The 133,592-nt window shown below is 42.8% G+C and overlaps 6 protein-coding genes, 1 long non-coding RNA gene and 1 other non-coding gene across 21 annotated transcripts; 4 read left to right on the forward strand and 4 right to left on the reverse strand.

The window, feature by feature from the left end:
• Positions 1–5,023: 5,023 nt before the first annotated feature.
• Positions 5,024–5,095, reverse strand: trnae-cuc (transfer RNA glutamic acid (anticodon CUC)). The gene has a single exon. It is a non-coding gene; the product is annotated as a tRNA-Glu (tRNA).
• Positions 5,096–7,062: 1,967 nt separating this feature from the next.
• Positions 7,063–26,822, forward strand: LOC115139297 (nuclear receptor coactivator 7). The gene is made up of 17 exons (XM_029676502.2): positions 7,063–7,479; positions 10,586–10,732; positions 15,776–15,936; positions 17,987–18,048; positions 18,517–18,624; positions 18,699–18,800; positions 18,894–19,019; positions 19,100–19,284; positions 19,745–19,899; positions 20,079–20,714; positions 20,796–20,958; positions 21,074–21,224; positions 21,415–21,543; positions 21,672–21,824; positions 21,900–21,995; positions 22,123–22,196; positions 23,390–26,822. The coding sequence occupies exons 2-17, from the start codon at positions 10,695–10,697 to the stop codon at positions 23,523–23,525; spliced, it is 2,475 nt and encodes an 824-aa protein (XP_029532362.2). The 5' UTR covers positions 7,063–7,479; positions 10,586–10,694; the 3' UTR covers positions 23,526–26,822.
• A 6,426-nt stretch (positions 26,823–33,248) lies between these two features.
• On the reverse strand, positions 33,249–42,128 carry LOC115139319 (uncharacterized). 7 transcript variants are annotated; one of them, XR_003865098.2, is made up of 10 exons: positions 42,040–42,128; positions 40,324–40,819; positions 38,393–38,517; positions 38,069–38,224; positions 37,300–37,509; positions 37,050–37,172; positions 35,750–36,323; positions 35,200–35,315; positions 34,903–35,082; positions 33,249–34,790 (listed from the first exon to the last, which is right to left on the reverse strand). It is a non-coding gene; the product is annotated as an uncharacterized LOC115139319 (long non-coding RNA). The 7 variants fall into 7 exon arrangements; XR_003865096.2 differs by having other exon boundaries at positions 35,200–35,594; XR_003865097.2 differs by having other exon boundaries at positions 35,200–35,597.
• LOC115139315 (adenosine 5'-monophosphoramidase HINT3-like) lies at positions 42,109–50,133 on the forward strand. 4 transcript variants are annotated; one of them, XM_029676543.2, is made up of 5 exons: positions 42,109–42,246; positions 48,566–48,683; positions 48,792–48,861; positions 48,991–49,117; positions 49,808–50,133. In XM_029676543.2, exons 1-5 carry the CDS (start codon positions 42,109–42,111, stop codon positions 49,898–49,900), a joined length of 546 nt encoding a protein of 181 aa, XP_029532403.1. In that variant the 3' UTR covers positions 49,901–50,133. The 4 variants fall into 4 exon arrangements, with proteins under 4 accessions (XP_029532403.1, XP_029532404.1, XP_029532405.1 ...); XM_029676544.2 differs by having other exon boundaries at positions 48,991–49,107; XM_029676545.2 differs by having other exon boundaries at positions 48,962–49,117; positions 49,808–49,898.
• A 22,597-nt stretch (positions 50,134–72,730) lies between these two features.
• LOC115140401 (R-spondin-3-like) lies at positions 72,731–75,706 on the forward strand. The gene is made up of 5 exons (XM_065026044.1): positions 72,731–74,008; positions 74,132–74,272; positions 74,497–74,643; positions 74,781–74,960; positions 75,037–75,706. The coding sequence occupies exons 1-5, from the start codon at positions 73,927–73,929 to the stop codon at positions 75,075–75,077; spliced, it is 591 nt and encodes a 196-aa protein (XP_064882116.1). The 5' UTR covers positions 72,731–73,926; the 3' UTR covers positions 75,078–75,706.
• Positions 75,707–76,762: 1,056 nt separating this feature from the next.
• LOC115139311 (E3 ubiquitin-protein ligase rnf146-like) lies at positions 76,763–79,554 on the forward strand. Of its 4 annotated transcripts, none has more exons than XM_029676534.2 (3): positions 76,763–76,952; positions 77,306–77,368; positions 77,594–79,554. In XM_029676534.2, exon 3 carries the CDS (start codon positions 77,626–77,628, stop codon positions 78,748–78,750), a length of 1,125 nt encoding a protein of 374 aa, XP_029532394.2. In that variant the 5' UTR covers positions 76,763–76,952; positions 77,306–77,368; positions 77,594–77,625; the 3' UTR covers positions 78,751–79,554. The 4 variants fall into 4 exon arrangements, with proteins under 4 accessions (XP_029532394.2, XP_029532395.2, XP_029532393.2 ...); XM_029676533.2 differs by having other exon boundaries at positions 76,764–76,952; positions 77,625–79,554; XM_029676535.2 differs by lacking the exon at positions 77,306–77,368.
• A 30,164-nt stretch (positions 79,555–109,718) lies between these two features.
• LOC135559517 (histone-lysine N-methyltransferase 2B-like) lies at positions 109,719–114,124 on the reverse strand. Of its 2 annotated transcripts, none has more exons than XM_029676509.2 (5): positions 113,619–114,124; positions 111,867–112,140; positions 110,789–111,118; positions 110,269–110,384; positions 109,719–110,131 (listed from the first exon to the last, which is right to left on the reverse strand). In XM_029676509.2, exons 2-5 carry the CDS (start codon positions 112,008–112,010, stop codon positions 109,807–109,809), a joined length of 915 nt encoding a protein of 304 aa, XP_029532369.2. In that variant the 5' UTR covers positions 112,011–112,140; positions 113,619–114,124; the 3' UTR covers positions 109,719–109,806. The 2 variants fall into 2 exon arrangements, with proteins under 2 accessions (XP_029532369.2, XP_029532371.2); XM_029676511.2 differs by having other exon boundaries at positions 110,269–110,342; positions 113,619–114,118.
• Positions 114,125–115,058: 934 nt separating this feature from the next.
• On the reverse strand, positions 115,059–120,143 carry LOC115139299 (microtubule cross-linking factor 3-like). The gene is made up of 8 exons (XM_065026320.1): positions 119,148–120,143; positions 117,916–118,144; positions 117,617–117,771; positions 117,448–117,516; positions 117,059–117,328; positions 116,469–116,849; positions 115,711–116,340; positions 115,059–115,331 (listed from the first exon to the last, which is right to left on the reverse strand). The coding sequence occupies exons 1-8, from the start codon at positions 119,943–119,945 to the stop codon at positions 115,221–115,223; spliced, it is 2,643 nt and encodes an 880-aa protein (XP_064882392.1). The 5' UTR covers positions 119,946–120,143; the 3' UTR covers positions 115,059–115,220.
• Positions 120,144–133,592: the final 13,449 nt, after the last annotated feature.

Below are 133,592 nucleotides of genomic sequence, written 5' to 3' on the forward strand. Positions count from 1 at the left end.
AGTGCAGGCGGGGAATTGCCAGTTATCATACAAGACAAATACAAGACATGACTCAGCAAATAATACTAGAAGCGGAACCCAGAGTTAAACACAACAGTCCACAATTCCGCCTCATATTGATGTTTTGTATTTGAGAGGGGGGAACCATCACAACAGTTCCTACAATATGTCTCACTCACCTGTGGTAGACTTCAAAGAACTACACTCTGGAAGGAATCTGTACAGCGTAGAATTCAATATACATTTAATATATTAATATTGTTTACTTCCTGGTTCAAAGGTCACATGCTGCAATGCTTCAGCTGATTGGCAGATTGACGTTTGGGGTCGTGTCACATGTCAGGATACAGTAGGCTTGTATCTGTATCTGTTATGATTAGGCATCTCTCTATGTATCTCTATCTTTTACCATGCACTCCGTCTATGCCATCCCTCTCTTTACTCGCCTATATTTCCCACCTTGTTCTTCTCTCTCTATACATCTATGTGGGTAGTCTGACTGTCTGGTGGGAGGGGGGGGGTCATTGACCCCCTGCTGACCCAGGAGATGCCCCTCTTTATCAGTCAGAGGCACATCAGACAGGACACTCCCAGACCACCGGGGGAAAAAGACCACTATGGTCAATCACAGACTACCTCTCACACTAATCTGACCCACCACAAACCACTGTGGCTCCCTACAGACCACTAAGGCCCACCACCCACCATGAGGGCTTCCACATGTGTCACTCAGGCCTGTGCTTCCACTATGTTTTATCTGATCTATTCAAGCCATTTATCCCTCCCTCTCTTTCTAGCTCTAATGCCATATTTACTAGCAGTGTGTTCTCTCTTTCTCACTGAGGGTCTACAATACTGTGTATTTGACTTCTTATCTCACTCCATCTCTCTCTATCACATCTCATTACCTCTGAACACACCGCTAGTAAATCTGTCACAGTTGTATATTTATGTTGATAAGTGGGGCCACACAAACAGTCTTAATAGAAACCCTTGTCATTGGTTCTCCCTGATCCCCTCTTGACTAGGGTAGCGTGTTACCTAGGAGAAGTACAAGAAACAAAGTACACTAATTATACATATCAGTACGCAATTTTTTCATAGATTTATTTCACACAAACATAATTTCACAGCAATTCACAACATACTGATTGTAAGCATATTATGAAATATGCATAGACTAAATCATTTTACTACAATCTCTACTGGCAATGAGGTTATGAGTATGAATGATTATGGTAACATTGTGACCTCAGTCCTCTTTGTGACATGTCTTTTTGGTCTGTTTAGGTTTTTTTAGCCTCTTGTTGCCACAATGTACTTGAAGTTATCAGTGGCTGTAGTCTAAGCTCTGTGAGTGTGACGTCTGAGGAAAATTATTTTAAAGATTTTCAAGGTTAACATTTCTGTCTGTCTTCCCTGGGCCAGACCTTGGTGTCTATAACATAATGCTTCCCATAAAGGTCATTTTCAGAATTGAGACTTAGATGTCAGGGGTAGTTTTCCACTGTCTCAAAACCATGTACAGCAGCACAGAAGCTTTGAAGTCTTCCTCTCTTCCCATCCTCTCCATCATTTATCTCTCTCTGTCTATCCTTTATTGAAGAAATGTGATGGATCCATAATAAAATCCCCAAAGAACATAATGTGCCTTTATATTATCACATGCCTCTATCAATCAACTATCATTCCAGATGATAAAAGAACGTTGTTTTCAGTTCTAAAAAGATGCTACGTTTGCCCTTTTGTCCCCCTGTCTCCCCTTACTCAACTCCACTCCTCTCCTGCAACATAAATTCCTGTGTGTGTATGTATGGCTTTGATCTCATACTGTATTCCCTTCGAAGCAATAATCCTAAAACGCTAGCTCTGTAATGGTACCAAGCTGTTTGTGAGCCCTGGTGGGATGGTACCGTAAAATTCAAATATCAGAGCCCACAACAGGACCAGCTGTATGTATACTGTTCTTATGACCCGTGTGTGGACATGTGTAGACTAGGGAGGCAGAGAGAGATTATAGGGGAGATGGGCTTGGACTTTTGAACGGAATACAGATGTAGGATCTTAATTTGATCACTCTTTTGTTCATGAGAATTTTTCTGCTCAGCAGGAAATTAAAAATTGTAGTGTATTCAAGGTTTAAAAAGGCTTGTAAGTTTGTAATTTCCACTTAAAAATGTTAGACTTGATTTGCCCTAAGCTAAAATGTATCATATCCATTAAATATTGTCCACATAATGATTAAAATGTCCTGTTGTTGCAGGATTCTTTCATGCTTTAGCAAATTGGGTCAAATTAAGATCCTACATCTGTACTGTAGGGGCCACATCTTGAAGGCATTACTCAGCAAAGAGTCAAAAGTTTACAGGAGCTCATCCTTGTCTTTTTAGTACTGTTTGCTTACAATGCAGTTGGGCTATGTTCTGGTCTGGCTTTCGCTCTCTCTTTCTCCCTACTTCCCATCTTTATCTCCATGCAGACAAACTATGGTTCAATTGCCCCTAAGGTGCTCACATGTTTGGAGCCATGAGACAAACAGCAAGAGAAAGCATTTCAAGAGTTAATTAATTAATTAAATCTTGACAAGGTGGCAGGGAGAGAGAGGTTTTGGGGGTGTGGTGTGTGTGGGTGGCGGGTGGCGGGGGTGGGGTTATTGTAGGGTGTGGACAGGCAAGGGAGGTAGGGGTGCATGGTATGATTTTTGAAGAGAAAGTCCCAGAGCCCTAGGGTCTTGCCAACACTAACCGTGCTCCCTACCACGATCCCCCACAATCCTCCGCTGCAGTCAGGGGGCTGGCCGTCTGAGCGGCAAGGGGAAGGGACACACCGGCGCCATGGCGATTCCTTAGACAGCTTATCTCCCCCCCACCCCCTTCTGTGATAGTGCTGTCAAAATAACTGCCAAGATACATAGCAGTCAGGAACTGGTTAAAACCTGCATGGCCAGCCGACTGTCTGTCTCCGTCTCTCTCCAGAATCTGAGGGCTCTGAGACCCAAGTTCCACAAACACAGGGAATCTCTGTCTCAAGGCTACTCTCTCACTGACTGTGGCCTAGGTCTCTCTCTCTCTCTCTCTCTCTCTCTCTTTCTCTCTCTCTCTCTCTCTCTCTCTCTCTCTCTCTCTCTCTCTAATGAAGACACTGCTGCTGTGGCAATGATTTCAAACTCAGAGATTGAAGTGATTTAGGAGTTTGTCATTGTTTGACTTTTTAACTAATTTCATAAAATTCTAATCATTTTGCCATGGGGCGGAGAGAAAAATGTCAAGTTGTACAGCTTTTTTCCTGCACTTCTACAAATCTTGCAAAAGGGTGGAGAGAAATATTTGACGTTTTTTAAATTACTGACCCAATGCTGTTAACTGCTAGGCTACTAGCTGCTCAATACTGGTCGTAGCGCTGGTAAATTGACACCGCTCTGATATCCAATAGTCTTTACTGTGTATGTGTATGTAATAACACTTAAGATTTTCTGGGACAACAATGTAATAAATAATACACTAAAAAACAAAATACTGCAAAGTTTCCTAAGGACTAGAAGCAAGGCAGCCCTCTTTGTCGGCCCCATTTTATCTTGCTGAGAGTGACTAACAAATTCAGTGGACCCCACAAAGTTTGGTAATTCGATCATGATACAAGTTTAGATAGCTGGCTAGACTAACTTACCAATCTAAAGAAATGTAGCTGACATGGGCTAATTGTGTGACTGGCAGTGACTGACGTAACAAGATAAAAACTGCTGATGCACAAACACATTTTGAAATCACACCTTTTGTATTGTACTATTGTAACTCCCAACAGTAAGTTGAGACACCAACTAAGTTCCCCAAAAAATTACAATATACATTTACCAATCAAAAGTTTGGACACACCTACTCATTCAAAGGTTTTTCTTTATTTGTACTATTATTCTACATAGTAGATTACAGTTTCTCTCAATTGCTAAAACACCATTTCTGAAACCTTGCTCCATTTCCTGAAAACATTAAACACAAAACCTCATCTTTAAGCACTATTTACATAACCTCTGACTGACAGTTTTACCTGTGTTCAAAATCAAACACTGCTCTCAAATCATAAATAAAGTGATCAAAATGATATACACTTTCAAGCAGTCAGTAAACAATACACCGAAAAATAGAAAACACATTGTTCAAAACATACAATTCTCAGGGAGAAGTACATTTTTAATCAAAAAGAATATTCACATTTTTCCCTCATTATCCTTTGATGAACGAAAACATGTTCTATCATAGTAGCTCAAAATTGATCAGAAATTACTACTCTGCTTTGCTCTTTGCAATTTTGTTCTTCCTCCTCCTTGTACCCCTATTTTTACAGTACTGTACCCTGCATCTCACAAACTTGTCCTTTGTCTCTGTGATACTGTAATTCTTGTTCTTTGTTGATATGAACCTGCAACCAGTCAAAATCTATTGAGCAGTCAGTACTGTTAATAAATGGAAAGCACAATGTTCAGGGCCATACAATTCATCCATTGTACAGTATACAGCCTACAATGCACTGTACTACAGTATCCGTTCTCAGACTTTCTCCTTCCCACCTTCAACAACCTGTTTGCTCTCTGAACTGGCTTATATTGGTTGTTATGGCTGCCAGTTGCCCATCCCCGGCCTAGATATTCAAGGTCTTTAAAATCAACAATCCAATGTAAAATCATGACGCTCATTGTCATCAAAAGCTGGGTCATACTTCATATTATATCAACTGTGCAACTTTCTGTTTGTGAATAACAGCAAGGGGACATTTATAATGACTGAATTCATGAGCTCATCAAGCGCCACGCCTTTTGATTTCAGCCGAGTAGCAATTGCTGTGATTAGACCGCCATCTAACGGTGAAATTTGAAAAGGAGACAAAAAAAATGAACCCAAATCCATCGCTGGGTAAAGGGGATCGTACGCGTTTTTCAATGTTCAAGTATGTGTTAGTTATGGTACTAGCACTGTCAAAAGATAAGATGAGAAATTCTACAATAAGCAGCACTATACCAAAACGTAGATTCCCTGACCGGGAATCGAACCCGGGCCGCGGCGGTGAGAGCGCCGAATCCTAACCACTAGACCACCAGGGAAGGATACCTACAGCTGAACTTTAGATTATATCAATAGTGGTGTTAATGATTACTTGTATCCAATTGTATTGGATCTTTGAACAATACAACTTTTACATTACCCTACCGTTAACCTATAAAACGGGCTGATGGTGACGTAGACATACTTGGTATTCATATCACAAAACACAACTGATGATTAGTTTTTCAAATGATTTGAGCAAAAAATATTTAGCTTTATCTGGGACGCTTAAAGCAGACAAAATAAAACGTGCCTATCTGTATAATGAATATGAATTGGGTGGGTTGAGATGATTAAATATAAAAGCACTAAACCTCTCTCTAAAAGCTTCATTCATTCAAAAGTTTAATTTGAACCCTAAATGGTTCTCAATCAAGTAGATTACTAAGAAAAGCTCATCCATTGTTTAAAAATGGCCTTTTTGCAGATTGCCACGTCTAATTTTCGATTAATTGAAAATGATACTTTGATACTCTCTTTTTCAAGCAAGCATTGCAGAGCTGGCTACAATTTCAATTTCATCCCCCTGAAAAGATAGAACAAATGTTATGGCTGAACTCAAATGTGCAGGTTGATAAAATACCTGTATTTATGGGAAAGATGTTTGAAAAGGGTATTTTGTTCTTAAATTATATTGTAAATTGGCATGGTAGAGTTATGTCCTTCATGGAGTTATCAGAATTGTATGGAAAGGTCTGCCCAATCCAAGAGTACAACCAATTGATTACAGCATTGCCCCCAAAATAGAGGAGTTGGGTGGTAGCGGGAGGAGGTAGGGAACTGGTCTGTCTGCCCAATATAAAGGATCAAAACTGGTAGAGGAATGAAGATAGCATAAATAGGAAAGTATACCAGTTTCATTTGAGGACCAGGAATTTGAGGGAAGAGATTTTTGATGTACCGAATCCATGGTACAGGGTGTATGCGTTGATAAATAAAACACAAGATTCAAGACTTTGTGCTTTTCAGCTAAAATTATTATATAGAATTCTTGCCACCAACAAAATGTTGAATATTTGGGGCATAAAATCATCAAAGCTCTGCAGATTTTGTTGTGAGGGTAGAGAATCAATAGACCATTTATTTTGGTATTGCCCACAGGTAGCCTGTTTCTGGTCTCAGGTTCAGGAATGGCTGAAAATGCATAGCATTGATCTAAAATTGACCCTATAAATAGTACTGTTAGGAGATCTGGAGAGACCGGGTCAGTCAATTACTAATATACTAATACTTTTAGTAAAATTATTTATCTTCAACTCGCAATCTGTGGATTCTATTCGATTAGATAGATTGAAATGTATGTTAAACTTCACAGCATGGTTGAACGATCTCGAATGATTGAGGGACAGCTATTGGTTCACGGGTTTTGGCCTGGTGGTATATTGGTCAACATGCCCTTGAGCAGGGCATTGACCCTGGATGCTTCTGTGTGTCGCTCTGAATGGGAATCTGTTGGATGACTGGTATGATGTAGTTATTGAGCGGCTTCACTGCAAGTATATTGTATGTTTTTCGAATATTCAATAAATAATTTAAAAAAATACATGTAAAAAAGTAGTGGTGTCCCATCCTTCCAGGCTGTTGGCCTGAAGTAGGCCTAAATAGATTAAAATAGTGGAGTATGATATGTATTATAATTTGAGTGTAGTGTTAGATGATTGGGTAATGGCTGTGTTTTTTTTATACTCCAGTCTAGTAGGTGGCGATAATACAACATGTTTTGGATGCCAACCGCGGTTAAACTTAATCGAAGAGGGTTTGTACCCAAAAATGTAATTGCAAATTTTCTACGTGAGCCTCATTTGGTTAGGTTGTTACTAATGCGCTGGCATAAGTGGATGGCACGTGGCATTTCGGCAAATATGGAGAAGGAAAATAAACGACTAAGTCGAAGTTGTAACACACATCTACCGTCTTATTGGCTAGCATGGGCTCACCTGCCTCCAATCTGAGGACGTGCGTTTCCTTTGTTATAGAACATATTTGTCAGTACTGGTCGTATTTGCGTTATTTAGAATTATGAAAATGCATGGTTGCACATAGCTAGCTTAGATAATATATTTTAATGGTGTTATGCATGTCCACTATTTGCAAGTCGTAACTAACGTTAAAAAAGTAAACATTGTCAACCACGCTACTGAATCCATCTTTTTTTTCTCCGCCTTTGTCACTATAAACAAACTGTCTGTAATGACATCAGCTGTCAGTGTTGTCTTGTGTGGACCTTGTCCCGTCTGCGTAGATAACTCTCCAGTTTTGCAGACAGCATACGTTCATGCAGTCATGCAACCGGAGTCTGTTGTATCCATAGTCATCGGGAAATCTCAGTTTTGCTGCATCACTGCCAGGAACACGTTAAGCAAGAAAAGCAGGATTCAGAAAGGTGGGTAACGTTAAGTAGCTAGCTTTAGCATGACTGAACTAACTACGAAATATATTGACTAGCTACATAACTAGCTCTCATTATAAACCAAACAAGCTAGCTAACGGTTAATTGAAAGGTAGATTAGAGCTAAATTAGCTAGCTCATTTTTGTTGTTGTCGTGTTGCTGTTTAACTTTGTTTTACGTTAGATCTCTGTCTACCGATATCGAAAGGCTCAATGTTGGCTGTTTAATTTCTGCTGCACCTGTTACAGACATCGATATGCAGTTATTGTAAAGTCCCTAACGTTAACTAGTTTGGCCGGTGTTGACCGTCGTTGTAAATTATCATTTGTTCTTAACTGACTTGCCTAGTTAAATAACATAAAAGTAGGAGGTTTTCAGATATTCCCTGGTTGCCTTCTCTGTTAATTGAATCTGTTCTTCTTCAAATCAAATTGTATTTGTCACATACACATGGTTAGCAGGTGTTAATGCGAGTGTAGCGAAATGATTGTGCTTCTAGTTCCGACAATGCAGTAATAACCAACGAGTAATCTAACGAGTAATTCCACAACTAGAAATGCCAGCCTTGTGGGGCCCCCAGTGTTGAGGATCAGCGGGTTGGAGATGTTGTTACCTACCCTCACCACCTGGGGGCGGCCCGTCAGGAAGTCCAGTACCCAGTTGATGAGGTTTAACGGCTGTTGGCATAAATGTTGCATTACCGCCACCTACTAGACTGGAGTATACCTCCCTTATACTTTCTCCCCCCCCTCAAAAAAAAGAGTAAATAAACAAACACCCCGTCACCTAACCCTACACTTACTTAACTCCACCACCCTACTCTACTATTTCAATCGGTCTAGTCCTACCTCAGTCCAAAAGCCTGAAAGGACAGACACACCCACTCAGCACACCCTATAACTCTTTTGACCTCAAGTCTCCTACACCCAAACACCTCTCTGCAGTTGCCACCACAACCTCAATTTTCTGCGACCTAAGTTCCATCCCTGCAGTACAGTTGATAACCATTGCTATAAACACTAAAAATCCCATCTTACTGTAGCATACGACAACTTCTGCACTACTCTAACCCTGGAAACGCCAACCTGCCTCTCTCGTACGGACGCCATGGGCAAGCCTACAATTAACACATACCACTACTTACCCCAATGCTACACATTCCTTTGTCTCATGCCCTTCTGCACACTTCTCACACCTAGGAACCTCCCTCATACACACTGCTGCCACATGTCCATGTGCTTGACACCTGTAACGACGAAATGTATTCTGCACAAAAGCTTGTATGGGATAACATATACAGTACCAGTCAAAGTTTGGACACTCCTACTCATTCCAGGGTTTTTCTCTATTTGTACTATTTTCTAAATTGTGGAATAATAGTGAAGACATCAAACTATGAAATAACACATATGGAATCATCATGTGGTAACCACAAAAGTGTTAAACCAATCTAAATATATCTTATATTTGAGATTCTTAAAAGTAGCCACCCTTTGCCTTGATGACAGCTTTGCAGTAAAAACATCACTTTTGTCAGGCAAAGACTCAACATCAAAACTCAAAAGAACAGACAATGACTCTTCTGTTTCACCGCTCACGCCACCCTGTCTGCGTCGCACCAAACGACGAGCATCACAAACAGAGAATCTTCCCCTTCAGTTGGTCAACTTTCACATTTACTGCTACCCCAGTAATCACTTCTTGAGAGCAAAACAATTCACATCTCTTGTCCCCATTTGTTTTAACACGGAGCACCTGCTCCATCTGACCAGCAGAAACACAAACAAATATCACAAGACCACTTCTGGTTATTTTCACAGATTCCACAGCACCCAACTCTGGTTTCACCCACTGAAACCTCAAATGGATCAGCCAAAAGGCAAGAGTCCACTTCACTTGTCACAGACTCATTTTTAAAATCTCAAATCAAATGTTATTGGTCACATAGCAATGTTAATGCGAGTGTAGCAAAATGCTTGTGACCAATGCTCGGTGCAAGCCTTGGGCTTCGAGAACTTCACTACACCTACCACCTCTGATACTTCGCCCTCACTCACTCAAATGTTTCCTCCTGTCTTTGAGCCGGTGTACAGCTCACTCTGCTTACACTTTCAGACATTTCTTATTTATTACACAATCTCCCCTTTTTTCTGCCATTTCTTTACCGATTCAAGCTCACCCTCTTCCTCCCTCCGACCTTCTGTCTTTCTCCCTCCATTCCTCCTCCGTAATCCAAGTACATGTCTCCTTATGATAATACTACAATTCTACTGACTTGCATCTTGTTCTTGCCCTCTCAAGGGATGCCATTTTCCATCAACCCCTCAACCTGATTTTCTCAGTTGCTATTCTGTTAACGTTACATGCCACTCCTTACCTTTGACATAAGGAGTGGATTGTTGGTTACAGAATAATTCATATGCCCGTTTTAGAAATGCAGTTGCTCAGAGTTACTACAAGCCATTTGCCAAGGTTGTAATTGTGAGCTGTTGCAGTGATTCACCCTAGTCAAGTTATTTTATTTTTTATTTTACTAGGCAAGTCAGTTAAGAACAAATTCTTATTTTCAATGATGGCCTAGGAACAGTGGGTTAACTGCCGTTTTCAGGAGCAGAACGACCAATGTTTTACCTTGTCAGTTCGGGGATTCGATCTTGCAACCTTTCGGTTACTAGTCCAACGCTCGAACCACTAGGCTACCTGCTGCCCGTACCTAAACTCCTCCATGGAATAGAGCGCAGACCCGTTTTTGAAATAAACCTCTGACTCCAAGTCACTACGCAGGCGATGCTTCAAAAATTCTTAAACCCTTATCGTGTACTTGTTTGTATGCTTTTGGTCTGCTGAAATCCATACTTTATAAGTATTTGGATATGTAGGCCTACGTAATCAGAGATTCAATTGGCACATGCGCTCATTTGCCAAATGCTCATTCGATATGCTTTCAGCTCTACACTTAAGCTGATGGGCTTGTGGCATTAGCTATCACTCAGCTTGTTCTAACAGTCTGGTGGAGTCGTTTGCTTGCTATTTGGTACACTGCTGCAGCCAACGCAGTTACTCAGATAATTCTCTTCATTCATTTCTCTCCTCCCTTAGGATAAGGAAGAGTGCCGTGCGAAGAGGAAAGGAGCGGAGAAGGGATAGTCATCAAGTTCTGCTCAGTGTGTATGTGTCGGGTTGCATGAAGCTGTAGACCACTGCACTGATGGAGAAGAGGGAGAGGAAGCCTGGATACTTTTCCAGGTAAGTGAAAGTTGTTTCTGTGTTTAGGCCAAATAGTTTTAGCGTTGTGTTTTCCGAGACGGCCTGTGTTACCAGGATGCGGCAGCTATGTTTTCCTTCACTGTGTGCACAGCGTGACAGCACTGACTGACCTCCCATTATGCCGTTGTTTGTCACGTTGTGTTCAATTACATTTGTATTAGTCGCAAACACATTTAGCAGATGTTTTTGCGGGTGTAGAGAAATGTTTGTGTTCCTAGCTCCAACAGTGCAGTTATATCTAGTAATTCATAACAGTACACACACCTAAAAGTAAAATAATTGAATTAAGGAATATATAAATATTAGGATGAGCAATGTCAGAGTCCGGAGTATAACTGTATGTATTTAATGGTAGGTATAGACAGTATGTGGATAGAATATGTATATCTTAAAAATATGTAGGATAAAATAGTATATGTACAGAAATAGTTGATTAGGATAGGCCTCTAATACAGTATATAAATATGAAATGGGTAAAACAGTGTAAGCATTATTAAAATGAGTTCCATATCTATGTACATAGGGCAGTATATCTGTAGAATACATAGGATAGAATTGTGTGTGTATTATATATATTATTACACATAGTACCAGTCAAATGTTTGGACACCTACACATTCAAGCGTTTTTCTTTATTTGTACTATTTTCTACATTGTAGAATAATAGTGTTGACAGCAACACTATGAAATAGACAGTGTTAAACAAATCAGAATATATGTTTGATTATTTGAAGTAGCCACCCTTTGCCTTGATAACAGCTTTGCACACTCTTGGCATTCTCTCAACCAGCTTCACCTGGAATGCTTTTCCAACAGTCTTAAAGGAGTTTCAACATATGCTGAGCACTTGTTGGCTGCTTTTCCTTCACTCTGCGGTCCAACGCATCCCAAACCATCTCAATTGGGTTGAGGTCTGGTGATTATGGAGGCCAGGTCATCTAATGCAGCACTTCATCACTTTCATTCTTGGTCAAATAGCCCTTACATAGCCTGGAGGTGTGTTGGGTCATGTTCCTGTTGTAAAACAAATGATAGTCCCACTAAGCGCAAACCAGGTGGAATGGCATATCGCTGCAGAATGCTGTGGTTACAATGCTGGTTAAGTGTGCCTTGAATTCTAAATCAATCACCAGCAGTGTCACGGGCAAAGCACCATCACACCACCTCCTCCATGCTTCACGGTGGGAACCACACATGCGGAGATCATCCGTTCACCTGCTCTCCATCTCACAATGACAGAGCGGTTGGAACCAAACATCTAATTTGTACCAAAAAGACAGACCAAAAGACAGATTAACACCGGTCTAATGTCCATTGCTTGTGTTTCTTGGCCCAAGCAAGTTTATTTTTATCGGTGTCCTTTAGCAGTGGTTTCTTTGTAGCAATTCGACCATGAAGGCCTGATTGACGCAGTCTCCTCTGAACAGTAGATGTTGAGATGTCTGTTATTTGAACTCTGTGAAACATTTATTTGGGCTGCAATTTCTGAAGCTGGTAACTCTCTAATGAATTTATCCTCTGCAGCAGAGGTAACTATGGGTCTTCCTATCCTGTGGCGGTCCTCATGAGAGCCAGTTTCATCATAGTGCATGATTGTTTTTGCGGCTGCACTTGAAACTTTCAAAGTTCTTGAAATGTTCCGGATTGTCTTAAAGTAATGATGGACTGTCGTTTCTCTTTGCTTATTTGAGCTGTTCTTGCCATTATATGGACTTGGTATTTTACCAAATGGGGCTATTTTCTGTATTCCACCTCTACCTTGTCACAACACAACTGATTGGCTCAAACGCATTTTGAAGGAAAGAAATTCCACAAATGAACTTTTAACAAGGCACACCTGTTATTGACATGTATTCCATGTGACTACCTCATGAATCTGGTTGAGCGAATGCCAAGAGTGTGCAAAGCTGTCAAGGCGAAGGGTGGCTACTTTGAAAAACCTAAAATATATTTTGATGTGTTTAACACTATTTTTGGTTACTACATGATTCCATATGTGTTATTTCATAGTTTTGATGTCTTCACTATTATTCTACAATGTAGAAAATAGTAAAAATAAAGAATGAGTGTGTCCAAACCTTTGAATGGTACTGTACACACACTAGAGGTCAACCGATTACTCGGAATGGCCGAATAATTAGGGCCGATTTCAATTTCATAACAATCGGAAATCAGACCTCTCCTTATCTTGCGCACTGTCTACTTGTTCTCTGTCTGCGTACTCTGACTGACGTTTTGAACACGGAGTAGTGCTCTGTAGCCATTACATTTACATTTACATTTAAGTCATTTAGCAGACGCTCTTATCCAGAGCGACTTGCCATCTGGCCCTCATTACACTGGGTACACCTGATACTTGCACTGATGCAGTGGAGTCATCAGTCAACGCTCACACACAGACAAGCGGACTGGGATGCTGTGCACATTCAAATTGGATTTCTGCATCATGGTGAAATATGACACCCATACACACAGTTGAAGTCGGAGGTTTACATACACTTAGGTTGGAGTCATTAACTCGGTTTTTCAACCCCTCCACAAATTTCTTGTTAACAAACTATAGTTTTGGCAAGTCGGTTAGGACATCTACTTTGTGCATGATACAAGTAATTTTCCCAACAATTGTTTACAGACCGACTGCTCTATTTTCACTTAAGGGTGTTCTCACTTTTGTTGCAAGTGGTTTAGACATTAATGGCTGTGTTGAGTTATTTTGAAGGGACAGCAAATTTACACTGTTATACAAGCTGTACACTCACTACTTTACAATGTAGCAAAGTGTCATTTCTTCAGTGTTGTCACATGAAAAGATATACTCAAAGATTTACAAAAATGTGAGTGATGTACTCACTTTTGTGATATACTGTATATATTATTAAACCTGCATATTTAGTTAAAAGAAATCCAGGTTAGGAGGCAATATTAAACTGGGGAAATTGTGTCACTTCTCTTGCGTTCATTGCACGCAGAGTCAGGGTATATGCAACAGTTTGGGCCGCCTGGCTCGTTGCGAACTAATTTGCCAGAATTGTACGTAATTATAACATTGAAGGTTGTGCAATGTAACAGGAATATTTAGACTTATGGATGCCACCCGTTAGATAAAATACGGAATGGTTCCGTATTTCACTGAAAGAATAAACGTTTTGTTTTTGAAATTATCGTTTCCGGATTTGACCATATTAATGACCTATAGCTCGCATTTTTGTTTTATATTATAATTAAGTATATGATTTGATATTCGATAGAGCAGTCTGACTGAGCGGTGGTAGGCAGCAGCAGGCTCTTAAGCATTCATTCAAACAGCACTTTTGTGCGTTTGCCAGCATCTCTTCGCTGTGCATTGAGCTGTTTATGACTTCAAGCCTATCAACTCCTGAGCTAGTTAGCGGGGTGCGCGCTAAAAGCGTTTCAATCGGTGACGTCACTCGTTCTGAGACCTTGAAGTAGTTGTTCACCTTGCTCTGCAATGGCCGCTGCTTTTGTGGAGCGATGGATGACGATGCTTCGAGGGTAGCTGTTGTCGATGTGTTCCTGGTTCGAGCTGTAAACGTCTGACCCACTGGGAATGTGATGAAAGAAATAAAAGCTGAAATAAATTATTCTCTACTATTATTCTGACATTTCACATTCTTGAAATAAAGTGGTGATCCTAACTGACCTAAGACGGGGAATTTTTACTCGTCAGGAATTGTGAAACTGGGTTTAAATGTATTTGGCTAAGGTATGTGTGTGTATATATACTTCTGACTTCAACTGTACATAGTCTCAAGTGCAGGCTGACAACACGTTGATAGGTGCACTCGTTACATCCCTCTGCTGTGTCTCCGAGATGCATCTCATACCTTTTAGACTAGAGCTAGGCTAATAACCTCAGTATTGCATGGAGAGGAGACTGTATAGCCTGAGGAGCGGGAACATGGAGGGAGGAAGGACCTCTTGTTTCTTTTGACCACACCACCTCAGCTAGCATCTCCTGCTCTCCCTCTCTTCCTGTCCACTGAGCAGGGTGCAAAGGCCATTTAGGATTGCGGAGTGCTTGCGATCGTAAGAGGCACTGTGAAATGGCTGCCTGTTATGTCACCAAATTTTGTCATATGGCCTCCAGGACATAGACAGTCAGTCACATGATGGCCCAAAAGCCGGTCCCGGTTGATTTTGACATTATTACTATTGTTTATAACGTGTTTTTTTTTTATCCCTGTAAGTAGCTGAAGCATGAGGAACCCAGTAGTAATAATGGAAGCATGAGAGCCTGGCTCTGTCTGTCCTGTTGCTGTTGTTTTTGGAAGAGTTGTTTGTTTTGCATTATCTGTGGTTGTGCTTGAGTGGGTACACAGGCAGGCCTAACATTTCTCTGTAACCAGGATAGAGAAAAAGCAAGAGTGGGACAAAATGGTAGAGCGCCGAAGGAAATCTATACATTCCGCTTGTGGAAATGTCTCTGTGTGAAACAGGATGGTGGTCTGGCATTTTGCTGGTGAAATCCTGAAACGTTTACTAGATATCGGTTGCTCTGCAGTATCCGTAATGGCAGAGAAGCTATTAATAAAAGACCAGCGCTGTATCCTTTTGTCTCGTGTCTCCAAATGTATTGATCCACTGCCCAGTGCTCCTCCATTAGAGATGCTCTCTATCTCTCAGCTTCTTCATTTTCACACATCCTTTGTCTGTACAGCATTGGTTTTCCTTGAATGTTGACTTCCCTATCTCATCTCTCTCTTTCCAACTTTCTATACTGTGCCTACACTGCCTGGGCCTTGTTTACAACCTGTTTGAGTCAGTCCCATAGGCCTAGCACTATCCCTGTGTATACTGGGTGACTAGCTTTGTTCTAGCTTCACCTGTTAATGAACCTAGGCGGGGGTGGAAGATGCCATGACGTCATCGCCTGACCTATCGATGGTTCATCAGGGAAAAGGGGAGCAGAGAGAGGGAGGTACAGAGCGAGTGAGCAAGCAAAATAAATCAAATGTTTATAAGCCTGAGTAAACAAATTGCCCTCTTTGTCCATAACCTCAGGCTGAAGAGGCGGAGACAGCTCAAGCAGAGCCAATCAGGGAAGGCAGTGGCTGAGCAGAACCGGTTGGATTTGTCCGCAAAGATGCCCGTCATCTCCTGCCCAGATCCTGCTTTTTCTGAACCCCTGGAGAGGATTAAACCTAACCTGCCTGGAGTCTCAGGTAAAACTCAGTCACACACAGGAACTTTCCCTAGGCACTGAGGCACATGACCCCCTGTTAGGAACAGAGGGTCAGAATGATCATCTTATCAAGGAAGTTTCATAACTGACTAGATTCTCTTCTGTTTTTAGTTTTGGCAGTTATTTTTGGCAGCTTTTAGGACAATGTGATGAATATCCTCAGCTCTCCCTTCAGATTCCTGTGGTTGGATGGAGGAATAGCCAGTTGGCAGGTGGAATTTTCCATGTTTTTGCAATATGGCATACCACATTATCATGATAACATTAGAAGTGTGCTGCATAAGAAGCAGTAACTAATATACATCAATCATTTGTGAACCTATATTACTGTCACAAGTAGCCTAATTAGTGTCTTTATTCAACACTAATATATCTAATCGAATGATGTTTTAATCTAACAGTATTTCTGTCAGTGTTGTTTTTTAACTAAAATGGCAGTCTCCTTCAATGGCCAACAGGTCTTCTATAGCTAGTCTAGGCCTTGACCTGTAACTTTTTTGCCACTTGTTAGCCACATTTTTAAAAAAGCGTAAAAAAAAAAACTCTGAAAGGTCAAGTCACTAGTCAAAAAATAAATAAATCATTGTATGATGCAAGGAACCACTTTACAATGCATTACGATCATTTTTACCATAGAGAATCAGACCAACATGTAGGCTCCACTCTTTGCATATTCAAGCCTGTCTCAAAATATAACACTGCCCCTTTAAAGCTATCCTGAAGGATGGCTGGCTACCCTTGGTACTCAGACTGCAGAGTGTCGAAGACCATCCCTAGAGGGTGCTGTGGCACAAGCTCTTTCTGCGTCCTCACCTCCTCCAACAGACCTGCCGCTTGACCACGGAAGTACTCTATGGCATCTACCTAGAGCCACAGAAAACATACATACATAACATACAGTGGGGCAAAAAAGTATTTAGTCAGCCACCAATTGTGCAAGTTCTCCCACTTAAAAAGATGAGAGAGGCCTGTAATTTTCATCACAGGTACACTTCAACATGACAGACAAAATGACAAAAAAAATCCAGAAAATCACATTGTAGGATTTTTAATGAATTTATTTGCAAATTATGGTGGAAAATAAGTATTTGACTATTTGTGTACATGAAAAATGGATTTTAATATTACGCCAATGTTGATCCAATTCTGATTGGAGTAATGGTTTGATATAGTTTTTCGGACAATTTACTTCAATTATTTTTCTTGTCCCAGACGAGCGTTGTTGTCGAGGCCTGTAGTCTGTAAAGCTTAGAGACCTTTCATTAACCCCGTGTTAATCTACTAGCCACAGTACTGTCAGTACCAGGCCAGCTGTGTAAACTGCTGTCAGTAATCTAATTAAACCCGGTAATTTTTCTCTCCAGCCCAGTGTGGGCATCTAGACAAAAGAACCCACATAACCCTGACAGACAACTCACTGACGGACAGACGGATATCTGTGTTATTGCTGTGTCTGTTTGTCTTCTCCAGGCCTGGTTATAAAGGATTCAAGCTAAGGCCTTTTACCGTGTGCAGCCTTTTAATTTAGAAGGTTGTTGCATATTAGCTTTACAAACAATGAAATTCAATCAGAACAGATATCCCCATAATCCTAGGTATGCAGTTACTAACCAATGAGTCTATTCAGTCCTATACGGCATTCACTCAGAGCTACAACAGGACACAGAAAGAAAACAAACATATCTTATGACTATTTCTTGATCTGATAAAGCTACCAGTCACTATACAGTAGTGAATAAGTGACAGCTCTGTACCAAAGGTGATCTCTGAATGTACAGTGACCCACGGCTGGACTCCTCACAGCTGTACAATGCTGAGTCATCCCTCCACTGTTTCTGTAGGAGCTGGAGTAGAGGACATAGTGGGAGGGTGTTTTTAATAAACTGTCTCTGGCAATTAGTGAGAGATTCCAATATAGCTCAATTTTAAAGCACTATTGTGTTTGTGCATACATGCTTTTGTTTCTGATTGAGCTGCTCTAAGGTGGTCATCTCTCTATACCGTGTCAGTGACCTGTGGCTGTCTTTCAGATGGCAACAGGAGCAGCCAGGCCAAGAGAGAGAAGAGGCCCCCCGGGACAGTGGAGTATACCGTTAGTACAGGCTGCCTCCGTGATGCCTCACTAACTCCACTCTCTCACACTACAACTCCCATAAACCCATGGGGTTCTGACTTCAAAGACTCTAGCTTAGGAAAGCAATGTGGACAATAAACCTCAAACATTTTCTTCAGAAAATACAGGGGTGTATTCATTACGTCTAGCAATGGAAACCGTTTTCCATTTTTTTAAAGAGCCAAATGGAAGCAAACTGAGTGAACGAACAGAGGGACCTACCTGAATTTGTCCAATAGAAACTCATTTTCATGGCAAAATGTTTTCCGTTTTGGAGTAAACAGTTTCTGTTGCAAAACGTTTTGCGACAAAATCGGCTTAATGAAGACACCCCAGTTGTATGCTTTGCAAGATTTCTGTAGATTTAGTCTCATGCTCCATTTTGCTTTGGGTAGGTTGATACTTTTGGTAATCAAAAATAACCAAGGATTTAACTTCATGTTACAGGTGGGACTCCAGGAATCTCTAAGCAGCATTGCTCTGAAGTTTAACATCACCCCGAACAAACTGGTGCAGCTCAACCGTCTCTTCTGCCGTAGTATCTATCCTGGACAAGTGAGGTTTTAGCACATTACACACCACTTCATGCTGTAAATCCTGGCTAATATGCCTGTATTTCACCCTTGCAGAAGCTGTTTGTTCCTGACGTGGACCAATCGGGTGCCGACTCTCAGTCTGTGGGTTCTTCTGACCCCGCTTTCCCCAGCGGCCTATCAGAGAAGGTGTTACAGGTAAGTCAGTTCTCCTTTTTAAGATGACCCATACTAAAGTAATCTTTGATCCTGGTTCTGTGCTTGTCCCTGCTGCCTGGCGATATGTTTCAGGATGGAGACTCCAGCGGCAGGTCAGTAAGACCATTACGACGGGTGCTGTCGCCCCCGTCCGAGGACGAGAGCCCCGCCACGGTCAAGTTCATTAAGATGAGCTGCAAGTACTTTACTGATGGAATGGTAAGTGGCCAAACCGTAGGCCATTTTGCATTAAAGACCACCACAGCAGACTCAAACTGATGTATTTTATTGTCTCCCAGGGTGTGGTGGGAGGGGTGATGATCGTGACGCCCAACAACATCATGTTTGACCCTCACAAGTCTGACCCCCTGGTGATTGAGCACGGCTGTGAGGAGTACGGCCTGCTCTGCCCCATGGAGGAGGTGGTGTCTGTGGCCCTCTACGACGACATCTCCCACATGAAACTCAAGGACGCGTTGCCGTTGTAAGAACCCACCCTGCCATCTTGAGAAGCTCTTTCACACTGTCTATCTTTCCCTATTTAAACTAGCCCTTTTAGCTCTTTCTTGGTCTTATCTTAACCTTGCTTTTCTTACTGACTCTTCAAGCGTCACACTTTTTCTTCTTGTTATTTCTACCTCTTTCTGCACTCCTCTCTCTCTCTCACTTGTTCTTTCTCCTCTCTGAGGTGGAAACTGATTTCCGGTACCAGATTCTAAGGGCAGACGACTCGTATTCGTTTTTGTCTTTAGTTTTTGAATAATCTATTATATTTGATTTTGAACTGGTCCATTGTCTCGGTTACTATTATTTGTAGTATTATTTTGCCTTTTGAAATCCCTTTTTTATTTCTGTTCTGTTTTTCAGTTGCATTTTATTTTTGTTTATTTAATTGTTTTTATTTTCCCATCCTGCTTTGTGGTGTGCCCCCTGACACTATACAGAGACCCACCCCAGGATCTGTGTCCTCTGTACAGGCCCGGGGAGTGGGAGGAGCTGCCCTCAGAGCGCGACCTTAACCCCTTTAGCCGCTACGAGGCGCTGGACCCCAAACGACCCATCGTCCTGGACGACATCAACTCTGCCCTGTCAGAGACTGGTATGACTGGGAGATAACACATAATGAATTGTATTGGATCAGGGTGAATCATGGCAAATCAAAATGAATCATTATACACGTCAAGTTAAAAACAAATTAGCTTGTGCATAATAATAATTTAGCAATATTTTGATCCATGTGGTCATTTTAATAAAACAGCATGGTTTCTTATATCCCAGTCATAGCGAGAGCAGAGTGTGATCCAGCGGACAAGTCTCCATCAGATGAGTGTTTCACAGAGCTGGAGCTTCCATTGAAATGGAGCGCTGAGGAACCGAAGAGCGGATCCAGACCACCTGCCAGTGCTACAAGCTCGGACCAGCAAGGAGAGCCTCCAGGATCTAATACCCCTAAACGGGCAAAGTCCCAGGACCAGTCCCCCTCTGACTCAGTCCCACTGACCTCGCAGAGAGGGGAGGAGGAGGATGAAGGACTGGTACAGAACAGATCCATTGAGGACATGACAGAATCACTGCCCGTCTCATCAGAGACTGAGAAAGCTGGTGAACTCCTGAAGGAGAAGCCTGCTAGCCTAGCCACAGGCCAAGGCCAAGACGACAACTCTACAGGGCAACTAGTGAACAGTGTTAGCATTAGAGAACAATCAGAATCCGCAATGGACCAAAACCGGAAGCTGAGCTTCAGTGAGACTGCTGAGGCTCCGGGAAAATGTATTTATTGGGAACCCAGCCCTGCAGGCGAGCTGCAGAACGGACCAATGATAGAGGGGCTGAGTGAAGAAGAGAAGCGGAAGAGGAGCAACAAAGCGGAGGTGAAGTCCTGGCTGCTGGAGCGGATGCAGGCGCCCATCCAAAGTGAGTGTTCACAAACACTTCAAGCATTTTGTGTCGTTTCTTGTAATTGCATTGTTTAAAATTTTTCAAAAATCTCTGCAGACACGCTTCTGTCCACGGAGAGGAAGAGTAAGACCCCTCCCATGTTCCTTTGCCTCAAGGTGGGCAAGCCCATGAGGAAGTCCTTCATCTTTAGCCGGTCATCCAGCCCCGCTCACACGAGAGGAAAGCAGCCGGAATACTGGTTTGCTGTGCCCCAGGAGAGGTGAGAGGTCAACCAATGAGACCATAGCCAGAACCTCGATGACAACTGGTGTGTGTTCACAATTTTATAAACTTTCAATAAATATTCTGAAACATAAAATTGTGGTGTGTTTCAGGGTGGACCACCTATATGCGTTTTTTGTCCAATGGTCTCCTGACGTGTACGGTAAGGTGGCCAGGGAGCAGGGCTTCGTGGTCGTGGAGAAGGACGAGCTCAACATGATCGATAACTTCTTCAGTGACCCCGTGACCCCTCACAGCTGGGAGGTGAGTTCAAACGGCATGATCCCTCGGATGAGTGCATTCTGACTGTGATGTTATGTTAACATTGTGGTCAAGTATTTTGTGGGTGTGTGTGGACCAAGCTGTCTTCAATGTTTGGACTATGAGTTTTATCGGTTAAGTATGTTTTGACTGTACGGTTAAGGTATCTAACAGTACATGGTTGTGTTCGTAGATCATCACCATCAACGAGGCGACGCGCAGGCAGACTTTTGGCAGTTACGAAGGGGAGGAGCCTTCGGGGGATCTACTGCCCATGCTCAGTGACCCTAGCACTCTGTTACAGGACACACACATAGAGAAGGTACACACACGCCATGACTCACAACACTTTCAATCAAGAAAACAAACATGTGACTTCACCTACACAACCTATGCAGAAATGCACATCGACACACACTTCCCAGAATTTGTTTTTCTCTCTCCCCACAGCTTGCGTGTCGGCTGCCGGCGCGGGTGCAGGGGTATCCATGGAGACTGGCTTACAGTACGGCAGAACACGGGACCAGCTTAAAGACCCTGTACAGGAGCCTATTGGATGTGGACAGCCCTGTGCTACTGGTCATCAAAGACATGGACAACCAGGTACACAAACACTGACAATGGTGCCCAATTTGTATTGGAACCTTGAGTTTTTAAAAATTCTCTCCCCCCCATTAGTTGTTTGGGGGATACTCTACCCATCCTTTCAGAGTAAGTGAGCATTGCTATGGCACGGGAGAGACCTTCCTCTTCAGCTTCTGCCCTGAGATCAAGGTCAGACATAGTCATATTATACTCTGTGTGTTATCCTTATAGCCATGTTCAAGTTGAATGCTTTATGTGAGCTGAATGCCATTGCTTTGCTCCCTGACTTCCAATGTGTTGCTTTTCCTTTGCTCAGATGTACCGCTGGACTGGGGAGAACTCCTACTTTGTTAAAGGCAACATAGATTCTCTTCAGATGGGAGGAGGAGGGTGAGTGTATTTGAATATATGTGATTGAGCAATGTGAGGAAGCATGCAACTGGCATGTTGACTGCAGAAATGTCCAACAGACTGTTGGCAGATAATTCAATGTTCATTTCATTACCATAGCCACCTCATTTGTTTTTGAGAAGTTGGCAGTACGTCCAACCGGCCTCACAACTGCAGACCACATGTTTGGCTTCGTGTGGGCGAGCGGTTTGCAGTGACCCATGGTAGCGGTGGGGTTACGGTATGGGCAGGAGTAAGCTACGGTAAACGAACACAATTGCAATTTGAATGCACAGAGATACCATGACGAGATCCTGAGGCCCATTGTCATGCCGTTCATCCGCTGCCATCACATATTTTGACGTATACAACAGCGTGTTCCAGTTCCTGTCAATATCCAGAAACTTGGCACAGCCATTGAAGAGGAGTGGGACAACATTCCACAGGCCACAATCAACAGCCTGATCAACTCTATGTGAAGGAGATGCTGCATGAGGCAAATGGGGGTCATACCAGATACTGACTGGTGTTCTGATCCACGCCCCTACCTGTGACTAACAGATACATATGTTTTCCCAGTCATGTGCAATCCATCGATTAGGGCCTAATCAATTTATTTCAATTGACTGATTTCCTTATATGAATTGTAATTCAGTAAAATCTTTGGAATTGTTGCGTTTATTTTTGTTCATACAAAACTAGTTTTTGACTGCACTGGGCCTTATAAGAATGACAACAAATGGCAGCTTATATACACAAAAGCTCTGGTGATCAGGTTAGGAAATGGCATGACAGATATTTTGATGTCTGTGTATCACCTGAAATAGCTAGCCTATTAAATTATAGGCTGTGGCTACTAAGTTTTAGCCCCCGCCCCTACGGAAACCTCTTTCTGAAAGCTAAGGATCCAGATCATGTTCTGCGCATGTGTTATTTTATGCACACTATGTAGCTACTGCTCACACTCTACCTCACTTTACGTTTCCCTCTTTACTCACCCTCTTCTGAACCATGATGATGTAGCCCATCTCTGCCTCATATTTCTGTACGCAGCGTTGTACCCTCGCTGTCATGCTTTGCTTGACAAAAAGCCATGTAAGCATCTTTGTGTGACCTGCTCTCTGTTGAAGTCAACTTGTAGTTGCCATGTCCTTATGAGTTTGTCTGACCTTTTTTCCTGTCTCTCTCCCTAGAGGTCAGATAGGGCTGTGGGTGGACGCTGACCTGTACCACGGCACCACCTCTAGCTGTGCCACCTTCCACAACCAGCCCCTCGCCATCCAGAAGGACTTCACCATCCACAGTGTGGAGGTCTGGGCCTTCGAGTAGCCTCCCTCCACCTCCAGTCTCCGCCAAACCCCACCCACACTTGTGGGAACCTAGACCTAGCTTCAACGCCCACCCCTTTATCAGAATGCGGAGCTGACGATTTCAGATGGTGTATGTCATGGTTTATGCCAGCCGGTTTGATGTGGTTGGAACCTGGTTTGTCCTGAGTGTGGCGGAGGTGTGAAAAGCTGTGGCTGGTGTATTTCCCTTTCTCTCTATTTGCTGCCTTAAGGTTCTCGCATGCTTCCTAGTCGAAATGTGGCGCGCTGGTTTACGCATTTATTATGACAAGATTTTGTGATGTTTTGGTGTTTGGCAGGGTTTTTTCCAGCTGTTCACACACATTTGTTTTCTTGAGACAAGTTTAAGTTCACTAGCCGAAGTCTACTCTCCTTTGTCAGTGATTGGTCAAAAGTAGGGATTCTTCAATGAAGTGTTTGTCATTCAACGAGAGACGACAACTTTTCATGCACATTTATTCACTTGAAATACTGCACCAAACATCTTAGCTAGATGTAAAATTGCGTGACGAAGACCTCGGCAACAACTAAAAATAACTACACATTTGTTAATTTCTCTGATTTATTCTAACTATTTTGAGGAAGTGTATATTGACTATGTTGCTACGGCGTCTCAAGAGGGACAAAACATAATATTGCCGCTTTTTTTCTTCATTTTCAAGCAGTCATTTAAGGGAGTATGTGAGGCACAGATGTGCGTCTAGCTGAGTTCTGCTAGGAGCAAACCGAATCTAGTATGCAGGCACCTTTTTATACCTACCACGCCACAGCTATCCCAGCATGCAGCCTGCCTGCAGAACTCAACTTCTACCCACTCGGAGGGGGAGAAGTAGAGTGACTCAAGTTCCTGGAGGATCAGAGGCGATTCTGATGCAATTGTCCTTGCTAATGAAATCCGTCATAGGTGACTGTAAACCACAATACTAAAACAATTCATTGTGAGATTTTTGTATTAGGGAAGTGGGTACAATGCCCATCAAAAGGGAATAAGGCATCTGGTGAAGTGAATAAACAACCATCAATTCTCGCCAATCAGATTGCTCCTTTTTGTTATCAACCAGAATAATCTGATTTCCCTGAGATATTAGGAACTGATGTGAGAAGAGAAAGCAGGTGAAAGGGAAGAAGTTTTAGGTAAGTGCTTTTGAGACTCATTTCTCTAACACACACATTCGCCGCAAACCCACTTTAAATATAGGAGTAATTGTTTACAAAGAGAAGAGGTTTGCATTCACTGAAGGTTGTATTGTTCTCATGTCTCCAGTCCTATATAGACTGAATGAGAATGTTGCATTTCATGACCCTCGCTTTCCAAAACAACTGCCCACTTAAGGGAACATACAGTGCATTCGGAAAGTATTCAATCCCCTTCTCTTCTTCCACATTTTGTTATGTTACAGCCTTGTTCTAAAATGAATTTTAAAAAATGTTTTATTCCCGATCAATCTACACTCAATACCCCATAATGACAAGGCAAAAACGGATTTAGACATTTTTGCAAATGTGTATATATAAAAAAAAAAACAGAACTATAGCATTTATGTAAGTATTCAGACCCTTTACTCAGTACTGTGTTGAAGCACAGCGTCGCTGCATAGCTATTTTCAGGTCTCTCCAGAGATGTTCAAGTCCAGGCTCGTTCTGTTGGAAGGTGAACCCCAGTCTGAGGTCCTGAGCACTATGGAGCAGGTTTCCATCAAGGTTCTCTCAGTACTTTGCATTCAGGCCAAAGAGTTCAATCTTGGTTTCACCAGACCAGAGAATCTTGTTTCTCATAGTCTGAGAATCCTTTGGGTGCCTTTTGGCAAATTTCAAGCGGGCTGTCATGTGCTTCCGTCTGGCCACTCTACCATAAAGGCCTGATTGTGCTGCAGAGATGGTTGTTTCTGGAAGGTTCTCCCATCTCCACAGAGGAACTCCAGAGCTCTGTTAGTGACCATCGACATTCTTGGTCACCTCCCTGACCAAGGCCCTTCAGTTTCGCTGGGCAGCCAGCTCTAGGAAGAGTATTGGTGGTTCCAATATTCTTCTATTTAAGAATGATGGAGGCTAATTGTGTTCTTGGGGACCTTCAATGCTGCAGAAATGTTTTGTTACCCTTCCTCAGATTTGTGCCTCAACACAATCCTGTCAGCATTGAAGCTCTACGGACAATTCCTTCAACCTCATGGCTTTGTTTTTGCTCTGACATGCACGGTTATCTGTGGGACCTTATATAGACAGGTGTGTGCTTTCCAAAGGGTCTGAATGCTTAAGATATTTAAGTTTTTTTATTTGTAATACATTTGCAAACATTTCTGAATCTGTTTTCGCTTTGCTATTATGGGGTGTGTGTAGATGAGGAAACATTAATTCAATCAATTTTAGAGTAAGGCTGTAATGTAACTAAATGTGGAAAAAGGGAAGGTCTAAATACTTTCAGAATGTACTGTAAAGAGGGAGTTTTTGTAATGAACAAATGTTTTATTATACTTTTGTATCTGTTTTGTTTGTTTCATCATATAGAATTGTATGTTTATTTTTTGTTTTGCGTTTCAATTTTCTGTTTTGTTTTAAAGGAAGTCCCGTCATCGCCCACAAGATTGATAAATCCCAAGCAGGAAATAGATTGAAGGTTCTCAATGCAGTATTAGTCTGTCACATCTCTGACCAACTGTACCTTCTCTTTGTTTTGTATGCGTTTCGGTAAGTAGGGTGATTTGCTACAGAGTGAGAGGGTTTAGTCCATTGAGACAAGGGAAGTAGGGAGGGATGTCGTTTTGCACTGCAGTCTTGTGGGACAGTTCAATAACTCGGTGATTGGTCTTGTCTGGAATTAACATCCATCACTATTGTCACTTTCTACCACTACGACAGGGAAGGATGGGTCACCACTGGTATTTTATTTGGGAATGAAAGGGATATACCTTTTTTCTCAACACGTTCTGTTGATCTCGTGCAACTGAGGGTCCCTTTTTTATTTTCCAAACCAATGTCGATAAAGGGAGTGTTCATTTCTGTCTCTAGTTACTGTAAGATGACTAGGCCTACTGCATGATATGACTACTGTAACTGTTGAACCTGTTCCTGCGTTCCCACTATCCACAATCCTTACAGGTATGGCTTTGTTTTATGTATTGTTGTCATATAGATGTTGCGTGTTCTTCTCATTGTGAATGTTTCCAGTGTTTTATTTTCTGTGAATCCAAAAATCATAGTATCATATGTGAATACCACCAAGGATGTATTTATTCTATTGTTGCCACGTTTAAAACGAAATAAACAAATAATAGCGTTCCATGCTGAGAATTGTTTTTCCCCCCACTTGCTTACTTGTCCAAGGTTGGCTTGCTTACTTACTGTCTTATGTGGGCTACATAGGCAAATGCAACTTGTGTATTTATCCCATAGGCTAGTAAGTAAAGCTGACTCCATTTTGACAAGTAGTTTAGGATTCAACTGAGTAAATTGCTCAACATCTACGGTCATGACTAGAAGGGATCCAGCATTTGGCAAGTTAACGTCAGAAGTAGAAACATTTAGCATTTTAGCTAACCCTTTTCCTGACCTTAACCTAATTATCCTAACCTGCTGCGAAAAGTCAAATCTGACATTAATTTGACAAAAGATGGATCCCTTCTAGCCATGACCAGGGCATTTGCACTCAACTTGCGGCCAGGGACGAATTAATGCAGGCGTTTACCGGGGCTGAAGCCTAGGCCAGTTGGAAGAAGAAAATAATCATAGAAGAAAATGTGTACTGTGTGTATATATAATACTGTTAGGTTCTAATTTCGCAGAGTAAAAACTCAATGGACATTATGAAAGCTTAACCAAGTTTATTCTTCCCAGAGGATCAATACAGCTGCATTAGACAAAAACATTTTCACACAAGCACTGATATTTAACCCTTCCTCCTAGGTTGAGTCTCCTCCTACACATCTGTACAAACATCGTTCTTTACTGCTAGGCGTGACACTAGTGATACGGGCCATAAACTTTTATTTCTCCCTTAACTTCTTGGTGACACGGGGGCAGTATTGATTAGCTTGGATGAATAAGGTGCCCAGAGTAAACTGCCTGCTACTCTGTCCAGATGCTAATATATGCATATTATTAGTAGTATTGGAAAGAAAACACTGACGTTTCTAAAACTGTTTGAATGATGTCTGTGAGTATAACATAACTCATATGGCAGGCGAAAACCTGAGACAAATCCAACCAGGAAGTGGGAAATCTGAGGTTTGTAGTTTCATTTAAGTGATTGCCTATCCAATATGCTGTATCTATGGGGCCAGGTTGCACTTCCCAAGGCTTCCAGCAGATGTCAACATTCTTCAGAAAGTTGCTTGAGGCTTCTATTGTGAAAGGGTGTCAAATAAGAGCTGTTTCAACAAATGGACTAGGCTGAGGCCAATCAGTTGTTTACTTCGCGGTCACGCCGTTCCTTCTTTTTTCTCTGTAATGAATACGCTATTGTCCGGTTGGAATATTATTAAAGATTTATTAGAAAAAGACCCTAAGGATTGATTGTAAACATTGTTTGACATGTTTCTATAAACTGTAATGGAACTCTCTTGACTTTTCCTCAGGATTTTGCGCTCGCACATTGTGCCTTTGGAATAGTGAACAAAACAGAGGTATTTGGACATAAATATGGACATAATCGAACAAAACTAACATTTCTTGTGAGAGTCCTGGGAGTGCATTCTGACGAAGATCAGCAAAGGTAAGTGAAGATTTATAATGCTATTTATGACTTTTGTTGACTCCACAACTTGGCGGGTAACTGTATGGCTTACTTTTGTGGCTGAACGCTGTTCTCAGATTATTGAACATTGTGTTTTTGCCGTAAAGCTTTTCTAGAAATCTGACACAGCGGTTGCATTAAGAACAAGTTTATCTTTAATTCTATGTAAAAACATGTATCTTTCATCAAAGTTTATGGTGAGTATTTATGTAATTTGATGTGGCTCTCTGCAATTTCTCTGGATGTTTTTGAGGCATTTCTGAACATAGCGCGAATGTAAACTGAGGTTTTTGGATATAAATATGAACTTGATCGAACAAAACATGCATGTATTGTGTAACATTGAGTCCTGGGAGTGTCATCTGATGAAGATCGTCAAAGGTTAGTGATTTAATTTGATCTATATTTCTGCTTTTTGTGACACCTCTCTGGTTGGAAAATGGCTGAATGCTTTCTGTGACTAGTTGCTGACCTAACATAATATGTCCTGCTTTCGCCAAAAAGCCTTTTTGAAATCGGACACTGTGGTTGGATTAACGAGAAGTGTATCTTTAAAATGGTGTAAAATACTTGTATGGTTGAGGAATTTTAATTATGAGACTTCTGTTGTTTTGAATTTGGCGCCCTGCAATTTCACTGGCTTTTGGCGAGGAGGACGCTAACGTCCCGAATGATCCCAGAGAGGTTAAGGTGACCCTGACCTGACCTCAATCACTAATCCATGGCTCTCTCCCCTTATCAATGCCTGCCCCATGTAATCGCTCCCCTAAACATTCCAACCTTAATTGCACCCACTATATACCTTCCTCCTATAACCATTAACTTCTGGTGTAGACCCTCTAAACCTCAGCACTCCATCAGTGACATGAACAAGTATATTTTCATATTCTCAGAACCCAAAAATATGTAGTGTTGTATTATTATTGTTTTTTTAAACTGCAACCGCCAACCACTGGGGGACACAGGAGCCCACTCTCAATGAGTGGGTGATTCCGCTCTGCTAATCATCAGATGAGGGGAGGAGGTAGGGGACCCACGTGGGTAACTGGGGAGCCCTGCCTTGATTGGGTAAGTGATTAATAAAAATTAAAAAAGCATTATAAATAATTGTAACTGGTCAATTGTGTGAGTCGGGCTGAGCACAAGCCTGTGTATGTGTGTATATATATTAGACCACAGGGGCCCGCTCTCAATGTTCAAAAATATATCCAAGCATAATTTAGCCACAGAGGATCAATAGTTTATTAAACAAAATAACTGGATTAAGTTTAATCACAAGCACATACAGGTATCTACCGAAATAGGAAACACCAACAGCGTCTTAAAAGGGTGTTGGGCTGCCAGAATAGCTTCAATGCACCTTGGCATAGATTATACAAGTGGGCCAGGAAAATGCACCCCACACCATAACGTATACTTTGTATCCCTTGTTTACTCAAGGGTTTTCTTTATTTTGGCAGTTAACGGTATGGCTGCAGTTTGGGCAGCATGCACACAAATATACCCCTTGTTGCATTGTGGCCATAGACACATAGCCATGCTGAGAGTGGTGCAGCACCCCCTGAAAAATCTTTAAAAAATATTATTTTGTAAATATTTTTTTCACAAAAGTAATGCACTGGGCCTTTACTAGTATTAACGGACCAATATAGATATCTACAGCAAGAGCAAAAAAAATATTTCAGTTGAACAGTGTTTCCAACACATTGGGGCGGCTGGCTTCCGGGAGCGTGTGTTAAGAAGCGCGGCTTGGCGGGTCATTTTTTGGAGGACGCATGATTCGACCTCCGCCTCTCCCGAGCTCGTTGGGGAGTTGCAGCGATGAAACAAGATCGTACTCACAAAATTGGGCGGGAAATTAGGTAAAAATCAAAAGTTGCAAAGGCACAACATCCACATCAAGTTAAATATTTTTCTTGATCAAAAAACATGGAAAACCACATTTTGTGCAGTATTAATTTACCATCCTTACAAACCACAATGTAAAATGTATATAACGGTATTGTACAGAGGCTAGTCATCTAGGTTTGTACCTGTAGACTTTCCATCACCATGAAGATAATGACCTATACAGTAATTTAGTACTTAGAGACAGCAAGTGGTTTGTGATGACGTGGCTCAGTTGGTAGAGCATTGCACTTGCAATGCTAGGGTTTACTAAAAAAAATGGAAAGAAATGTACATAACAATAACGAGGCTATATACAGGGGGTACCGGTACCGAGTCAGTGTGTGAGGGTACAGGTCATTTTCAAATAAGTTTCATTTAGAAAGTATTCCAAGAAACTGGAAAACATATCAAGCAAGTATTTTTACATTCCACAAGTATTTTCAGATTAACTGTTTTGTATAGATAATTATCAGACTCATGTTACAAATGATGGTAATCACAAATACATCTAGTTTACAATTTTTCACAAAAGCAGTGCACTGGGCTTTACTAGTCCTGTATTAGCAGACTGATATACCGAACAAAAATATAAACGTACCATGCAACAATTTCAATGATTTTACTGAGTTACAGTTAATATAAGGAAATCAGTCCATTTTAAATAAGTTCATTAGGTTATCAATGTTCCAAGAACTTATTGGAAAAAGGACCTTTTGGGTCAAAGAAAATAACTGTTTTTCCCACGGGAAATCCAAGAAAGGACCATGGGAAGTTGTCTCATGAAATCTTTGACTTTCAAGATAGTGTTCTTGAAAGATGGCATAACTGTGGGAGAACTGTATACACAGTACAAACATTTGGGGTGTTGAGATTTTACCTCATCGCCAAGGAGCTGAAACAGGAAGTTGTTCATGATGATTGTTCACAATGAGTTACAGAAACAGTAGCTGTCACTTTAACCTACACTGACGGGATTTTCGCTGTCTCTCAGACCTACAGTTGAAGTTGGAAGTTTACATAAATGAGTTTTTAATGACTCCAACCTAAGTGTTTCAACCACTCCACACATTTCCTGTTAACAAACTATAGTTTTGGCAAGTCTGTTAGGACATCTACTTTGTGCATGACACAAGCAATTTTGCCAACAATTGTTTACAGACAGATTATTTCACTTATTCACAGTATCACAATTCCAGTGGATCAGAAGTTTACATACACTAAGTTGACTGTGCCTTTTAAACAGCTTGGAAAATTCCAGAAAATTATGTCATGGCTTTAGAAGCTTCTGATAGGCTAATTGACATCATTTGAGTCATTTGAAGGTGTACCTGTGGATGTATTTCAAGTCTTACCTTCAAACTCAGTGCCTCTTTGCTTGACATCATGGGAAAATCTAAAGAAATCAGCCAAGACCTCAGAAAAATAATTGTAGACCTCCAAGTCTGGTTCATCCTTGGGAGCAATTTCCAAATGCCTGAATGTACCATGTTCATCTGTACAAACAATAGTACGCAAGTATAAACACCATGGGACCACGCAGCTGTCATACCGCTCAGGAAGGAGACACGTTCTGTCTCCTAGAGATGAACGTATTTTGGTACGAAAAGTGCAAATAAATTCCAGAACAACAGCATAGGACCTTGTGAAGATGCTGGAGGAAACGGGTATAAAAGTATCTAAATCCACAGTAAAACGAGTCCTATGTCGACATAACCTGAAAGGCCGCTCAGCAAGGAAGAAGCCACTGCTCCAAATCCCCCATTAAAAACCCAGACTACGGTTTGCAACTGCACAAAGATCGTACTTTTTGGAGAAATGTCCTCTCGTCTGATGAAACAAAAATATAACTGTTTTGCTATAATGACCAATGTTATGTTTGGAGGAAAAAGCGGAGGCTTGCCAGCCGAAGAACACCATCCCAACCGTGAAGCACTGGGGTGGCAGCATCATGCGGTTGGGGTGCTTTGCTGCAGGAGGGACTGGTGCACGTCACAAAATAGATGGCATCATGAGGATGGAAAATTATGTGGATATATTGAAGCAACATCTCAAGACATCAGTCAGGAAGTTAAATCTTGGTCGCAAATGGACAATGACCCCAAACATACTTCTAAAGTTGTGGCAAAATGACTTAAAGACAACTAAGTCAAGATATTGGAGTGGCCATCACAAAGCCCTGACCTCAATCCCATAGAAAATGTGTGGGCAGAACTGAAAAAGCGTGTGCAAGAAAGTAGGCCTACAAACCTGACTCAAGTTACACCAGCTCTGTCAGGAGGAATGTGCCAAAATTCGCCCAACTTAATGTTGGAAGCTTGTGGAAGGCTACCCAAAATGTTTGACCCAAGTTAAACAATTTTTAAGGCAATGCTACCAAATACTAATTGAGGGTATGTAAACTTCTGACCCCACTGGGAATGTGATGAAAGAAATAAAAGCTGAAATCATTCCACTATTATTCTGACATTTCACATTCTTAAAATAAAGTGGTGATCCTAACTGACCTAAAACAGGGATTTTTTTTTACTAGGATTAAATGTCAGGAATTGTGAAAAACTGAGTTAAATGTATTTGTCTAAGGTGTATGTAATCTTCTGACTTTAACTGTATCAGAGATAGTTTGTGCCACACATTGGAGAACCCCTTCCGTATCAGCTGGATGACATACTGGTATTTGTATATAGCCAACAGAATGAGCTACACAACCTAGACCCCTTACAGTACCTGATTGCTTTTATAATTGATACTCCTTCAGACAACAGATGTCACACCACATGCCCTGCAGAAGACAGAAGTCACATCACAAACCCCTCCAGATGTCAGAAGTCACTCTACAACCCTTCCGGATGTTAGATTTCACACCACATCCGCTCCAAACATCAGCGTTCACGCCACAACCCCTCCAGGAGTTAAAGGTCACTCCACAACCCCTCCGGACATTCAAGTTCACACCACAATAATATGATAATGTGTTGGATGCTGCAAGAGAAGTGCTGTCACAAACACTCTAGAGGAAAAAGGATAAGCCGGCACCTAGAAAACTTTTGAAATTACTGCAGGCATCCCCACAAAATCAGGCAGAGATTCAGAATTTCCGATTTATTTCCAGCTATATATCAGATGGTTGGATGAGGTTGGACTCAGGAAGATAACGAGATTCATGATGGGTGCTGATGTAATGTGTCAGAGGTAAAAGTCTAGTTCACCACTGAGGATGGTCTGTTGAGACCCCTTGGGTTGTGCCATGGCGTAGATCTTTGTGGGCTATACTCAGCCTTGTCTCAAGATGGTAAGTTGGTGGTTGAAGATATCCCTCTAGTGGTGTGGGGGCTGTGCTTTGGCAAAGTGGGTGGGGTTATATCCTTCCTGTTTGGCCCTGTCCGGGGGTGTCCTCGGATGGGGCCACAGTGTCTCCTGACCCCTCCTGTCTCAGCCTCCAGTATTTATGCTGCAGTAGTTTGTGTCGGGGGGCTAGGGTCAGTTTGTTATATCTGGAGTACTTCTCCTGTCCTATTCAGTGTCCTGTGTGAATCTAAGTGTGCGTTCTCTAATTCTCTCCTTCTCTCTTTCTTTCTCTCTCTCGGAGGACCTGAGCCCTAGGACCATGCCCCAGGACTACCTGACATGATGACTCCTTGCTGTCCCCAGTCCACCTGGCCGTGCTGCTGCTCCAGTTTCAACTGTTCTGCCTTAATATTATTTGACCATGCTGGTCATTTATGAACATCTTGGTCATCTTCTGTTATAATCTCCACCCGGCACAGCCAGAAGAGGACTGGCCACCCCACATATGCTCTCTCTAATTCTCTTTCTTTCTCTCTCTCGGAGGACCTGAGCCCTAGGAACATGCCCCAGGACTACCTGACATGATGGCTCCTTGCTGTCCCCAGTCCACCTGACCGTGCTGCTGCTCCAGTTTCAACTGTTCTGCCTTATTATTATTGGACCATGCTGGTCATTTATGAACATTTGAACATCTTGGCCATGTTCTGTTATAATCTCCACCCGGCACAGCCAGAAGAGGACTGGCCACCCCACATATCCTCTCTAGGTTTCTTCCTAGGTTTTGGCCTTTCTAGGGAGTTTTTCCTAGCCACCGTGCTTCTACACCTGCATTGCTTGCTGTTTGGGGTTTTAGGCTGGGTTTCTGTACAGCACTTTGAGATATCAGCTGATGTATGAAGGGCTATATAAATAAATACATTTGATTTGATTTGAGACGCCATGTCACACACACTATAGTGCTTGTCCAGCAGCACCAGCCCCACCACAGCTTAGCCACCCGATGCAGCCCCCATGAGAGGAGTCAGACCTGTCTAAAAGAGAGGACATATGGGTCAGTGACATACTGCAACACACAGACACCACACTGTCTAACACCAAACCTAATTTCTGATGTCTTTGACTCTAGCCCAGATAACATGACCTGCCAAGTTCAGCTGATGGTGGCTGCTCTCAACTTGGAGCGGTGCTCCATGTTGGCAGTCCAGGGTCAGTGCTGCGTTGCGCTTGGTCTCGACGGGAGTGTGGATGTCTGAGCCCATGTCCAGCAGCAGCTTGACCACAAGGACGTGACCATTCATGGTAGCCAGCATCAGCAGAGAGCTACCCAATGTACTTCTAGTCCTGGCAGGAAACAAACACACAGTGAGAGAGGAACAGACAGGGAGAGGTGGAAACATGTGGACAGAGATGATATTACACACAGTTCAAAGTGGGAAAAATCTTTGTGACTGACAGGGATGGTTGTGTGTTTCAGAGGTTGATAAACTGTCGTATCTGGAGTTGATTTCAGCACCAGCATTCATGAGGATCTTGATATTGATACAGCCCCCTGAGGCGGCCAGGCTGAGAGGAGTAATCTGAAATGCTACACTGCTCCTTGTTGGGCCCCACGCAGCAGCAACAGTTTTGTCACCTGGAAGGAATGGACCACAGGTTATAATTGGGTAATTTCCACTAGTGTTTTATCAAAAAGGTAACAGTTAACTAATGTAATGTTCAGGGAAGAATGTGTTTTAGTGAATCCAAACACCTCTTGTCTTCCTACAGAGCAGGCCAGGGAGAGAGGTGTGTTTTTGATTCTCTCAGAATGGGCTTCGATGTCCTCTCCTTTATCCAGTAGGATCTCCACCACGGCAATGTGATCCGCTGTAGCAGCCAGGATTAGACGAGTGAAAGCAGGGGACAGAGAGATTACTCTCCAACACCTACATACACAGACTCCCACTTCTACACAGAAACTATACATTTCCCAGAAAAAATGTACATATAAATATAAGAATCTATCTAGGTGGTGTGACGTAGATGTGCATCGATGTCCAGAGGGGGAGCATGGAGGAGGGGAGGGGGGCACTGAATTGATGGGCATCTGTGCTGTGGGTATGGGTGAGGTTGTAGTGTTTAACATAGACACTCTACTGCTCACTGCTACTGTAACAGAGGGAGAGTGAACAATTAATAAAAGAGTGTTCAACCTATAACTAAATCAAATTAGATTTAGTTTAGAAGCAGTTGGGAATTATGTGGAATGTATTGAAACCATGTTCAGCATTAAGGAAAAGGATGGGGGACAGAACACTCACCTTACTACTTGTTATTAGACGAAGAAAGAAAGTGAAGAACCAGCTTCTACAGTAACTGCTCACATAACTGCCATGATGTCTACCAGCGTGTCAGTGACAGTCTGTGTGGGGAAGGCCACTATGAGTCTGTCGGGGGCCTGAGTGAGAAGGCCCGGGTCCCAGGCCTGTCAACTATTGTCCCAACACCTACTGCTGGCTCACCATCAGCCTCTGTAGGGCAGGGCATGTGATGTTGGGGTAGTCTGCTGTACTAAAGTCTAGAATGCTGAGTGGCCAAGGTAAGAAGCTGGTCTACAGAGGTAGGTGGCTGCCCCGGGTCACCCTTCAGGCCTTCGGCCTTCATGCACTCTTTGGTGAACTTCTTCTTGAGGATCTTCTTCTTCTGCAGCCCAGCCTTCTCTATGGCTGAGATACTTTTGGCTGAACTCATTCAGTTTGCTCTCCGTCTCTTCCACAACGCACTCCAGGGGCTGGTACAAGTAGAAGAGGGGCAGCAGATCTGTGTCTGGACTGTCTGCAGCAAGTGGGTTACCCTGGAAGGGGCTCGGCCTCTGCTTGAAGCCGTCTGAGACAGCTACACAAGACAACACAACCAGTTGGCTACAAGGTTGTACCATACAATATTACAGCAATCATAACGCTTTGATGCCTTGAGCACTCAACTATTGTCTAGTTGTCTTCTTGGTCAGGGAATTAACAAAGTTAGACCTGTATTTACTATTGGACTGACATTTTGTGAATTTAATATTTTTTTTTCACCTTTATTTAACCAGGTAGGCAATTTGAGAACAAGTTCTCATTCACAATTGAGACCTGGCCAAGATAAAGCAAAGCAGTTTGACACATACAACACAGAGTTACACATGGTGTAAAAAAAAACATACAGTCAATAATACAGTAGAAAAATAAGTCTATATACAATGTCAGCAAATGAGATGAGATAAGGGAGGTAAAGGCAACAAGAAAAAAAGGCCATGGTGGCGAAGTAAATACAATATAGCAAGTAATACACTGGAATGGTAGATTTGCAGTGGAAGAATGTGCAAGGTAGAGAGAAATAATGGGGTGCAAAGGAGCAAAATAAATACAGTAGGGGGAGAGGTAGTTGTTTGGGCTAAATTATAGATGGGCTATGTACCGGTGCATTAATCTGTGAGCTGCTGGTGCTTAAAGCTAGTGAGGGAGATGTGTTTCCAGTTTCAGAGATTTTTGTAGTTCATTCCAGTCATTGGCAGCAGTGAACTGGAAGGAGAGGCGGCCAAAGGAAGAATTGGTTTTGGGGGTGACCAGAAAGATATACCTGCTGGAGCGCGTGCTACAGGTGGGTGATGACAGATGGAGGTGTTGTGATGTTGGAGGGTACTCTGTCTGTCTCTTGTGGGGGCACTACCATGGCCAGGGTTTGGAATGAAAGTCGTGGAGCCTGTTTGGGTTAGGTCAGATATTACAAAAGTATTTGGTATCAACTTATAAAAATGTGATTTTAATACAAATACATATCTCTAGTAGTACAGTAGTTGTTTGTTTATTGGTAAACCAGCAGTCCCTACCTGAGAGGTGTCATGGGAGGGGGATGAGAGCTGAGATGCAGTAGGTTTGGCACAGGGACCAAAAGGATGGGGTAGTCAAGGAGGTAGGACACCACGATGGTGTGACCATCCTTAGTTCCTATTCGCTCTCCTTTCCTTCCTTCTCCTACTCGTCGCTGCTTCCGATTCTAAGATCTTGCTCATGTCTATCTTCCAACTGTCAGGGACCACCTTGATTTTGAGGAAATAACATCCAACCCTGGGATTAGCCAGATCAATTGTATCTCAATTCAGTTAAATAAGACATTTGAGTTCTCCATAAGAATGCCCAGTCAGTTCCTGAACTAAGTGGAATTGTGAGTGTAGAGCTCCCTTAGTGAGCCATCCTTCTCTTTCCTTGATGAGAACTCGGGCTTAGAGACGCTGTCCATGTTCACTTCCACTTTTGCCACAGTGTGACAAAAAAAAACACACAAAAATATCTAAATGCATGTGCATTCAGCAAAACATTTGACCAATTGTGAGAAGACTATTAGTAAAAAAAACATGCATATTTACATTTCCCTTGACTCTAACATCTATGACAGGGCAAAAACCAAAACATATATAATATTTGTAAAATAAACCCGATGGGCCCTGGTAAAACAATTATGTACTATAAAGGGAATGTGGTGCCATTCAGGAAGCACACCCACATTGTGTGAACAACTCGTGCAAAAAATAAAAGACTGTATTGACATGAACTGTGTTTCGCAGAGATGAGGCCAGGCCAAAAGGTTAGAGGTCTCACCAGGTCAGCGCCCGTCTGCAGCAGCACGTCAGCCACGTCCTGTGTGTCCATTCTCTCAGGCGTACGTCAGCGCTGTGTCTCCCGTCGCATGGACATTGGCTCCGGAGTACAAGAACACAGGTGTAAATTCCACCCCGAGTGTTGTGTGTGTGTGATCTGGATAAAAAAATAACCAACTTCAGGAACTGTTGGTTTTGGTGATAGCCAAGTGAATTTCCATAATGTATGAAGCGAGGATTAGCCAATCTCAAATAGAGGTTAGCAGAGTTTGGTTTGGGTTGAACCAAACAGAGAGGCTGTCCAGTTAGGAGAGTTTCTGCTCACCTGCAGCCAGCAGGTATTTGACTAGCTCCAAGTGTCCTTCTATGAGAAGTGTTGAGCAGCCCAGCTTGAAGTTGGCCCCGGCAGGGCCGTCTCCTGGATCCCCTCTTGAGTGTTGATATTGGTACCTGCAGACAACAGACTAACACTCTTAGTAAAAAAGGTGATATCTAGAACATAAAAGGGTTCTTTGGTTGCTCCCATAGGAGAACCCTTTGAATTAGAGTTTGACCGATTTAATCGGAATCGCCGATTAATTATGGTCGATTTCAAGTTTTCATAACAATCGGAAATCTGTATTTTTGGGCTCCGATTTGCCTATTTTTTTAAATGTATTTTATTTGAGCCTTTATTTAACTAGGCAAGTCAGTTATTAAAGAACACATTCTTATTTTCAATGACGGCCTAGGAACGGTGGGTTTACTGCCTCGTTCAGGGGCAGAACGACAGGTTTTCATATTGTCAGCTCGGGGGATCCAATCTTACAGTTAACTAGTCCAACGCATTAACGACCTGCCTCACCCTCATTGTACTCCACAAGGAGACTGCCGGTTATGCGAATGCAATAAGCCAAGGTAAGTTGCTAACTAGCATTAAACTTATCTTATAAAAAACAATCAATCATAATCACCAGTTAACTACACATGGTTGATATTACTAGATATTATCTAGCTTGTCCTGCATTGCATATAATCTGCCTGAGCATACAAGTATCTAAGTATCTGACTGAGCGGTGGTAAGCAGAAGCAGGCACGTAAACATTCATTCAAACAGCACTTTCGTGCGTTTTGCCAGCAGCTCTTCGTTGTGCGTCAAGCATTGCGCTGTTTATGACTTCAAGCCTATCAACTCCCGAGATGAGGCTGGTTTAACCAAAGTGAAATGGCTAGTTAGTTAGCGCGCGCTAATAGCATTTCAAACGTCACTCGCTCTGAGCCTTCTAGTAGTTGTTCCCCTTGCTCTGCATGGGTAATGCTGCTTTGATGGTGGCTGTTGTCGATGTGTTGCTGGTTTGAGCCCAGGGAGGAGCGAGGAGAGGGACGGAAGCTATACTGTTACACTGGCAATACTAAAGTGCCTATAAGAACATCCAAATGAAATACAAATGGTATAGAGGGAAATAGTCCTATAATTTCTATAATAACTACAACCTAAAACTTCTTACCTGGGAATATTGAAGACTCATGTTAAAAGGAACCACCAGCTTTCATGTGTTCTCATGTTCTTAGCAAGGAACTGAAACGTTAGCTTTCTTACATAGCACATATTGCACTTTTATTTCGCCAACACTTTGTTTTTGCATTATTTAAACCAAATTGAACATGTTTCATTATTTACTTGAGGCTAAATTGATTTTATTGATGTATTATATTAAGTTAAAATAAGTGTTCATTCAGTATTGTTGTAATTGTCATTATTACAAATAAAGAAATTTAAAAAACGGCCGATTTAATCGGTATCAGTTTTTTTGGTCCTCCAATAATCGGTATCGGCGTTGAAAAATCATAATCGGTCGACCTCTACTTTGAATATCCTTTTTTGGTTCCATGTAGAACCCTTTCCACAGAGGGTTTTACATGGAATGCAAAAGGGTTCTACTTGGAACTCTTTCAGAATCCTTTTTTCTAAGAGTGTACAGAGGAAGGATTGAAGATGGCTTGGCTGGTAACACACTTACTAAAGGGCTACTAATTTATTCACACTGTTGGCTATTGAAAAATGATTTCAATTTGTTTTGGAACAGCCAGCTTGTTCCTATTGCATCAACTCAGTAAGATAATGAGCTTAACTTAATATAATCACTTGATGATTTTGTTTTCAAAAGAGGGGTTTCTTATTTTGCCTCAACAATGAGCTTGGGCGGTCAATATGATTGTGAAATCTCTAAACAGAATAACTAGTGTAATTTAAACCCAGAGAGAGAGAGCCCATACCTTGTGCCAAAAATAGCGCCACCATGTCCTCTTGCCCCTCTCATGCAGCCTCTATGAGTGGGGTGTATCCCTCATTATTGACCTCCTCCAGGTTGGCGCCCCTCTCAATCAGCAGGGCAGCCACCTCGGTCTGTCCCCTTCAGCGTCAGGATAACAGAGTTCATCCCTAGTCCTCTGTGTTACAGATGAGCTAGCATGTAAGCCCGTAAGAACAAATACAATTCGATAGCTTCATTGGGAGTAGTGGGTAGAGGCAGATTTGTTCTCTGCCATTGCAAGGCATGAAATGTCAAAAACAGTCTCATGACAATGGTATGGACCTCTGAAAGCATTCCTCTCTACAAGCCTGTATTTGTTGTTGAGAGGGTCCTTTCAGGTGATCCCTGGCCCCATACAACTGTGGAAAGCTGTACATAAGCAGAGGACAGCCATGCGGAGCTGTCTGCAGAGGCAGATTCTGTGAGTGCTCGAGGTGAACAACATGCTGCAATTCTTCCTATAAGATAAAAAACAAGTACAATAATTTGGTTAGTCACAATATTTCATTAAATGTAAATTTCCTGCCTTAGTTACGGGTAAACTGTGATGGTTAGTTGTGAACTCAACCTATAATTTTGACATGAGTATAGCTCTGCAGATACTAGAATCTGAAGAATCTCAAATATATTTATATATTTTGATTTGTTTAACACTTTTTTTTGGTTACTACATGATTCCCTGTGTTATTTCATAGTTTTGATGTCTTCACTATTATTCTACAATGTAGAAAATGGTAAAAATAAAGAAATGCCCTGGAATGAGTAGGTGTGTCCAAACTTTTGACTGGTTCAGTTATTCTATCATTGCCTTAACATTACTATTGTTTGGCATGTGGTAATACAACATGTTGTAACTAGTAAGCTAGGTTTCGTCCCCTTGCCTGCAATTGTCAACTCGTCAGACGTCTTTTATACGTCATCAGAACTTAATTTGAGGGCTGAGGGGAGGGTGTCTTTTACGTGTTTGGAATGCAGCCCGTATTTTGGCTAAGGTATTACGACTTCCGGGAATTTTTGGCATTTTTGGCATACTAACTATATACATACTGTGACCAATAAGCATACGTTACGTATGAGTATACGAACACAGATCTCGTTTTCCCCCGGAGTTCCAAGTTGTCTTGAAAGCGCAACTGTATACACTACAGTATCACCATGATATATGGGAGCTATACAAAGCAGACGGACCGTTAGAGCTACTACGTCAACATATCCACAGATTTGTATAACTAAACCAAGATAGACCACATCCTTTCGTTTCCAATGCGAACAAATGTGTCATAGTGTGCAGAACAAGTAAGGAGGTGGGTAGAGTCAAGCACGAGCTAGCAAGATCATATTTGCCTGTTCGAGCATTCATCTCCATATTTCCGTGAATTCGCATTTTCACTCCTGAACAACATGATTTAAAAAATATTTTTGGCAAATGGCAAAGTCTACAAAACTGTGTCCACTCTGTTAACAGATTTTAGTTTTGGGAACGGAAAACTGTATTGAGATCAAATGTTTCATCGATGAGAAAATTAGCAGAATTTCGTCCAAAATCTATCTTCTCCCACTGCTGGCCACTGGGCTTCTTCTCAATACTAAATTTGGTAGTGAACGGAAACGTCAAGCGGATGCTTCACATTTATACATCAGGTAAAATATATATATCATTGTTCTATCTGTGACATACCTGTTACGGAAGCTAAATCGAAAACGGCTGCCTGATCAGGAAATAGATATCGGGAACCGGACCGGCTAAATGGAGAACAGCGCAGGGGACACTGTACAACAACGCCACGATGATACACAAAGTAATTTATCCAGCGACATGGAAGACACCTGCGTGTTCTGTGTGATTGCTGAAAACCAAGACAAGGACACAGAAATTGTTAAACAGGTAATAATATATCGTGGGGATGGGCTCGTACGCAAGCATTTCGCGGTCAAGTCAGGGTTCAGGTCTAAAAGCACTGTTTCGGCTGCTGCTACAGTTTTGCTTCGGTACTGTAGTTATCTGACGCAATTTCCATAAACGTCCATAAACATATACATGTGAAAGTTCTTAATAAGACACACTAGATATCATCTTTGTGCACAAAACATTAATTTAATTCTTCAAATAACTTTTTCATCACACATAGCCGAAGATAATAACAATTTATATTTTATATACATCCAACAGAGTACTACAATAGGAGTCATAAGACTGTAACGACCCTGGGTTTATAATCGCGGAAAACGACTCTGCCGCACGAGCATGCTTTTGCGGCACAGTCGATAGCGCGCCTGATCTCGGGCTCGAAGATCGAGGGTTCGAGCCCTGCTCCCTGCTGTTTCATTACTATACCCATACAACTTAGAGGTCAAACAAGGAAATGGTTCCCATTGTTTCTCCACCATTCATTTTTCCCACAGACCTCGTTTTATAATGATGGAAAGAACAATTGGAACCGTTTATCTGTCTGACTGCTATGTTTTGTGGGTATTATGAGTGGAGGTGCCATGTTTTTGGATGACATTGTCACTGAACCCTGTGTGATGTTGGTCAGTATCAGAGTGACCATTAGGAAAATGTGGCCCACTGTGCTCAGAATGGCAGAAATCACATTTAGTTTATGGTAATTTATCTTAACAGAACATGCAACTCTGATGTAACAGCATTCATCATTCTTACTGAATTCCGATGAGCAATTTGAAGATGTTAGAATACATAGGCGGCGCGTCCATAAGGCTCGGTAAGCTTTCCCCGGCAGTGAATTGAATTAAATTGCCAAAATGATATAGCCTAAATAGCATACTCCTGTCTATACTAGAGGTTGACCGATTATGATCTTTCAACGCCGATACCGATTATTGGAGGACCAAAAAAAGCCAATAACGATTAATCGGCATATATATTTATTTATCAGTTGAAGTTGAAAGTTTACATACACCTTAGCCAAATACATTTAAACTCAGTTTTTCACAATTCCTGACATTTAATCCTAGTACAAATTACCTGTCTTATGTCATTTAGGATCACCATGTTTTTTTTAAGAATGTGAAATGTCAGAATAATAGTAGAGAATGATTTAATTCAGCTTTGATTTATTTCATCACATTCCCAGTGGGTCAGAAGTTTACATACACTCAATTAGTATTTGGTAGCATTGCCTTTAAATTGTTTAACTTGGGTCAAACGTTTCGGGTAGCCTTCCACAAGCTTCCCACAATAAGTTGGGTGAATTTTGTCCCATTCCTCCTGACAGAGCTGGTGTAACTGAATCAGGTTTGTAGGCCTCCTTGCTCACACACACTTTTTCAGTTTTGCCCACAAATTTTCTATGGGATTGAGGTCAGGGCTTTGTGATGGCCATTCCAATACCTTGACTTTGTTGTCCTTAAGCCATTTTGCCACAACTTTGGAAGTATGCTTGGGGTCATTGTCCATTTGGAAGATCCATTTGCGACCCAGCTTTAACTTCCTGACTGATGTCTTGAGATGTTGCTTCAATATATCCACATCATTTTCCTCTATTTTGTGTAGTGCACCAGTCCCTCTGGCAGCAAAGCACCCCCACAACATGATGCTGCCACCCCCGTGCTTCACAGTTGGGATGGTGTTCTTCGGCTTGCAAGCCTCCCCCTTTTTCCTCCGAACATAAGGATGGTCATTATGGCCAAACAGTTCTATTTTTGTTTCATCAGACCAGAGGACATTTCTCCAAGAAGTACGATCTTTGTCCCCATGTGCAGTTGCAAACCGTAGTCTGGCTTTTTATGGCGGTTTTGGAGCAGTGGCTTCTTCCTTGCTGAGCGGCCTTTCAGGTTATGTCGACATAGAACTCGTTTTACTGTGGATATAGATACTTTTGTACCTGTTTCCTCCAGCATCTTCACAAGGTCTTATGCTGCTGTTCTGGGATTGATTTGCACTTTTCGTACCAAAATACGTTCATCACTAGGAGACAGAACGCGTCTCCTTCCTGAGCAGTATGACGGCTGCGTGGTCCCATGGTGTTTATACTTGCGAACTGTTGTTTGGACAGATGAACGTGGTACATTTAGGCATTTGGAAATTGCTCCCAAGGATGAACCAGACTTGTGGAGGTCTACAACTCTTTTTCTGAGGTCTTGGCTGATTTCTTTTGATTTTCCCATGATGTCAAGCAAAGAGGCACTGAGTTTGAAAGTAGGCCTTGAAATACATCCACATGTACACCTTCAATTGACTCAAATGATGTCAATTAGCCTATCAGAAGCTTCTAAAGCCATGACATAATTCTGGAATTTTCCAAGCTGTTTAAAGGCACAGTCAACTTAGTATATGTAAACTTCTGACCCATTGGAATTGTGATACAGTGAAATAATCTGTATGTAAACAATTGTTAGAAAAATGAATTGTGTCATGCACAAAGTAGATGTCTTAACCGACTTGCCAAAACTATAGTTTGTTAATAAGAAATTTGTGGAGTGGTTGAAAAACGAGTTTTAAAGACTTCAACCTAAGTGTATGTAAACTTCCGACTTCAACTGTATATATATATTTATTTATTTGTAATAATTACAATTACAACAATACTGAATGAACAATGAACACTTTTATTTTAATATAATACATAAATAAAATCTATTTAGTCTCTTATAAATAATGAAACATGCTCAATTTGGTTTAAATAATGCAAAAACACAGTTTTGGAGAAGAAAGTAAAAGTGCAATATGTGCCATTAAAAAAGCTAACGTTTAAGTTCCTTGCTCAGAACATGAGAACATATGAAAGCTGGTGGTTCAATATTCCCAGTTCTTCAATATTCCCAGTTGTAGTTATTATAGGAATTATGACGTGTCAATTATTTCTCTGTATACCATTTGTATTTCATATATCTTTGACTATTGGATGTTCTAGTAGGCACTTTAGTATTGCCAGCTTAATCTCAGGAGTTGATAGGCTTGAAGTCATAACCAGTGCTGTGAATCAAGCATTGCTAAGAGCTGCTGGCAAACGCAGTAAAGTTTGAATGAATGCTTACAAGCCTGTTGCCGCCTACCACCGCTCAGTCAGACTGCTCTATCAAATATGAAATTGTATACTTAATTCTAATATAATAAACACAGAAATACAAGCCTTTGGTCATAAATTTGGTAAGATCTGGAAACGATCATTTAGAAAACAAAACGTTTATTCTTTCAGTGAAATACGGAACTGTTCCGTATTTTATCAAACGGGTGGCAACCCTAAGTCAAAATATTGCTGTTACATTGCACAACCTTCAATGTTATGTCGTAATTATATAAGATTCTGGCAAATTAGTTCGCAATGAGCCAGGCGGCCCAAACTGTTGCATATACCCTGACTCTGTGTGCAATGAACGCAAGAGAAGTGGCATGATTTCCCTAGTTAATATTGCCTGCTAACATGAATTTCTTTTAACTAAATATGCAGGTTTAAAAATATATACTTCTGTGATTTTAAGAAAGGCATTGATGTTTATGGTTAGGTATATTCGTGCAGCGATTGTGCTTTTTTTTGCGAATGAGCTTTAGTTAAATCATCCCCCGTTTGGCGAAGTAGGCTGTGATTTGATGATTTTACAGGCACCGCATTGATTATATGCAACGCAGGACAAGCTGGTTAACTACACATGGTTGATGATATTACTAGGTTAACTAGTGATTATGTGAAGATTGATTGTTTTTTATAAGAAAAGTTTAATGCTAGCTAGCAACTTAACTTGGCTCCTTGCTGCACTCGTGTAACAGGTGGTCAGCCTGCCACGCGGTTTCATCGTGGAATGCAATGTAATCGGCCATAATCGGCATCCAAAAATACTGATTACTGATTGTTATGAAAACTATAAATCGGCCCTAATTATTTGTCTATGCCGATTAATTGATTGACCTCTAGTCTATACAGAAATAAATACAATCGTTAAAAATAGGCTAATACACCAGAAAGCCTGATTTGTAGTAATGATGATCATTAGCTTCTTTTTTTCTTTTTTTTACTGTGGATTATTTTAAATTGGGATTGCTCCTACAGTCGGAAGGGGCAATTTGTGCAAAGCGCATGGCAAGTACCAAATAGATTATTGTTGAGTTGTGACTGTCAGTGAAAAGCAGAGAGACCCAGCCAGGCTCATCTCAATATTTAAAAATACAATCACGTGAAAAACATTTGGAAAGCGAAAAGGCTATTGCTGTAGCTAGAAGACAATGTAAAGGCCCCAATCTGCCTTTTTAATTCTAAAAATTCTCAACTGAATTGAGCTAAAAGTGGCCTATCGTATTGGCACCCACGGACAATATCTGCCATATCCCTGTTGAGTGTGCATATTGATTGTCTTTATCATTGGGTAAGTCAGTGCCACTTTTGTTTGTTTTTCGACAATATTTTCCTCCTCCAGATTAGATGGACGTCATATTGTATTTGCATCTTCCCTTTTAATAGGCCCAGAGTAGACTACCCTGTAATGTTTGTTGCATTAAAAAAACATTCTGCTAATGTTTCTAGTCATATAAAATGTAATAGAATTGCATGAAATGTGTTTTCCTGTGATATAGCCCAGGCCTGCTCTACGCCACTACACCCTGCATTGAACAATATTGTTTTGCAAACAGTGATTGAGTTATATTATTAACCTAAATTCTGATTATCCAATCTAGTCATCACATTAGGAATAATAGGCTATCTTACATATGTCTGAAAATGTGAGGATGCATGGAATGCTTTATTATAAAGTTGCATTTTTATGGTGAAAATGAGCTTCTCCAAACTTGAAACCCAAGCACCGCATATGTTAGAATAACTGTCCACATTGACTTTTCCTCAGCCAACAAGACAAGTAATGAACAGCAAAATCTCTAGGCTATGTCAATCTACTATCCCCCATTGTAGAAAAGTTGACCTATTCTATTGGTCAACTTGTCATTTTGTGCAAGAAATAAATGGCCTTTTCCAAATCCAAGCAGACTCTGGGAAAGTTGTGGGATGATAGACCCCAAATTCATACAACCAGTAAGCCTAGGCTACCCCCCCCCCCCACCCAAAAAACAACAACAACTTAAAAAGCAATGGTGATCATGCAACAGATCAGAACGTTTAGCTTAAAATGTTGATATTATTCATTCACATTATAAGCACAGCAATGCACACAAGGCAGTAGGCTATGTAGGAATGTTCGTTCCATACTGCAATTAGCAGGAAAACACCATTGTGAAAAGTGCACTGCACATGCGAGCGGTTTCATGTGACAGAGATGAAAATATATGTTAGAAAGAGTGGAGATTTGAAGATTCAAAAACTAGCATGGGTTGCTAATATGACTAGGATTGTGCCTTTGGCTACTGGACAGTGAAAGACAGTTGAAAACCAATAGAACATGAGAGAAATGGGCTTCTGGTTTTAATGGCATATGGAAGTCTTTATAAAAGAATTGCCTCCACGTTTCTATGGTCAGATTTTGGCTACGCTACTTTGATGCAGGTAAGACTTGCCTCATCATATGATGTAAAACGTTCAGATTTCAACAGTTACGTAAGCCTATATGTTTTATAAATGCATACTGCCTCCTGTTCATTGCAAAGTGGTGTGTGATGTGCTGATGCCTGTCTACCGTTGCCTGTGCACTTGGCGAATGGGAAGGGCGTTTCAATTACCATTTGAGAAATAAAAATAGTAGTTATTTTAATCGTGGCCATCAAGACTGTTTTTAATAAACGATTGCGTTTAGAATTGTTGTGCAATGAATAGGATTATAAAATAATATGTTTCAATCCAGAAGCAACAAATAAGCTTTTTGAGGAGATGTAGCAGCAGCTCTTGTGCTGTCTGGTAGATTTTCTGCTCAAAGTAGGCTCTATCTGTATGCTGTGTGCGTGTGATATATAAGATGCATAACGACTAACAAAAATACACACGCCCCAATTTAATTCCCCTAAATTATGCTAAATAACCTGTAGACCGATAAGCATGACCGGTCAAATGCATTTATATTGACTGGTATTTACATCAATGAAGAGGCTAAAAAGCATTATTTTGCATTGGGATTTTTTTTTCCTTCTCGCTGACAATTCACCGGTAACAATTGTATTTATTGGCTTTTCATTATTTGGGGGAGGGACAAAAGCTATTACCTGGCTAACGGAAAACCTGACCCAAAATTTAGAACCGTGTTTAGTGGTAACTTCTTCCTACTCCATTGAAGGTCTCCATTTCTTTTGTTAATCTTCTTTACAGGATTCTGAACTAGTCTGCTTTCGGGACATTAACCCCGCTGCACCACATCACTACCTGGTTGTGCCAAAAAAACATATAGTGAGCTGCTTTTCTCTCTTTAAGGAGCACGTAAAGCTAGGTGAGGAATGATTCATCCAATAACTAACGTTACATGAAATACTGTTCATTTTTTAAATGCATATACACAGTTGAATGTTAATTGATTATTTATTTGTTTATGTGGCAGTTGAGAGGATGGCTGAGATGGGGAGGGCTGTGTTGCAGGAAAAGGGCATCGCCAATCCAAATGACATCAGGTATAAAGTATCCTGTGTTTGCACGTGTGTGTGAAAGAGAGAGACCGATCACGTGAACATGTATGTTAATGCTTGTATTTGTATGTCGCTGGTCTGGTAGGTTCAGTGATCTTGTCTGTCCATCTACAGGATGGGGTTCCACAGACCTCCATATATCTCTGTACCTCACCTCCACCTCCATGTCCTCGCCCCGACAAGTGAGATCACTGACGACATGGCACACAAGTTCACACCAGGCACAATGAGGTTCGCCACAGTGAGTGCAAATTTTGACACACTCAGAGCAGATACAGTAGGATATACACACACAGTGACATACAGTATATACTGAACAAGTATATAGACGCAACATGCAATAATTTCAACAATTTTACTGAGTTACAGTTCATATAAGGAAATCAGTCAATTAAAATAAATTCATTAGGCACTAATCAATGGGTTTCACATGACTGAGCAGGGGTGCAGCCATGGGTGGCCCTGGCAGTGCATAGGCTCACCCACTTGGGAGCCAGGCACACCCATTGGTGAACCAGGCCCAGCCAATCTGAACGAGTCTTTCCCAACAAAAGGGCGTTATTACAGACAGAAGTACTCCACAGTTTCATTAGCTGTCCGGGTGTCAGATTTCAGACGATCCCGCAAGTAACAAAGCCGGATGTGGAGTTCCTGAGTTGGCATGGTTACAAGTTGTTTGTAGTTGTGAGGCTGGTTGGACGTACTGCCAAATTCTCTAAAACAACATTGGAGGAAGCTTATGATAGAGAAATGAACAAGCTTTTTGTGCGTATGGAACATTTCTGGGATCTTTTATTTCAGCTCATGAAAAATGGGACCAACACATGTTGTGTTTATATTTTTGTTCAGTATAGTTGCAGAACACACTTTCATATACAGGTACACATACATAATGTGTCTTCAATTAGTGTAAAATGTACATTTCCTGCAGGAGGATTTATTGCGCAGGACCCTGGTCAGTGGAGTGGATCCAGATCATTATCTGATGCTTACATGCATCAGTGGGAGAGGGCTCTCTGAATGAGGGGCAGCCTGTCTGCGGGGTCAGAGATGTGAGAATGGGAGAATTTAGCTAAAACCATACTTTTTTTAATGGATAAGTTGCGTTATTTAGGGTCCTAAACTCACAATTATGAAAACATAGTATAGTCTATCAAAGAATATCAATACATTTGTATATTAAGACATCTGCTCCATTTATTTTTTTACTCTGAAGTTCACTAAATAATTAATAAACCTGATCAGTTCACTTCATAATGAATACTGTGATTTATACAAGTTAAAGCCCCAGTGCAGTCGAAAATTGGATTTTCCTGTATTTTATATATTTCCACACTATGAGGTTGGAATAATACTGTGTAATTGTGAAAATTATGATAATGCCATTTTAGTGTAAGAGCTGTTTGAAAAGACCACCTGAAATGTCAGCCTGTTTTGGTGAGATGGATTTTTGGCCTGCCTGGTGGTAAAGACCAATAAGAAAAAGAGTTCCAAACCTCTCTTCCAATAATAGCTAATATTCAGTTTTCCCCTTTCCGATCAGAACACTCCTAGACAGTACTAGAGGTGCTTAACTGATTTGATATTGAGATAAAAACAGCGGCATTAGACCTTTAAGGATAGGGCCACTAGAGTTGACTGCACCAACCAGTTTATCTACACAGGTTGACAAAATACCAGGTAGGTTAAAGTTCCCGGACAGACATCCTGATTTCCATATAAAATAGCCTTTTGTTTGGTTAATGTAACAGCATCAATATATACAAAATGCTTTTATAATTTAGCTAGTGAGCTAAAAGGGAATTGTCATTACTGTTTAATCAATGCTAGCTAGTTAATTTTGGACAATTTCATAAAAATGTATGTATATTTACTGCCAGACTATGTTCATAAACCAAATAGATATATATATTTTGTATATACTGTATACAACTGCCATTTGGCATGTTTCTTCTGTTGCATTTACAGCAGCACTGACAGATGTGTTGACAGGACAAGTTCAACTGCGTCTGAGTTGTAAAGGACCCATCAACCCTTTTGTTCCATCCTAGCTAGCCAGTAACTAGCTAACATTGGAGTAAACCCATTCGAATTCAATCACTTTGTGACAGCATCTCTTTTGATTTAAACAAAATGTTTCATACCTGTTTGCCCATGGAAGAAGAGGTCAGAAAGGGACTAGTTGGATCTGAATGCAGAATATTCAGGAGATAAAGGTGTTCATACTTGATCAATTTATTAAATAGTTTGACAACCCTGTTTGTAATCTTTCACATATCAATCTTAACGGTTTATCTTCTTCAGTGACGAAGACATGGATGTCTCATGGTAAGGTGGGTTAGGCAAAATAGGTCAACTTTGAACACCAAAAAGTCACTTTCTGAGCACTTCTATAATGGGCAAATATGTATGGAAGTTTTTGTTCAAATCAAAAGGGGTGCTGTAAAAGAGAATTTGAATTCACCCAGCATTTACAGACACACATACATTTACAGACACAGAGGAAAGGAGAAACCCATGAGTCTTTGCCATAGATGAATAGGGGAAACATCTAATTATATTTGCTAACACCCTGCAGTCAAATTTTGGCACCAGTAGACTAGCTAGCTATGTAAATGGTAAAGAACAGGGGGGCGGCAGGTCGCCTAGTGGTTAAGAGCATTTGGCCAGTAACCGAAAGGTTGCTGGTTTGAATCTCAGAGTCGGCAAGGTGTAAAAATTCTGCACTTGAGCAAGGCAGTCAACCCTGGGCACCGTGGATGTCAATTAAGGCAGTCCGCCGCACCTCTCTTCAGAAGGGTTGGGTTAAATGTGGAAGACATTTAAAACAGTTCAATGCATTCAGTTGTGCAACTGACTACATATCCCCTTTCCCTAAAGGAACTGGGTGCCCAAAATTGACATCTGGGGAGGTGATCACATTAAATAAAAATGTGTAGCAATGTTTACTACTGAATAATAGAACCAGTGAGAAGGAGGCATAGGCTAGCTTTCAGTCAATAATATTTATTTTATAAAGCCTTTTTTACATCAGCAGTTGTCACAAAGTGCTTGAAAGATACCCAGCCTAAAACCCCAAGGAACAAGTATAACTGACATAAGGCTGATTGCTTAGTGAGTACCATTTCCTCCTGATTCTGCTCTTACGAGGCTCACACCCAGGAGTAAGTTTCACACATCCCCATGTGCTACATTCACCCCCCAAACTTCCTCTACACCGAACCCAGCGTTGTGCTGAGTTCAACTGCAGATCCGGGTCACGGTACCATTTGTAATGGATGTCACGCTGCTTGCTTAGCGAGTACCGCTTCCTCCTAAATCAGCTCATACTGAGGATCGAAACCCAGGACCTCTGCCTTGCCACCACGTGACCGCCCTCCTGAAGCATCTTACCAGTCGACACCACTGAAAAGTGAACAATTCAGCGGAACAAGTAGCAACACTTCAGGCTGAGGATTAAGTTTCACACATCCCCATGTGCTACACAAGCAATGTAAAAGCAGAAGCACGTGGGTCAGGAAAAATTTGCCTGATCCAAGAGACCGCTCTCGTTCTGCTGTGTAGCAAAACATATTTATGTAAGCTTGCGAGATCCGGAATCATAGTACGAGGCTAAGGAAAAACTCCCTACAAGGGAGGAACCTAGCTGAACTTGGCTCACTCTCAGAGGAGTGGCCAGTCCCATGGCTGTACTGGTAGGTGGTGGGCCGAAGCCTTTAAACTTTAAGTTGATCGATCCCTGTTGAGGGAGGAGCTGTTTTTTGTTAATGACAGTAAAACATTATGGTGACTAACATTTGTTGGCACCTTCAATTCTTAGAAAGAAGTACAATGTGCTCAAACAACGTGAGTAGAGGTGCAACCTAAAAATGTGTAGACATCATTGGACAGGAAAAGGCGCAAAGCTCACTCGCCATTAAAAATGCATAGTTTTATTTGACAAGTTTAAAAGATTGACATTTTGGCCTTCAAAATAATCACAGAGGGAATGGACAAGTTCATATAGGGCATGGGGAAGACAATTAGGGAGAAAACACTCTTCAGTTGGTGGTGCTAATGAGAGAATGTGGTCGACCATACAGGTTGGTACTCGATGTGGTGTGCTCAATGTATCCACCTAGTGATGAAATACAGAAGTGAAACCAGTAAACAACAATTAGAAAACTGGACAAGCTTTTTTTCACTTACAGTAGGTGTAATTGATATACATGTTGGATATTGAAAAAATTAACAGGGCTAAGCAAAACTAGGGATAACAACAACAAAAAAAACATAAAAACCTTAGGCAAAAAGGTCTAACAACGGGTTTAATTTAAAAAAATAAATACCTGGATTTTTTTCAATTTCGTTAATTCTCTTAAAAAATGGGTAAAGAATATGTATACTAACCCCAGGTGTAAAATAGTAAATAACGGCTACTTCTCAGAGTTTTGAATTGTCAAGAGGAGTTAAACAAGGGTGTCCGCTGTCACCATATCTATTTGTTATGGCAATTGAAATGCTAGCTATTAAAATCAGATCCAATAGCATTAGAGGATTAGAAATCCAAGGCTTAAAAATAAAGGTGTCCATGTATGCCGATGAATCAAGTTTTATATTAATTCCACAAGATAGATCCCTGCAATGTCTCATTGAAGATCTATATAACTTTGCTGTACTCTCTGGACTAAAACCTAATTATGATCATATACAATATTACATATTGGATCTTTAAAAAAAATCTACTTTTACATTACCCTGCAGTTTGCCTATAAAATGGGCTGATGGTGAAGTAGACATACTTGGTATTCATATCACAAAATATATAAATAAGCTCTCCACAATGAATTTCAATAGAAAACTTGTTAAAATAGACAAGATCCTGCAACCATGGAGAGGTAAATACCTGTCTATTTATGAAAGAATTGCCCTGATTAACTCCTTAGTCATATCTCAGTTTACTCACTTACATATGGCGCTGCCTATTCCTGATGATTTGTTTTTCAAATAATTTGAGCAAAAAATATTTCGCTTTATCTGGGATGCTAAACCAGACAAAATAAAACTTGCCTATCTATATAATGAATATGAATTGGGCAGGTTGAGATTATTAAATATAAAAGCACTAAACCTCTCTCTAAAAGCTTCACTCATTCAAAAGTTTTATTTTAATCCTAAATGGTTCTCAAGTAGATTACTAAAAAAAAGCTCACCCATTGTTTAAAAATGGCCTTTGTGCAGATTGCCATGTCTCATTTTCAATTAATTGAAAATTATACTTTTTTCAAAGGATCTCTCTTTTTCAAACAAGCATTGCAGAGCTGGCTACAATTTCAATTTCATCCCCCTGAAAGGATATAACAAATATTATGGCTGAACTCAATTGTGCTGGTTGATATAATACCTGTATTTATGGGAAAGATGTTTGAAAATTGTATTTTGTTCTTAAATTATATTGTAAATTGGAATCGTTATGTCCTTCATGGAGTTCTGCTCAATCCAAGAGTACGACTAATTGATTACAGCATTGCCCCAAAAATGGACGAGTCAGGTGGCAGCGGGAGGAGGTAGGGAACTGGTCTGTCTGCCCAATATAAAGGATCAAATCTGCCAGTTTCATTTGAGGACCAGGATGAAGACAAATGTGCCATACATATATATATATTTTTTTAACCTTTATTTAACTAGGCAAGTCAGTTAAGAACAAATTCTTATTTTCAATGACGGCCTATGAACCGTGGGTTAACTGCCTGTTCAGGGGCAGAACGACAGATTTGTACCTTGTCAGCTCAGGGGTTAGTCCACCGCTCTAACCACTAGGCTACCCTGCCACCCACAAAATATTTGGGAAGAGATTTTTGATGAACCAATTCCATGGCACAGGGTGTATAAGTTGATATATAAAACATTGCAAGATTCATGACTTTGTGCTTTTCAGCTAAAATTATTATATAGAATTCTTGCCACCAACAAAATGTTGAATATTTGGGGTATAAAATCATCGAAGCTCTGAAGATTTTGTTGTGAGGATACAGATATGGTATTGCCCTCAGGTAGACTGTTTCTGGTCTTAGGTTCAGGAAGGGCTGAAAATGCATAGCATTGATCTAAAATTGACCCTAGAAATAGTACTGTTAGGATATCTGGAGAGACCGGGTCCATCAATTGCTAATAGACTAATACTCTTAGGAAAAGTATTTTTCTTCAACTCACAATCTGTGGATTATATTTGATTAGATAGTTAACATACAATTTCAATCTATCACAGCATAGTTGAAAGATACAGTGGGGCAAAAAAAGTATTTAGTCAGCCACCAATTGTGCAGGTTCTCCCACTTAACAAAATGAGAGAGGCCTGTCATGTTCATCATAGGTACACTTCAACTATGACAGACAAAATGAGGGAAAAAAATCCAGAAAATCACATTGTAGGATTTTTAATGAATTTATTTGCAGCACACATAGATGGGATGGGCTGAGGGAAGCTGAGGGTTGGGATGTGGAATTGGAGACAAGTGGGAGTGGAGTTGCTGTGTGAGAGAGAGAATGATGGTCAAAGATAAACATTTAAAAAATAAAACATCATAAAAAGTATGTTTGAATGACACTGGGGGGCAGTGTTTTCACAACTAATGCCGGTTTGCCTTAGTTCATTCTCTTGGTTGTTTGTGCATTGGGGGGTTCTTGGAGGTGGGGAATGGGATAAATTGTATTTACTTCTTGGGGGGGTCTCAAATGATTGAGGGACAGCTATTGGGGAACTGTGGGGGGATCTTGGAGGGTTCGGGTTCATGTTTTTTGGCCTGGTGGTAGATCTGTCAACGTGCCCTTGAGCAGGACATTGACCCTGGATGCTTCTGTGTGTCGCTCTTAATGGGAATCTGTTGGATGACTGGTATGATGTAGTTATTGAGCGGCTTCACTGCAAGTCTATTGTATGTTTCAGATATTCAATAAAATAACATTTAAAAAATAAACATGTAATAACTGGTTTGGACAACAGTTAGTGAGCTACTAAACTAAGCATATGTAGACTTGTTGATTTGATGATGTGTAAATGTTCTAGTTGAAATGCTGCTGGAAAAGCGGAGGCAGCGCTCCTGTTGTCTTTGAGCTGACTTGCGGTAACTTCATGGTTCTAAATCAAAACCCAGCAGCATTGCAGTTCTTGACACAAACCAGTGCGCCTGGCACCTACTGCCATACCCCATGCAAAGGCACTTACATATTTTGTCTTGCCCATTCACCATCAGAATGGCACACATACACAATCCATGTCTCAAGGATTAAAATTCCTTCTTTAACCGGTCTCCTCCCCTTCATCTACACTGATTTGAAGTGGATATAACAAGTGACATCAATAAGGGATCATAGCTTTCACCTGGATTCACCTGGTCAGTCTGTGTCATGGAAAGAGCAGGTGTTCATAATGTTTTGTACTCAGTGTATTTAGGTGAATCCTAGTTACTTCTAAAAGTTTACGGTGCCAAAATCTTGCCATCCATTAATTATTGTGTGAGACATGTTTTCCATAATGTACGTTTCATACATATACATTCAAACAAAGAACACCATCACAAATAGTGTTTCACTATTCATTGAGTATGGATAGCAAAGGTCTGTCTGGGAGTATTTAAAGTATCTAAATATAGTGTAACCTACTAATCAATATATTTCAAGTGCCGTGGAGGGCACCATCTTACACTGTTGCAGTCCAGAAATGAGAACTTTAACATCTATGCCAAAAGCCTGGGCTTCTGATGGAGATTGTAGAACTGTCATCAATGCATGCTTCAGTATTCCCCCTTTTCTCTTGGAGTATTGGTGTACCCAGGCCCTATAGATGTATCAAGAGGATACCACCCTGGTCCCCAATGTAGCTGACCGATATAGAGCGATATTTAAATTTCGCTTACTGAAGGCTCTAACTTACCTGACTATCGCTCCAGCTAGCTAGCTTTCGCCAGGTTAGTTATAATATGGGCCAACAACAAGTAACTTTAGTTAGCTAGCTGCCTTCCTTCAATGCTTGGTAGCTTTACTGACAGACAAGACAGGGAGTTTACATTAAAACCCACAAAGCATCGAGCTCAAGCTAGAGAGCTATCATATCAAACAAGTGTCTGTGTGTGCGTCTGTGTGTACACTGTCCAATAATCGTTCGAGTCTAGCCAGTTCCAGCTAACACGGCTTGACATAGAGAGAGAGATGAAAGGAATTCAAATGGATTGTTCACTTATTAAATTATGCTCATTGGTAATTAGTGAGTAAATGTGAGTATAATCTATATCTATGGAGCAGTAGGTGGGCATATGCATGGCCACCACTACACCTGCACCACTGGGTGCGATTGAAGCTGGCGGTGTTGACAGTGACACTACACACATAGCCAGGCACAACACTGCTGCCCTTCCCTGCCTTGCATGGTATTGCTCTGTATATACTAGAGTATAATGACATATTTCCCTATGTTTTTCCAGAGAGGGACAGTGTGCAATGTGTGATTAACTAAACTGACTTTACCTTTGACTCTCTCAGTGTAGAATCTTCATTCTCTATAGAGACGCTGGATATAGTCCCTTACATCCAACACATGTTCAGTATAGAAGAAGAACATTCATAGACACGGAACTGTGAGGCAAGGAGGTGTGTGTCTGTGTGCGAGGTAAGGAGGTGTGTGAGGTAAGGAGGTGTGTGTCTGTGTGCGAGGTAAGGAGGTGTGTGTCTGTGTGAGGTAAGGAGGTGTGTGTCTGTGTGTGAGGTAAGGAGGTGTGTGTCTGTGTGTGAGGTAAAGGAGGTGTGTGTCTGTGTGTGAGGTAAAGGAGGTGTGTGTCTTTGCGTGAGGTAAAGGAGGTGTGTGTCTGTGTGTGGGGTAAAGGAGGTGTGTGTCTGTGTGTGAGGTAAAGGAGGTGTGTGTCTGTGTGTGAGGTAAAGGAGGTGTGTGTCTGTGTGTGAGGTAAAGGAGGTGTGTGTCTGTGCGTGAGGTAAAGGAAGTGTGTGTCTTTGCGTGAGGTAAAGGAGGTGTGTGTCTGTGTGTGGGGTAAAGGAGGTGTGTGTCTGTGTGTGAGGTAAAGGAGGTGTGTCTGTGTGTGAGGTAAAGGAGGTGTGTGTCTGTGTGTGAGGTAAAGGAGGTGTGTGTCTGTGTGTGAGGTAAAGGGGGCAGAGTGTGTGTTTCCCGATGTGCTCTGTTAGAGGGTATGTATCTGAAAGCACTAACCTGTGTGTGTGGACGTGTTTAACTATACTATAATATACTATAATAGTAAATGAACAAAAATTGGACCTTTTTGTTAGGACTCTTTGTTAGTCCCCGCAAGGTCAAATGCTATTTCTACTGGGTTTAGGGTTAAGGTTAGAGCTAGGGTTAGGGTTAAGATTTGGGGTTTAGGTTAGGGTAAGGGTTAGTTAGGGAAAATAGGACTGAATTGTGTGTCACCACAAGGTTAGTCGCACAAGACTGTGTGTGTGTGTGTGAGGAGGCAGACTGTCCTCTCTGTAGCTCCCTCTGAGGAAGAATATCCCGGAAAACATGTTCCTTCATCTACATGAGAGAGTGCAAAGCTATCATCAAGGAGGCAAAGTGGCTACTTTGAAGAATCTCAAATATAAAATATTTGTAGTTTTGTTTAACACTTTTTTTTTGGTTACTACATGATTCCATATGTTATTTCATAGTTTTGATGTCTTCACTATTATTCTACAATGAAGAAAATAGTACAACTAAAGAAAAACCCTTGAATGAGTAGGTGTGTCCAAACTTTTGACTGGTGCTGTATGTGAATGTGTATCTCAGGGTTGGGGTCAATTCCATTTAAATGCATTATTCGTAGGGACAACAGTAAACTGTTTCCTCGTTTAATCTCATTCCCAGACACTTCCGCCCAAATGCACGACGAGTCTGGTGGGCCAACACATCAAACTTGGCCTTCGTTAGCCAATATATTCTCCCAGCGCGTAGTTATCGGGTTAATCGCCTTTATCTACAAAGTACTCATCTCCCACAAAGAGCTCTGTGTGTGTGTGTGTGTATGTCTGTATGTCTCTGTGTGTATCTCTGTATGTGTGTGTACAGTATGTGTGTGTGTATACAGTATGTGTATGTATCTCTGTATGTGTGTATACAGTATGTGTGTTTGTATACAGTATGTGTATTCGCACTAAAGCACATTTTGTGAGATTTTCTGCTTATACAGTTACTGCCTATACAGCCTCTTTTCAAAAAGTTGCTTCCACCATGTCTCTGTCCCTGGGCCAGAGTATCCTCCCATCTCCCTCCCTATAGCCTCGTTTATACCTGCCGCTAACACCTGTCCTTTGTCCTGATCTTGTCCACATTCTGATTGTGCCCACATTTTCCTGATTGTGCCCACACTTCCTGTAGCAAATTATTTGACAGCTATTCTTTCAAAATAATATTTATTTTATTGATGCCCTAAGTCAATGGTGCGACCTGTCAATGATTTTAGAAGGCAGGATAGATCCATCCATCCACACAGTGTGTGCCTGACTCCCTCCGAAGGTGGTCAGGAAGATCACAATCAGACCATAATGCGTCTTTTAAATCGTCCACACCTGTCTGGTGGGCACAATCAGAATGTGGACAAATTGTCTCATTGGGCGACCTGGGCCACCCTGACCTTGTACCCCACCACAACAAACTTCTCTGGATTTTACTCTGGGGAAGCAATGCATCTTTTAAAACGGGAAGAAAAAACAAAGCAACTTCATACAGCATTGGCACCAACTGATGAACTGTTGAATATGTACACATGGAACAAATCACAATTTCAAAAACCCATCAAACAGCTGCATTCATTAAGGTCTGGAATAAATTAATAGCCCATATGAATCTCATCTCCAACTGATTGTTACGTTCCCCAGTTTCTGTGTTATAACTTGTGTATTGGAGTGTGTGTTTCAGGAGATGGCTTCCTGAATTCTCCCCAAGCAGCTGATTGGTCAACTCCATGGCTAATTGGAGAGCTGACCCCGCCCCCTCGTCAAGATGCAGCTGTCTCCAATTACCCATTCCTTCTGAAGCTATATAAAAGCCAGTATTCTGTTCAGAAGAGAGATCATTGCTGAGAGACGAGATTGCAGAAAGATCATTGTTGAGAGAGGAGGCTAATGGCTGAGGGTGATATACTGTGTTGGTTGTTCTCAGAGGGAGATGATTAGTGTGTCCTGTATTGGTTGAGTGAGAGAGCTGATTGGTTATGTCTGTGTGTCAATAGGACGCAGTGTTTTGGTTATTGAAATTGTTTGTGTTATTCTGTTTCATTTGTTCCCAGTGGGGAAGGCACCTAGGGACTGCTTAGGCAAGAGGCCCACGGGCATACATATACCCGTAGTCTATTCACTGTCTAGGCACACTAGGTAAGACCTGGGCGGACCACCCCCTTGTATTTTGGTTAGCGCGCCAGGTGGTACTAAGTTAGCTGGGTAGGCAGGTTATATCGGAGAAGGGGGGCTTTGACATTTACTTTCTTTGCTTTGGTTCCGTCCAGCCCCTTTTCTCCATATTACAGTGTGACGGAATAAATTCCTTGTAAACGGTACCACATTCTACCTTTTGTCATCGTTACTCGCACCTACAGTCCCATACCTCTTTCACTTAACGGGGAGTTGTGTTGTAGCAGGGTGTTGCGTTCCCTCTTCATAGAGGCGTGCGTAACATAATGGGGGCTCATCCGGGATCATTAAACCCACCGGACCCTGCTGCTCTGAGCTCTCTGGTTAGTAATTGCGGTGTGACGGTAGGTTGTGAGTTTGGATGATTTGTGTAGTTTGTGTGTCCAGTAGATTGCTGTGTACAAGTTTTTTGAAGCGCCCTCTATTGATTGTTTCTGTAGGTTTTGTAAAGTAGACCTTATAGTTATAGCTGACCATTATGGATTTGTTATCCCTGAGAAAGCCCTAAAGGCTGAGCTTATGGTGCTAGTCAGGGAGGGTTTAGTGAGATAACGAATTCTCTCATTGCAAGGAGAGGAGACGGGTAGACCTTCCGACGCCAAGTCGGAGGAAGGGGTTGCTCGTACCCCCTTACCTTGCCCAGATTTGACCCTTTATCTTCTGCTTCAGGTCGTTCAGACGGGACCGCTAGGCTGAAGGTGAGGCTGGCGCGTTTAGAAATGGAGCAAAAAGATAGACGGATGAATTTTGAAATTAGGAAAATAGAAGCTGAGGTGAGGAAGGAAGGAGGTGAGGATGTGACAACTATAGCTAGATGCTGGCTCCAGTGCGACTCCACAAACTGCTTATCATGAAGTCCACGTTGATGTAAGTAGAAATATTGCTTTAGTTCCTCCATTTCGAGAGTCGGAAGTTGATGCCCATTTCTATGAGTTTGAGCATGTGGCCGCTGCGCTGCATTGGCCACTCGAGGTTTGGCCGCTCCTGTTACAATGTAACTTGTCTGGGAAAGCCCAGGAAGTAGTAGCTGCTCTCTCCCTGGAAGACGGTTTACACTACAATACATTTAAAACTACCGTGTTGCGGGCTTATGAGTTGGTGCCTGAAGCTTATAGGCAGCGCTTCAGGAACCACAAGAAAACATCTCACCGGACGTTTGTTGAGTTTGCTAGAGACAAAGAGTCTCTGTTTAATCGCTGGTGTTCAGCCAGCAAAGCTAACACCTTTGCTGATAATTGTGAGTTAATGCTGTTGGAAGACTTTAAAAGCAACCTCCCAGATATAATTGTAGTTCATTTAAATGAACAGAAAGTGGCGACATTGGCCCAGGCAGCAGTGTTGGCGGATGAGTACGCCTTGACACACAAGACTGTCTTTGGTGCACCTCGTTTTGTAGGCCGGACGATTACGTCATCAGTTCCTCGTTCAGGTCGCTTTTCCTCTGACAACCCTAAGCCTTTTCATGAGATCCGTGAATGTTTTTACTGTCACCAAAAGGGTCACGGGATTCCAGACTGCCCGGCTTTTAAAAATAAACCGAAAATAAAATGAAAAGTTTGGGTTTAGTCAAGTCTTTGGCTCGTCCGTTGGCCCGAGGTATTGATGCAGCATTTGAGAAACCGGATCCGGTCTATGCTCCGTTTATCTCTGCTGGTTGTGTTTCCTTAACTGGAGAACAAGCTGATCAAAAGCCTATGCAAATCTTACGAGACACCGGGGCGGCGCAGTCAGTAATAGTTACTGATGCTTGAAACTTATTGTGGCTCGTACGTCATATTACAGGGGATAGAGACAAACCGTACCTGTACCATTACACTGGGTTCACTTAGTGTCAGACTTGGTATCAGGAAGTTTCCGTGTTGGTGTAGTGTCTACACTGCCAGTAAAAGGAGTCACTGCTACTAGGAAATGATATTGCTGGTGGTAACGTCACTCCTGTGTTAGAGGTAGTAGACAACCCATAAATCAGAATTGCAGATGAGAAATTGGTTCAAGCATCGCCACATGTTTTTCCTGCTTGTGTGTTAACTAGGGCACAATCTCACAAAGTAGGAGATGTGGTGGATTTGGCTAGTTCCATTTTTGAGAATGTTTAGGTAGAAGACAATGCACCGAGTAGGCCTTCTGCAATGCCGACAGTTTTTACAGGAGTAAAAACTAAGGCAGGGGAAAGCGAAATTGCGCCCCAATTACATGACATTCTTTTGTATGTCACCCCCGAGAAGGTGATTGAATGTCAAAAAGGAGACCAGTCTTCGCAAGTGTTTTGCTTTGGTAATTTCCATTAAGGAAGCTGAAACTAGAGAGACCGCCTACTTTATGGAAGCAGGAGTTTTGATGTGGAAATGGGCAGCTCACTACACCGTTAATGACTGGAGTGAAGTGTGTCAAGTGGTTGTTCCGACAGCAGGTGCTGTCACTCGCCCATGACCAGGCGTGGTCCGGACATTTGGGGATCACAAAGGCATATAACCGGGTCCTTCGGGCATTTTTTTTCTGGCCTGCTGCTACTGTGGCTCAAGACACCAAGTCCTCCCCAGTCTTTTTTAGGCATCCATCCTTTACCTTTATCCATCCTTTACCCAAAATCAGTGCTCGACCTCAATAATGCTCGTGGCTGAATGGAAGCAAGTACCCACAGCAATGGTCCAACATCTAGTGGAAAGCCTTCCCAGAAGAGTGGAGGCATTTTGTAAAGAGATGTTTGACGAGCAGGTGTCCACATACTTTTGGTTATGTAGTGTATGTTTGAAGGTAGAGCACTTTAACTATGAGGTGATCACTTTCGTTGTTATCACTTACAGCTGATGATGCTTGTAGGTATTGAATTCCCATATCTGGCGGCTGGTCATCTGTCGCTGGGTCCTTGAATAGGCCTTGTATCAGACTCTCTGTGCCTTCCTGAACAGACACTCTTTTGGTGCTGCTGGCTTCCCGGTTGGATGCGCGCTGTGGTAAGAAGCAGTGCGGCTTGGTTGGGTTGTGTTTCGGAGGACGCATGGCTTTCAACCTTCGTCTCTCCCGAGCCCGTACGGGAGTTGTAGAGAGAAGATAGTAACTACTAACAATTGGATATCATGAAAAGGGGGTAAAATTAAATTTTAAAAAAGACATCCAAATCTTTCCACAATATTGCACTTCTTTTATATTTGAGTAGGAGATTGCAACAGGAGCCACATACTGCTTTTGAAAACTCAGTGTGACAGGTCCCGTTATCTCTTCTAAAGTCAGTGTATAGTCCGGTCGCAATAAAGACGATTTACCTTTCAAAAGGTTATGTTTGTTCCTCTTACAGTCGTACGGCAAAAATCAACATAATATTAAATCAGTAATTTCAGGGCCATCGTCACGCACTGTTGCACCTACGACACTAATCTAGTGAACACTAGTGATTACTCTTTTTGAACTGTCCTAGCCATCTGGCCGGAAGGCAGGACATACCTATCGGGCCGGTCCACCAGACGGACTTTCTGTTCTATGTTCGCTATTTCTTTGATGTTTTTGCGTCTAACTTTTGGTTTTGTACACCAGCTTCAAACAGCTGAAAATACAATATTTTTGCTTATGGAAAATATATTTTGCAGTGGTATAGATGGTACAATGACACTATACTTGCATATTTTGTCACAAACTGAAATTTGGCAAACTATTTTAATTTTTGCAACCGGGAAATGGCAGAGCAATTTATATATAGTGCATGTTGAACCACACTGCTAACCTTATGCCCAACCTTAAACTACTCAAAGAGAAAATGTTTGTAGCCAATTTTAACTTTGAGGCTGTGGAATATGACTTTGTGGCTGTGTTTTCTAGTGCAAACCCAAGGTCTGTGTGTACTGTACACCACACCCACTGAAATTACATACACTTGTTGAAAATACACCAGCAAATTCTTCTGACTGTATGCGGCTTCGCCAGAGATACTTTTAGGAGATGGGAAACTCTTCGCCATAGATACAATCGCATTAACGCCCACTGTATCCGTCCATTGTCGATGGGCCGCGCTGTGCATTCTGGTTACACTCAGACAAAACGCTCTCTCCTTCAATGAGTCTATGGGAGTAAATTGGGCGCGAACACAAAAGGCCAACATGAGCATGAATTACGTAAACAAGAAGCTCAACATTACAAATATTTTCCAGGATTTGAGATAACGAACTTGTCCTCTGTTATATCGTATAGATTTCAAATCGTGACAGTGCGTACTTTCAAGGAAAATAGGCAGGTTTCTCGACTCATACCCTGATTTACAGAATTGATTTCGTTACGAATAGCTAAGCAACCACATTACGCAGCATGATAACGTGAACGCGATTGGTCGACAGTCGACAGGGCGAAGCGTTAAGTTCTCTATAGGGACTCTTATTCCATCTTTTTAAAACATTATTTTCTTTTTTTTGTAAATGGTTTTTATTTAGGAAAAATACAACCATGAAGATACAGAATGCTTAAACAACAAAAAAATCAAATACAAAACCAATCTGATGCTATGACGAGAACAGTTGTTAAATCACTCCATTTGTACCCTCATAAAAAGTAGGTTTGTTGAAAACGGCTCATAAGTAGTAGTTCCCTTTAAGAACTGTCCCGCTTCACATTAATTCACCGCTGTGTACTCAACTGTCATGTGACCGTTCCTTATTCAAAATGTGCAGCTAATAAAATAAAAAACAATCTCAGTAGAAACCAAAATAAATTAGACAAGATAGGTAGGTAGGTCAGTCAAACAACAGATCAGTGATCCAGAAAACAATTGAGTAGGCCCTCTTCATTTACCAGAAGCCACAGCGATCCTAAAAAGCCCAGTGGACTAGAGAACATTTAGAGAACGTCTCCACCATCCCTCCCTCTGTCAGGTAGAACGGTGGAAACATGATGGTGGTGATGGAAGGTTTCAGACCTTTCTGTACATTTCCCTCATTCAGACTCATCAAAATGAATGGGTGGCAAAGCAGTCACAATCAAATCAACCAAAATAAGTGCAAGCATTTTCGTACTTTGTTACAGAGCAGAGCTTTGAAACTACAACTGCATTACCATTCTCTGTCCAAGATACATTCCCTGTCTTTCAGGTTGTGCACAGCCCAAAGTGAGGCAAAGGCCTACAGCACATGAGCCTTGCTCTTTCGAGCTCCCCACAAAAACTGTAAATGAAAATGTTGTTTGTTTTCAATAACAACTAAGGAGGATCAGAAAGTCAAAAACTTGGAACAGACAGGTGGTGGGTGGTTCGGAGTGCAAGCCAGCCCTCCCCGCACTTATCCAGGACTGCTCTTATCTACATGGTGGGTTTCAGAAGATTTAAAGTGGCGCGGAGCAGCAGGCGCTGGGCTAGGACCAGGCCAGGCCGCTGTCATCGAGATGGGGCCGCTGGTTCGGGGTGAGGGGCCGAGCCCAGACGACAGGCATCCGGACGACACTGTCCTACCAGCCACCCTCGTCACCTGAACGATCTCCATATCCTCCTCCTTGTGCTCTGTCTTTGTTGTCGTAGCCTCTTTCTGATCCATATGAGCCTCCACTTCTGTTGTCGTAACGTCCACCACCTCTGCCTCCACGGAAGTATCCTCCTCCACCGCCTGAAGAGCCCCCTCGGAATCCGCCTCCGGACCTGCCACCACCGCCAGATTTGCCCGCCTGGTCGACACGGATCTGTCTGCCATCAAGAGAGTTGCCGTTCATGGCCAGCATAGCATCCTCGGCCTCATCTGGGTTCTCGAAGGTGACGAAACCAAAGCCCCTGGACCTTGAGTGTCTCTGTCTTTAATTTCATCAACTTAAGATATTTGCCCATATTTGGAGAATACATTTTCTAATGACTGTTCGTTAGTCACCTGTCACCTGTTAGTCCACCTGTACGCTCTCGTTGGCTGGCCCTCGCTTCATACTCGTCGCCAAACCCACTGGCTCCATGTCATCTACAAGACCCTGCTAGGTAAAGTCCCCCCTTATCTCAGCTCGCTGGTCACCATAGCATCTCCCACCTGTAGCACACGCTCCAGCAGGTATATCTCTCTAGTCACCCCCAAAACCAATTCTTTCTTTGGCCGCCTCTCCTTCCAGTTCTCTGCTGCCAATGACTGGAACGAACTACAAAAATCTCTGAAACTGTTAACACTTATCTCCCTCACTAGCTTTAAGCACCAACTGTCAGAGCAGCTCACAGATTACTGCACCTGTACATAGCCCACCTATAATTTAGCCCAAACAACTACCTCTTTCCCTACTGTATTTAATTTATTTATTTATTTTGCTCCTTTGCACCCCATTATTTTTATTTCTACTTTGCAAATCTACCATTCCAGTGTTTTACTTGCTATATTGTATTTACTTTGCCACCATGGCCTTTTTTGCCTTTACCTCCCTTCTCACCTCATTTGCTCACATTGTATATAGACTTGTTTATACTGTATTATTGACTGTATGTTTGTTTTACTCCATGTGTAACTCTGTGTCGTTGTATCTGTCGAACTGCTTTGCTTTATTTTGGCCAGGTCGCAATTGTAAATGAGAACTTGTTCTCAACTTGCCTACCTGGTTAAATAAAGGTTAAATAAATCAATAAAGTGTCAAAGCTGAGGCCACCCACAAAAAGCTTCCCTTCGTCAGACATCCTTTTCACCACTCCGATAAAACAGAATATCTTGCGACCGACCTGCAGCAGATGGGAATGAATGAGATGAGATGCGAGGCCTCCCGGTATATGTATTGATAATCTTTTTCAAACATCTCTGGCTTCGCGCTAGCCTTGCTGACGCGCGACCCACGTGTCAACACGACGAGGAAGTAGAGAGGCTGGTGTTTTAGCAAGTTATATCTCAGGTGTACAGTCACATATAGAACAATGTTCTATCTATACAAATCTTTGGCAATGTAGTGAAGGTCATCCTGAGTCATTTCGGTGAGCTCCCAACTGGATCCTCGTTCAAAATACTTTAAAACTCGATGGAGAACCAAGGAATAATTGCAAATCGCCGTTGTAAAGCCCAGGAATGAACTACTAATTAGCTATATTTGAAATTTTCCATATTCCTTGCAGATCTGTTTGCACAATCGGATCAAAATTTGTATTAATTAGTATAATCACCCCTTTTGAGTTTCTTTGCCCATGACAAAAAATATATTTCTCCCTCCCAGTCCTTTTTCCACCCCACCTCATCTATATTTGTAGAAAGTTTTTCCTATAAACAATAGATATTATATTCTTTCTGTTTTAGTTGTGTAAAAATGTATCGTCTTTTTTTATGATCTGCTAAGCCATTACAATTATAACTTGCAATACTTTTTTCCACACTTACCAAGTTTCAGTTATACTTACCACAACCAATGTTTGTAAACTTACCATTAAAAAGCACCATGATGGTTAAGTGTCCATATAAACTCAGCAAAAAAAGAAACATCCCTTTTTCAGGACCTTGTCTTTCAAAGATAATTAGTTAAAATCCAAATAACTTCACAGATCTTCATTGTAAAGGGTCTGTTTCGGGGCCTCCCGGGTGGCGCAGTGGTCTAGGGCGCAGTGCCACCAGAGACTCTGGGTTCGCGCCCAGGCTCTGTTGCAGCCGGCCGCTGTTGAAGAACAGAGGAAGACTGCAGTGGGCCTCAGAAGAATCCGGACAACAGAAGTTTTGAACCTCGGAGTAGCGCACCCGTCAAAGGAGTCATCTCAAGGGTGACGTCGGATGTTCAGGTTAAATACCGGAAGAGAATTCCTGGTGTGGTTGGTGCCCAGCGTCTGACCCGCTGGGTGGAATGGAGAAAGATAGTCTGTTGGTCCTGTTGTTTTTTGATAAAGAGCAAATACCTACGCATGTGAAGCTTGGTAATGTAAGGTATGCTGTAAGAGCTTTTGTATTGTAGTGTAAGAATTGTAAAGGATTGGGCCATGTTTCAAGTGTGTGCAGACAAACAGTATAGTGAAGAAAGGTGTGTAAAAGGATGATGGTGTTGCAATTGTGGTGGGATCCTGAGTTCCTGGAGTGCCCTGTAAGGGTGAAGAAATTGAGGTGGCAAAAGTTAGCGGTCAATCGAAACTCCTATGTGGCTGCGATTTTTAAAAGAATTGAGAAAACAAGTGGTGCAAGTGAAGAGATGGTATTGGATACAACACAGCCTGTAGTCAATGTTTACTGCCAGACGAAAGGTGGATTTTGTTGCATTCATTGCCACAGTTATAATCTGTACTGCACAAGTCTCAAAGAAGTTGAAGAAACTAGACATTATTGTGGCTGCAGCAGGAAAGATTTTGAGACAAAGATTTTACATCGAAAGACTTGCAAGGGGTACTGGTGCCGGAAGACACGCCCTCCCAGGTTCCCCTTGAGCCTATGTAGGGATCTGTTTGATTTATTTTTAACAGAGTTGGCTGATGTATTTATTATTTGGTAGTTCAGTATTTTGGTGGAATCCTGTTTCCATCCTGCATAGTAGGTGGCGGGATTCACATTCAATTGTGTGATCGCCAATATACCAATAAGAATGAGGTCTAGGGGCTTTCCATAGTGACTGTTGCCAGGTTTAGTTAAAATGTCTAGCCCAATGACAACTGAAAACTAGGCCCAAAAGATGTTGCTCCAGCAAGAGTTGCCACATTTATCCAATATGTGGCTCCATATTAGCTATCTAGTACTGTCTTTCTTACTTGCCATGATTTGTGTGCACGTGCTGCTCTCCTCTCACTTGTGACTCAGCTGCATGCTGCAGCCCTCTCTCAAGCACACAGACACCCCCCCCCCCCCCAGAAAGGGTTATGCCATGGTGTAATTTAAAAGTAGCTAAAAAATTAAAAAAAACTGACCAAAACATTTTCATAACATCGTTTTCAAAATAGCCCAATTGCGGAAAACTGTGGACATGGCAACTCATGTCCCGCGTTCGAAGCTACTGTACATCCATAATCGGTAGACGGTTCTGATTGTAGAATCGCGGTTTGCATTGTCGAGCAGTGTACAAGAAAGTATTAAATCCAGCTTTTAGGATGCTACCCCCTCCCTAAATCAAAATGTAATATGGATGCCAATGTCTAGCTTTGCGTGCACACATTTCCTTTATTTCTCATGTGGGGCAGCACCTGCCTGTTTTGCCTTTATTAGATAACAGACCGGTGTGCGCAAAGCGAAAAACTAACATTAGCATCCATATTAGATTTTGGAGCGTAGCATCTAAAAACTGGATTTAATAGAACCGTCTACCGATTATGGAATCTAGCTTTGGACCGGGGACACATGCTGCTAGCAGGTACGGTCATTGGACCATGAGTTATGTCGAATGCAGTCGCTATGGAATGCCCTTTGACCTAGTCTCATTAAATAATGAAATCATTAATCAAACATCTAATATTGGGCTACCTTGGGTTTTCAGATCAGAACGATGTAAATGAGGTTATTGAAATGTTGCCTTTTTCTTGAATCCTTTATAGACAGAGGGGCAAATTCCTGTGGTTGCTGTATAGACATGACATCATCATAGTGAGTCATGTAGGATATCCTACATTTGTAGATGTCCTATTCCTTAAGTTAATTTGTCATAAGAGTTATGTTTCATGACTTTGAATGTGAAAAATAGCATCTTATCATGCTACTTTTAAAATGTCAATGATGTTTTGATCGTCTTTCCTTAGAAACTTCTGAAACGAGCCAGAGGGTGAAGTGGAGAGACCTTTCTACAACATGATTCAACAACCGATTTACCAGGCTTTTTTAGTCAAATTTGTCTGAATTATACATTTAACCTGCGTTTTGTTTTATTTCCTTTACTTTGAATCTTTAGTCTTTACTTCTTTTTCAGTCGCTAGTCTTTATCTGTTTGCATTTCATCTGTTTTGTCTGCCATTTAGAATTTGTACAATGCAGAGTATTTTGGAACACTTTTATATGCTGTCCAATTAAATGTTGTGTCCTGTAAATCTCTTTGGTGTAGTCCTAGTCGCCCCTGCCATGTTCCATCAAGCTGACCAGAGTTTGTTTCCTGTCATACTATTTTAGTTCCCTGTCATAGAAATGTGCCTGTTTATCTTTTGAGAGGAGTGATATTCACCCAGTGCCTTTATCATTTTCTCTGTTATAAAGATGTAGCATTAATGAAATGCTAGAGAGCCCTCCAAATTAAAATCGGAACCTCAAAGCTAGTTCCTGTCTAATCAGGGACTGGTTTAGACATGGGACACCAGGTGGGTGCAATTAATTATCGGGCACAAGAGCCAGCAGTCCTCTGGACCTCATACGGTAAGCTTTGACTACCCCTGGCCTAGAGCCTTGTCTATCTCAGGCCTCCATCTTCTTTCCCTAACAGTTTGTCACGGTGGTCAGAGCTTCAGGCTGAATGCTTCAGACTGTTCACTAAGCATTGGCCTGCCGCCAAGACTTCTCCCAAATTCCTCACCTCTTCACGCTACATACATTATTCGCGTGTCGAGACGTTATCTCACTCATCTTTTATCACAGGGTTTTCAGAAGCCATGACACTTGACATGTGTGGTATGTGTTCACTTTCCTATCAAATTGCTCAAGAAGACACTTATCTGGTAGTGATCTTATAGAGCCCTTTAGGTGGTCTGCTGTAGGGATGTTACGTTTCTACATTGTTATAATCAGGTTTATTATGAGAATAACATTGAGGAAAAAATGCACTGTAATTATACTAATGGACAGATGCATCAAGTTTCTGTTTTTAATGCTATGCCTGCGCTCATCCTCATGCATAATCATATTTTATTGGTTGACATGTTAAAGCCAGTGCAGAAAACCAACAATCTAAGGCCCCCTCCCCCTGCTTATCTCTCTTGCTTTCCCCCCCAGAGATGAAAGGATGGGAGACATCTCACTCATTTGTTCTAGTCAATGAACTAAGTAGACCAGACCCGGCTGCTATCATGTTGGTGTCTTTGGGAGAGCCACCCCTTAAGTAGACCGGAACTGACAATAGTTTTCAATGGTTAACTGCCTGTGTAAGACATCTTCATTTATGTCCCCCCCCCCCCCCACAGCTGGGTTGATTTGCCTCCCTCTCTAGCGATTTGTTTTCCTCTGAATCTGATCTGGCGTTCCAGTGATGTAGGGGGGTTTCTGGGTGTGGAACCCCACCCCTCTGACCCCGACAGTCACATTGTCTGCCTGTGACAGCCCACCCACCCGTGGGCTACCTAGCCTTACTGTCACTGACCCACAGATTCACATGGCTCCCCTTACTGTCATCAGCTCCTGCACGCTGCTCCAGTAAGACACTTACAGCAGAGCAGCTCATGTTCAGGGTCCAGATGCAGATGTAGGGTAAATAAAAATGTTTTTAAGTGATATTCAGTGGGAACTGGAAAGGCAAAAACATGATTTTCCCAACACTGCATGAAAGCATATTTATACAGCTAGAAGAGGGAGCTCTGTTCTGTTTTGTCTTATTATCAGTGTTCTCTTGTCCTTGAGGGAACAACATGTGAACATTTCTGTAATTCCACTGGGGAAATAAAGTAGTAATTTTCTTTAATGTAAAAATGTGTGTGTGTATAGGAGAACCTGTTTTCAATTTGGTCTTAGACTCATCCAGCTCCAGTCTAGCAGCGTCTTTGGCTTTTGTCTCAACAGATAAATCCGCTGCAACGTCAACCCCATGAATGCTCCCTCTGATACCATTTTTGACATTTTTCCAGAAACCAGAAGTAGAACTTTAGATTAGATGTTATTAATCTCCCCCTCCCCTGCTGAAATGCACATTCAAAAAAAGCACTATGGTGTCCATCTAGCTAACAACAGACAATAAATGCATTTTGTTGTTCAGATGAGCTCTAGGTGAAGTAAACAGGATATTAGCTGATAGTCATGAAAAAAATTAAGAGTTTCTGAGCGAGAGAACACTTCTATGTAAAAGACACAAAGGCAAGTCTGTCGGGTGGTTTTTGCATCGGTTTGTGGTTCCCAGGCCATAATGTAAACTGAGATTCCAAACAATTATCCCTTTGGAAGTGTGTGTGGCTTTTGCCTGTTACCCATAGCGAACAGAAGTGGCAATGGTTGATGCTTTCTGACACCTTCCTGTCCTATCTGTTCTTCAGCTTTGTTTTGTTTTTTTGTCGGACGTTAGAAAGTCGCTCTGTATTTGAGAGTTTGGTTTTAGTTTTCTGGTAACATTCACTTCTGAGTTAATCTGAAACACACAGTCACAGCATAGTTTTGGGGCATAAACTTCAGGGAAAAGTCGTCAAGCTTTCAGTCAGCAATGTATGTCGGAAATATAGATACAAGGGGAATCCGGCTTCTTTTTGAAGTTTATATTTTTTCACTCAATCCAAGCTGCCAGGGTGACATTGACAGAGTGCCCGGTGTAAAATCTGTGAGGTGACTCACAAGTGCACTTATGCTCCTCTGTTTTAAATGAAACCAAATGCACTGACATATTTCTTACACATAGTCACCCAGTCATCCTCTTTTCATTAGAATGGGGGAAGACATGTGGCTGTGGAATGATGAAGGTATCTATGCAGATGAGGAGAATCCCAAGTAGGTGAAGCATACTGAACAGGACAATACAAGTTAATAGGTCTACTTGAAGTGCTTACTTGAATATGACAACTTTTGCATTGAGAACAGGTGTATGTGTGTGAGAAAATGAGTTTGTGAGTGAGACCGAGAGAGGGGGAGAAAGCAAACTCGCTGCTAACCCAAAACCTTGCATTAGGTTTGAGGTGCGACTATCATAATGTTCTGAGATGTTTTCATTCCTTATGGATTCTGACGGCATGGGTGATTTCATGGAATTTTTCTTGTATTTTTCTTCTGGAAAACAGATTTGTTCTCTAGCGTGCATACTGGGGTTGGGACCATTGTGGATGATGTTCTTTTAACACAATTCTGGGGGAAAATATTTTTCAGGTATTTTATTTACATCAAAAGGTGACTTAGCTGTTGGACAAAGAACCTTAATTCCAAAGAGGGTAAAAATGCTAATTTGGTTACCATTTCTTATTTGGATTCTGCACTTCTTGGATCTTATTAACGGACAATATTTCTCAAGACATCCACGACACAGACGTAAGTAGTCAACCGACACATTTTGATGTGACCTGATTGAAATGCGGACACCTGTTCTGTGTAATTATACGCACATTCAACTCCTCTTCATACATGTGTAAAAGCATGGACATTACTATGTGGGTGCAGTAAATTGTACTTTCCGGGAACAATGCGGTCATATATTTTCATGGTTTATACACGTTGGCTTACTATGTGAACCATACAACACATTGTAAAGTTTGGCTGAGGGTTTGATAAACCTCCTGTTCCTATTCTTGGAACATTAATGTGCCAGGTATAGTAAGTCACTACTCAGGTTTATGAGGTTGGCTGTATACATTGAGTGGAGAGCATAATGATTTGTGATAATGTAGTTCTTCCAAAAAAGACTGAAGTTGTATGGGATTCAAGTTTGACCAAATTTCACATGCACGTGCTCAAGACATGTAACTGCATCCTCTCTTATGCCGGAACACATACACACGTGTGTGAGTGAAAGAGCGAGAGAGACAGACACACACAGCCATAACACCAGCTCTTCTCTCCAGGTAGCTTAGTGGTGAGCAGGTTGTGTCATGCTGGCTGCCTGACATGCTCAGCGTTAAACGGCTGCCTGTCCTGTAAGCCCCGCCTCTTCTTCCACTTGAAGCATGATGGGATGCGGGAGAGGGGGACCTGTCTGCTATCCTGCCCCAGAGGTCACTATGGGATACGCTCCCCACATGTCAACACCTGCACCAGTGAGTCATGTGATGGATGAACAACACCGACACTCTTATGGAGTGTTGTGATAATAATGTCATACACAGTGTAATGCCCTGATCATGTATCCACTCTAACCATGGTCCCTGTCTGTGTCTCAGAGTGCAGGGAGGACTGTGTTTCCTGCTTCAACAGGAACTTCTGCACTCACTGTCACCAGGGCCACTACCTGTACAGAGGGAGGTGTGAGAACAGCTGCCCCGAGGGCCTGACCCCAAACGCTGCACTAAGAGAGTGCAATGGTAAGTCTATTACACTACAGCTGAACTGTGATCTTCCTTCATAGTCATAATGTGTTCAAAGTCTGGTTAAAACTAATAAGATCCAGTATTGGTCGGCCAAGAATCTGGGCTTGGATGCATCAAAATCACACATTGTGGAAGAAGACATATAAAGTACATATTTACAGTAGGGAGAGAGATCTATATAGAAATGTGTCTCTAACGTCTATGTCCCTCCGTCCCAGATTGTCTAGTGGGCTGTGAGGTGTGTGTGACGAGGAACACCTGCACCAGGTGTAGAGCAGGACTGTACCTCCTGCATGGCCAGTGCCATCATACCTGCCCAGGGGGGTTTGAGCCTGATAGACAGCTCATGGAGTGCATTTCTCAAGGTTAGTGACTCTCTGTGTTCCCCCATCTCTGTACATGCCATTCCAGCCATCCCAATAGATCATTGATCGATCACTCTACAATGCAAATTTGAGTATCTATCTACCCTACAATGTCATGCCCCCCATCTCTCTCTCAGTACACTGCCAGGTGGGAGAATGGGGAGACTGGGGTCTCTGCTTTCGGAGAGGGAGGGACTACAGGAATTTTGTGGAGGTACGAAGACGAGAGGTCCTACGGCACCCCACCCTGTACGGCGACCCCTGCCCCAAAGTCAAAGAGTGGAGGAAATGTGTCATCAAAAGGAGACCGAGTCCAGGTATACTGGTGATCAAAGTGAAATGTTTGACTTATTTCAGTTCACACATCTTGCATTGTCCTCTCCCTTTCCACAGGAAGATCAGATGGCAAAGGCATTAGGCCAACAGAACATTGATGCAAGATCATTGGTGGGAGCAAAATAATAGCAAGTGGCAGATGTGATCCAAAACAGGATGGAAGGACAGGAGGACTGGATTAACTGGTTTGAAAGAGAGACCTCCATTGCCTGAACATCAGTCGTTTCTAGCCAGGAAGACTGTGCAACAATTTATTCCTCTATGTTTGTGACCAGCTGTTGACCTGCCTTGGTTGAGAGACCTTGGAGAAGATAACATTATCATCTGCTCTAGAATTTTGTGTTTAATATTTTTTTGTTCATTAAGACATGTCACCCACACGATCCATTCCAGGAAAAGGTCACTAACTTGATATGGACTGAATTGAGCAGTGTTCAAAAAGCAAAGTGTGTTATTCTAATAGTTTTTTTTGTTTCTATCATGATGGTGGCTAGCCCACTTGTTCTACATGTGTAGCATTTCTCTGTATAGCAAGTCAAATTGAAACTATTGATTCCTTTTCATGATTGCAATCATTGTTATAGACCTACATAAAATGTTTGTGTAGGTGATTTTATAGTAAATTACAGTATATTGTCTTCACAAACATGACTGAATTTTTAAAAAATTAACCAAAAAACGTTGTTAGGTGGAAAGCCTACTCCAAAGATGTCTATAGCTAGCTAAATAAAACACATTCTATACAATATGTTCTATACATTTTCTCCTCAATTAAGGCGGCAGGTAGCCTAGCGGTTGGAGCGTTCAAATCCCTAAACCGACAAAGTGAAAAATCTGTCGATGTGCCCTAGCCCTTGATCATGACTCAGTTCCATTACATTACACATAAGAGTCATTTGACGAAGGCGTGTTCTGTACGGGGATGCTCAATCTGAACAGTAACAAGCGTCGCTTGCTGTACGTTATTGGCAGCATAAGGACCTTATCTTCCATAGCAGAAAAAAATACAAGGTTCAATTTATACACACATTGGTACAGTTAGGGTTAGTGTTCTCATACCGCCATATCTCCATGTTACAGCGCTTGTTTAGGGAAAACAGACAGCTATCTAGCATGCTCCGAACACCTGTGTGTAATGTACATGTGCAACTCGGGAAGTGTAGTTTTTTCGGTTGGAGACACCCATAGCTGTATGGATCTGTGCAAAACTGCTACTGTAAGTGTAACTTTTTTAGTTGAAGGATACTTTCTCGCTGATGAAAGATAAGGGCCATATGTTTCAAAAGCGGTATTGCAAGCGATGAAAACGTTAAAACACAGTGTCGGGATTGTAGTTCACATGAGGCAGTTGTGGGCAAAGCTAATGCCTGAGAACTGTAAGGAGAACGCATAATGCTGCCTAGAGTTTTCAATAGCTCGATGTGCCCTTGAGCAAGGCACTTAAACTTGATTGCTCCATGTTCGTTTCTGATAATGGCTTGCCGTGACCCTATTCTCCTATTCTTCCATGAGACACCCCTCCGGGAGTTGGGATATCAAAAAACACATTTCCATTTCACACATGCATATAATCATGCATATAATAGCTGACACACTTGTACATGTGTGAAACAGGACAAATATAAGCACCCACATGTTATACGCAAGCAATAATACATGAGGCCATGTGTTAATGCCAATTTTATCATGGTTATGATGTGGTCATAGCCACGAGGAGAAGCTGACAAATAAAACCACCCACACGTTATGCTGTATGATCAACCTCCTCTGACGCTTGAGGTGGCAGACAGACCACGCAACGTCATCCCGTTACGTGTATGAATACACGGAAGGAGCAGGAACGTCAGTATTTTGCTTTGTTTTGGTAGAAGATATTTTAGTGATTAGCTAGCGTTTATAGGTCGAAAGCGATCAATAATTTGCGAATGATCTAAAAACATCCCTGAGCGATGGTGAAACGCTATTCATGACAGGTGAGTGTGGAGGAAATTCGCTCGAGGTAGAAGACAGTCAAGCGGTGTGTCACTGACAACTGTGGCCTCCGAAGCTAACAGTAATTTGAAAGCAAAACTTGTCAACAAGAAATGGCTACTGTACAGAAGCTAACTAGTTTGATGGCGACATCATACTATTGATGTGTGTATTTAGTAGCTAGCTATGTTCTTTATGGTGATTGTCCTGTTCGCTTTAGATTAGCAAAATGGCTAACGTTATAGCAACATACCCTCTCTAATTATAGCTAACCCGTGTTTTTATCTCTCTGGGAAAGGTGGGATTAAACCGACTCCTGAGTCTTGTCTCTTTTCAACAATATTTTTTTCCATAGAGAGGAACTTTGAGAGAATACAGAATTGACCCTGATGTCATCCCAGTAACTGCGCTTGAGATAGTAAGTAGGGCAATATGATTGACACAAAATATTCTAGCCAGCTAAATCAGCAGAAATTCACATTTTAGATATTTCGGCATATTGCTAATTGAGTCTCTCGTGACAGCTTGTATTTGATTTTGTTCAACTGGGAGCTGAGAATATTGCTTAAAATGAGTCCGCAGGACTGTGTCTTTTTCTGTGTCTCAGCATTAGCTTAACGATCTGTCTTTTTCTGTGTCTCAGCATTAGCTTAATGATCTGTCTCCACCCTCAGCATGGCGAGCTGTGGTGAGGTAGACCACACTGTGGACTCTGTGTCCTCTAAGGTGGAAGATGGAGGGGACGCCTGTACTGGTGACTCCCCCACCTCCCCTAAACCTTCGGCCAACCCCTTGCCGGAGTGTGCCATCTGCCTCCAGACCTGTGTCTACCCGGTTCGCCTGCCCTGCTGCCACGTCTTCTGCTTCCTGTGCGTTAAAGGAGCCTCCTGGCACAGCAAGCGCTGTGCTCTCTGCAGACAGGAAGTACCTGAGGACTTCCTGGAGCATCCCACCCTGCTGTCCCCAGAGGAGCTGAAGGCAGCAGCTGCAGGTGGACGAGGAGGAGCCGGGCCGAGGAACGCTGGGGGAGACAATGCCTGGTACTACGAGGGGAGGAATGGATGGTGGCAGTATGACAAGAGGACCAGCCGTGAGCTGGAGGAAGCCTTGGCCAAGGGCAGGAAGCGTGCCGAGATGCTGATTGCTGGCTTCCTGTACGTGGCTGACCTGGAGAACATGGTGCAGTACCGCCGCAACGAGCACGGTCGCCGCCGCCGCATGAAGCGTGACATGGTGGACATTCCCAAAAAGGGTGTAGCCGGACTCAGACTGGACCCTGACCCCGCCCCGCCAGTAGTTGCCATGGCAGCTGTTCTGGTCACAACAGCAACAGTGGAGCGGTCAAGCTCTGCTGACGGGGAGGATGTGACTGGGCGGTCACAGGCAGGTCGCTCAGGGGTTCTCATCCCAGCTCCTCCTGTCAGACCCCCTACAGTCCTGGGGGCCCACCCTGCCACCCCAGCCTTCATCTCCCTGGAAGACTCTCTGTCCCAGCTCCTCATCAGCCAACCAGAGGGGGAAGAAGAGGAGGTAGCTTCAAGCATGAGCCAGGCGTACGAGTCAGCATCTGGTAGCAGTGAGGATGAGGATGGTGGTGGTGATGAGGTAGGCCAGGGGTGGGACAGGGAGAGGAGGGGACGAGAAGTAGGAGTTCAACGGAGGACCAGATACAGACTCCTACAGCGGTGGCTCAGGGAGGTCCAGCCTGACAGACTGCCACCTGGTGGTGGGTCCTCTAGCGGAGGCCTTACTGTGCGCTCACGCAGCCCTGACGGTCAGTGCAGTGTCACTGAGGTGTGACCACAACTGGACCACTGTCTCTGCACTCATCCCGGCTCAGCAAAAAAAAGCATTCACTTCATACCCATGGTGGTAGTGAAGAACCCAGGGGAAGATAGCAGATCAGCCATTTCCATTACATATACAGTTCAGTCACGCACATATGCTAATCAATAGTTTATAATAATATGTCAGCCAGCAAGATTATGCAACATTGCACACAATGAAATAGCCCATACTGCTCCACTGTCTGCCACTGTAGCCATTTGAGCCCATGTTAACCATGCGTTGGTACTAAATATTTGAAGAGAAATGGTGAAATGATAACGGTTTGAGATTTGGAGGGGACTTAACCTTTTAAATGTAGCATCCCATCTCTAACCGGAGGCAAAAAATAATTATCTTGTTTTGTTGTACATTGTTTTTTGCTGTAAGAAATGTATTTTCTCATCTCTATTGAGTGTGTGTGTGTGCGGGTGTGCTCTTTTGTCTGTGTATTGAGGTCATATTCCAGCTTAATATAAAAAGTGTGTGCTTGTGTTGTGTGTGAAAGGTGATGAGAGCCTACTGGTAGAGAGGTCTTGAGTGTAGAGACGAGTGACGATTTCTATTACTTGTTCTAGTATTTTATGGAAACAGTTTGGATGGGAGATGTATTGTGAGAGTTAATGAGTCTGTTTTGAAGTTTGAACCTATTATTTGAACTCTTCTGTCAACAAAAAAGTATTTTTGACTTATTTAATATGATTTAACATATATGTGTGTGGTCTCTTTAACTGTGTTTTCTCAAAAACAATAAAGTTTGTCTTTGACATTAATTGAAAAGTCATGAGTTCAATGTTATTGGTAACTTAATGGGAATATGACAATTATTGGAATGTGATAGCTATTACATATGCATATGACTTTGGGTGATACAATATGCTCAGTGTGCATGAGTGTTGTGACTTAGCATTGTGAATTTACACCCGCAAGGTATTTTTATTAAACATTGTTGACCAGGCAGGTCAATTAAGACCAAATTCTAACATCAGCTCACTAGCTGGAAATGGGAAATGCTATATCAGGAGACTTCCTCACTCAGATGAAAAATGACAAAATGTAACGGATGTTGATGGAAAAAGATGGTTAACCTGTGGTTACTTGGAGGCATGAGACAAACTCAATGACTCGTCTTTTCATCAAGTATAAATCAGAAACCTTTGCATGACAAAGACACTACTTGTTAGAATTGAAACATCTGAGTTACTCTATTCCTCCTGCCTCTGACCATACAGAATGACTAAGCAGCAGGAAAATGAGGGAATTGTTTTGCAAACTGAAACTGATTGGATGAAAATTGTGTAGATGTTTCCCTGGATTCACTTGGTGTGTGGATCTTGATGAGCCTGTGGATAAGCTTTTTATGGCGGTTTTGGAGCAGTGGATTCTTCCTTGCTGAACGGCCTTTCAGGTTCTCGATACAGGACTTGTTTTATGGGGATATAGATACTTTTGTACCTGTTTCCGCCAGCATCTTCACAAGGTCCTTTGCTTTTGTTCTGCGACTGATTTACACTTTTCGCACGAAAGTACGTTAATCTCTAGGAGACAGAACGCGTCTCCTTCCTGAGCGGTATGATGGCTGCGTGGTCCCATGGTATTAATACTTGCATATTATTGTTTGTACTCGTGAAAGTAGTACCTTCAGGCATTTGGAAATTGCTCCCACGGATGAAACAGACTTGTGGAGGTCTACAATTTTTTTTTCTGAGGTCTTGGCTGGTTTCTTTTGATATTCCCATGATGTCAAGCAAAGAGGCACTAGGTTTGAAGGTAGGCCTTGAAATACATCCACAAGTACACCTCCAATTGACTCAAATGATGTAAATTAGCCTACCAGAAGCTTCTAAAGCCATGACATCCTTTTCTGTAATTTTCCAAGCTGTTTAAAGGCAATGTCAAATTAGTGTATGTAAACTTCTGATCCACTGGAATTGTGATACAGTGAATTATAAGTGAAATAATCTGTCTGTAAACAATTGTTGGAAAAATTACTTGTGTCATGCACAAAGTAGATGTCCTAACCGACTTGCCAAAACTATAATTTGTTAACAAGAAATCTGTGGAGTGGTTGAAAAACTAGTTTTAATGACTCCAACCTAAGTGTATGTAAACTTCTGATTTCAACTGTACATAGTCATTGAACACTGGTCACTTTAATAGTGTTTTATGTATATACTGTGTTCCAGTCATGTCTAATCCTATATAACTTATTCAATATTTATTTATGGATTATGTGTGTATTGTTTTTTATTTTATTGCTTGGTATTACTGCACTGTTGGAGCTAGAAACACAAGCATTTCGCTGCACCTGCAATAACATCTGCAAATCTGTGTATGTGATGTCTAACTCCACCCACACGGTGTGCTCCTGCAGTCATCTCAGCAGCTTTGCCCTGCTCAAAGATAACCACCAGAGTCTGTGGTGATGTAGGTGGGTGCTTCCGTGGCTATGGCCTGTGTGGTCAAATCGCTATTCGTGACAGCTGCGTAATCATAGACGCCTCCAGCAACAGGAACATACAGTAATTTCGGAAAGTATTCAGACCTCTTGCCTTTTTCCACACTGTTATGTTACAACCTTATTCTAAAATTAATTAAATTAAACATGTTCCTCATCAATCTACACACAATACCCCATCATTTTTTTCAAATGTATATAAAAACTGAAATACCTTATTTGCACAAGTATTCAGACTTTTTGCTATGAAACTTGAAATTGAGCTCAGGTGCCTCCTGTTTCCATTGATCATCCTTGGGATGTTTCCAGCTGTGGTAAATGCAATTGATTGGACATGATTTGGAAAGGCACACACCTGTCTATATAAGGTCCCACAGTTAACAGTGTATGTCAGAGCAAAAGCAAAGCCATGAGTTCGAAGGAATAGTCTGTTAAGTTCAGACATAGGATTGTGTTGAGTCACAGATCTGGGGAAGGGTACCCAAAAATGTTTGCAGCATTGAAGGTCCCAAAAAACACAGTGGCCTCCATCATTCTTAAATGGAAGATGTTTGGAACTACCAAGACTCTTCCTAGAGCTGGCCGCCCGGCCAAACTGAGCAATCGGGGGAGAAGGACCTTGGTCAGGGAGGTGACCAAGAGCCCGATGGTCCCTCTGACAGAGCTCCAAAATACCTCTGTGGAGATGGGAGAATCTTCCAGAAGGACAACCATCTCTGCAGCACACCACCAATCAGGCCTTTATGGTAGAGTGGCCAGACGGAAGCCAGTAAAAGGCACATGACAGCCCGCTTGGAGTTTCACAAAAGGCACCTAAAGACTCTCAGAATCTCTGGTCTGATGAAACCAAGATTGAACCCTTTGGCCTGAATGCTAAGCGTCACGTCTGAAAGAAACCTGGCACCATTCCTACAGTGAAGCATGGTGGTGGCAGCATCATGCTGTGGGGATGTTTTTCAGCAGCAGGGACAATGAGACTTGTCAGGATCGAGGGAAAGATGAACAGAGCAAAGTACAGAGAGATCCTTGATGAAAACCTGCTCCAGAGCGCCCAGGACCTCGGACTTTGGCAAAGGTTCACCATCCAACAGGAAAACGACCCTGAGCACAGAGCCAAGACAACGCAGGAGTGGCTTCAGGACAAGTCTCTGAATGTCTTTGAGTGACCCAGCCAGAGCCTGGACTTGAACCCAATCGAACATCTCTGGAGACCTGAAAATAGCTGTGCCGCGACGCTCCACATCCAACCTGACAGAGCTTGAGAGGATCTGCAGAGAAGAATAGAATAATCTCTCCAAATACAGGTGTGCCAAGCTTGTAGCGTCATACCCAAGAAGACTCAAGTCTGTAATCGCTGCCAAAGGTGCTTCAACAAAGTACTGAGTAAACGGTCTGAATAATGCTGTAATGTAACAAAATGTGGAAAAAGTCAAGTGGTCTGAATAGTTTCCGTGTGCACTGTATATGCCATTATGCAATAAATCCCCAGTACACCTGTATAAATCACACACCATGATGTACTTTGTGTTCAAATCAAAGTTTATTTGTCACGTGTGCCGAATACAACAGGTGTATTCTTACTTACAGGTTCTAACCAATAGTGTGGAGGGGAAAAAAGTATGTGTGTAGGTAAGTAAAGAAATAAAACCACAGTAAAAAGACATTTGAAAATAAGAGTAGCAAGGCTATATACAGACACCGGTTAGTCAGGCTTATTGAGGTGGTATGTACATGTGGGTATGGTTAAAGTGACTGCACATATGATGAACAGAGAGTAGCAGTAGCGTAAAAAGAGGGGTTGGCGGGTGGTGGGACACAATGCAGATAGCCTGGTTAGCCAATGTGTGGGAGCACTGGTTGGTCGGGCCAATTGTGGTAGTATGTACATGAATGTATAGTGACAAGTGACAATGCATATAAGATTAACAGAGAGTAGCAGCAGCGTAAAAGAGTGTTTGGGGGGGGGGGGGGGGGAACACAATGCAAATCGTCCGGGTAACCATTGGTTACCTGTTCAGGAGTCTTATGGCTTGGGGGCAAAAACTGTTGAGAAGCCTTTTTGTCCTAGACTTGGCACTCCGATACCGCTTGCCATGCGGTAGTAGAGAGAACAGTGTATGGCTGGGGTCTTTGACAATTTTCAGGACCTTCCTCTGACACAGCCTGGTGTAGAGGTCCTGGATGGCAGGCGGCTTTGCCCCAGTGATGTACTGGGCCGTACGCACTACCCTCTGAAGTGCCTTGCGGTTCGAGGTTGCATCACTGCCGTACCAGGCCAGGATGCTCTCGATGTTGCAGCTGTAGAACCTTTTGAGGATCTCAGGACCCATGCCAAATCTTTTTAGTTTCCTGAGGGGGAATAGGCTTTGTCTTGCCCTCTTCACGACTGTCTTGGTGTGTTTGGACCATTCTAGTTTGTTGTTGATGTGGACACCAAGGAATTTGAAGCTCTCATCCTGCTCCACTACAGCCCCGTCGATGAGAATGGGGACGTGCTCGGTGGTCCTTTTCCTGTAGTCCACAATCATCTCCTTGGTCTTGGTTACGTTGAGGGATAGGTTTTTATTCTGGCACCACCCGGCTAGGTCTCTGACCTCCTCCCTATAGGCTGATTCATCGTTGTCGGTGATCAGGCTGTTGTCTCATCAGCAAACTTAATGATGGTGTTAGAGTCGTGCCTGGCCATGCAGTCGTGGGTGAACAGGGAGTACAGGAGGGCACTGACCACGCACCCCTGGGGAGCTCCAGTGTTGAGGATCAGCGTGGCAGATGTGTTGCTACCTACCCTCACCACCTGGGGGCGGCCCGTCAGGAAGTCCAGGATCCAGTTGCAGAGGGAGGTGTTTAGTCCCAGGTTCCTTAGCTTAGTGATGAGCTTTGAGGGTACTATGGTGTTGAACGCTGAGCTGTAGTCAATGAATAGCATTCTCACATAGTGTGTTCTCAGACATTCAGTTTGTACTTGTATTCATTTAGCTTTCATTTATGATAGACACTGTCATTGTTGTAGTTATTGTTGTTCTCATATGCCAACAATTTTTTTTAGGGCAAGTAAGAGGCAACTCTGACCTCTAATGGCTGAACATATAAAACATAATTTTTTCAAGATTTTAATAAAAAAACAATGCATTTCCAGCCGTGGTATGTAATACAATTAGACATTTTAGATGAGAGCCATGTGAAAGACATACTGTATATAGATGTTATTATGGTCACCGGGTGATAAATATAGAAATTCAACACACTTGGGGTCTTATGATGCCAATGTGAAAGATACATGGGGAGAAAAAAAGTGAGAGTGATGATGGAGGAGGAAAGAGCAAGACCGATAGAGGGAGAAAGGGAGGTGGTTGGAGTGGGAGGGAGTGAGAGAAGGAGACAGGAAGATGAGAAAGTGAGAGAGAGCAATGAGAGATAGGAATAAGAGGGGGGGGGGGGGTGGAGAAAGAGGTAGAGTGAAAGAAGGATGATGGAATAAGAACGTGAGTGAGCAATCAGTGGGAGAGAGGAAGGGATGGAAAAAAATAGGGATGATGAAAGAGAACATGCTAAAAGAGTTCATCTTAGGTACGTATGCACTAGGCCAGACATAGCCCTGAATACAGACAGACGGACAGACGGACAGACGGACAGACGGGAGACAGAGGGGAGACAGAGAGAGAGGGAAGACAGGCAAAAGTAATTTAACTCTCCCATAACCCATGTAGTCTACACCCTATCATGTCTCTCTGCATGCAATACACTGGGATATACAACCCCCAGTCCTACAGGAATAGTTGGATTGTTCTTGTCTATCTGACTCCCACCACCCTGTAGTTCAAGAGCACAATTGTTTTTTGTGTGTGTTATTCTTTGCAACCTTGTTTTGCTTGGGATGGGACTGTTATTTCTTGTTTAATGCTTAGGGGCTGTGTATTCCTTACATTGTGAGTTATGTTCTGTTGATACGTTGAGACATGTTTGAACTAATCCATTCTATGTTGGTCGATTTATCTATTCCATCTATTAAAACCACATTTCCATTAGGTAAGAGTTAAGTTCTGGTGCCTGTAAGTTTGCGTACGTGTGTGTGCATGCATGCATTCGTTTGTGTGTGTGCATGTGTGTGTGTGTGTGTGGTTGTTGGTAGCCTATTTCCAGTGGTAGAACAGACATGGATGCGGTCAGATTCACAGACGTGTCTGTAGTCTCGGCCCAATAGGAACCAGCATGACCTCATTCTACTGTAACCATCCTCTGCTTTAAACCATGAATACTCCGATGGCATCCCACTGTGAAAACAGTGCCACCACGAACATTAATAACTCTCAGATGTCACCCACCGGCTATGATTTTAGGAATAAGGCCTGTTTTTCTTTTGAAGCCAGGAGGCTAGTATCAGCTACATTTATGCCTTTACTAGACTATAGGGATATTTTATTTTTATGCTTCCACTCAGTGTTTGAGATCAATTGACACTCTTTACCATGGCACATTGAGATTCATTTTAAACTGCAAAACCCTTACGCACCACTGCACTTTGTATACCAGGGTGGGCTAGCCTCAGTCACTGGTATACTTTTATTTACAAAGCCAATTTGGGTTTACTACCATTTTATTTAGGCATTTGTTTGGCATTTGTTATTTAGGCATTGTTCAGAAATGTGGTGGGTACTCTCTTCGTTCGCAGGACTTTATCCTGCTAACTGTTCCAAATGTCCGAACTGAATTTGGTAAAAGGGCTTTTATGTACTCTGTGGCATCGGCTTGGAACGCCTTACAAAATCATTTTAAACTGGAAGAATTTGTCACGATTGGTGATTTTAAATCACTGATGAAGGATTTTGAGGCTGATTCCCTGACCTGTCAATGTTTTTAATTTGCTGTTTTATGATTTTGTTATACTCTTGTGAATTTAATGATTTTTACTAGATTACTAGAGTAGTTTTTCATGTTGTCTGTCTGTAGTTGTGTAATGAGTTGGTGCTGCCTATCCAGGATGCTCTTGAAAAAGTGATTTCAAACCTAAATGAGCTCTTCCTGGTTCAATTAAAGGTTAAATAAATAAATAAAATTGATCACCTTCCTATGCTCATAAATATCTCGACCTATGACACAGTTCTGGACTCGTACATCATACAATTATTTCTAGTTTATCGTCCACCATGCATGTTACATTAACCAAGGCACTGTAGCAGTGGTAACATGGAAGCATAAACAGAGAAAACAATGACAGAATGGATTAATAGAGATTTGAGTGTGTGATTGAGTATGACAGAAATAAATGGAGCTAGTCTGATGAAGGATAGAAGAGAGGACAGAGAGAAAGTGTGAGGGAGAAACAGGTAACTGGTCAAAAGAAAGGAAACACCAACATAAAGTGTCTTAATAAGGTGTTGGGCCACCACGACCAATCTGTTGTCAGGCCTCCTGCTGGTTGTAGGGGTCTCATCTTCCTACGTGGTAATTGCTTGAACAGGGTCAGCTGTCCCTTCAGCCTGTTGCACACCGACTGACAGGGTCAGATTCAAACCCTGCAGCTCTACTTAGAATCCTACAGGTCAGGAAGCCAACAAGACAGCCTGTCTGAACACATTCCCTCATAACTCACATAGCATCATACTGTACATGCTGCATTGGGACTGTTGCTAGCTCACTGTGAGAGAGTTAGCTTCTCGCTTGGCCAAAGTCAAGTTCACTTGTTTTTTTACATTTAAATAGTTGCATGTTCACTTCTCTCAACTCTAAGTAATTTTTTTAAGAGCCACCAGATACAGTACTATGAATATTCCCTAATGGTACATACTGTATAGTTTAAATGGACTTTGCCCTGGGCAGGGGTGTCACCAAAGCTCAGTAATTGTCTGTGAAAAAACCATTAGCTTACTGTTGCTATGGCTGCTATTTCCATATAGGTTTTATTATGTGATACAGTTGAAATCAGAAGTTTACATACACTTAGGTTGAAGTCATTAAAACTAGTTTTTCAACCACTCCACAAATTTCTTGTTAACAAACTATAGTTTTGGCAAGTCGGTTAGGACATCTACTTTGTGCATGTCATTTTTCCAACAATTGTTTAGACAGATTATTTCACTTATAATTCCCTGTATCACAATTCCAGTTGGTCAGAAGTTTACATACACTAAGTTGACTGTGCCTTTAAACAGCTTGGAAAATTCCAGAAAATTATGTCATGGCTTTAGAAGCTTCTGATAGGCTAATTGACATCATTTGAGTCAATTGGAGGTGTACTTGTGGATGTATTTCAAGGCCTACCTTCAAACTCAGTGCCTCTTTGCTTGACATCATGGGAATATCAAAATAAATCAGCCAAGACCCCAGAAAAACAAAAACAAAGTCAAGGTATTGGAGAGCCATCACAAAGCCCTGACCTCAATCTCATAGAAAATTTGTGGGCAGAACTGAAAAAGCGTGTGCGAGCAAGGAGGCCTACAAACCTGACTCAGTAACACCAGCTCTGTCAGGAGGAATGGGCCAAAATTCACCCGACTTATTGTTGGAAGCTTGTGGAAGGCTACCCGAAACATTTGACCCAAGTTAAACAATTTAAAGGCAATGCTACCAAATACTAATTGAGTGTATGTAAACTTCTGACCCACTGGGAATGTGATGAAAGAAATAAAAGCTGAATAAATCATTCGCTCTACTATTATTCTGACATTTCACCTTAAAATAAAGTGGTGATCCTAACTGACCTAAGACAGCGAATTTTTACTAGGATTAAATGTCTGGAATTGTGAAAAACTGAGTTAAATGTATTTGGCGAAGGTGTATGTAAGCTTCCGACTTCAACTGTATATGTTAGATGTGTAAATTATATATCTTAGAGGTGTGATATATTCTAGATGTGTTGATATGTGTCAGATGTGTATAGTCAGACAGTAGTAAATGATTTTGCCACCTCAGCTAACCTCAGCTAAGCCTTCTCAGGTTGACCGGTCTCTGGGGAACATTCAGATTGATCTCTGGCTCTGAGCCAATGGCATAATATCTAGTGTTCTCCCTGGTTCTACCATAGTAAGCCTGTACTACAAATTGGGATATTATACAGCATGTGGTGGTCACAAAACTATGCTGATATTATATACACTGAGTGTAGAAAACATTAGGAACACCTGCTCTTTCCATGACATCGTCTGACCAGGTGAATCCAGCTGACAGCTGATCCCTTATTGATGTCACCTGTTAAAACCACTTCAATCAGTGTAGATGAAGGGAATGAGACATGTTAAAGAAGGATTTTTAAGCCTGGGGACAATTGAGACATGGATTGTGTATCTGTGCCATTTAGAGGGTGAATGGGCAAGACAGAAGATTTAAGTGCCTTTGAACAGGGTTTGGTATTAGGTGCCAGGTGCACTGTTTGGAGGGTGTCAAGAACTGCAATGGTGATTGGATTTTCATGCTTAACAGTTTCCTGTGTGTATAAAGAATGGTCCACCACCCAAAGGACATCCAGCCAAGTTGACACAACTGTTAGAATCAACATGGGCCAATATCCCTGTGGAACGCTTTCAAATCCTTGAAGAGTCCATGCCCCGCCGAATTGAGTCTGTTCTGAGGGTGAAAGGGGAGCAACTCAAAACAAAAGTTTATTTGTCACATGCGCTGAATACAACAGGTGTAGTAGACCTTACAGTAAAATGCTTACTTACAGGCTCTAACCAATAGTGCAAAAAAGGTATTAGGTGAACAATAGGTACAGGGCTCCGGGCAGCCGAGCGGAAATGGAGGAAAACTCGCCTCCCTGCGGACCTGGCATCCTTTCACTCCCTCCTCTCTACATTTTCCTCCTCTGTCTCTGCTGCTAAAGCCACTTTCTACCACTCTAAATTCCAAGCATCTGCCTCTAACCCTAGGAAGCTCTTTGCCACCTTCTCCTCCCTCTTGAATCCTCCTCCCCCCCCCCCCCTCCTCCCTCTCTGCAGATGACTTCGTCAACCATTTTGAAAAGAAGGTCGACGACATCCGATCCTCGTTTGCTAAGTCAAACAACACCGCTGGTTCTGCTCACACTGCCCTACCCTGTGCTCTGACCTCTTTCTCCCCTCTCTCTCCAGATGACATCTCGCATCTTGTGACGGCCGGCCGCCCAACAACCTGCCCGCTTGACCCTATCCCCTCCTCTCTTCTCCAGACCATCTCCGGTGACCTTCTCCCTTACCTCACCTCGCTCATCAACTCATCCCTGACCGCTGGCTACGTCCCTCCCGTCTTCAAGAGAGCGAGAGTTGCACCCCTTCTGAAAAAAACTACACTCGATCCCTCCGATGTCAACAACTACAGACCAGTATCCCTTCTTTCTTTTCTCTCCAAAACTCTTGAACGTGCCGTCCTTGGCCAGCTCTCCCGCTATCTCTCTCAGAATGACCTTCTTGATCCAAATCAGTCAGGTTTCAAGACTAGTCATTCAACTGAGACTGCTCTTCTCTGTATCACGGAGGCACTCCGCACTGCTAAAGCTAACTCTCTCTCCTCTGCTCTCATCCTTCTAGACCTATCGGCTGCCTTCGATACTGTGAACCATCAGATCCTCCTCTCCACCCTCTCCGAGTTGGGCATCTCCGGCGCGGCCCATGCTTGGATTGCGTCCTACCTGACAGGTCGCTCCTACCAGGTGGCGTGGCGAGAATCTGTCTCCTCACCACGCTCTCACCACTGGTGTCCCCAGGGCTCTGTTCTAGGCCCTCTCCTATTCTCGCTATACACCAAGTCACTTGGCTCTGTCATAACCTCACATGGTCTCTCCTATCATTGCTATGCAGACGACACACAATTAATCTTCTCCTTTCCCCCTCTGATGACCAGGTGGCGAATCGCATCTCTGCATGTCTGGCAGACATATCAGTGTGGATGACGGATCACCACCTCAAGCTGAACCTCGGCAAGACGGAGCTGCTCTTCCTCCCGGGAAGGACTGCCCGTTCCATGATCTCGCCATCACGGTTGACAACTCCATCGTGTCCTCCTCCCAGAGCGCTAAGAACCTTGGCGTGATCCTGGACAACACCCTGTCGTTCTCAACTAACATCAAGGCGGTGGCCCGTTCCTGTAGGTTCATGCTCTACAACATCCGCAGAGTACGACCCTGCCTCACACAGGAAGCTGCGCAGGTCCTAATCCAGGCACTTGTCATCTCCCGTCTGGATTACTGCAACTCGCTGTTGGCTGGGCTCCCTGCCTGTGCCATTAAACCCCTACAACTCATCCAGAACGCCGCAGCCCGTCTGGTGTTCAACCTTCCCAAGTTCTCTCACGTCACCCCGCTCCTCCGCTCTCTCCACTGGCTTCCAGTTGAAGCTCGCATCCGCTACAAGACCATGGTGCTTGCCTACGGAGCTGTGAGGGGAACGGCACCTCAGTACCTCCAGGCTCTGATCAGGCCCTACACCCAAACAAGGGCACTGCGTTCATCCACCTCTGGCCTGCTCGCCTCCCTACCACTGAGGAAGTACAGTTCCCGCTCAGCCCAGTCAAAACTGTTCGCTGCTCTGGCCCCCCAATGGTGGAACAAACTCCCTCACGACGCCAGGACAGCGGAGTCAATCACCACCTTCCGGAGACACCTGAAACCCCACCTCTTTAAGGAATACCTAGGATAGGATAAAGTAATCCTTCTCACCCCCCTTAAAAGACCTAGATGCACTATTGTAAAGTGGCTGTTCCACTGGATGTCATAAGGTGAAAGCACCAATTTGTAAGTCGCTCTGGATAAGAGCGTCTGCTAAATGACTTAAATGTAAATGTAAATAGGTAGGTAAAGAAAAAAAACATCAGTAAAAAGAGAGGCTATATACAGTAGTGAGGCTTTAAAAGTAGCGAGGCTACACACAGACACCGGTTAGTCAGGCTGATTGAAGTAGTATGTACAGTGGAGCAAAAAAGTATTTAGTCAGCCACCATTTTCCACCATAATTTGCAAATAAATTCATAAAAAATCCTACAATGTGATTTTCTGGATTTTTTTCTAATTTTGTCTGTCATAGTTGAAGTGTACCTGTGATGAAAATTACAGGCCTCTCTCATCTTTTTAAGTGGGAGAACTTGCACAATTGGTGGCTGACTAAATACTTTTTTGCCCCACTACATGTAGATATGGTTAAAGTGACTATGCATATATGATGAACAGAGAGTAGCAGTAGCGTAAAAAGAGGGGTTGCCGGGTGGTGGGTGGGAAACAATGCAGATAGCCCGGTTAGCCAATGTGTGGGAGCACTGGTTGGTCGGCCCAATTGAGGTAGTATGTACATGAATGTATAGTTAAAGTGACTATGCATATATGATGAACAGGTATGCAGCAGCGTAAAAGAGGGGTTGGGGGGGGGAACACAATGCAAATAGTCTGGGTAGCCATTTGATTACCTGTTCAGGAGTCTAATGGCTTTCCGGTAAAAACTGTTGAGAAGTCTTTTTGTCCTAGACTTGGCACTCTGGTACCGCTTGCCATGCTTTAGTAGAGAGAACAGTCTATGACTGGGGTGGCTGGGGTCTTTGACAATTTTTTTAGGGCCTTCCTCTGACACTGCCTGGTGTTGAGGTCCTGGATGGCAGGCAGCTTAGCCCCAGTGATGTACTGGAAAATACGCACTACCTCTGTAGTGCCTTGCGGTCAGAGGCTGAGCAATTACCGCACCAGGTAGTGATGCAACCAGTCGAGATGCTCTCGATGTTGCAGCTCAATATTAGGAAAGTGTTCCTAATGTTTAGTACACTCAGTGTACTTCTATTCTGTGTCCACTTTGTTTTGTATTCAAGGGTCATTTCAGACTGTTCCATATTTGCAAAATAAATAAAATATTTAGTGTTGACTTCGACAGATAAACACCTCCAATTGTCATTTATACAGTACTCTGTAGTCTACTATGAATCAAGTGCCATGAAGTTAGAATGTTTTAATCTATAGATATACTGACAGGATTAGAGAAGTTTGTTTCTAAGATTTAGAATTTAGAGCAAGTTTATCTCATAGTAAAAGCCCATTTAGTACCTTATACACACTAAGAGCCCAGATTCAGTGAAAGGATGAGTTGATTCAGTTTCAGGTCTCAGTTTTGAACCCGTTATTCTTGTCTCATTCCAACCTGTCAGTCTCCCTAAAAGACTGAAGCGCTGACATCATATCTGCCTTTATCCCATAGCCTAGAGAATCCAACTCTTTCTGTACTCCAGCTCTCCCTCATTCTAGCTACCCCCCTCTTCATCCCTCCATCACTCACTCGTAATGGACACGACAAGATGAGCCAGTCACAGCAGGGTGCTTGTGTGTGTGTGTATGTGTGTGTGCGTGTGTGTGTGTGTGTGTGTGTGTGTGTGTGTGTGTGTGTGTGTGTGTGTGTGTGTGTGTGTGTGTGTGTGTATGGGTGAGTCGGTGTGTGTGTGTGTGTGTGTTCATGCGTGTGTGTTCGTGTGCCTGTGTGTGTGTGTGTGTGTGTGTGTGTGTGTGTGTGCCACAGGAGACTGCTGAAGGGAGAATGGCTCATAATAATGTCTGTAATGGAGTGAATGGAATGTTATCAAACACATGGAGATTTGGTGTCTGATTCAGCCATTACTATGAGCCCGTCGTCCCCAGTTAAGTTGCCACCGGCTGCCTGTGGTGTGTGTCCAGACAGAGTACCCGCTCCACTTTGGACAACCGGGCACGATGACACACCCAGACCCCCTCCACAGAAACCAAATTGGATCGTCATTCATCACGCGTAAAGTGGTCGATTATAGTCCCCTCTGCCAGGCAACACACTCACTAATCCCACGAGAGCTCCCATTGCTTGTTTTGAAAGCCGAGCCCCTAGCCCGGATCTCCTTTCAAAGGGATGTTTTTGGGCCCCTTTCTATTTTCATGGGGTGGCTGAGATTCTGAAAGACCCTTAGTGGTCCTCCCAGTTTTCCTTGATCGGGTATTTGAGCTGGACACCTCAATTGGGCCGACGTGGGCACTGACAACTTGGACAGACCGACGGTGATAAGAAAGAGCTAGACCATGATATTGGTCTTCTTTGGCGGCTGAGACCAGGTGTCAACGACAGAAATTGGGTTAAACAAGGAGGTTTGGAGTGGTGGCTTCGTACACTGTAGTTTATTATGCCTAAGTCAGAGTAGATTTGAAAATGTCCATTTTTTTAATTTCTAAGATACTGTAGATGTCCTACAGGAGGGAATAGTGTTTGTGGGATTGGACAAAATACATTTTGGGTCGTTCCACCATTTTGGTGCCTTTGGGGAAGTGTAACTTGCTCAATAAAACTTTTGATTTCACTTAATTTGAACATTCTGTAGCGGTGCGTGGGTAAAATCACAAACAAAGCCATATTGCATACCTATACATTGTTTGCTCTATAATTTGTTAGTTCATATGCCTTGCGACCATGATATATAGGCCTAAGGCAGAGACAAAAAAGAAGGCACAGTGGCAGAATAAATTAAACCACACCTTTGTTTCATCACAAAACTGGAGAGCTGCCTCTGTCCAGTGAAGTCCACAAAGAATATCGCATGTAACAAACAGTTACATGGTCAAGCAAGTTAACGTTTCCGCCATTTTCGGACTACTAAACAACTATTGATATAGAATCACAGAGTTACCGCAAGTCACAAAGAAAAAAATGGGCTGCCTCCACTGTTCCAGCACCACTTCAATTTCAACATTTCAACATCATCAAATCACCAATGCTTAGTCTAATACAATGACAACAATTTAGTTCAATCAACGCAAGCTAAATATGATGTGGCTGTCCATGGTTCTGATATCTCTCTGTGTGTGTGTGTGTGTGTGTGTGTGTGTGTGTGTGTGTGTGTGTGTGTGTGTGTGTGTGTGTGTGTGTGTGTGTGTGTGTGTGTGTGTGTGTGTGTGTGTGTGTGTGTGTGTGTTTTGTGAAAGTAGAAAAAACATGTTGACTCACCGTACTTGTAGAGCAACGCCACTGCCATCCTCCTCTGTTTCATGTTGACGAAACGGTCTATAACTCTGTCATACAGTACACACTTTTAGTTTTTGTTGTTCTAAGCTACCTGGCTAAAATGCTTGCACTCTACCCCAACTTTCTTTCATGGGCAACACTGAGCCAGCTAGTTAACATTAGCCTACTACATCTAGCTACATAGAATTGCCGTTATAATCATCGACCGGTACGGAGAATTAAGTAAAACGTCCAAATCCCTATCTCCATCCATGGCTAATTTAGAAAAGGGCCAATTTTTGCTAGCTAGCTAGCTAGCCACCGGAGGACAACAACACAACGAGATGAATGTTTTTTATGTCAATGGCTTTTTGCTCTCGATGTGATCAAATCTAATGTCATGCCCTGATCTGTTTCACCTGTCCTTGTGATTGTCTCCACCCCCTCCAGGTGTCTCTTATTTTCCCCAATGTATTTCTCTCTATGCCAGTTCGTCTTGTAAGTTTCCAAGTCAACCAGCATTTTCCCCGTTCTCCTGCTTTTTGCATTCTCCTTTTTCTCGTCCTCCCGGGTTTTGACCCTTGCCTGTTTCTGTACTCTGTACCCGCCTGCCTGACCATTCTGCCTGCCTTGACCACAAGCCTGTCTGCCACTCTTTATCTCCTGGACTCTGATCTGGTTTTGACCTTTTTGACTTTCCTCGGCCATTCTCTTGCCTACCCCTTTGGATTAATAAACATTGTAGGACTCCATCCATCTTCCTCCTGTGTCTGCATTTGGGTCTCGCCTTGTGCCTTGATATCTCATTTTATTAGTCACATGCGTCGAATACAACCATACAGTGAAATGCTTACTTTGCGAGCCCTTAACCAACAATGCAGTTAAAAAATAATAATAAGAAATAAAAGTAACAAATAATTAAAGAGGAGCAGTAAAATAACAATAGCGAGACTATATACAGGGGGGTACCGGTACACAGTCAATGTGCGGGGTCACCAGTTAGTTGAGGTAATATGTACATGTAGGTAGAGTTTTTAAAGTGACTATGCATAGATGATAACAACAGAGAGTAGCAGCGGTATAAAGGGGGAGGGGGCAATGCAAATAGTCTGGGTGGCCGTTTGATTAAATGTTTAGGAGTTTTATGGCTTGGGGGTAGAAGCTGTTTAGAAGCCTCTTGGACCTAGACTTGGCGCTCCAGTACCTCTTGCCATGCGGTAGCAGAGAAAACAGTCTATGGTTAGGGTGCCTGGAGTCTTTGACAATTTTTAGGGCCTTCCTCTGACACTGCCTGGTATAGAGGTCCTGGATGGCAGGAAGCTTGGCCCCAGTGATGTACTGGGCCGCATGCACTACCCTCTGTAGTGACCTGTGGTCGGAGGCCGAGCAGTTGCCATACCAGGCAGTGATGCAACCAGTCAGGATGCTCTCGATGTTGCAGCTGTAGAACCTTTTGAGGATCTGAGGACCCATGACAAATCTTTTCAGTCTCCTGAAGAGGAATAGGCTTTGTCGTGCCCTCTTCACGACTGCCTTGGTGTGCTTGGACCATGTTAGTTTGTTGGTGATGTGGACACCAAGTAGCTATTAACCTGCTCCACTACAGCCCCGTCGATGAGAATGGGGGTGTGCTCGGTCCTCTTTTTCATGTAGTCTACAATCATCTCCTTTGTCTTGATCACATTGCGGAGTGGTTGTTGTCCTGACACCACAAGGCCAAGTCTCTGATCTCCTCCCTATAGGCTGTTTCGTCATTGTCGGTGATCAGGCCTACCACTGTTGTGTCATCGGCAAACTTAATGATGGTGTTGGAGTCGTGCATGGCCATGTAGTCATGAGTAAAAAGGGAGTACAGGAGGGGACTGAGCACGCACCCCTGAGGGGCCCCTGTGTTGAGGATCAGCGTGGCGGATGTGTTGTTACATACCCTTATCATCTGGGGGTGGCCCGTCAGGAAGTCCAGGATCCAGTTGCGAGGGAGGTGTTTAGTCCCAGGGTCCTTAGCTCATTGATGAGCTTTTAGGGCACTATGGTGTTGAACGCTGAGCTGTAGTCAATGAATAGCATTCTCACATAGGTGTTCCTTTTAGTCCAGGTGAGATAGGGCAGTGTGCAGTGTGATGGCGATTGCATCGTCTGTGGACCTATTGGGGCGGTAAGCAAATTGAAGTGCGTCTAGGGTAACAGGTAGAGTGGAGGTGATATGATCCTTGACTAGTCTCTCAAAGCACTTCATTATGACAGAAGTGAGTGAAACGGGGCGATAGTCATTTAATTCACCTTTACTTTCTTGGTTACAGGAACAGTGGTGGCCATCTTGAAGCATGTTGGGACAGCAGACTGGGATAGGGATTGATTGAATATGTCCGTAAACACACAGTCAGCTGGTCTGCGTATGCTCTCAGGACGCGGCTAGGTATGCCGTCTGGGCCGGCAGCCTTGCGATGGTTAAAACTTCTTTGGGATAGGGCGCAGCATTTTCACTTTTGGATGAATAGCGTGCCCAGGGTGAACTGCCTCCTACTCGGTCCCAGATGCTAATATATGCATATCATTATAAGTATTGGATAGAAAACATTCGGAAGTTTCTAAAACTATTTGAATGATGTCTGTGAGTATAACAGAACTCATATGGCAGGCAAAAACCTGAGAAAATATCCAAACAGGAAGTGGGAAATCTGAGGTTTGTCATTTTTGAACTCCCCCCTATCGAATACACAGTGGAATATGGGTTATTTTGCAATTCCTAAGGCTTCCACTAGATGTCAACCGTCTTTAGAACTTTGTTTCAGGCTTCTCATGTGAAGTTGGGCCGGATGGGAGCTGTTTGACTAAGGGGTCTGCCTGCAGCCTCATTCTCAGTCACGCGCTTTCACATGAGAGGTATCTCTTGTTCCATTGCTTTTCTACAGACAATTGAATCCTCCGGTTGGAACATTATTGAACATTTATGATAAAAACATCCTAAAGATTGATTCTATACTTAGTTTCTTCGACCTGTAATATAACCTTTTGAACTTTTCGTTCGACTGGACCAGATCGCGCTTTTGGATTTGTTTACCAAACACCCTAACAAAAGAAGCTATTGGACATAAATGAACATAAATGATGGACATTATCGAACAAAACAAGCATTTATTGTGGAATTGCGATTCCTGGGAGAGCATTCTGATGAAGATCATCAAAGGTAAGTGAATATTTATAATGCTATTTATGAATAATTTTGACTACCCAACATGGTGGATATTTCTCTGGCTGGTTTGGGGTCTGAGCGCCATTCTCAGATTATGCATTTACGTAACGTTTTTTAAAAATCTGACACAGCGGTTGCATTAAGGAGAAGTGTATCTAAAGTTCCATGCATAACACTAGAATTTTCATCAACATTTAGAATGAGTATTTCTGTGAATTCATGTGGCTCTCGGCATAATCACCGCATGTTTTAGAACTACTGAACGTAATACGCCAATGTAAAATAAGATTTTTTGATATAAATATGCACTTTATCGAACAAAACATACATGTATTGTGTAACATGAAGTCCTATGAGTGTCATCTGATGAAGATCATCAAAGGTTAGTGATTCATTTTATCTCTATTTGTGCCTTTTGTGACTGGAAAAATGGCAGGGTTTTTCTGTGGCTTGGTGGTGACCTAACATAATCATTTGTGGAGCTTTCGCTGTAAATCATGTTTGAAATCAGACACTGTGGCTGGATTAACGAGAATTTTATCTTTAAAATGGTGCCTAATACTTGTATGTTTGAGAAATTTGATTTATGAGATTTCTGTTGATTTGTATTTGGCGCCCTGCAATTTCATTGGCTGTTGGCGAGGGGTTCCGCTAGCGGAACGGGGTTCAAGACGTTGATGTCCGCGATGGTTTTCTTTTTGGAATCCGTGATTGTGTGTAGACTCTGCCACATACGTCTCGTGTTTGAGCCATTGAATTGCAACTACACTCTTGTTTTCCTTATTAGGATGTCGGTGGGTGGAGCCAGGAGGGTCGTCAGCGAAATGAGACACACCTGGGCCCGGGTGTGTCCTGGGGATAAATACGCCTTTCTCCCATTTATTGGGGAGACTCTGCATGAAGATGTAACTGATGTGAAATAGCTAGCTAGTTAGCGGGGTGCGCGCTAATAGCGTTTCAATTGGTGACTTCACTCGCTCTGAGACCTTGAAGTAGTTGTTCCCCTTGCTCTACAAGGGCTGCGGCTTTTGTGGAGCGATGGGTAACGATGCTTCGAGTGTGGCTGTTGTCTATGTGTGCAGAGGGTCCCTGGTTCGAGCCCAGGTAGGGGTGAGGAGAGGGACGGAAGCTATACTGTTACACAGACACACTGTTGGATTTTGGTTGTGGCATTTTTGTGACTGTTTTGTTTGTTTGCTTTGGCACCTTTCAACACCCCTCATTATCACATCTATGCATGCAACCACTCACTTACACTACTGACTACACACACCAGTGTTTATAGTTTACTTTAGTTAATAAATATATTTTTGTTATTCCTTGATCTCCATGTTGTCTCCCTTTTTGTTACGGGCTACGAGCCTGTTCGTGACACTATGATTAGCTATTAGATGTTCAATTTTCTTTTGAAGATAATATTTTCGAAAGATTAGTTTCACCATATTAAAATGAGAGTTCACGTAACAGGGTTGACCTTAAAATGAAGGACAGATGTAAATGAATCACTAATCACATAAAATACATAATCATCAGAAATTACTTTGTCAAAGCAACAAATAACGAGGGCTTTACAATGATGATGAAGACTTTGAGGTTTTTGTGCTTAAATGGGTTAAAATCTTCCTAGAAGTCACAAAGGGTGCAAGGAAGGACATGTCAAAATGCTGTATTTTGGAACTTTAGCAAGTCTTTATTCATACAAATGAATCTGATGTATTGAATTCTCTATGTGCTCTATGTTAAAGGTCACCTTATTTTATATAACAGGTTTTTAAAAGTCAATATTGGTGCACAATTTCTATTTTCGAAAAAGGGACTCTTTTCATGGAATGACCCCTTTACATTGACATTTTATCCATTTAGCAGATGCTCTTATCCAGGGCGACTTACAATTAGTGCGTTCATCTTAAGATCGCAAGGTGAGACAACCACATCACAGTCGTAGTATCACAGTTGCAGTAATAACCTAATGTGGTCTGCCTTCAACCCTTATGACATGCTGATCAACTTCAAGCATAACGTATTTCAATGACAGTACGTGCCCTGCATTAGTATGGATGCCAAAAAGGGACATCTTACCGAGAATTGCAAACACTGTATAACTGAAAGTGTCCCTGACATGCCTGATGTCTTCAACATGCAAACACCCGCAGACTGTTAAACTTTTACAAATGAAAACATTCCCAGTAAAGACTGCACCTGTGAATACCGCGAACCGGTATGAGTTCTCAAGTTCAGTACTTTAGTCTTTACTGTTAACCTATTACCAGGGTGGTCCTATCACTCTCCTATTCACATGTGAACACACACACGCATGGGCACACACACGCATACATACACACAAATGTTTAAGTGGCAGTTAAATGTCTATTTCAAGGCTTTCAAAGTAGCGGACTGACATGCTGTGGCTGTCACCACGGGCTTCTGCAGAGGTCCTATGAGTGAGGAGAGAGAGGTAGGGAGGGAAGGAGAGAGAGAGAGTGGGAGAGGGGACAGAGAGAGCTAGGGAGCGAGGGAGGGAGGAAGGGAGAGAGAGTGGGAGAGGGGACAGAGAGCTAGGGAGTGAGAGAGAGCTAAGGAGTGAAGGAGGGAGAGAGTGGGGGAGAGTTACAGAGAGAGCTAGGGAGGGAGGGAGGGAGGGAGGGAGAGAGAGAGAGAGAGGACAGGGCTGGAGCGTTACACACATGCCCCTCAGACACCACCAGTACCTTCTTTGTCACCTCTGTTCCCCCAAGGCTTATCTCTGATGTGCCAAAAACACAGGGTGTCAAAATGCATTCAACCGCAAATTGGAAAAAACTACGCAAAATGTCTTGAAATCAATGGTAGCCATTATTTCAGCTGAAGCCAGAGAAAATATACTCCAACTTTGGAATGAAATGTTGCCTATTCACATCTTATATGTTGCCTGACTACAATATTTGATCTTCATACGTTAATAAATACATGCTGTGTTAATTTTGGCATGTTTATCTGCCTACGTACTGTAGACAGCAAGCCCGTAATAAGTCAATAGGGCTAACTGGCTAGCTACTAGTACTGTAAGCTAGCCAGATAGCCACAAAGAATTGTGAGCTAGCTATCCTCGAAGAATTGACATCTATCTTGCATAGAATTTGTTTTAGGTCATTTTTGACTGTTATGTTATCTGGTTAGCTACATCATTACGATTCACATACAGTGGGGAGAACAAGTATTTGATACGCTGGCGATTTTGGAGGTTTTCCTACTTACAAAGCATGTAGAGTTCTGTAATATTTATCATAGGTACACTTCAACTGTAAGAGACGGAATCTAAAACAAAAATCCAGAAAATCACTTTGTATGATTTTTAAGTAATTAATTAGCATTTTATTGCATGACATAAGTATTTGATACATCAGAAAAGCAGAACTTAATATTTGATACAGAAACGTTTGTTTGCAATTACAGAGATCATACGTTTCCTGTAGTTCTTGACCAGGTTTGCACACACTGCAGCAGGGATTTTGGCCCACTCCTCCATACAGACCTTCTCTAGATCCTTCAGGTTTCGGAGCGGTCGCTGGGCAATACGGACTTTCAATTCCTCCAAAGATTTTCTATTGGGTTCAGGTCTGGAGACTGGGCCACTCCAGGACCTTGAGATGCTTCTTACGGAGCCAATCCTTAGTTGCCCTGGCTGTGTGTTTCGGGTCGTTGTCATGCTGTAAGACCAAGCCACGACCCATCTTCAATGCTCTTACTGAGGGAAGGAGGTTGTTGGCCAAGATCTCGCGATACATGGCTCCATCCATCCATCCTCAATACGGTGCAGTTGTCCTGTCCCCTTTGCAGAAAAGCATCCCCAAAGAATGATGTTTCCACCTCCATGCTTCACGATTGGGATGGTGTTCTTGGGGTGGTACTCATCCTTCTTTTTCCTCCAAACACGGCGAGTGGAGTTTAGACAAAAAAGCTCTATTTTTGTCTCATCAGACCACATGACCTTGTCCCATTCCTCCTCTGGATCATCCAGATGGTCATGGACATGGTCTGGATCATCCAGACGGGTCTGGACATGCGCTGGCTTGAGCAGTGGGAACTTGCATGCGCTGCAGGATTTTAATCCATGACGGCGTAGTGTGTTACTAATGGTTTTCTTTGAGACTGTCGTCCCAGCTCTCTTCAGGTCATTGACCAGGTCCTGCCATGTTGTTCTGGGCTGATCCCTCACCTTCCTCATGATCATTGATGCCCCACGAGGTGAGATCTTGCATGGAGCCCCAGACCGAGGGTGATTGACCGTCATCTTGAATTTCTTAAATTTTTTAATAATTGCACCAATAGTTGTTGCCTTCTCACCAAGCTGCTTGCCTATTGTCCTGTAGCCCGTCCCAGCCTTGTGCAGGTCTACAATTTTATCCCTGATATCCTTACACAGCTCCCTGGTCTTGGCCATTGTGGAGAGGTTGGAGTCTGTTTGATTGAGTGTGTGGACAGGTGTCTTTTATACAGGTAACAAGTTCAAACAGGTGCAGTTAATACAGGTAATGAGTGGAGAACAGGAGGGATTCTTAAAGAAAAACTAACAGGTCTGTGAGAGCCGGAATTCTAACTGGTTGGTAGGTGATCAAATACTTATGTCATGCAATAAAAGGCTAATTAATTACTTCAAAATCATACAATGTGATTTTCTGGATTTTTGTTTTAGATTCCGTCTCTCACAGTTGAAGTGTACCTATAATAAAATTACAGAACTCCCCACTGTATCTAGCTGATAGTTATATATATATAGTTATATGTATATCTTGTTTTGTCTATTGTTGTCATTGTCCTGGCTGGGGGGGTGAAGCATGAGGTAATAATACAGAAGGGGGAGTGCTAGTGGGAGTCCACACTCGTTCCTACAAGAACGTACCCACAGCCAACTCAATGGTTTAGTAATTCCTCTTGGGATGGCCTAGGTTTGTGTTGTACTGTCTGTTAGAAAATTGGGGATGTTTCAACTTGTGATGCAATGCATGCTGGTTTAACACGGAAAGGTCAACCAATTGAAACCAAAGTGTAATATTTCTCCCACCCACCTTATTTCTCCCCACTTGACCACACCCCAGCATTGGAAAATGTGTTGTATGGGTTTTGGTTTGAAATCGGCCGAAGAGCTTGATAAAGACACTCCCGTTGTTTAGCTTCTCATATGACTTTGAGGAGTAGAACAGTTACCAGCACAGTAAATCTGTGTGTGCTCATATATCATTACTGTTCCCAAAACAGCAACAGACACACACGCACTTTCCAACTTTAACTATAACTCAGGAAGGAAAGGACAGAAGGTATATATACTGTATAATGAATCATTATGAACTTGAACCTTAATCCCTGGTGTACAAAGACAAATCATTATGAACTTTAACACAAACCACTGGTGTACAAAGACAAATCATTATGAACTTTAACACTAACCCCTGGTGTACAAAGACAAATCATTATGAACTTTAACACTAACCCCTGGTGTACAAAGACAAATCATTATGAACTCTAACCTTAACCCCTGGTGTACTAAGACAAATCATTATGAACTTTAACACTAACCCCTGGTGTACTAAGACAAATCATTATGAACTTTAACACTAACCCCTGGTGTACTAAGACAAATCATTATGAACTTGAACCTTAATCCCTGGTGTACTAAGACAAATCATTATGAACTTTAACACTAACCCCTGGTGTACAAAGACAAATCATTATGAACTTTAACACTAACCCCTGGTGTACTAAGACAAATCATTATGAACTTTAACACTAACCCCTGGTGTACAAAGACTAATCATTATGAACTTTAACACTAACCCCTGGTGTACTAAGACAAATCATTATGAACTTGAACACTAACCCCTGGTGTACAAAGACAAATCATTATGAACTTTAACACCAAACCCTGGTGTACTAAGACAAATCATTATGAACTTTAACACCAAACCCTGGTGTACTAAGACAAATCATTATGAACTTGAACCTTAACCCCTGGTGTACTAAGACAAATCATTATGAACTTGAACCTTAACCCCTGGTGTACTAAGACAAATCATTATGAACTTGAACCTTAACCCCTGGTGTACTAAGACAAATCAAGTGTTTGGCTACGGCCTACGTGAGGAGTATAGATGGATCCGTGTTCAGCTGCCCCTTCCCTCTACCCAGTGATATAGATGCATTTGTTGTTGTTTTGGCTCTGTATTCCAGCACTTTACAATGACTATGAGGTTAAATTGCAGACTGTCAGTTTTAATTTGAGGGTATTTACAGACGCACAAATGTCATACCCCCCCAGAAATGCTAAATTCCCCTGTTATTGTAATGGTGAGAGGTTATGGGGGGTATGATATTTGTGCATCTGTAACTTTCTCACTCATCATTATTCACGATTCATTCAGGACTATCCTTAATAATGGTAACATCCACATTAATGTAGAAGTGTTTAGAAACATATTATATTCTTATTTATAATAAAAGTGACTCCAAAATGACACCATACATTATTTACATTTCATTTCTATTGGGCACAAAATAATCTAAAACAACCAAATCAAACAGCAAATGCATTCACCAAATGTGTAGAATCAAAAGTTTGTTGTAGTCATTGTGTGCTATGAATATGGGACCAAATACTAAACTTCATACTCCTTTAATACATGACACAGTACATTTGGTTCCCTAAAATGGGGGGACTATTTACAAAAAGTGCTGTAATTTATAAACGGTTCACCCGATATGGATAGAAATACCCTCCAATTAAAGCTCACTGTCTGCAGTTAAATCTTATAGAAATTGTATCATTTCAAATCCAAAGTGCTGGAGTACAGAGCCAAAACAAAAACTCACTGTCCCAATACTTTTGGAGCTCACCGTAATGTGTGTGTGTAAGTGTGTGTGTGTGTCTGTGTGTGTCTCTCTCTCTCTGTGTGTGTGTGTCTCTCTCTGTGTGTGTGTGTGTGTGTGTGTGTGTGTGTGTGTGTGTGTGTGTGTGTGTGTGTGTGTGTGTGTGTGTGTGTGTGTGTGTGTGTGCGTGCGTGCGTGCGTGCGTGCGTGCGTGCGTGCGTGCGTGCGTGCGTGCGTGCGTGCGTGCGTGCGTGCGTGTGTGTGTGTGTGCCTGCATATCTGCATACCCTTGCTCTTTTGCAGGGTTATGTAAAAGGCTTTTATGATGGGGTATACGTACCCAGGGGTTTCAGTGTGATAACTTGGTGTGGCCAAAAGGCCTGTGGTGAGGTCAATGTGACCATAGCTACTATAGGCCTTCACTGTGCTTTTCCCCTCTGGGTTAGTCATGTGCCCACCGCTACTCGTCCCGCTCGTCCACACAAATACCCAGCAGGGAACACAGTGTGCCCTCAGCCTGTCTGTTTCTGTCCTTCATTAGGCCATGGGCCAGGAAAGAGGGCGAGAGAGGTAGTCAGAAAGGGAGAGAGAGAGGCAGGAAGAAAGGAAGGAAGGAAGAGAAAGACAGAGGAAGAGGGAGATGAAATAGAGATAATTAGGAAGTGAGGGGGAGACAAAAGGGAGGAATTGTGAGGGAAAGGTAGTGAGGGAAAGAGAAAGGTGTAGAGATAAGAAATAAAGGAGCTCTGATCCAGTGGGGGGCCTAAACATGACCCAGGATTGATGGCTGGCGGGATGCCTTGTTAAGATATCCCAGTATGGACCCAGGGAGGTGCCAACCTGTGAGCTTCCCTCTCATTTACACACAGTCAGACACACAGGCAATGTGGGGCAGAGAGAGAGAGAAATAAATACCTAGCTGTGATAAGAGAGAGAGTTAGCATGAGGATAGAGATAAAGAAAATGAAAATGGAGAGATGAGAGAGAAAAAAGGTATACGGTGAACACGTAGAAAAAGAAACCAGCTGGGTTAATTGGTACAGAGATGTGAGAGAGGGGTTAAAAAGGGACTGGGAAGTGTACATTTACAGTCGTGGCCAAAACTTTTGAGAATGACACAAATATTAATTTTCACAAAGTTTGCTGCTTCAGTGTCTTCAGATATTTTTGTCAGGTGTTACTATGGAATACTGAAGTATAATTACAAGCATTTCACAAGTGTCAAAGGCTTTTATTGACAATTAAATGAAGTTGATGCAAAGAGTTAATATTTGCAGTGTTGACCCTTCTTTTTCAAGATCTCTGCAATCGTCCCTGGCATGATGTCAATTAATTTCTGGGCCACATCCTGACTGATGGCAGCCCATTCTTGCATAATCAATGCTTGGAGTTTGTCAGAATTTGTGTTTTTTTGTTTGTCCACCCACCACTTGAGGATTGACCACAAATTATCATTGGGATTAAGGTCTGGGGAGTTTCCTGGCCATGGACCCAAAATATCAATGTTTTGTTTCACGAGCCACTTAGTTATCACTTTTGCCTTATGGCAAGGTGCTCCATCATGCTGGAAAAGGCATTGTTCATCACCAAACTGTTCCTGGATGGTTGGGAGAAGTTGCTCTCAGAGGATGTGTTGGTACCATTCTTTATTCATGTCTGTGTTCTTAGGCAAAATTGTGAGTGAGCCCACTCCCTTGGCTGAGAAGCAACCCCAGACATGAATGGTCTCAGGATGCTTTACTGTGGCATGACACAGGACGGATGGTAGCGCTCACCTTGTCTTCTCCGTACAAGCCTTTTCTTCCAAATGCCCCAAACAATCGGAAAGGGGATTCATCAGAGAAAATGACTTTACCCCAGTCCTCAGCAGTCCTTTTGCAGAATATCAGTCTGTCCCTGATGTTTTTCCTGGAGAGAAGTGGCTTCTTTGCTGCCCTTCTTGACACCAGGCCATCCTCCAAAAGTCTTTGCCTCACTGTGCGTGCAGATGCACTCACACCTGCCTGCTGCCATTCCTGAGCAAGCTCTGTACTGGTGGTGCCCCAATCCCGCAGCTGAATCAACTTTAGGAGACGGTTCTGGCGCTTTCTGGACTTTCTTGGGTGCCCTGAAGCCTTCTTCACAACAATTGAACCTCTCTCCTTGAAGTTCTTGATGATTCGATAAATGGTTGATTTAGGTGTAATCTTACTGGCAGCAATATCCTTTCCTGTGAAGCCCTTTCGTGCAAAGCAATGATGACGGCACGTGTTTCCTTGCAGGTAACCATGGCTGACAGAGGAAGAACAACGATTCCAAGCACCACCCTCCTTTTGAAGCTTCCAGTCTGTTATTCGAACTCAATCAGCATGACAGAGTGATCTCCAGCCTTGTCCTCGTCAACACTCACACCTGTGTTCATGAGAGAATCACTGACATGATGTCAGCTGATCCTTTTGTGGCAGGGATGAAATGTAGTGGAAATGTTTTTTGGGGGATTCAGTTCATTAGCATGGCAAATAGGGACTTTGCAATTAATTGCAATTCATCTGATCACTCTTCATAACATTTTGGAGTATATGCAAATTGCCATCATACAAACTGAGGCAGCAGACTTTGTGAAAATGTATATTTGTGTCATTCTCAAAACTTTTGGCCACGACTGTACAATAGAGAGGGAGGGAAAAGAGAGTGATGAGATAGAGATGAAAGTGCTGAGAAAGGAAGAAAAAGGGAGACAAAAAGAGAGAGAGATAACCAGCAGCACACACCCCTCTTCTTTATTTATACCTCCATCAGCAGCAGGCTAAGATTTCTGGCACCAAAACAACGTCACGATTGCTATTTCAGTCAGAGGGGCAACATTTCAGAGTGGGGTTGGGTGACGAGGTTGAGGCGTCGTAGGGCCAAGGGACTTCCGTACCCCTACAGCCCTAACATTTCACAGCCCTGACATTTCACACTGTAGCTACCTCCCCTTGCTTTGTGTGTGTGAGAGAATCTCTCTCTTGCTCTGTCTGTGTGTGACATTGTGTGTGTGTGTGTGTGTGTTAGAAAGAGAGAGAGAGACAGGTAGTAAGATGGCACCGACAGATATGGCAGCTCTGCCAGAGGGAGAGAGAGAGTGTGTGTATGTGAAATTGTAAGTGTGTTAGAGAGGACCCACCTGCTGTGTGTCTTGAATGGCAGACAAAGTGGCAGCAGACAAGTTGGCAAACCGCCTCTTGGTTGTTCATGCAGTTTTATGAGGAGAGTACCTCAGGGCATGAAAACACATCTAATATAGACCCCCAACAGTCTTCTCACGCAACCCAAGTCTGTGTTAGTCTGCCTGGTAACAGGGTTGGAAAGAGCGAGACACTATCCTACAATATAAACCCTATTATTATGGCCACGGGCACTTATTTACTGAGCATTCACTACCATATGTAGATATTATATGGTAAAGTGTTGAAAGAGACACTTTGCACTGATGCAAACCAATGACTTATGGTGCAAACGGTTAGTAAATCTAGCCCAGAATGTATGTTAAATAAAATAGTTAAAGGTTAAATAAAATCAATAATAATAAAATAACTGTGCACTGACTCAGTTTTTAGTCAAAGTGAGTTGTTCACATGTAGTAACCAGGTCATAAATAGGGATTTCATAGGTGGTGGTCTTTCCCAAGAAGATATTGCTTATACATGATCAGATTGACCAAAAATCATCCTGTCATCCGCTGTCTCAGAACCTACACTACCGTTCAAATGTTTGGGGTCACTTAGAAATGTCCTTGTTTTTGAAAGAAAAACACATTTTTGTCCATTAAAATAACATCAAATTGATCAGAAATACTGTGTAGACATTGTTAATGTTGTAAATGACTATTGTAGCTGGAAACGTCAGATTTTTTATGGAATATCAACATAGGCGTACAGAGGCCCATTATCAGCAACCATCACTCCTGTGTTCCAATGGCACGTTGTATTAGCTAATCCAAATGTATCATTTTAAAAGGCTAATTGATCATTAGAAAACCCTTTTGCACCATGTCACCACCAACCAATGAAATAACAGGCACAAATCAAACAATACAAATCATGGGGATGCAATTCCAAAGATAGCTGGAGTCAGTTGGTCAAAGCACTGTCGTGTTTATTTCTTATCAAGAGAGAAAAAAGGACATGAAAAGCATCACAGTCATAACTGTATGTCTCACTATGGTTACTTGAACATTTTCAAATGCGTTACTTTGATAATATGATACAGTAAAACATACTATAGACAGTTAGCATGTTGCTTCTGTGCTGACAGGACAGGATCAACTTGACTTGTTGGCCATTTATAAAAACAAGCCAACATGGCACTTATTAGGGTTGAGTTACATACATAAAGGGACATGCACCCGCAAGTAAAAGGGGGCATGCTATATCACATTTTACACAGCCATCCAAAAATCACCAATACAAAAGAAAAAAAGGTAGAGAAGTTAAGAGAGAAATAAAGACGTAAAGAAGTTTGGCACAGGAGAAGGGAAGGCCACAGTAACACTGGAGACTGAACAAGAGTCAACTATTCTGTTTCTTATAGACCACACATACACAGTCATGTGGGTAATCTCATAGAAAATTTCTTAAAGCACTTTTTTTTTTTTAAAGCTAGATAGAAGGAACAGTCTTTAGTATTTACAGAGAGGGCAGGACTATGTCATCTGAGTCCTGTGGGTTGAATTTGGGGAGGAGAGGCAGGGTTTAGAGGGGGGCGGGGCAGGTGTCTCACATGATGGCAGTCTCAGTGTGGAGCAAATAGGAGCAGAAAGATTGCTGCTTCAGGGCGGGGCTTGGGGTTCTTGCTATCGGACTAGGAGTGCGTGCCAAGGTGCTTGGGGGGTGGGGAATTGGGCCGGAGGGGGCAGAGATCAAGGCGGTGGGGGCACAGCAAGCCCACCTTGATGGAGGACGTTGATTAGCTGGACGAGCAGGACGAGAGAAGTTCCTTGTGGGGGTTGCTGAAAATGAGTCGGCTGGGCTCATCTGGAGAGAAACAATACAAGTTGGTCAGGTCAAGACTGTGTGTGTATGTGTGTGTGTGTGTCTGTATTTGCTATGCCTATTTCACCTGCTGTGTGTCCTGTCTGTAGGCAGTCTGTGCGGCTTGGGGGCAGGAGCTGTACTCGTGCTCAATGTCCAGCATATCCAGTAGCTCAATGAGTCCATTGTCCTTCTTCTGACCTGCAACTGGCCCTCCCCTCTGGATCATCTGAGCCCCAACATAGGATCCACTCAGGTTCCTGTAGTCCACTCTGAGTTCCCCAGGCTGGGGTGCAGGCCTCCTGGCCCTCTCTCCCTGGACCAGACCCATGTCTCTGTCTGCCCTTCCGAGAGCCCTTGCTTTGGGCTTGGGGCTGCCTCCTACCTGGGTCCTCCTCTGAACCCCTGCATGGAGTCCTTTAGGGTGAGCATAGCTAGCCATTGAGGTGCCTCTGCCCTCTCCCAGCTGGCTCTCTCTCCTAAAGTCTTTCACTGCCCCTCGTTCTTGGCTGCAATCCATCCTCGCTGTTAGCACGACGGAATCTGCTTGGCACTTCTGGACAGGCACACGCCCAGTCATCCTGCTGCCGTCCAGCCCTTTGTGCTGACAGATGTCGGTGGGGCACTTGTTCTCGGTAGGCACCTGGTTGGTCACCACACCGGTATCAGTGAGGGTTTTGCCCTCGTTTTCCTGGAGCATGGCTCCAAACTTTCTGAGGACCGAGGGGCTACCACACTTCCTGTCCACAAGGACCCCAGGGGCATTGGACATCCTGTCCAGGGCTGGGGAGAAGGTGTCGGGAGGGGCCATCTGGGAGGTGGATCGGGGGGTATGGGAGGACCTTCTCGCTGTCCGAGGGGGGGATTGGCCCCTGTGTTCTCCTTGTTAAGGTCCCTGCAAGGGGAACTCTTTCTGTGTGACACCCTGTTCTTCCTGTTCTCAGCCTCCTCGTCCGCAAACCGCACCTTACTAATCCTAAAACAGATCAACAAGCAAAAAATGTCATCAGTAAGATAACTAAAATAAGGAATTGCATAGGTGGATTGAACTCTCAAAATTAATTTTCTCAAAATGAACTTCACAAAATGATGTCTGTATGAAAGGTCTCTTACCTTTCATTCCCAACAGGCCTCCTCTTCATCTCATCCTGGTGTACCGACTGATCCTGGCTCCCTTTAGTGATCTCCTTCAGATGAGGGAGAAGAGAGAGAAGTGGGACAAGGGTTACCTGGGAGGGAAAATAATCAGTGAAGCAGAATAGTGCAAATAGCATAGATACAGTATATCAAATTCAGCTGTGCAGTCACACTGGCATGGCTGATGCAATTTCCAGTGGAGTATGAAGCCATGCCAGTTCTATGTAATCTATTTATATTAATATTCCTGAAAACAACCCTGCCTATCCCCTGCCCCTCCAGTGCTGGCAGACTTGAAGGAACCAAATAGGTGTAATCATTATGGTGTTGGCCCCATCTCGTCTTCCAATGAGCTAAGGGGAGATTCTACCACATTGCTTTCACCTATCAGATTTCTTCCCATCTGCAAACACCAAAGAGGTGAGTCATAGGATAAAAGTTGTTTCCGGATGGGGCTGCCTAATGACTGTAACCCTTAGTTACTGTAGCTACTCACATTGTTGATAGCGGAGTTGGTCTTCCGGGTCTTTCCGTGACCATGTCCAAGATAATCCTGCAACAAGTCTCCAAGTTCCACCGCACTGTTGCTAAGGGGATAACCATAGCCGCCATTCTGATGGTTGACAGGGTAGCCGTAACCGTTGGGGCCGTGGTTAAAAGCATCTACAGCACTGGGGTGGTCCTTGGTGGCGTTGATGTGGCTGCCATACAGGTCACAGAAGCCATTGTCATGATGCCCACGGCCGCAATCAATCATCCTATCATTTTTGCTGTTATCCATGGTGACATAATTTCCACCTCTACGAGCCTGCACCTCGTTGTAAAGCTGAAATATGCACATAAACATGATGATTATCAAGACTCTACATTCACAACATGAACACAAGTTTTTACACATACAACAATTTCTTACACTTACAACGTAGATGTATTCCAAAACACAAATGTCAATACAAAAGCACTGTATAGCAATATGTACACAAAACCCTTCTGTACGCATGACAATGTCAACCGGCCTTGTTTACGCAATCCATCGCACCATGCCAAAAGAGTTACACAACCCAACTATTTTCTATAATCTGCACCTCTGCTACTTCAGCTGGAGTGAGTGTGTGCTTCCTTTGCCATTCCAACCTTTAATGTGTTCATTAGTATCAACTTTCACAGTGTGTGTGTGTGTTCTGACTGTCTGTCAGCACATCACAGTTTAATTAGCTTGTTAACACGTGTCTGTGTCCTTAGTCCAGAAATGCATAGGGTCGCAGGAAGGGGTGTGCTGCCAACAGTTTATTATAGGACACACACACAACCAGTTAAACACTCTTCAGGAACGACCAAGAGTGTGAGACGAGAAAGACATTATCTCAAAGTGAAAATATTCACAAGTATGTTCACACGACTGCTGTAGTGAACCCCATGTCAGGTAATGTTACTCTACCTAGGATCTTGTTTGACCATGTCAGAACTGGGCTTGAGCATGTTGGACAACGTTTAGACTATCCCATGTATTTGGATCATGTTTTACTTTAGTTTGGACCGCGTTGGACTGTATCTGACCGTGGTTGACCCCTCACCTCCTCTATCTTCCTCTGCATGTCCTGCAGCTGGTCCTCCCATTCCTGCATCTCTGAGTCGAAGCTGTCCAGAAGCTCCCCCCTCTCTGTTCCCCAGCCCCTTCCAGACCGCTTCAGACTCTGCTGTAGTTCGATGGCCTCCATTTTGGGCCACTTCCTGCAGCAGCTTCTTACTTCCTGTCCTGTCACAAACTTCCTCTCTTTTTCTGTTTCAACTTCCTAGCGTATTTCTGTCTTGATGGGGTCACCAACGTGTGGAAATGTTGGAGGAAAACTGCAAAGGGGAGAGAGAGCGAGAGAGATGATTATTGTGGATGATAAGACATGGAAGAACTAGAGGACATTAGCCATGTGTACATCAACCAATAAACAAAGGGTCTCAATATGCATTTAGCAGATTTTATGGAATGATTCAAAGCAATTGGCACGTTCCAATCTTTCACATCCTGTAGGCCAGATATTTTCGGCACGCCCTCCCATTCATTCGTGATAAATTATCATATGTAAATATGAAATGTCATAGACTACACATTTTAAGATTTAGATCCCTCTCGAGTCAGTTGTTAACCGAATGTGTCATTTATTTTTCAAGTGAAAACTAGGCAAGTCTGATGCCAAAAAATAAAGGAAATTCTTGTCTACTTCACCCATATTTTCTTCAATTTTAGCAAAAAAAGTAGTGTGTAGTTCCAGTAGTTAGCTACACCACTACCTGGCAAAAAAAAGCAATTAACTACTGAAAACACTACCAAGATTTGAAATAAGTTCAACTACCACCAAGCGATTGCAAAATGTAGTTAAATTACTACATGTAGTTCACTACCCCAACTCTGCTTGTGACAACTTCACTGTTTGGCTCTTGGTCACCATCCCCTCTGTTCCAACCCTTCTCTTAGTCTGGGTACCAGTCTTTTCAGCTAACATTCATTTGGCAAATGATATGACTGGCAAGGAGTGGAATGGTATAGCTGATCAGAGATGGCAACCAGACTACCCTTCCCTATGTCCTTCACAACTTTCTATACTGGAATTTGGTATACATTTCAACTTTGGGGCATGCACATATCCGGCAGCCATTACCCATTTTAACGTACATGCATTCCTCATTTTTCAAATGTTCACACATTATGCACAATGGGCATTTCTGCCCTCAGTGTCAACGCTAAAAGATAAGATCATTGCCGACTTGGCTGCATGCGCGACTCACCACTAGAAAATTGACCATATGCCACACAATATCGGCATGGCTTTCACGGGTTTCCGTAGGCCTATCGCTGCAGTAATATATTACAGTACATCCAGTACATTTATACAAGGGAGATGATTTGCTACCAACGAATGTTATAGATTAAGTGCATACCGAACACCAACGTAAGAGTACGGGTATATTTATAAACCTGTAAACTTGGGAGGGCGGAAGAGAGAGAGAATAAATGTGCATGGCGTATGTTTTTATATTAATAGGTGTCTAATAAAGAAATTAACACATGGCCAAATGCAACCTATTTGGAGGCGCATAGAAAAAGGCACCGGTTGATCAAATGTGACCCAATACACAAAGCCCACAGTGGATCTGCAAGGTTATATTTTACAATGTTTTACCTCTGTCCAATGATTATGTTGATAGAAACCAAAGTTGTAGAGATGATCAATTAGCCTTATGGGTAAAACAATGTGTACAACAAAACTTAATGGAACGTTCTATATTTCCACAAAATGAAATAAAATATTAACTTCTGAGTATGGCCTTACCTGGCTGTGCAATAGCTTCCTTGAATATTTTATTGCCAATTGCTGGCGGTATATTGCAGTGGCATATATTTATAATAAATAATAGCAGAAAATTAATCCAGATTTTAGTCTAGTCAAGTTCTTCACAGTGACCCTCTCTTTAGCTCGCAAGCTGTGTGTCTGTCTGGTGGTATATTGCAGTGGCATATACTTAAATTGCTCCCCTCTTCCACAGCTCTCCCTTTCGGTTGCCTCCACTCTATTACGTAAAGTCGCGCGGATTGTCACTCCTAGGCAGCGGGGTTAAATCCGGAGCAGGTGCCTTTTTCTCCCAGGGTAAACAACTTCTGTTCCAGAGGGGGACCCTGCCTTTATAGTGCGCCTGGTATTTACACCGCGTCACTGGGGCTAGGATCAAGTATGATAATGTCAAATGTATTCTAGCACGACTGTCTTCACCACCATCCTGTCTATAATTACAAAGCAATGGAGAGAGGGAAAGTGTTTACATAGCTATTTTAGCTGCCGTTCTCTGAGCCAATTGGCACCCCTGTTGCTACTCCGCTTTGGGGTGCTTGGCAGATTTCGTCTTGTGACTCCAAGATACTCGTAATTGTTTACAATTTACAATGTCAAAATGTAGACTACCGATATGTGACAACTGCGCTAATATTTGGATTTGAAAGGCTACGCCGCAAAACTGGATGTCTGGCGCGTTGGCAGGTACTTTGATCCTATTTCACCACTATTTTACAGTTTATTTGTTTTCATATTCTCAATTGATGTTGGTGAAGGTTGCACAATATCACCGCTCGCGTCATTCGATCCCCGCTAGGTTCTGACCCAAATAGATTACTGACACTTGTCGACATAAACAAGAAGCGTTGCAAAACGCATCTGATCGCTCAAAACCAAAATATATTTGGTGTGGATAGGAATGTGGGAATCCTCAGACTAAGGTAATATGAACCTTTTGTATGACCGTGTTATTGACTCAAATCTATTTGTACGATGTCCGGGAGACATACGTGTTTTGGTACGATGTCCGGGAGTCATACGTGTTTCCTCAGTATACGAGCTAGCCTAGTGTATGCCTACTCATTCCTCGTTCATTTACCAGAATTAGTATGGTGACAGGAAGGAGAGAAAACACATTTGTTCTTACCTTTTTGAGGTAAAAGCAGCATACTCGTTGATTAATGTAGACCAAAAGGCTAAATCTGAAAAAGACTACAACACAGCACTGTCACAATCTGTTACAAAATAAGATGTTGTTAGGGGCAAACACCATTCAGCTGCATTGTCACTATTATGTTTGTTTAAAATTATTATCTACTAGGCTACCTGATGTGGTGGCCTACCTTCATGGCTAATGGGTTTGATTTTGGAATTGGGCAAAACAGGTGTCATTAGCTAACTCACCTTTACTTGGGGGTGATGAAGGAAGTGGTGGGTAGTGGGTAATGTAGTCTCCAGTGTTGAACATAAGCATACTGTAAATCCAGTTATGTGACTGTGGCCTGTGCTTGAATAGGGAGGCTCCTGTGCATTGACCTTGACAACCAATGTAAACATCAACAGAAACAAACAAACAAAGGATGTGGCTATGCTATTGAGGCGGGATCACAGGACGAAGAAAAGGGTAAACAGAAAGACAAGTTTAAAGATGGTGGCATAGGAGAGGGAGGAGAATAAGACTAGCATGAGGATGAGTAAAATGATGGGCTGAAACATCTGGGCAGAGGAAGAACAGAACGTGAGTGTCAACGGAGGAGAAACGAGAGGGAAAATAGGGTCAGAGAAAGAAGAAAAATAGATTCAGCAGAATATTCAATGGTCAGGGACAAGTGAAGAGACTATGGTGATACAGCCAAACCATATCTGAAAGTGGCTTATGGCCAGGTCGGTATGTCTCTTTAATTAAAACACACACACACACAGAGTAATAGTCTACAATAAGATTACAGCACAGCTGCTTAGAACCACATGCTGCTAAAGCTGGACCTCATTCTACACCTCAAATACAGAGACCCAGCCTGTATCAATAAGAAATGGGTAGAAGGCTAACATGTCTGGTCTTTTCTGGCTTATGAACAGACACACACACACTTACCGAAAGTGGTTCCTCCTCCCTGTCCTCAGGTTTGGGCACCTCCAGTCTGTCTATGAAGCCCTGTAGCTCCTTCCTGAAGGCCTTCATCTGGGCATTGATCCTGTACAGCAGCTCATGCTCCCTGATCCTACCCCCCTCATCCTCCTCCTCACCCCCGCTGCCTCGCCCGTACAGGTCACCATTGGAAACGTACACCCGCGCCTCTGCGATGATGGTTGCTGTGTCGGCAATGAACCGGTCGATGGTCCTGCCAAGACGCTCCGCCTCCACCCGGATGTCGATCATCTGCTGGCGATCCCGTGGGCTGCGGGGCAGGAAGCGGGCGGCGACCTCTGGGGGCGGTGTGTAGAGACCTCGGGTGGGTGTGAGGCAGCGGGTTTGGTTCCGCACCTCATCTGAGTCACTTTCCCCGCCCACTGGGCCCTCGCGTTTGCGGTGCGGGGGCAGGATGCGGGAGGAGGAGGAGTCATCATCACTCTCGCGCTGCACGGTTGGACCGGTCCCACCCGCGTCACTGTCTGCATCGCTGTCCCGGGGGCTTGTGCACCCCCTCAGGGCCAGGTGGGAGGCCAGGTCGTAGCGCTGCATGTTGGAGAGCAGAACACGGTTCTCATACTGCAGCTGCATCACCTGGGGAGAGAGAAGAGGACAGGATGAAGGAGGCATGCTATGTTTATGACCATATATTTTTTGCTTAACATATACCATACTTTCAATGTATGTTATGTCACAGAAATAAAGGGGGAAAACCATCCCACCTTCCCACTGAGATCATTAATCTGTAGCCGGGCCGTCTTTAGTTCTTCCTGCAGTGCATCTGCCTTCTCTGTGCTTAGTCCTCCTCCTCCTGCCACCCCTCCTCCATGCCTCGCTCCTCCCTCGTGGGTTCCAGCCTTAAACCTGAGCTTGTTGAGTTCTCCCATCACCCTCTTGTTGTGATCCTCAGCGTCTGCCAGGTTCCTCCTCAGTAACTCTGCCTCGTCCTCCACCAGCTGCAGCTGCTGCCTCAGCTCTGTCATGGCCTCCCCATGGCCCCGGCCCACCCCTACCCTGCCCACAGCCCCGCCACCGGACCCCCCTTCTCCCTCCCCTTCTCCCCTGAGGTCGTCCAGCTCGGCCCTCAGTCCCCGGTTCTCCACCTGACATGAAACACATGACATGAAAAACATTTGATCAGTTATGTTATGAATCACTAGCATCCTCTCTCTGAAAGCAGCTTCTGAACTGAACTAACAGAAATGCTTGGAACAGTTGTGTTCCCAAGTGCAAACTTATTTCCTGGTCTCTTTGATGACATACATCATACAACCTACATCAAACCCTCTGCATCACATCCTGTCTCTCTCACCTCCAGCTCCACAATCTTTCTCCCTAGGATGTTAGCCTCCTCCTCCACCAGACGCAGACGCAGCTTCAGCTCGGACTCACGGGTGCTGGGGGGTCCCCCGGCCTCACCCTTGGGGTGGGGGCTGTCTAGATCCCCGTAGAAGGAGTGGTACTTCTGTAGCTCCGCCTCCAGACGGTCCTTTTCCTTGTCGATCTTAGCTGTCTTCTTCCTCATCAACACGGCCTCCTCCTTGATGAAAGCAAGCTGGCACTTGAGGTCCTCATTGTGGTCCTGAGAGGGGGAAGTGGAAGGAAGATTTCAGATGTACAGACACAACTCTCGCTGGTGTTTGCAACAAAATCACTTTTGATTTATTTCTAGGATAAAACCATTTCATGTTGAGCCCACACCTCTGTTGGGGTCTGGGCAGACTTCTTGTCAGACCGTTGAACCTCCTTGCTTCCTCTTCTCTTCTGTGACTGTTAGGAATTGAATAACAGAATAACCCTATGTAATATGTATTATAGCAATATATGTGCTATATAGATTATATAGTGTACTGTGGGTGTGTGCTCTTACCTCCTTGACTTTGTCCAGCTCATTCTGAAGGGCCTGTTTGGTCACCTCCACCTCAATGAGTTTCTGCCTCAGTTTCTCATTCTCGTCCTCTGTCTTTGTACGTTTCTCCTCCACATTCTCCAGCTCATGGTGGAGCCTCACAGACACATCCTTCGCTACCTGCATTAGACAAAATCAGGGACATTGATTAAAAGTTGATTGAATCAATTATCTAGGTGAGTGGACAGCGCATCAACTAACTAAATAAATGAGTTTACATATCAAGCCTACGTACCCTCCCTCCCTCCCTCCCTCCCTACCTACCTTCAGGTCCTGCTCCAGGCTCCTCAGTAGTTCCTCGTCGATCTCTCCCGTCTGGGCATAGCGCAGCTTCTTCCTCTCAGCCTTCCTCAGCCGGTACTGGAGGATCCGGCAGTTCTTATTGGCTCGCTCCAGTTCACGCCTCATTTCCTGCAGCTGGCACGTGTCCTCCTCGTAGAAAGTGTCACGCATCTCGTCCATCTCCGTCCTCATCTCCTCGATCTCCGTCTGGGGCATCAATAGGAGTGATCAGTCACTACAGGGTAGTAGTAGCCTACAGGGTACGTGGGGCTCACGCTTCAGTGTTATTGGTGTTGAGTGTTTCGGTCCTCAGAACATGATGTAATTGGATAGGGACATACCAATCTGAACTGATCAATAGGGTCATCATTACAGATGTAGGATCTTAATTTGATTATCTTGTTGCTGGAGAACTGTCCTGCTGGGCAGGAAATGCAAACGCTGTCCTGTATTTGAGGTTTAAAAAGGCTTCTAAAGTTTGTAATTTCCACTTTGAAATGTCAGACTTGATTATGCCTTATGTAAAATGTATCAACCCATACAAAAATGTCCATTAATTATAATCCACATAACAATTCACATTTCCTGTTGCTGCAGAATTATTTTCCTGCTGTAGCAAACCGGCTCAAATTAAGATCCTACATCTGTATGTCAATCAATGATTAGAAGTAGGCTAAACACAGGATGGTGCTTTTTATTGTTCTGAATAGGGAGGCAGGGTTTGGCTTGTGTAAGCTATAGGCCCACCTAAATCATATAGCTTTCGCAAGCATCAATAACAAACCAAGGGAAGTAGACACATTTCTACATCAGTTCTTTGTAATGCTATGGAAAGAATAATAACTGTTCAGTTAGACTACTTGTGGGCTAAAAAAAGATGATTGCTTCATTGTATCAACATACAGTTTTCCAGTATAGGCATAATGATAAACCTTGGGGAATATGCCTGGTATAACGGCAGCAATACTAACTCAGTTGCAGTGTTATCATCAAACACGAAATAAGTCTACTTTTTCACCTAGGCCTACTATGTATAATAGTTAACTAAGCATGCATTAAATGCATTATATGAGCATAGGGCTATGTCAGTGCCAAACTTTGGGCAATAGGCCTGATTTCACAATCAATCTTATCAAACAAAAAGTGGTCCATACCAACAGTGTGTTTGCATACATTGAACATAATGAATTGTACGTCAGTGACGCCAAACCTTGAGATCTTCATTCTCATCCACCAGTCTCTCCAGCTCGTCCTCCGGGCCCTCGTCTTGCTGTGTCACCGGCTCCGCCTCTATGGCCTCTGTAGCCGGTTCCGTCTCGGCCGAGGCCTCCGCGCCCGTAGCCCTTTCTGCCTTGGTGTGCATCTTACTGCCGCTTCTCTTCAGTTTCTTATGTAGGTGGAAGTGGATGAGTTCAGTCTGCAAGCAACCCCCGCTCCACAGACCAAGGCCCGGCACGCAGCCCACGTATTCCCCGCTTCTATTCCTGCGGCAGCCTGCTGATGCTGTCACTGCCTCCCCTCCCGGCTTCTTCGCTTTCCCTTTCACCGAACCTGCCGTGCTGGAGCCGTCTGGCCGGTATGACCCAATATGTTGGGAAGACTCGCTTTTGAGGCAGGATAAACGTAACGAGGAACGACGGGTTTGAGAATCTATCGGCTGGTGAAATATCTCCTCCGGACCTTCCTCTCTGCTAGCATCCGCCTTCTTTGCATTGCAATTGACAGCATCGGTTTCAGCACCATCCGAGTGAAAAGCTTCCACGTCGCATTTCTCGATCTCCTTCTCCCTCACGACAGCGGTCCTAAGCCCCTCGTTTCCCACCTTATTCCTCGATCCTCCTTTGGAAACTATATTTTTGGATCTACTGGAGGATTTCTGGGCCGGTTTTGGGGCGCATTCCCGGCTTTTGGTCGGTGAGGGAGCCCGATGCAGCCTCGCTGTGCTATTGTCTGATGCTGCCACTGGAAAATCCGCAGCGCCGCTTGCGGCAGAGTTCGTGTCATCCATCAGTCCTGACGTTTCCACTCGCCCATCTCAAAGTATGATTTTATTATTATTTATGGAAATAATAAAACCTTAATATAATTATTGATATGGCCTATTATCCTTGAGATAAAATGAAAAAGATGCAATGAAATATGATGGTCAACCGGTTCCACAATTTATAGGCCTACTATAAATAGAAAGTCTGGGTGAAATGAACTAAACCTCGTAGCCTATGCTGCAAATGAGATATGACGTCTGCAGAGTGACATTGCAATAGTAGTTTTGACTTAAAAAAAACAAGGTCAATAGAATCTAACTTATAGACTGGATAAGGAGGCTATTATTCTGGATCTAGTGATACAAGATAAACAATTAAATGGGTTTCTACTTCTATAGTGAGTTTTGTAAAGTGCTGTAACTTTTGTTCAATAAAAAATAAACATTCGTTAATAAATTAGGCTACAAACACAAATATTTCCATGCATTTTCTGTAAAATGTCGCACCAAAAACGTGTTATTTTATTTAGGCTTCTTACCGCAAGAGACAGTGCAGTTTCAGCCCAGCGCTAGTGGGCTGGAGAGATGCTGACACAAGGTACCACCAGGCACTGCAGGGGCACGACTAGCCACACAGTATTCATCACGTGTGATTTTAACGTCAAACCAGGAAACAAACATTTGAATATCTTTCTCCAGGCCCATTGTAAAGGACCCATTGTAGCCTTTACTTACTGTCTTAAAATATATACATATTTAACTAGGCAAGTCAGTTAAGAACAATTTCTTATTTACAATGATGGCCTACCCTGGCCAAACCCCGATGAAGCTGGGCCAATTGTGCGCTGCTCTATGGGACTCCCAATCACAACCGGATGTGATGCAGCCTGGATTCAAACCAGGGATTGCAGTGACTCCTCTTGAGATGCAGTGCCTTAGACAACTGCGCCACTCCGGAGCACCATTACACTACATCCACACAACTTGAAAAACATCCACACAATGATTAGGCTATAGTTATTGTTTTGTTTTCAAATTCATTATTTTTCCAAATCGCTACAATCTTCTGACCGGGGAACAGCATACTCTCTGACCAATCAAATACAAAGATTGAGAAAAGGAAACCCGTAGGCCTAGTACTACTAGAAGTTCAAGAACTCAGGAACTCATATTGTGCATGCAATGATTTGTGGTGGCCATGGGAGGGTGGTCTCCACCCATCTATCAGCTCCATCATAAAGGGCTCATCTGTGCTGTGTAGACAAGGTACCACCAACTGACTGTATCAACTAAATCAGATATAATGAGGGTTGTCATAAGCGGTAGTGAGTGACAGACAGACAGGCAGGCAGACAGACAGACAGGCATGCATTCCATATTACAACCTATGTGTTGTGATAATTGTATTGTTTGCTCTATAACCTCTTAGTTCATATGCCTTTCCACCGCTACATATTGGCCTAAGCAGAGTGAGTTGGGTGGGGTCTCTTGGGCACATGCTCATACACAATGTTTTGGGGGGCCTAATAATAAAGATGTAATTTAGCATTAAAAATCAATTAGGCTACCGTTTAATGTGGCATGAACCCAACCAGTAAGGATGATTTCAACTGATTGTCAAACAAATCACTTTAAAAAGTAGGTTACCTGTGGATGTTCTCCTCTCCAAAATCTGGAATCTCGGGAAATGCACTGTAAGTGTAGGCCTATGTAACATTTTCTAATGTTTCGCCGTGAAAACAGTGTTTATGGGCACACAAATCCAAAATAATGTAAACATATGCCATTGCAAATTCGATTGCTTCTAACCGAAAGAGTCAACTATAGGCCTACTGTCATTAACCTATAGCCTACTTGTTGGATGGATTGGATGCACATTGGTGTCTAGCTGTAGGCTAGTTGTATAGTGATATTGTCGACCATCACCAGTTGATCCAGAAAAGAAAACTAATACTCCGGACGGCACGGAGAACACCAATACCCAGCTTACCTGAAAAAAACTTTGAGCGCTCTGAACAGCTGACTGACAAAAGCAAACAATGATACATCACAGATAGCCTAAATCTAATGCATTGGAATAAAGGCACAGCATTTTTTTTAAATCAAGGACTCATGGGAAACAAATGGTGAAAATTAGGAAGTACGAATGGAAATATATTTTATTTTTTTATTTTACCAGGCAAGTCAGTTAAGAACAAATTCTTATTTTCAATGACGGCCTAGGAACAGTGGGTTAACTGCCTGTTCAGGGGCAGAACGACAGATTTGTACCTTGTCAGCTCGGGGGTTTAAACTTGCAACCTTCCGGTTACAAGTCCAATGCTCTAACCACTAGGCTACCCTGCCGCGTTTAAAGGAGCTCAACTGAGGCCGAAATTCAGCACTACTGAGTGGACAGCGCAGCTGTATAGCCAGCTATAGAATTCTACAGTAGGCCTACCATTCGTTGACAGGGAGACGTTTTGTGCAGCAAAGTAGAAATAAATGGTTTAAACCATGACAGAGAGGTGGGGGTGTTCGTTTATTTTGAAAGCTTTTATTTTCATATTTACCTCTGTAAAACATTTTTACCCATGCATTTTAAACAAATGGAAGAATGGTTAAATTAGCATTATTTATGTTGAACCTTTATTGCATCTAGGGGAGCTAATTTCTAATTCAGGGGAGCTGAGTCCCCCACTGGCTCCCCCATCATTCGCCCCCTGGGCTTAAAGCAGACAATACGAATGCACAGTGGCAGAATAAATTCAACCACACCTTTGTTTCATCACAAAACCGGAGAGCAACCTCTGTCAGGTGAAGTCCACAAAGCAAATTGAATGTCATAAACAGTTACATGACCTACAGCATGGTCAACCAAATGAATGTTTCCTACATATGTGTTTGTGTGTGTGTGCATGCGTGCATTGTGCAAGTAGAAAGAAACATGTTGAGTCACCCTACTTGTAGAGAAATGCCAATGCCATCCTCCTCTCTTTCATGTTGATGAAACGTCTATGACTCTGTCATACAGTACACGCTTTTAGTTTTTGTTGTCCTAGGCTACCTGGCAAAAATGCTTGCTCGCTAGCCTAACTTTTTTTCATGGGCAAAAATGAGCCGTATAGTTAACATTAGCCTACTACATCTAGCTACATATTGAACTTCCATCCTCTCAAGCCGGGAGCACAATGTTTGGATTTATGGTTGGATTAGAATCACCGTTATAATCATTGGCCAGTACAGAGAATTAAGTAAAAAACACAAGTCCAAATTCCTATATCCATCCATGGCTAATTTAGGAAAGGGACAATTTTAGCTAGCTAGCTAGCCACCAGAGGACAACAATAATAAAACATTTCTGTCAATAACGTTTTGCTTTTGATGTGATGTTATTGGTGGGAAGCCAAATCCATATGGGCTTCCATTGACGTGTTTTGAAAATTCTTCAAGCTCTGTGAAGTTGGTTTTTGATCATTGCTAGACAGCCACTTTCAAGTCTTTCCATAGATTTTCAAGCCGATTTAAGTCAAAAATGGAACTAGGTCACTCAGGAATATTCAACGTCATCTTGGTAAGCAATTTCTGTGTATATTGTGGCCTTGTGTTTCAGGTTATTGTCCTGCTGAAAGGTGAATTTGTCTCCCAGTGTCTGTTGGAAAGCAAACAGATCCAGGTTTTCGCTAGGATTTTGTCTGTCCTTAGCTTTATGCCATTTATTTTTATCCTGTAAAATTCCCTAGTCCTTGCAGATGACAAGCATACCCATAACGTGATGCAGCCACCGTCATGCTTGAAAATATGAAGAGTAGTACTCAGTGATGGGTTGTACCCCAAACATAACGTGTTGTATTCAGGACATAAAGTTATTTTTTGTGTGTGGTTTTACATTAGTGCGTTATTGCAAACAGGATGCATGTTTTGGAATATTTGTATTATGTACAGGCTTCGCTCTTTTTTTCACTCTGTCATTTAGGTTAGTATTGTGGAGTAACTACAACGTTGTTGATCCATCCTCAGTTTTCTCCTATCACAGCCATTAAACTCTGAAACTGTTTTAAGTCATCATTGGCCTCATGGTTAAATCACTGAGCGGTTTCCTTCCTCTCCGCAACTGAGTTACGAAAGACACCAGTATCTTTGTAGTGACTGGGTGTTTTGATACACCATCCAAAGTGTAATTAATAGGTGCTCCTGAGTGTCGCAGCGTCTAAGGCACTGCATCTCAGTGCTAGAGGTGTCACTACAGACCCTGGTTCGATCCCGGGCTGTATCACAACCGGCCGTGTTCGGGAGTCCCTTAGGGCGGCATCCAATTGGAAATATGTTTACCCATCTACCAATAAGTACCCTTCTTTGCGAGGCAATGGAAAACCTCCCTGGTCTTTGTGGTTGAATCAGTGTTTGAAACCTTACAGATAATTGTATGTGTGTGGGGTACAGAGATGAAGTCGTCATTCAAAAATCATGTTATACCAGCCAGGTCACCCTGTGATACAAGTCAGTATTCAATGTCCATTCATGTCTGAGACTGTTGGGAGATGAAGTGGAAACCTTAACCATTACCTTAACCATTCGGAGTTAATGCCTAAAGCTAGACTGTGAGAGCTTGTAGTGTTAAACACTTAGCATCTGCCTGATCCAAATGGTTGCATGTTCGAATCCAATGATAGAAAGTTGGTTTTGATCTTTTTGTATTGAGTCTATCCCAAACCTTAACCAGTCAGAGGTCATGCCCAACCTTAATCATTTGGAGTTAAAGCCTGAACTTAACCCTAACCTTAAAAATTGCGAGTTAAATGAAAATAATCATAAATCTAAACTATGTGAGTACACACACCAGGGATTACCAGGGTGAGTACACTGAGCAGTTGGGAAAAGCTCATAATATGCATTTAGTGACTGAATTAAACAAAAAAGAAACTATGAGCGCTCTGAACAGCTGACTGACAAACCAAACCATTTTTTGCTCAATTACTGACTGTAAGTGAGCGGAGAGTGAACTGAGTGGTCATGTCGTAATCCCTGGTGTGTTTGTGTTCATATGACACAGACGTTTGTCAACCTGATCGAGTCCTTGTAGTAGGACATTCAGTGATGAGCTTTGGCTTCAGCTACTATCAACAGTGTATAGTAAAATGGATATCAAACATTCAGATCTGTATTGAAGTTACAAAACCTCTAGGGCTTAGTCATCATTCAAATCAAATCAAATTTGAGTTTAACAATTTAGGTTACATTGCATGTGTGTACGTACTGTCATGACGTTGGCCTGAGTGGGGGAGGTTTATCACCCCCATAAATACCTTTCCCCTTTTTCCTCTCTCTACTCTACCAATGTGACTATTGAAAATCCCTTTGTTAACATAGAGAGTCTGGTGACATCAAAAGATGGGAAACGGAACCATATTTTGGTAATCCAACCAGTTGAAAATATGCAATCATATTGAAAATGATGTCAGTTCAGTTGGCGTCTGAGACATGATTACTGATGATAGGACGACATAAACTGTATTTTGGAAAATCTACACATTCTAGTTATCAGATTCACATGGAATTGTTGTGCAATTTAAATATTTAAATATGAAACTATTTGTGAAAAGATGAAATTTAATTTTTAGCTTCTTAATGAGAGAACGGTTTGTCAGAAGTACACCACTCTGCTCACTCAGAGGCCCCGCCCAAGTGAACAGACATTGGTTCTGTAGTAGACATACATAAAGCCCTTGACAAAAATGTAACTTTCTGTTCCGAGGACGTTAGGGCGACGATCCAACGTTAAAAAGGCTCAGATAATAACCTGTTCCAAGGACGTGTGGACTTGAGGTCCCCACGTTGAAAGGACAAAGACCACCTTCAGAACTAAGCCAACCTCAGCAAGAATCTAACGAAATCAGCATCTAATTTCAATGTGAAGGTGACGACCTACACGCTGGAAGGATGAATTTCGACTATACCAGCCAGAATATAGCATGAGCATATAACATGTCAACTTGGTATGAATTTGAACCCTTATTCATTAAAGAAGTGATACCTCCTAGCCGTCGCGTTAGCGCAGCAGCTGTAGACGTGGGCTAGGAGAGGACGGACAGAGTATGTGTTCTACCGCAAGACAACGGTACTACCAATATCCATTCTACCATCAGACATTCTTCAAAGGACAACCCGGCCTCCCATCTACGACCAACCGATCGAAGTGCAGCTCAGAGTAAATATTTATTGCATTTTCCTTTTTCAAATGGGCGGTTATTTACAAAGCATAAGATTCTGTATTTACGATAGCATAGCTTCTCCCTTTGTTACTCAGTCTTCCCGCTCTTTCACTCAAACCCAACCCCCTATCATTGTGTAACCAGCCGTCGTATCTGTTCCGTCCACCAGGGACGTTTTCTTTATGACATAATAAGGTCCATCAATGTATGATTCATTCTGTGTATATGTAATTCTGTGTGATTAGTTAGGTACAGTGGAGAGAACAAGTATTTGATACACTGCCAATTTTGCAGGTTTTCCTACTTAGAAAGCATGTAGAGGTCTGTAATTTTTATCATAGGTGCACTTCAACTGTGAGAGACGGAATCTAAAACCAAAATCCAGAAAATCACATTGTATGATTTTGAAGTAATTAATTTGCATTTTATTGCATGACATTAGTATTTGATCACCTACCAACCAGTAAGAATTCCGGTTCTCACAGACCTGTTTGTTTTTCTTTAAGAATCCCTCCTGTTCTCCACTCATTACCTGTATTAACTGCACCTGTTTGAACTCGTTACCTGTAGAAAAGACACCTGTCCACACACTCGATCAAACAGACTCCAACCTCTCCAAAATGGCCAAGACCAGAGAGCTGTGTAAGGACATCAGGGATGAAATTGTAGACCTGCACAAGGCTGGGATGGGCTACAGGACAATGGGCAAGCAGCTTGGTGAAAAGGCAACAACTGTTGGCTGCAATTATTAGAACATGGAAGAAGTTCAAGATGACGGTCAATCACCCTCGGTCTGGGGTGCGAGAAATTGCCAAGAAATTGAAGATCTCAGACAACGCTGTGTACTACTCCCTTCACAGAACAGAGCAAACTGGCAATAATCAGAATAGAAATAGGAGTGGGAGGCCCCGGTGCACAACTGATCAAGAGGACAAGTACATTAGAGTGTGTAGTTTGAGAAACAGACGCCTCACAAGTCCTCAACTGGCAGCTTTATTAAATAGTACCCACAAAACACCAGTCTCTATGTCAACAGAGAAGAGGAGACTCCGGTATACTGACCTTCTAGGCAGAGTTGCAAAGACAAATCCATATTTCGGACTGGCCAATAAAAAGAAAAGATTCAGATGGGAAAAAGAACACAGACTCTGGACAGAGGAAGATTGAAAAAAAATGTTATGGACAAACAAATCTCAGTTTGAGGTGTTCGGATCACAAAGAAGAACATTCGTGAGACGCAGAAAAAAATGAAAAGATGCTAGCCAGTTAGCTTCGTAGCTAGCTGCTGTATCTTGGACATAAATGAAAGAAAATATGCTAGCCAGTTAGCTTCGTAGCTACCTACTGTATCTTGGACAAAAATGTATGAAATTTATTGCAGTTGTGTTGTTAGTAATTTCCAGATGGAGAAATGCCAGATTGGTCTGCAATAACTAACATTAAATAACTGAGATTTGTGTCTACAGTGATGGTTGTTCGCTGCTTGCTCCGTGACGTAGCTAATGTTATAGTATAGACAGACTTAAATTGCCCTTTCTACAGTGGCCTATGTGGAGTGGAACAGAGCCACAAAACCAAGCAGTTGCCAGAAATATATTACATCTGTTGTGATAAGACTTACAATTGAGAATGAATAGGAAAAGTTAAGGAAAGTTAAGCTTTATAAAACTCAGCAAAAAAAGAAGCGTCCCTTTTTCATGACCCTGTCTTTCAAAAAATAATTAGTAAAAATCCAAATAACTTCACAGATCTTTGTTGTAAAGGGTTTAAACACTGTCTCCCATGCTTGTTCAATGAACCATAAACAATGAATGAACATGCACCTGTGGAACGGTTGTTAAAACACTAACAGCTTACAGACGGTAGGCAATTGAGGTCACAGTTATAAACACTTATGACACCAAAGAGGCCTTTCTACTAACTCTAAAAACACCAAAACAAAGATGCCCAGGGTCCCTACTCATCTGCGTGAATGTGCCTTAGGCATGCTGCAAGGAGGCATGAGGACTGCAGACTTGGCAAGGGCAATAAATTGCAATGTCCGTACTGTGAGACGCCTAAGACAGTGCTACAGGGAGACAGGACGGACAGCTGATCGTCCTCACAGTGGCAGACCACGTGTAACAACACCTGCACAGGATCGGTACATCCGAACATCACACCTGCGGGACAGGTACAGGGTGGCAACAACAACTGCCCGAGTTACACCAGGAACGCACAATCCCTCCATCAGTGCTCAGACTGTCCACAAAAGGCTGAGAGAGGCTGGACTGAGGGTTTGTAGGCCTGTTGTAAGGCAGACATCAGACATCACCGGCAACAATGTCGCCTATGGGCACAAACCCACTGTCACTGGACCCGACAGGACTGGCAAAAAGTGATCTTCTCTGACAAGTCGCGGTTTTGTCTCACCAGGGGTGATGGTCGGATTCGCGTTTATCGTTGAAGGAATGAGCGTTACACCGAGGTCTGTATTCTGGAGCAGGATCGATTTGGAGGTGGAGGGGAGGGTCCGTCATGATCTGGGGCGGTGTGTCACAGCATCATCAGACTGAGCTTGTTGCCATTGCAGGCAATCTCAATGCTGTGTATTACAGGGAAGACATCCTCCTCCCTCATTTGGTACCCTTCCTGCAGGCTCATCCTGACATGACCCTCCAGCACGACAATGCCACCAGCCATACTGCTCATTCTGTGCGTGATTTCCTACAAGACCGGAATGTCAATGTCCTGCCATGGCCAGCGAAGAGCCCGGATCTCAATCCCATTGAGCATGTCTGGAACCTGTTGGATCGGAGGGCTTGGGCTTGGGCTATTCCCCACAGAAATATCCAGGAACTTGCAGGTGCCTTGGTGAAAGAGAGGGGTAACATCTCACAGCAAGAACTGGCAAATCTGGTGCAGTCCATGAGGAGGAGATGCACTGCAGTACTTAATGCAGCTGTGGCCACACCAGATACTGACTTTTGATTTTGACCCCCCCTTTGTTCAGGGATACATTATTCCATTTATGTTAGTCACGTGTCTCTTACTCACATGTCAGTTTATATCTCAGTTGTTGAATCTTGTTATATTCATACAAATATTTACACATGTTATGTTTGCTGAAAATAAACGCAGTTGAGAGGATGTTTGTTTTGTTGTTGCTGAGTTTATACCCGGCTCCCACCCCAAAGTCACGCAGCGCCTCTTCGCCACCTGCGGCCGTGCTTGGACATCTCACTTCAGAATTAGACGTTCATCCATGTTTCTTACACATCAAATGTTGAAGTTGTTCCAAACGGCATTAAGGTAATTGTGCCCCTATTTCAGGAGAGGAACGACATGAATGGCATTTTGGCTCTACTCACTGCTGAGACCGATCCGGCCCCAGCAGTGCAGGCCCAGCTCTAACAGTGGTCCTCCCTACAGGCTCCCCTTTGGCACCAGCTCCTGCCACGACTAAAGAGGAATGTAGAGTTTCTGCTGGATACAGGTCATTCAAATTATATCACACACATACTCATTCTGTCACACACACACACACACACACACACACACACACACACACACACACACACACACACACATAACACTAATGTCCCCACCACACTTGATTTATATCACATTTCAGGAGAAGACCCAGATGCAAACAGTGTCGAAGTAACAAATGTTTACTACTAGAACAGGGGGCAGGCAAAAAGGACAGGTCAAGGGCAGGCAGAGGTCAGTGTTCCAGATCATAGTCCATAAGGTACAGAACGGCAGGCAGTCTTGGGGTCATGGCAGGTAGAATGGTTCAAAAGCGGGAAAATAGGTTACTGTATAGGAAAGGCTTAGTCATTAAAATTATATTGGGCCTCTGTTTCAGATCAATTCAAGAAAATAAAAAGCAATGTATTTACATTCACATATCAAACTGTTTACACTAAACAGACCTAAAACAACTATTTAGGTTTGATGCATGAAGTAATTAATAAATAGGTGTTGATCATGAAGCATGTCAATGCTGAGGTAGAATATTGAAAGTGGAACATTCCATTTTATGTGTTTATCTTCCGATTTTGCTTGTATTGACATTACATCTCATAGGACATATATGCCTTGCTCTGAAGATTTTCAGCTTTTCATTTTGTATTAATTTGTAAACATTTCTAAAAACATACATCCACATTGCCACGTTGACATTATGGGGTATTGTATGTAGGCCAGTGACACAAAATCTCAATTGAATAAATTTTACGTTCAGGCTGTAACACAACAAAATGTGGAAAATGTCAAGGAGTGTGAATACTTTCTGACCTGAACATCTTCCTAATATTGAGTTGCACTCCCTTTTGACCTCAGAACAGCCTCAATCCGTTGGGGCATTGACTCTACAATGTATTGAAAGCATTCCACAGGGATGCTGGCCCATATTGACTCCAATGCTTCCCACAGTTGTGCCAAGTTGACTGGATGTCCTTTGGCTGGTGGACCGTTCTTGATACACATGGGGAAACCCAGCAGTGTTGCAGTATTTGACACAATCTAACCGGTGCACCTGGCACCTACTACCAAACCCGGTTCAAAGGCACTTCAATATTTTGTCTTGCCCATTCACCCTGAATGACACACATACACAATCCATGTCTCAATTATCTCAATATTTAAAAATAATTATTTAACCTGTCTCTTCCCCTTCATCTACGCTGATTGAAGTGGATTTAAATTCAATAAGGAATCATAGCTTTCACCTGGATTCACCTGGTCAGTCTATGTCATGGAAAGAGCAGTTGTTCCTGATGTGTACACTCAGTGTATATCGCTTGTGAGTATGGGTGTATGGGGCGGCAGGGTAGCCTAGTGGTTAGAGTGTTGGACTAGTAACCGGAAGGTTGCAAGTTCAAACCCCCGAGCTGACAAGGTATAAATCTGTCATTCTGCCCCTGAACAAGGCAGTTAACCCACTGTTCCTAGGCCGTCATTGAAAATAAGAATTTGTTCTTAACTGACTTGCCTAGTTAAATGAAGGTAAAAAAAAAAAAAAAAATGTGTATGTCAAAATTTCACAAGCGTGAGTTCGGATGTAAATAGAACTTGCCCCTCACCACTGATAGACGAGCTAAATCACTTCTATGCTCGCTTCATGGCAAGCAACACCTTTGCATGCATGAGAGCATCAGCTGTTCCGGACGACTGTGTGATCACGCTCTCCGTAGCCGACATGAGTAAGATCTTTAAAGGGTCAACATTCACAAGGCCGCAGGGCCAGACGGATTACCAGCATGTGCTGATACTGGCAGGTGTCTTCACTGACATTTTCAACATGTCCCTGATTGAGTTTGTAATAATAACATGTTTCAAGCAGACCATCATAGTCCCTGTGCCCAAGAACACAAAGGCAACCAGCCTAAATGACTACAGACCCGTAGCACTCACGTCCGTAGCTATGAATTGCTTTGAAAGGCTGGTAATGGCTCACATCAACACCATTATCCCAGAAACCCTAGACCCACTCCAATTTGCATACCACCCAAACAGATCCACAGATGATGCAATCTCTATTGCACTCCACACTGCCCTTTCCCACCTGGACAAAAGGAAAACCTACGTGAGAATGCTGTTCATTGACTACAGTTCAGCGATCAACACCATAGTACCCTCAAAGCTCATCACTAATCTAAGGATCCTGGGACTAAACACCTCCCTCTGCAACTGGATCCTGGACTTCCTGACGGGCCGCCCCCAGGTGGTGAGGGTAGGTAGCAACACATCTGCCACGCTGATCCTCATCACTGGAGCCCCTCAGGGGTGCGTGCTCAGTCCCCTCCTGTACTCCCTGTTCACCCACAACTGCGTGGCCAGGTACGACTCCAAAACATCATTAAGTTTGCAGATGACACAACAGTGGTAGGCCTGATCACCGACAATGATGAGACAGCCTATAGGGAGGAGGTCAGAGACCTGGCCGGGTGGTACCAGAATAACAACCTATCCCTCAACGTAACCAAGACTAAGGAGATGATTGTGGACTACAGGAAAAGGAGGACCGAGAACGCCCCCATTCTCATCGACATGGCTGTAGTGGAGCAGGTTGAGAGCTTTAAGTTCCTTGGTGTCCACATCACCAAGAAATAGAATGGTCCAAACACACCAAGAGAGTCGTAAAGAGGGCACAACAAAGCCTATTCCCCCTCAGGGAACTAAAAAGATTTGTCATGGGTCCTCAGATCCTCAAAAGGTTCTACAGCTGCAACATCAAGAGCATCACTGCCTGGTACGGCAACTGCTTGGCCTCCGACTGCAAGGCACTACAGAGGGTAGTGCGTACGGCCCAGTACATCACTGGGGATAAACTGCCTGCCATCAAGGACTTCTACACCAGGCGGTGTCAGAGGAAGGCCATAAAAATTGTCAAAGAACCCACCCACCCCAGTCATAAACTGTTCTCTCTACTACCGCATGGCAAGCAGTTACCTGGAGCGCCAAGTCTAGGACCAAAAGGCTTCTCAACAGCTTTTACCCCCAAGCCATAAGACTCCTGGCTACCCGGACTATTTGTATTGTGGGTGGGGCCTATTCCTGAGGGGGAATAGGCTTTGTCGTGCCCTCTTTACGACTGTCTTGCATTGTGTCCCGCCACCTGCCACCCACCACCCGCCAACCCCTCTTTTACGCTACTGCTACTCTGTTTATTATATATGCATAGTAACTTTAACCATACCTACATGTACATACTACCTCAATTAGCCGGACTAAGGGGTGCCTGTATATAGCCTCGCTACTGTTATAGCCTCGCTACTGTTATTATTCACTGTCTTTTTACTGTTGTTTTTTATTTCTTTACTTATCTATTGTTCTTCTAATACCTATTTTTTACTTAAAAATTGCACTGTTGGTTAGAGCCTGTAAGTAAGCATTTCACTGTAAGGTGTACACCTGTTGTATTCGGAGCACGTGACAAAAATACACTTTGATTTGATACAGGGTCAGTTATTTTGTTCATCCTCCTAATAATGAAGGCTAGAATTGAGTAGGTAATATGATCCTAGATCTGTGGTTAGGAGGTAGTGTGAGTTCAGAGCAGTGCTAAGAGCCCAGGTGCAGTACAGGTTATGGTGACCTGTGTTAAGTGACCCTGATGGAAAGCCATGGCCTACTGCAATCCTCTTAGAGCTCGGCATAGATCCCGCTGTATCCCCTGGGAGGACAAACACCTCTAGCCTCTACACACTCATCACTTCATCCTCTCCTCCATCCCAGAAATATAGTTAGAGGGGGAAGTGGTTCATGTGAAGTTGCAGTGGTGTGAGTCAGTGTAGTTTGTAAGTTTATAAAGACAGTCAAATGTGGCAGTGATAATGGAGAAGGTAAGAGGAGGGGGCAGTGTATTGAGGACATGCTAGAAAAAACCAATGGCGATAGTGGAGGAGGCTGGTGATAGGAGCTATAGGAGGACGGGCTCATTGTAATGGCTGGAATGTAATCAATGGAATAACACCAAACACATCCAACACAT

The sequence above is a fragment of the Oncorhynchus nerka genome, linkage group LG13 (assembly GCF_034236695.1).
Source record: "Oncorhynchus nerka isolate Pitt River linkage group LG13, Oner_Uvic_2.0, whole genome shotgun sequence".
Lineage (NCBI taxonomy): Eukaryota > Metazoa > Chordata > Actinopteri > Salmoniformes > Salmonidae > Oncorhynchus > Oncorhynchus nerka.

Excerpts from the sequence above, each read along its gene's own strand:
- LOC115139297 (XM_029676502.2), top strand. The coding sequence starts at position 10,695 with ATGGAGAAGAGGGAGAGGAAGCCTGGATACTTTTCCAG. Across the intron at positions 19,020-19,099 it reads AGTACTTTACTGATGGAATG|GGTGTGGTGGGAGGGGTGAT; the intron begins GTAAGTGGCCAA and ends ATTGTCTCCCAG. Across the intron at positions 19,285-19,744 it reads CTCAAGGACGCGTTGCCGTT|AGACCCACCCCAGGATCTGT; the intron begins GTAAGAACCCAC and ends GACACTATACAG.
- LOC115139315 (XM_029676543.2), top strand. The coding sequence starts at position 42,109 with ATGGAGAACAGCGCAGGGGACACTGTACAACAACGCCACGATGATACA. Across the intron at positions 42,247-48,565 it reads ACACAGAAATTGTTAAACAG|GATTCTGAACTAGTCTGCTT; the intron begins GTAATAATATAT and ends TCTTCTTTACAG. Across the intron at positions 48,684-48,791 it reads TAAGGAGCACGTAAAGCTAG|TTGAGAGGATGGCTGAGATG; the intron begins GTGAGGAATGAT and ends TTTATGTGGCAG.
- LOC115140401 (XM_065026044.1), top strand. The coding sequence starts at position 73,927 with ATGCGGGAGAGGGGGACCTGTCTGCTATCCTGCCCCAGAGGTCACTAT. Across the intron at positions 74,644-74,780 it reads CATGGAGTGCATTTCTCAAG|TACACTGCCAGGTGGGAGAA; the intron begins GTTAGTGACTCT and ends TCTCTCTCTCAG. Across the intron at positions 74,961-75,036 it reads CAAAAGGAGACCGAGTCCAG|GAAGATCAGATGGCAAAGGC; the intron begins GTATACTGGTGA and ends CCCTTTCCACAG.
- LOC115139311 (XM_029676534.2), top strand. The coding sequence starts at position 77,626 with ATGGCGAGCTGTGGTGAGGTAGACCACACTGTGGACTCTGTGTCCTCT.
- LOC135559517 (XM_029676509.2), bottom strand. The coding sequence starts at position 112,010 with ATGGAGGCCATCGAACTACAGCAGAGTCTGAAGCGGTCTGGAAGGGGC. Across the intron at positions 110,385-110,788 it reads CCAACTCCGCTATCAACAAT|GTAACCCTTGTCCCACTTCT; the intron begins GTGAGTAGCTAC and ends TTTCCCTCCCAG. Across the intron at positions 110,132-110,268 it reads AGGCCTGTTGGGAATGAAAG|GATTAGTAAGGTGCGGTTTG; the intron begins GTAAGAGACCTT and ends GATCTGTTTTAG.
- LOC115139299 (XM_065026320.1), bottom strand. The coding sequence starts at position 119,945 with ATGGATGACACGAACTCTGCCGCAAGCGGCGCTGCGGATTTTCCAGTG. Across the intron at positions 118,145-119,147 it reads ATGAGAATGAAGATCTCAAG|ACGGAGATCGAGGAGATGAG; the intron begins GTTTGGCGTCAC and ends TTGATGCCCCAG. Across the intron at positions 117,517-117,616 it reads AGCTGGACAAAGTCAAGGAG|TCACAGAAGAGAAGAGGAAG; the intron begins GTAAGAGCACAC and ends AATTCCTAACAG.